General features: G+C 44.3%; 2 protein-coding genes across 4 annotated transcripts; both read left to right on the top strand.

Moving 5' to 3' along the window:
* Window positions 1–3,376: 3,376 nt before the first annotated feature.
* LOC115461218 (programmed cell death protein 4-like) lies at window positions 3,377–55,434 on the top strand. 3 transcript variants are annotated; one of them, XM_030190897.1, is made up of 11 exons: window positions 3,377–3,412; window positions 17,339–17,623; window positions 34,187–34,284; window positions 34,711–34,824; window positions 35,078–35,299; window positions 35,864–35,961; window positions 39,203–39,317; window positions 48,899–49,006; window positions 50,847–50,957; window positions 51,189–51,328; window positions 53,875–55,434. In XM_030190897.1, exons 2-11 carry the CDS (start codon window positions 17,368–17,370, stop codon window positions 53,924–53,926), a joined length of 1,314 nt encoding a protein of 437 aa, XP_030046757.1. In that variant the 5' UTR covers window positions 3,377–3,412; window positions 17,339–17,367; the 3' UTR covers window positions 53,927–55,434. The 3 variants fall into 3 exon arrangements, with proteins under 3 accessions (XP_030046757.1, XP_030046755.1, XP_030046756.1); XM_030190895.1 differs by lacking the exon at window positions 3,377–3,412 and adding an exon at window positions 10,911–11,030; XM_030190896.1 differs by lacking the exon at window positions 3,377–3,412 and adding an exon at window positions 10,911–11,030 and having other exon boundaries at window positions 17,355–17,623.
* Window positions 55,435–75,241: 19,807 nt separating this feature from the next.
* Window positions 75,242–110,023, top strand: INO80B (INO80 complex subunit B). The gene is made up of 5 exons (XM_030190898.1): window positions 75,242–75,455; window positions 76,006–76,201; window positions 83,883–84,001; window positions 104,362–104,528; window positions 107,989–110,023. The coding sequence occupies exons 1-5, from the start codon at window positions 75,353–75,355 to the stop codon at window positions 108,457–108,459; spliced, it is 1,056 nt and encodes a 351-aa protein (XP_030046758.1). The 5' UTR covers window positions 75,242–75,352; the 3' UTR covers window positions 108,460–110,023.
* The last annotated feature ends 20,612 nt before the right edge of the window (window positions 110,024–130,635 follow it).

The raw sequence follows: 130,635 nt of genomic DNA on the forward strand, positions 1-130,635 counted from the left end.
ACAGAACATTCTGGTTCATGTGCAGGTGTGTGTTGGCACTTCTGTTTTGTTACAACACATGCACAAACCAGTTACCTTCCATTCTGTTTCCTCTTCTGTCTTTTCAAGTTGCAGGCACTGATTTAGTTCCATAAAAAAAAAAAGAAAACTGAGGCATTTAAATCTCAGGTTACCAGATTTTTTGTTTCAAATCTGGTACATCTGTGCAGTTTTCCACCATAAAAATTAAAAATCTATTAAAAATAAATATTATTTTCCTTTATATCTTAAAAAATGATTATTTAAGTTACTTAACACAAAGTATTTAGAGTCCAGTACCAAAGTCTTATGCTGGATGATATGCCCCACATAAAAGTTTTATCCTTCCTGCTCTTCTTCCAAGTCCTCTTCTCTCTTATTTAAGTTTCGCCCAGCATTTTATTCCTTTTCACTCTCTCCCTCTTGACACATTATCACTCTCCTTTCCTCTCTGACACCTCCCCCCCCCCCATGGCCCAGCACCTCCACTTCTCTCTCATACTCCTTTCAGTCCAACATTTCCACCTCTCTCCTTCCACCCACCACAGGAGGCCTTGCCCTCTCTGATGCACATTTCCTGTTGCCATGGGGGTGATATCCAGCAAAGACTTGCAATGGAGTTTGAGTGGAGACTCTGAGGCATATCACTGTTCTTTTTTAATGCAGACACTAGAACAAATAGAAAGGAGCCACAAAGGATTGTTTGAGAGGAGGCGTCAAGAGGGGAGATGCTTAAATATGTGGAAGATGGGCAGGAGCAATACTATGGCCATGCCATTCTTCTATACAATATCTTTGTCCCTATTACTAGAATTGGGGACAGAAGGTTGCCAAAGAAGAAGGAATCAGAACACAGGTCTGAAATTGGAGACAATTCCCCCCCAAAATTGGGGATGTCAGGTAACCTTATTTAAATCCCAAACCTTGGATTAAATTCTGTCAACCAACCCTTCTATGCTGCTCCGAACCTGGAAAACATTTTCTCATGTTGTGTACGTGTTAAAATCCCCTGATTACTTCTCCCATTGCAGAGGAATACCTAATGGTCTCATTACCATTCATTTTAACATAGTGTGTGCCCATGTGTACCAAGAGAATTAACTGCCACAGTGAACCCCTTTCTGCATCATGCAGCCAGAAACATGTGTGCAGAATGCTAGGAGAGAAAACACACCAGTCGCTCCTGCTTGTACTGTGTCCTTGTCTTCATGTACAATTCTGCACAGGAGAATTCTAGCAAATTCTGCATTGCACAGTTATGCAGCATTCCCACAGAAGTAATCTGTGAACACAGAACAGAAATATTTGTTAAGCAATTCTGCTTTATCCTCATCAGCCTCTATGTATTTCTCCCCATCACCTCTGAATCTCACCATGCCACTTCTGCACTTCCTCCCGTCACTAACATATCTATAAATAAAATTGTTGGAAGCTTAGAAGAGGGTCTGTGGATGTCTGGAGTGGAATGTTTGTGTTTAGCTAACTGCCATAAGTGCACAGCTACGTGTGCAGTGAGGGTAGAACAATGTCTCTCTCTTTCCCTCCCTTATCTTCCTTCCCCTTTTTGCCTTGTCTTCCCTATGCCCTTATACCCTGCATTCTGTATTTCTTTTTTGCTGCAGGAAATCTCAGCAGCCATTTTGTGAATGGAACCAACAAGGGCAGGAGCAAGTCCTCTGCCCGTGCTGGTTCCAATTGGAAAATTGCTACCGGGACCCCCATGGCAGTCTCGGCAATCATTTGGATTTAAGCAGCATATGAGGCAGGAATGAACGGGGTCCATTCCTGTCTCCAAAGAGGCCACTAGACCACCAGGGTCACTTTGAGGGAGCAGTAGCACAGGGCAGGAACAAGTGGGGTTTGTTACTGCCCATGAAGAGACCACCATGGCTTCACTAAGGTAGGTTGACCACCCTTCCTACAGGTAAAATACATATTGATAGTTCTTTGAGTGTATGTAGTTGTCAGGATCTGTTATTTTGTTTTGATTGCAGCAGCTCTTTGTTGACCCCCAGAAGCTGCTACCCTAGGCAATGCCTAGTTCTGTCTAATGGTTGGGCTAGCCCTGATGCTAGGCATTAAGCCAAGCAGGTACCTTCTTTATGTCATAGGCCAGTGATTCCCAAACTTGGTCCTGGAGGCACCCCAGCAAGTCAGGTTTTCAGTATATCCACAATGAATATTCATGAGAGAGATTTGCATGCAATGGAGGCAGTGCCTGCAAATCTCTCTCATGAATATTAATTGTGGATATCCTGAAAACCTGTCTGGCTGGGATGCCTTCTGGATCAGGTTTGGGAACCACTTGTCTTCGGCCATACCCTACTTTTGATATGAGCCACAAAAGACTTGAGAAAATGTCCTGAAAACAGATCAGTTTTGAATGCTAAACGGATTCAGATTTTCAGCCCCCTCGCCATACTGTCTTATCTACCTTTGTTGTGTACAATACCTCACATTGTCAGTACGTATGTAAACAGGGTTGGCCCACCATTAGGCAAGATTAGTAGATTGCCTAGGGCAGCAGCTTCTGGCCAGCAAACAGCAACTGCAGCCAAACAGTTGATCCTGACAGCCACACAAAATCAAAGAACCATCAATGTGTACTTACCTGTAGCTGTTCAAATAGCTCATCATTAACCTGGATAATGGACTTTTGGAAAGTGCCCTCAATCTTACACACACACACAAAACAAAATTTGATATTCAAATACATGATGTCTGGGGGGGGGGGCGCATTTTAACCTATTAGTGCCCAATGTTCCTATAATAAGCCATATGGGAACAGTCGGCACTAATGGGTTAAGGGCCTGAAAACAAATCAAGGGTACTTAAGGCTAAAGATGAACATAAAATACAATTAATTCACACATACATTAATGAGCCCAGGGCATTTTAAGATATTTTCTTTGTGAGAAACTATTATATATTCCGATTTTGGCTTCTTTCCGCCTTCCAAAAGGTTTCACTTCATTTTCTCCAACTTATTGGAAATAGAATACCGCCGCGCCTGCAGATGAGGTCCCGCAGCAAAACAAACTTGAAAGTAGTGCAACAGACTACAGTTCTACAGTAACCCGGATGCTGCTGCCTCTTTAACATCTGTGTTTACTGACAGCTTCGCAGAAACTTGAAGGCTGGTTGGATCAAACCATTTTCTTCCAAGAGGGTATATGCAGCGTGCACATATTCCCTACTACGTGCGAACCTAACATCATTAAACCGTAACTATACTCCAGCTGTCTCAGATAGTATTACCCCTTCCAATAAGGCCATGTGTGTCATGGATAATTCTTTTATCTTTCTGTATCTATGATGTTTATTTCTACTAATAATTTCTCCCCCTCTCTTCCTCAGAAAATAAACATTCTGTTTGGTGGCTTGCTGCAGGGAGGTAAGGTGAATGGGGTGCTGACGTGCTGTGCAGCTTGAGGGAAGCGGGGTGTCCTTAAATATAAGCATTTGGGACGATTCAAACTCAGTTTTTCATTTCTTTAAAACAGAGAGGATTGAAGAACTATGTTGCAGTATTCTGGACTTAGGGTTAGAACCTTGCTTTGCACCAATGACCACGTGGCCATATTTTAGTAGCCTTTGAACATGGTTTTTTAACAGCCGTAAATTGTGCAAGGTCGAGTTTAAATCATCTTTTAGACATTCCTGTAATGAGATTGCTTATGTCAACAAACAGGAAGTACAGGAAAGGAATGACTTCTGCAGATTAGAATTAAATTTCATGGGGTGCTGAATAGGGGGACAGCACTAAAGTATTAGTGAGTGCTGCAGCTTGGCGATCAGATGCATTGACAGATTACGGTGTGGAACATCGATTACTCTATGGTAGCATGCTTTTTAAATTGAAAATTCAGCGGATTTCTGCAAAACTTCAGTGTATCCGCACCATATGTTAACTTACCGGTTTGCAGAGCTGCCATCTTTCATTATTGTGCATGGAAAAAAATCCAGAAATTATACAGAACTTGATTTTCCACAATTCCATGCAAACTTGTAGCCACAAGTTTAATTGAATTTGAATTTAAAGACTAATATCCTGCCCTTTGTCCAACAGGGCTGTACATCATCTGTAGTACATTTCGAAAGAAATGAACTTATTTTCCTTAGGGCCTCTTTTATCAAGCAGCGCTAGCGGTTCCTGTGCAGGAATGCTGATGAAACCCATTCAAAGTGAATGTTACCGTACTGGTGCCCCATCAAAGGTAAATGCAGGTGCTAGAGGCCACTACCTCTGGACTAGCACCTGCATTTACCAGCGCATCATGATCAGGGGTTCTGGCGTGAGCGCACCAGGGAATACTGCAGAGCAGAATACTGAAGAGCTCATTTAAATATAATTTAAATGAGCTCTTCAGTATTCTGCTCGAATGATCAGAGCATTGCGCTCTGATCGCATGGGCTGGCGTTAGGGTTAAGGTTCTCTTCCTCTCCCCCATCCATGCCAGGGAGCCCGGGCTGTCACTGTCTGCCCGGGCTGCCGCTGTCAGACCTGGTGGTCCAGTGGATCCCCAGACCCCCTCAAAGGGAAGACCCTGATAGCCTGGTGCCCCCTAAGCCCCCACACCCCTATGGACCCCTGATGACCTCCAGCCCCCCCCTAACCCCCCCTTGATAGAAGAGAGGGCTGGATGTCACCAGACCTCCAACCCAAACCTGGTAGTCTAGTGCCCCCCCCCCCCCCCGGTGGTCTAGTGGCCTTGCCCCCCCCCCCCCCCTCGCACCTTCAGATGCTGGAGAAGGGAGTAGCACTCCCTCTTCCCAGCACTGCATCCAAAATAGCGGCACCCTGTCCAGTGCATCCTGGGATGCGCTGGGCAGGGCTTCCATACAAGGTAAATTGTATTAAAATGAGCATTCCATGTGATGCACAATTCTTTCTGAACAATGCACAGAAAAGAGCATCTACCTGTAACGTTCACAATTTTCCAGCAGGTCTGAGCTGGTGTTGCATGAGGGCGACTTCTCAGTGGAGGAGTCTACTAGCATTTTAAAATTAGTATCTGCATACACGTTTGTGGGAAATGTGCCATGAGTGGGAACTATGACATCTGTGTGGATTTATGTGTGTGTGTGTGTTCCACTCGTCGGAAAATAGTATGCTTGCATTTTTTAATAGTATCTGCACGTGTGTGGGAAATATGTCCTGTCTGTGGGGGAATGTACCATGTGCACGTGTTATGTGTGTGAGTTCTGCACATAGCAATGTTGTGGAAAAATAAACAACAAATCAATAGTTGATGCATGCATATGATGTCCGTCTATTGTGCACGCAAAAAGGTTTGCTTTACAGCAGGAGACTGCAAAGGCTGTCATGATCGTTTTCTCTCAATATAAAATTTTGACTCAATAGAAGCCCATTCTTTACAAGTGCTTGCATCTTGCGTTTGTCTGTAACAGACATGGGTGAAAGTTTCCTCCTGCACTTTCTACAGGAGTATGAAGATGGTGAGCCAAGGGGAGAGGATGTCTATGACAGCTTACCTCATGCCAGATTTGCAGTCTTCTAACAAAGGTCTTTCCAAAGGCCAGATTTCTATATCTGCTTGTACCAACGTTATTTATCCTTTGATGGTCTTACACATATCATGCCAAGAGTCCTGAAGAAGGCATTCTGCCAAAATACAGTGCTGTGTTGAGTCTTTTACCAACATTTGAAGTCTTCTCATTTGTCCTTTTGTCTCTCTGTATTCTTCTCATGGGATCTCAGTATTCCTCTGCCTAGGAGGACCATCACTGAACCTATGACACAGTTGTTACCATTCTGATTTTTTTTTCTTAGGCATATGCAGAACATCAATGCTTACTGCGAGACCATTCTGCGCATGTGCTAGGCGCTTTCTCTACTGAGCTGCATGTAGATTTTTAATGTATCTCAATTGCATGTGATTTCCTTTGAGCATCTATCCCTGTTCCACGTTCAGTAAATTCAGCGGTGGCTTTTTACATATGCGGATGTTTGTCCTGTATTAATTTATTATACCACTTCTAAATTGGCACATATTGAAGCAGTTTACAGTACACCAATAAGCAAAAAGAACTCTATTAGTTGATAGGAAAGAGCAAGCACACAGACATCCATACCAGACAAAGACAACCACCATTCAGCACAATCCTCTTCAATAAGGAGAAATGCTGGACATGGATGGAGGGGAGAGAAGACAGAGGAAGGAGATGCACATGGATGGAGGAGAGGGGAGAGGAGAAATGCTGGACATGGATGGAGGGGAGAGAAGACAGAGGAAGGAGATGCACATGGATGGAGGAGAGGAGAAATGCTGGACATGGATGGAGGGGAGAGAAGACAGAGGAAGGAGATGCACATGGATGGAGGAGAAGGGAGAGGAGAAATGCTGGACATGGAGGGAAGACAGAGGAAGGAGATGCACATGGATGGAGGGGAGAGAGGAGAAATGCTGGACAGGGATGGAGGGAATGGAAGACAGAGGAAAGAGATGCACACAGATGGAGGGGAAGGGAGAGAGGAGAAATGATACACATGGATGAAGGGGAGGGAAGACAGAGGAAGTAAATGCACATGGATGGAGGGGAGAGAGGAGAAATGCTGGGCATGGATGGAGGGGAGGGGAGGGAAGAGAGGGGAAGGAGATGCATACTGATGGAGATGAGAGAAAGGAAAGAGAGGAGAAAAACTGCACATGGATGGAGAAAATAGGCAAAAGCTGGATCCACTTTATACCTCCTCCAGTCAAGTCTGCGGAGGACTCAGCTTTTACTTATGGATGTAGGGCAAGAAATGAAGAAAAAAAGGAGGAAAGTAAAGAAATAAATGGAAAGGAAGCCCTGGAAACGGAGTTAACGGAACAGATAGAGAGCATCAGAATCAGAGACTGGGACCAACATGATCAGAGAAACAAAGTCACCAGACAATAAAGGTAGAAAAAAATAATTTTATTTTAAATTTAGTGTTTGAAATATGTCCAATTTGAGAATTTACATCTGCTGTCTTATTTTGCAATGTGTTTCTTTCTGCTTTTCTAGCATTGTGCTGCATGCAGAGTCTAGCTTCTTAGGATTTCAGGTTAATTTTTGAAGAATTTGAAGAGGGGCTATCTCTGTTCTGCATGTGTGACTGCAAGGCCAAGTGTCCAAATAGGGATCTGTTTATTATGTTCTTAGATTCCTGGTCTGTATGCTAAGTTGGTTTGTGTCATTTTTGGTATTCTGGAGCTGTAACAGCTCACAGAAATTATTTATAAAAAAAAAAAACACACAAGTTATTTTTCTTCTCCTCTACTGGTGTAACATTTTCAATGATGCCTGTTTATATGCGCCATGGCTGGTAAAAGGGTGTGGCTAATGTAGGGGCGTAGCCATAGTGATCCCACCCCTAAGGTTACCCATAATGAGTACTGGTACCTTTTTTCCTATTAAAAAAACACTGGGGGCAGGTGTCTGGTAGTGGAGGAGTTTGTGTTGCTCTCACTGAGGGGAGGGGAGAGAGAAAGTGCTAGATGGGGAGCAGTGGCATAGCTAGGTAGGGTGCAAGGGGAGCGGTCACTCCCCCAAATGTATTTTAGGGGAAACGGTGCCTATGTGCACCGTTCTTTCTAAGCTACATGGCCACGAACCTGCCTCTCTTCCCTTCTGCTGCTGCTGCTTCAGTGCAGTGGTAACAGCAGCAAAACAAAGTAGAGCTATTGTCGAGGAGCTGCACTATGTAGACTCACGGCTGCCAGTTCCACTCCCTGCCCCGGAATAGGAAATGATATCGGAGGGGCAGGGACTAGCAGCCGCGAATCTGCACAGTGTAGCCCCGTGATAGCTCTACTTTGTTTTGCCGCTGTTGGTCTTGGCTGGAGTAGTCAAGGAGGGAGTATTAGCAGCGGTGGGGGTGGGGGTGTCGGAGGGAGTGGAAGGGAGAGAGGACAGATGCTGGAAGGAAGGGGGTAGATGGCAAAGAGGACAGGCACTGGATGGGAGGGTCAGAGTGAGAGAGGGAAGGGACATGCGCTGGATGGGAGGGTCAGAGTGAGAGAGGGAACACATCCTGGAAGGAAGGGTCAGAGAAGAGGGAGAAGGGAGAGCTGGAAGGGGCAGTTGCTGGATGGAAGGAGGGAGAGAGGGGATAGATGCTGGAAGGAAGGGTCAGAGAGAAGGGGGCGGAGGGAGACTGGAAGAGACAGTTACTGAATGGAAGGATGGAGAGCGGGAAGGGACAGGTGCTGGATGGAAGGAGGGATAGAGGGGACAAATACTAGAAGGAATGGTCAGAGAGAAGGGACATGCGCTGGAAGGAGGAGTCAGTGAGATGGGCTATATAGAGGACAGATGGTGAAAGGAAGGTGGGAGAGAAGGGATAGACTGGAAAATAGAGAGAAGGAGCAGATGCTGATGGCACTGTGGAGAGAGAGGGTGCAGACACTGGATGGAAGGGGAAAGAGAAAGAGTGCACGCTGGATGGAAAAAGGAGAGGGGGCACACGCTGGATGGAAGGAGAAGAGAGGGGCATCCTATTATTTCATAGGTTTTGTTTGTTTTTGCTAACTCTCCTCTCTTTTCCAGCACCTTCTCTTTCCTCCCTACTGTACAGCACCCTCTTTCTATTTTCACTCCTCTGACCAGTATATTCTCTCTTTTTTTTTCTTTCACCCCGCTCCAGCATCTCTTCCTAACACCCTACTCCCTCCCTGTATCCATCATTCCTCCGTGTCCTTCTCTCTTTTCCATGTCAACATCTCCCCTATATCCCTACTCCTCCCATGTCCAGCATACCCCTTCTCCGTCCTCAATGCTGTGCAATGTCCAGGAAAAAGGAATATTGGAGGATGCTGGACATGGGGTGAGTAGGAAGACAGGGGAGATGCTGGACAAGGGGGAATTTAAAAAACAAAGGGGGTACTGGACATTGCACAGGGATGAGGACTGAGAAGGGGTATGCTGCACATGGGAGGAGTAGGGATATAGGGGAGATGCTGACATAGAAAGGGAATAGAAAAAAAACCTATGAAATAATAGGATGAAAAATGGGAGGGCTGGAGTAAGGGAAGATGAAAACTGTAGGCAGATGTGGTTAAAAATAAAAGGAAGATTGAAGACTGAATAGTATGAATGAATGAAGTCTAAGAGGCAGAAAACTAAATGAAGAAAAGCTGAAAGGAACAGATCATTTCAGAGGTGGATATAGGAGAGGAAGTGAAGAAGGCAGGAAGGTAGAGAAGAAGTGGCAGATGAACTGGAGATCGTGTGAAGAAAGTTAAGAAAAGCCAGGTGAAAGCAGAAACTGGAGACAAACATTATGGGAATAAAACTCAAAACAATTAGACAACAAAGGTAGAAACTAAATTTTTATTTGTAATTCACTGAATGGAAAATGTCAGTTTCACAGTAAGTTTACACTGCTTTCTTTATATTTTTGCAGAGTGGAAGGTGCTGTTTCGTTTTCTCTTTCTCTAGTGTTGCACTGCATGCAGAGTGGCTTCTTGGATTTTAAGTTTAAGTTTTGTCTACATATTCATATTTTAACTTTGTGGTAATTTATTCTGAGTCTGGCAGTGTATGTGACCGAGGCCAGGTACTCTGTTTGCATCTCTAGTTTCTATTTAAGCATCTGTAAGAATTCAACCTATTCCAGTTTTCCAATAGGCATATTGATGTTCTACTGTAGTATTTCCTGTGTTATATTTTTCTAGATAAGGTCTTTGTTGTGTTACTTCTGTAAATCAGTGGTGTTATGGTAAAGTAAATTATATAGATTTTGAGTGACTTTTGTAGGCTTTGTATTACAGGTACAGCTGTTCCTTGGCAGAGTACAGGAGCGTTCCTGTTGCTGGTGTCTCCAGACTCATGGCTGAAGAATGGAGTGTTGGTGCTGCTGAAGCACAGCAAGAAGGGCCAGAGCCAGTGGCACCTGCACTGTTTAGTCATGATCATGACAACACTAGCAGCAGAAGCACTCCTGGTTGACAGAGGATGCTCTAAGTTAGAGTGTGAATGGTAATTGACTGCAAATACTTTGCTTCATAGTTCAGGAAAAATTAAGTGAAAAATGTTTGGGCAATTCATAATAACATTGTGTTACCGAGCCGCATTCTTAGATGACTAACTAACCATAACAAAAATAGCATACATTTTTCTATTGTGCAATGCCTTTTCTCCACTACTGTTTCCTGTGGTGGCCAATTTGACTTCTGCTAGGTCACTTGTGTGATCGCTCCCTATGCTACACCTATGGGGGAGGGGGGAGTGGTTGGGAGGAGAGAGAGGAGATGCTGGATGGCGGGTAGGGGGCGCTAATGGGCTGAAGGGGGGGGCACCAGAAACCCTATCACCAACCCTATGAGCATCTCTCCCTAGATCCTGACAATCACATAAACTGAAATAAAAATATAGTACTTTTACTAGCAGAAAATGGTCAGTCTTAAAGTAGTCCATTTATTCATATTATTTCGGAAGGGTGTCTAATACCCTTGTAGCAGCCCTGGGACCTCTGGGTGGGGGATCTTTGAAGGAAAAAAGTTTTGACTGAATAGCTCATAATCTGATCTGCGATTAATGGAAAAAGCAAACAAACGTCAGTATGGAGTTACACCCTATGTTTCTAAACATGCTAAAGATGTTTGCAAGCAACGGGCAAAATATTAAGATGGCTTTGAAACACAGAGGCCAATATTGCCTTTATGTTAAAAAGGAACCAAGCGGTGATTGTACAATTCTAGGACTCTTTGATGCTGCCTGCTAGTCGGCAATACACGTTCTAAATAATTTTGCTAGTGGCCAAGTTGGCACGGCCGCCCGCCCGCCCGCAACCGAGCTCCGCCTTTTTTTTTTTTCCCTCCAAGGTGGTGGAGCCAAGCAAGGAGGAGTGGACGGAGGTAACACTCCTTGCTTTACAGCAAGGAAAGCTCTCGAGGAGGGAGGCGGGCTCTCCTTCCAGGATATTTCCTGTTAGGTCACATCCTGGGCTGCTGCTGCTCGTGCTACTTGAGGATTTGTAAAGGTAGTGACTGGTGACTGTGCAGCTGAGGGCTGCTCTTCAGGTAGGAGTTACCTGTACCGGGGAGCGCCACCACGTTCCAGTAGGGGTTCATGTACTGCTTTGTAAGTGGCTGCTGGGAGGGGGAGAGAAGGGGTTCATGTCCATGCCTGTCTCCCACTCCGCACCGCAGCTCAGCCTTGACAACAGGCGGTACTCAGTTGCGGGTCTTAGTGCAGCCGCGCGCTCTTCGTGCACCACTTGCTCTGATAGTGGAGGCCTTTAAACCCTAACGTGGTGTGTGCTGGGCTGGCATCTTGTTAATAATATTATTGCCGTCGCCCCACCCCCTCAGCGTAGGGCACTGACAAAACGTGCCCACGCTCTCGTCACCGCGAGAGGCCTGCACTTTAATGAAAATGGAATGCCAAATGTGGACTAATAGTCTGCTAGCTTGTGCTAGTTGTTGGTACACACCCCCTTTTGGCACGTACAGCCAGAGCAATGTAGCTTCTGCTGCATGTCTGGCATTTTTCATTGGCAGCTAATGGCCGATAGGGGGCCGTCTTCTCCACTTCTTAGCTGAAAGTTGGAGTGGGGCCTCGGATCTTCCGAAAAGAGCAACGCGACAGACATGTGGGTGTAATGTCACTGAAACGTCCCCATGGAGAGAGAAGGTGGGGATTTAAAATGAGACTCTAATAACATAACATCGAAAATAACGTTTGCTAAAATCGAGAACTGCCCAGCTAGCTAATGCAGTGTATATGAGGCTACCTAAATGTTGATTTGCCACGGGCAGACATCAAGTCCATTCACTGTAATATTGTGAATTGGTCAGCAAATGGGCTCGAGGAGTACGTAATTTTTTCCATTATTTATTTACACCAGACCACAAACAAGAAGTAACTTACAAAATGAAAAAACAACGGAGAGCAGGACTGTTACGTGTATTTCTACATGCAGTATCTGTTCCATATTAAACAAATTGCACAAATAAAATGTAATACGAGCAGGTATAGATTCCTAAACTTAAAAAAAAAAAATCTTTATTCAAAAGCTGGTAGTGTCGGGTCGATTTATATGACTATTACAATAAAATTCCATTGTTTTGGAAGCCTCCTTGACTTTACCTCACTTTCTTTTGGTCAACGCTCACTTTTTTTTGTGTGTGAGGACATTGTCTCCCTCCTCTCTTTTGTTCCTCAGTTGTTTTTGTGCATCAAGAATTCTATATAAAGTCTGCCAATGCACCTTAATTATAATTTGTAGCTTCCTCTGGTATTCCAGTACATAGAGAGGCATATTTTCAAAGCACTTTGGGAGGCTAAGTTCCATAGGTTTCTATGGAACTTTGGGAGGCTAAGTGCTTTGAAAATGAGCCTCAGAGCCTCCTAGTGATCTTTCAGGGACTGATGCAGAAAACCAGGCTTCAGAGCTCTGCATTAAAATTCATCAGTGTTCCTAATGCATGTGTTAAAAAAATAAATTGCATGCCATTTAGTAACCAAATATGAAAAAAAGCTGTGAGCTAATGGGAGAGCATGCAGAATGCAAGTGCACATGGATCTGTACTAACCTCACCTATATTTTGTGCACACAAAAAATTGTAATGGCACTCAGGGAGAGTTGCATACGTATACATCTGTGCATACAGTTTTTGCAGTGCCATTTATAATGCAGAATAGCACTCCAGTATATGAACAAATGTATGTACCTGCAACTCATAGTTCAATACAATTTTTGCAATATGCCAAAAGTCCAGCACTTCTTGTTCCAGCACACCTTCCCTCAGCATCACTGAAAATAAAAAGTTTCAGTTCTTGTATGCTTACAGTGAAGAGAAAATCAAGGTACAAAATGCTCACTAATTCTACCACAGAAGAATAATCTAACCTCTTACTCCACCTCAGACCTTGTGTTGAAGCTGTGGCTTAGAAAATTCTGCACTCAGCCTTCTGACCTTCTCCACACTTCTGCGTTTGCATTACATAGCTAATAGCTTAATTACTGTGGGATTTGAATGAGCTGTGTGGCAATATCTACATGAGGCCTGTGCACAAAACTAATTTTTACATAATGCACCTGTGAAAGTGCATGAAATCATGTGCAAAAACTCATTTTCAAAGCACTTAGACTTACAAAGTTCCATAGAGGCATATTTTCAAAGCACTTTGGGAGGCTAAGTTCCATAGGTTTCTATGGAACTTTGGGAGGCTAAGTGCTTTGAAAATGAGCTTGATAGTAACCTATGGAACTTTGTAAGTCTAAGTGCTTTGAAAATACGCCTCTTAATGACATAGTCCTGTTTTGAACTCTCAGCTAGTCCACTCTTGAACTCAGACACACACTCTGTTTTGCTGATTGATTTTGCAAAACAGAGATGCTAGTTGTGAAACTGGTCATATGTACGACAGAAGTTTGAGAGTGGTGGGGCCTTTTGGAAACTTTATTCATAGCATCCCCAGCTCCAGCTGACTTGGGGAGCAGATCATGGATGCACAAAGCTTATCTTGATTGTAATGTTTGCTTTAAACTAGTTGTAGCCAGTCTAAAGCAAAGATTATTTAGCATCTAATGCATAAAGTGGTTTTGCATCCCTTTTACCATTCACCATTAGCAGCCACCGATAATCGTATGCAAATGTATTACAACAAGCTCATCAGTATTAAAATGAGCATTTCGTGCAGGTCTGCTACCGTCACAGGCAGCTGCAGGAGCTCCGAAGTTTTACCCTGACAATGAAGTCTTGTAAATGCAGGAGTATCCCCCCCCCCCCCCCCCCCCCCCCGGTGTCCTGTAAACAACTCCTGCGCATGTGCTAGGCGCTTTCAGAGGCCGATGCACAAAGTTCACCGTTAAATTGCTGTGCATCGCGTTTGCATGCCATCCCCTTTGTACATCGGTCGCTGTTCAGAAATCTGTAAGTTCAACCATGCTGCTGTATTTAATGATGACTTTTGTCCATTGGCCCCCAAAGATCAAGATTGTGTGCAGCACTGTTGCTGAGCCACTGGATTGAGTCCTTTTCACATGCCTGATTGGCAAGAGGTAGATGAAAGCATATTAGTACTGATATTGTAAGACACCTGGGAAAATTCCAGGTGTGAGAAATATAAACCGGTGAAATCCAATACAAGTTTGTGATGTGAGAATCTCAGGGCTGTGCCACTGAGCTTCAGTTTGAGATTGTGGAGTGGCCCATTCCACTCATTGTCAGGTACTGCACTGTGACATGGTAACATAGTAACATAGTAGATGACGACAGAAAAAAGACCTGCATGGTCCATCCAGTCTGCCCAACAAGACAACTCATGTGTGCTACTTTTTGTGTATACCCTACTTTGATTTGTACCTGTGCTCTTTAGGGCACAGACCGTATAAGTCTGCCCAGCAGTATCCCCGCCTCCCAACCACCAGCCCCGTCTCCCAAACACCGGCTCTAGCACAGACCATATAAGTCTGCCCAGCACTATCCCCGTCTCCCAAACACCGGCTCTGGCACAGACCGTATAAGTCTGCCCAGCACTATCCCTGCCTCCCACCACCGGCTCTGGCACAGACCGTATAAGTCTGTCCAGCACTATCCCTGCCTCCCTACCTCCAGCCCCGCTTCCCACCAGCGGCTCTGGCACAGACCGTATAAGTCTGCCCAGCACTATCCCTGCCTCCCAACCTCCAGCCCCGCCTCCCACTACTGGCTCTGCTATCCAATCTCGGTTAAGCTCCTGAGGATCCATTCCTTCTGAACAGGATGCCTTTATGTTTATCCCACACATGTTTGAATTCCGTTACCGTTTTCATCTCCACCACCTCCCGCGGGAGGGCATTCCACATCCCAGACATTTGGGTAAAGATGGCTCAGAAGGCTGGTTTTCATGAACTGTAGTACATATTTTTTTTGGATATGGATGTGTGTGGTGGGTAAGGGTATGGTTTTTCTCTCTTAAAGGAGTCCTGATAAATTGGGAATACTCATCTCTTCCAACCACCCTGAATACACATGGGTGTGTCCTATATATTGCTGCATTTAATTGTTACAAAGTATATTAGCATCGTTCCCTGTGTACTCAGACCTCATACTTTTTTAGTTTCCTTTGTTTGAGACTTACATTTTAAAACAACTTTTATTTTGCAAACGTGTGCTTTGATAGACCATGAAAATGAAATGCAGTTGTAGACTGAACATTTTGACTGCCTCTTGTTTTGACTTTTGATAGGCATAGTAGCCACCAAAATGAAAATAGAGAGAGCTGTGATAGTCCATGCTTTCAGAGGGGAAATGGAATATGAGAGAGTTTTGTGGGCTATACGATGGGCAATAGTGGGCCAAACCGAAGCTCCATCAAGCCGGTGTCCTGTCTGTGATAGTGGCTAATTCAGCTGGCAGGATCCCAAGGGGTAGGCCCAGTAATTATTACTCGCACCCAGAAATAAGTAGTGGTTTATGAATTCCCCAATTTGCAAGTAATACTGGAAGGAAGGGTGGTAGAGAATCATAGGTATTTTATGTGCTAATGTTCCTTTGTCTCTTAGAGTAATTATTTGGAAGTCAGTGATTCGTTATGCTATTGTTCCAAAACCTACAAAATGTATTTGATTTTGTTAGTCTCTGTTGCTCTGAAGGTTATTGTGAATCAGTGGAAGAAGAACTGTGCCATGTATGTCAGTTTATGGTGGCATTTGGTCTGCTTATGTAGGAAGTATGAGAAAATACTTGAAGATGAGGGTGGGGCTTTTGGTTCCTGAAAGGTTAAACAAGTGGAAGTTATTGGATCATATATGTAAAGTGATTCTTGAGAGGATTTTTGAAATGTATCTGTGGTCATTTGTATTTGTATTGTCTGCATTTGTTATATTGATTGAAATAGTTTTGTAGGTTATCTTTGGGAAATCCACGTCTTATTTCTCCTGTTTTGAAACATCCTATATAATAATTCGCACCTCCAACGTTCTGACTTGCCTGGGACCGTGGCTCATTTCGAGTTGGTCTGCTAGGCTCCGTAGATCAGGCTGACATCACCATAGCCATTATGATGTCAACTTCAGAACCCGGGGGGGGGGGGGACATGCCTTACAGCTGAACCATGTCCAGGGGAGGGTCACTGGACATGGGTGGCTGGAGGGGGGCAGGGGAGAGAGGAGGGTCGCTGGACATTGGTGGCTGGAGGGGGGCAGGGGAGAGAGGAGGGTCGCTGGACATGGATGGCTGGAGGGGGCAGGGAGAGAGGAGGTTCGCTGTGGGTGGCTGCAGTGGGCGCAGGGGGAGAGGAGGGTTGCTGGACATGGGTGGCTGCAGGGGGAGAGGAGGGTCGTTGGAAATGTGTGGCTGCAGGGGAGCCGAAGAAAACCTTGCTAGCGCCCATTTCATTTGTGTCAGAAACGGGCCTTTTTTTTACTAGTTTTTATTATAATTTCCAAACTACATGGCTAATATTGGTGTATGAGCTTTTTCTTCCAGAAGCTTAGCTAAACCTTTTTTTAAGTTGCCTTGACAACATCTTCACAGAGCCAGTCCTACCACTAAGCATTTGCCTAGGGCAGTAGGTTTTGAGAGGGGGGGGGGCAGCAGCACAGCAGGACATTGCTACCATATCTCTGCCTGGCTGCACTGAAGTAATGGAAAGGGGTATGCACGGCAAGAAGCAGACTTTGAATGTGCACTTTTCAAGTACTTCAGGGCAGCCCAGGCAGAGATAGGGTGGTGATGGTGGGAACAGAGGAGGGGGGAGAGAGCAGGCTTTGTAAAAGAAGATATGGAAGAGATGCAGGACTATGGTAGGAAAGGTTGGGAAAGGGGAGATGGTGGACGATAGTAGTGGAGTGGTTCACTGCTGAAGGTTCGCCTAGGGTGTCTAGACACGTTTGGGTTGGTTCTGCATCTTCTGGCAACAATTGCCGCAGCTTAATTGTATGTTCAGGTAAAAAAAATATTTCCTCTACTTTGTTTTAAATGTGCTATTTACTAGTTTAATCCAGAGTTCCATGTTCTTAGTGCTAGTGTGCTGGAGTTTGTAGAATTTATTAGAGATAGGGTGCATGAATTTGTCTGTATTGTGCAGAAGTCCTGAAATACATTCCCTGATTCAGTTCAGAGTTTCCTCTTCCACCTCATTTATTATTTCTCCAATTGCTCCTTTTCTTTTCTCTTATTTTCTTCATTCTGTCTTTGGTGAGTCATTCATCTGTCCCCATTTCTGTGTATATATTCTTTCCATCTCTCTTTATTTTCCACGCTTATTCTTTCCCTTCTCTCCAAAACTACCTCTTTTATCCTTACTAGTGTCCTGGAAATGAATCAGAAGAGGAAAAAATTCCCACCCCAGCCCCATCATTTCCTTACTTGCTTTCTTGTTTTGCTTGTTCTCGTAGTTCTCTTGTCTCTCGGGTAACGTGCCAGAATGAGCTCTGGAGAGGAGGAGGAAGATCTGATCGATGGAGAAGTGAGCAGGAACTGGACCCCACAAGAGAAGGCCCTGCATGAGGCTCGAATCAAAGCTAAAGCTAAGCGTCGCTTGAGACGGACTTCCTCCCGTGATTCCACCCGGGAGTCCCAGTCTGAAGCAGGGGAACCTGCTGCCGACCCCAGCAGTCCCAAGGGCAAGAACCATGACAAGAAGTCGCGGATGGGGAAGGGTCGAGGGCTTCCCAAAAAAGGTTAGATGGAAAAGTTGTGTGTTAACAGGGGCTGGAATCTTCCAAGGAAGGAGAGCCTTGGAGCTGAAAACTGGGCAAGGAATATGAGAGTCATAGGGTTTGTCTGTCCCAGTGGACTGGGGCACCAGATACAATGCAGCCTTTGAGGGGGGAGTCTTGTCCTGTTTAGAGCCCGGAGTAGAACTCAAGAGTCCTGATTGCACTCCCTAGTCTCAGACATGTGGTTTTTACTATTGATCAGTCTTCCACCCAGAAAATGAGAGCTTCCCATTCAAAATGTGATCAGTCTGTTATTGTGTATGCTGTTGTCCAGTTGTCAGTGCATAAGTATTTGACCGTTCTGCATAAAAAAAATAGGCATGCTGTTAAATCTCTGATGACTGTGCATGTATTAGGGTGAGGAGAAGACAACATGGCTTTTTGTTGCTTATTGGACACAGTGAAAGAGAACTTTACTGCTGCAATTTTGAAAAGTGGGTGCAAGTAACCTCACTTTCTGAATGGTTAAAGAGAGGTTGAGCTCCCCCACCACCACCACAAATGCTGCCATTTAGCTTTTTACAGTATGTGGGTCCTGAGCAGCTGCTTTGCAAAAGCCAATTTTGCAGTTTGGACATGTGACAGTTGTAGGAGGTGAGAAAAGAGTGGAGATGGTTGGGGGAGCACTGGCCTTTCCTTTGTGGGTGTGTACTTGCTGGTTGTGTTTATCCTGTTCTTTACCTTCCCTCCTGCCCCATAGTGAGGCAAATGCAGTGAGCATGAGTTTTCTCCAAGGACATAACTTTTTTGTCTGAGCTCATCAGCACTAGAGGAGAAAGAGAAAGAACATCAAAGATAGGTATCTATATGTAATAAGGCAATGAGCAGTAAAAGAACTTCACAGGGCTGAAGTTCACATATATTTTTATGACAATCGCTAAGGTAATTTTTATTTGGATTTATCTCATGCCTTTGTATTGGTAGCTCAAAGTGAGTTATGTTCAAGTACAGTAGGTATTTCCCTGTCTTCAGGGGGAGGGGCAAAATGGAAGAAGCCAAACCTGAGTAATCAAGTGCAGAGAGATTTGCAGGGCCACAGAAAGTAGCGTGTTCTGTCACTGTCTGGCTTAGTCTCTGAAAGAGCACTACATTCACAAAATGTATCTTCCATTACGTTCTATCCCACTATTCCAGGACAATGTCCATCGACCAGCAGGTGGAGATAGAAAATCCAGTACTGAGCAGTACTACCTAGCCACGTGCTAGCCGCCCAGTTCCTCAGTATCTTCTATCTCCAGCAGGTGGATGGACATACTTTGTTTCTCTCTGTGTTCCAGTTGGTTTCTCCTTGTCCGGTTGGTGACTGGTTCCCAGTTGAGTCACACCTGGGGAAATTTAGGTATACCTGGTGGTGCTGGGTCCCTGTCTTGTTCCTGGAGGCTTTTTTCCCTTTATTTCCCTCCTGAGCCTTTCTTGTGGCAGTGTCTGTGCAGCAACCAACAACAAAAAAAAAAGAGAGCCATGTTTCTTCTAGCCGTATCAGAACGGCTCCAGTCCGGCGGTGTCGGTTCTGGCTGGGGAGCTGAGGAGGTTGGAGAGTTCGGGAGGTGCACACCCTGTTTCAGGATCCAGGTGGTGAGTTGGGGATCTGTTAGCGGGCTGTGGTAATGGTTGCGTGGTTCCTTTTTTTCTATTAAACACTAGCGCCAAAAGTAAAAAAAAAAAGAAGGAGCAATTTAGCGGGCTTGCAGTGCGCTCTTGCGAGTTAGGCCTCTGACCAGGTGTTTTTTGATGCGGCAGCATGTCGGTCCCCGCTGAGGTGGTGAAGCGCTGCTCCTCCTGTGGGGGTAGACGCTCCTTCTCGGGCCGCTGCACGGTGTGCAGACCGATGTCCCCGAGTGGAGGAGGAGATCCTGGTGGCCTTTCTCTGGGGATAACGGGCCTGGATCAGCGCTCTGGGTCCCCGGGGGGATCTTTTGGCGACTCCTCTCTGGCGGGAACTTTGGCCATTTTGTCCTCCGCGGTCAGGGAACGTGCTCTGCCGGTGGCAGAGAAAGGGGCAGTCGCAGTAGGGGGCTTACCTGATCAGGGTATGCCTTTTTCCCCTGAAGTTGTCTTGTTAATGCACCAGGCATTTTTATTGAAGCAGGGGGGCGCTGCTCTGCCTACTCTGGGGGGGGGGGGAGGGTGCGGACTCAGCCCCTCCTCCTCCCAAGAGACTTCGGCCTGTCCTGTTGGACGATCCTTTGGAAGGTTGTTCGCCCGTTTCTCCAGGGTCAGACGCGTCCGCTTCATCAGGGGGTCCTTCGGTCCTTGAGCCTTTAGAGGAGGGGGAGCTTCCCTCGGGAGACGGGGATGACCCTCGGGTGCTCTGACTTTTTCAAAAGATGAATTGGGGTGCGTTGATTTCGGAGTCCTTATCGGCTTTCTCCATATCTGAATCTGGGGGAGATTCTTCAGTTTCCCAGCAGTCTGTTCCCATGCGGGGGCTTAGGGGTCCCTCTAAGGCATTCCCGATGCATCCAGATAGTCAGGAATTAATCTCTGCAGAGTGGAATACCCCCGAGGTGGGTCTGCGAGTGGGGAGAGCCATGGCCCGTCTCTACCCTTTGGTTCCGGAGGAAAGGGAGAAGTTGGGCTTTCCTAAGGTGGATTCTTTGGTGACAGCGGTCACCAAGAAGACGACCTTGCCTGTGGAAGGCGGGATGGCCTTAAAGGACCTTCAGGATAGGAAATTGGAGCAGGCCCTGAAGCAGGCCTTTGAGGTGGCTGCCTTGGGCTTGCAGGCTGCGATTTGCAGTTCCTTTGTGGCCCGTGCCTGTCTGCAGTGGCAACAAAGGTCGGGGGCCAGGAGTGGCTCGCGGGCGGCTAGGATGGAGGCAGGTCTCGCTTATCCAGTGGACGCCGTGTACGACATGCTTAGGGCTTCGGCCAAGGGTATGTCGTTGGCGGTCTCCGCAAGGCGACAGTTGTGGCTCCGGGCAGATGCGGCGTCCAAAGCCCGGTTGGTCAAGCTGCCCTTTCGGGGGAAGTTACTTTTGGCGAGGACTTGAGTAATCTGGTGAAAGAGCTTGGAAAGTCTAGACCCCAGCGGCTGCCTGAGGACCGTCTTAGGTCGTCTGGTCGGCAGTCCGGGTTCTCTCGTCGGTTTCAGGACAGTAAGAAATACAGACCAGGTCACCCAGCCTTTGGGCAACGGCCTAAGTTTCAGCCCCATCAGTCCTTTTGGGGGGGACAGGAAGGGGACCGGCAATTCAAGTCGGACAGGTCCTCCTGCCCGACAGTCACAATGATGGTGCATTGGTCCACGCGTTCTGTCTGATAGGGAGACGTTTTCAGGAGTTCCAGGATGCATGGGCCTCCATCACCTCAGATCAGTGGGTGCTGGACATCCTGCGCGACGGTTACTGGTTAGAATTCTGCCGCCCGGTCGCTCCTCTCTTCTTACAGTCTCCGTGTCGAGGTTCTGTCTGAGAGGCATCAGTCAAGTCCACCATTCAGGCGTTACTGTCTCTTCAGGCCATTGTGCCCGTGCCACTCGACGAGCGTGGACAGGGGAGGTACTCCATCTATTTCACGGTCCCCAAGAAGGGAGGCACGGTCCGGCCTATTCTGGAGCTCAAGAGTGTCAACAGGTGCCTGCAGGTTATGCACTTTCGGATGGAAACCCTCAGGTCCGTCATTGCCTCCGTGTGGGAGGGTGAGTTTCTCACCTTTCTCGATCTCAAAGAAGCGTATCTTCATATTCCAATTTGGGGCCTCCATCAGCAGTTCCTTCGTTTCGCGGTACTGGGTCAGCACTTCCAGTTTCAGGCGCTCCCATTTGGCCTTGCTATGGCCCCACGGACCTTCTCCAAAGTGATGGCAGTGGTGGCAGGGCCGCCGAGAGGGGGGGACAGGGGGGACAAAAGTCCCCGGGCCCGGGCCTCCAGGGGGGCCCGACGCCGCATGCCCATAGCTCCGCCCCTCCCCTCCGAGTTCCAGGGCCCGCCCATCATCCGTCGAGTTCCAGGGCCCACCCGTCGTCCGTCCCTTTCACCCGAGTTCCAGGGCCCACCTTCTGTCCCTCCCTCCATCCGATTCCGAATCATGTCAAAAGCGATCGTCTTGTTCTTATCTGACCTCGTGGTTACGGCGCGAGCAGCACGCGGTGAAAATCGTGCAGGCTCGCGCTTCAGCCTTCCTTTGTCTGTCTATCAGCTGAGGTCCCGCCCTCATTTCCTGTTTCTGCAAGGGCGGGACCTCAGCTGATAGACAGACAAAGAAAGGCTGAAGCGCGAGCCTGTACGATTTTCACTGTGTGCTGCTCGCGCTGTAACCACGAGGTAAGAAGATCGCTTTTGACATTCGGACGGAGGGAGGGAGGGGTGGGGGCTTTGTTCTCGGAAGGAGGGGGGCCTTGGATCTCGGAGGGCGGGCGGGGGGCCTTGGATCTCTAAGGGAGGGCATGGATCTCAGAGGGAGGGAGGGGGGCCTTGGATCTCTGAGGGAGGGAGGGAGGGAGGGGGTCTTGGATCTCCGAGGGAGGGAGGGCTTGGATCTCTGAGGGAGGGAGGGGGGCCTTGGATCTCTAAGGGAGGGCTTGGATCTCAGAGGGAGGGAGGGGGGCCTTGGATCTCTGAGGGAGGGAGGGAGGGAGGGGGTCTTGGATCTCCGAGGGAGGGAGGGCTTGGATCTCTGAGGGAGGGAGGGGGGCCTTGGATCTCTAAGGGAGGGCTTGGATCTCAGAGGGAGGGAGGGGGGGCCTTGGATCTCTGAGGGAGGGAGGGCTTGGATCTCAGAGGGAGGGAGGGGGGTCTTGGATCTCGGAGGGAGGGAGGGCTTGGATCTCAGAGGGAGGGAGGGAGGGGGGGCCTTGGATCTCTGAGGGAGGGAGGGCTTGGATCTCTGAGGGAGGGAGGGAGGGAGGGAGGGGGTCTTGGATCTCCGAGGGAGGGAGGGAGGGCTTGGATCTCTGAGGGAGGGAGGGGGGCCTTGGATCTCTAAGGGAGGGCTTGGATCTCAGAGGGAGGGAGGGGGGGCCTTGGATCTCTGAGGGAGGGAGGGCTTGGATCTCAGAGGGAGGGAGGGGGGTCTTGGATCTCGGAGGGAAGGAGGGCTTGGATCTCAGAGGGAGGGAGGGAGGGGGGCCTTGGATCTCTGAGGGAGGGAGGGCTTGGATCTTAGAGGGAGGGAGGGGGTCTTGGATCTCCGAGGGAGGGAGGGAGGGCTTGGATCTCTGAGGGAGGGAGGGGGGCCTTGGATCTCTAAGGGAGGGCTTGGATCTCAGAGGGAGGGAGGGGGGGCCTTGGATCTCTGAGGGAGGGGGGTCTTGGATCTCTGAGGGAGGGAGGGCTTGGATCTCAGAGGGAGGGAGGGGGGCCTTGGATCTCTGAGGGAGGGAGGGGGGCCTTGGATCTTGGAGGGAGGGAGGGCTTGGATCTCAGAGAGAGGGAGGGGGGCCTTGGATCTCGGAGGGAGGGGAGGGCAGGGGGGAGAAAGAACATATCACTGGACAGGAGGGGAGAGAAGAGATTGCTGGACAAGAGGGGAAGGCAGGGCAGGGGGAGAGAGAAGAGATTGCTGGACAAGAGGGGAGGGCAGGGGGGAGAGAAGAGATCGCTGGATAAGAGGGTAGAGGCATGGGGGAGAGAGAAGAGATTGCTGAATAGGAGGGCAGGGGGAGAGGAGAATTGCTGGACAGGAGGGGATGCCTGGCAGGGGAGAGAGAAGAATTGCTGAACATGGATGGATGATTGGAGGGGCAGGGGAGAGAGGAAATTTACTGGATATGGGTGGATGGAGGAGAGGGAAGTCAGGAAGGAGATGCACATGGATGGAGGTGAGGGAAGAGATGAGAAATGCTGGACATGGATGGAGTGGAGGGCAGGGAAGAGAGAAGAAATGTTGGACAAGGATGAAGGGAAGGAAAGACAAAGGAAGGAGATGCACACAGATGGAGGGAAAAGGAGAGAGGAGAAATGCTGGACATAGATGGAGGGGAGGGAAGACAGGAAGTACATGCACATGGATGGAGGGGAGTGAGGAGAAATGCTCATGGATGTAGGGGAAATTGCTGAATTTAAGGGCTGGATCGGAACACTTTCAGGGCAGATGCTGAAACTGGAGGAATGATAGGGACAGGGCTACAGATGGTAGACAGGACGCATAAGGACACAGGAGGATGGTGGACATGGTGAGAGAAAAAAATATCAAATGGAAAGAAGACACTGCATAAAACAGAAGACACTGGGACCAAAGCGAATAGAAAAACTATGATCAGACAACAAAGGTAGAAAAAAGTATTTTATTCAGAATTTTTTATGTCAGCTTTTGGAAATGTGTATCTGTGATGTTTTTCATGTAAGTTTCAATTTTTCTAGTATTGCTGCATGCTGAGTCTGACTTCTTCAGGTAACTTTCTAGTTCAGTATTTTGCCTTCATATTTTTTTTATTTCTAGTTCTTTGTGTCATATCTGTTGCCATGTGTTTTTCATGTGTGATAAGGTACAGTATTCTGCTAGTGTGTAGTATTTGCAGCCCTTTTGTTTTGTTTTTCATTAGGTTGTGTACTGGTGTTTTAGAGCCCGGTATAATTATAGTGCTGCCTTTCCATGCATAAGGTTGTAGCTCGTCCTGTCCTTGGAATTAGTGCTGTTATGGTTTGGTAAGGTTATGAGTGGGTTTTTGCACAAGTTTGTGTATAGTGTTTTGCAGTGGAGAGATTGTGTTTTGACCTTACTGAGGTAGCACCAAAACATCAGAAAAAGTGTAGAGCCTAAATCATGACACACTACCTCTTGAAGGATATACATATAGTGCAGGGGCCCGGCCCGGTGGCGGGTGGAGCAGCCGTGACCTCGGGGGGGGGGGGGGGCCCAGGGGCGGCCTTGTCCCGGGCCCGGCCCAGTCTCTCGGCGGCCCTGAGTGGTGGCAGCCTTCCTCCGGAAGCAGGGTGGCTAATTCGCGCGTCGTCCTACCAGGACAGCTTGGAAGTGACTTCCACGGTTGTCCGGCTGCTTCAGTCCTTGGGATGGGTGATCAATTTTGAGAAGAGCTGCCTGATCCCCTCTCAGCGCCTGGAATACTTAGGTGTTCTAGTTGATACCCAGTGGGCTCGGGTCTTTCTGACTGGCCCGCAGCGGGTGAAGCTGGCGAGGCAGGCATGTTGCCTTTTGTTGGCCGCCAGGCCACGAGTTTGGGACTACGTCCAGCTTCTAGGGTCCATGACAGCGGCTTTGGAGGTAGTCCCTTGGGCGCAAGCTCACATGTGTTCGCTTCAGAGGTCTCTGCTCTCCCGCTGGTCTCCGGTGTCGAAGGCTTACCAAGTCAGACTGCCTTGGATGTTGGAGGCCAGACGGAGCATGAGATGGTGGCTTTGCCCCCAGTCTCTGGCTCAGGGAATGTCCTTCGCATTCTGCAGTGGGAGGTAATGACAACGGATGCCAGCCTATCGGGCTGGGGGGCCTATTTCAGGGGCCATTTAGCTCAGGGTATGTGGTCACCGCAGGAGTCCCACTGGACCATCAATTTTCTGGAGCTTTGGGCGGTGCGGCTAGCTCTGAAGTTGTTTCTCCCATTCCTGAAGGGGACAGCGGTCCGAGTCTTCTCCGACAATGCGACGACTGTAGCTTATATCAACAGGCAAGGAGGGACCTGCAGCAGCCGTCTGGCCAGGGAATCCGGCCTCTTGATGATCTGAGTGGAGCAGCACCTGTCTTACCTTTCAGCCGCCCACATTGCCGGGGTCCTCAACGTAGAAGCCGACTTTCTCAGTCGTCATGTTTTTGATCCCAGCGAGTGGGAGCTGGCTGCTGCGGTGTTCCAACTAGTGGTGCGGCGTTGGGGCCTTCCTTGCATGGACCTGATGGCCACAAAGGACAGTGCCAAGGTTCCACAGTTCTTCTTTCGTCGCAGGGAGCAGGACTTGTTAGGTCTGGATGCCCTACTTCAACCGTGGCTGGTAGAGGGAGTCCTGTATGTCTTTCCTCCTTGGCCGATGGAGAAGAGTAGCGACTCATTGTGGCAGAGTGATTTTGGTGGCTCTGGACTGGCCCAGGCGTCCTTGGTATGCCGACCTCATCAGTCTTCTGGACGGCCAGCCGCTGCAGCAGCTTCCGCAGGAGAGGGGTCTTCTCCGGCAGGGACTGGTAGCCATGGAAGATCCCTCCCACTTTGGTCTTATGGCCTGGCCCTTGAGAGGTCTCGTTTGAAGAAGAAGGGCTATTCGGATTCGGTTATTACTATCCTGCTTCAGGCTCGCAAGCGGTCTACTTCTTCGGTCTATGCCCACATCTGGTGTATATTTGAAGATTGGTGCGCGGAAAGAGGTTTGGATCCCTTTAGCGCTTCGGTGGGCAGCATCCTTGATTTTCTGCAGCAGGGGGTGCACAAGGGCTTAGCGCTGGGGTCCTTGAAGGTCCAGGTGGCGGCAGCCTTGCCCTGCTTCTGAGGGCGCTTGCACAATTCTTCGCTGGTGGCTCACCCGGATGTGGTCCATTTTCTGAAAGGAGTGGGTCGTCTTCGACCGCCCTTCTGGGCTCCCTGCCCTGACTGGGATCTCAATCTGGTGCTTGGAGCGCATCAGCGTCCTCCCTTTGAGCCTCTTCGTCAGGCTTCTCTGAAGGATATTAATCTGAATGCGGTATTTTTGGTGGCTATCGCTTCGGCCTGTCGCATTTCTGAGCTCCAGGCGCTCTCTTGCAAGGACCCCTTTTTCCATTTTTCAGAGGAGGGGGTGTCTATACAAACAGTGCCGTCTTTTCTGCCCAAGGTGGCCTCGGAATTTCATCTTAATCAGTCGGTAGAGCTGCCTTCCTTTCGTCGGCAGGACGTGGGGAGCCGGTATGCGTCCTTGCGGCTTCTGGATGTTAGAAGAGTTCTTATCCGGTATCTGGAGGCGACTAACGAGTTTCGTCACTCAGATAGATTGTTTGTTTTGTTTGGTAAACAGAAGTTGGGCCTAATGGCCTCCAAAGCATCCATTGCCCACTGGTTGAAGGAGGCAGTGTCGTCCGCCTACCTCCTGGCAGGGAAGGCTTTGCCTTTGGGTTTGAAGGCCTACTCGACTAGGCGTGTGGCGACGTCGTGGGCAGAGACGTCTTTGTCTTCGGTAGACATTTGCAGGGCGGTGACGTGGTCGTCATTGCATTCTTTCAGCAAGCATTATAGGGTGGATGTTGCTGCGCGGTCAGATGCATCCTTTGGGGTGGCGGTCTTAAGAGCAGCAGGGCCGATGTCTCACCCTTGCAGGGATTGCTTTTGAACATTCCACTTGTCCTGGAATAGTGGGATAGAACGTAATGGAAGGAGAAATTAGGTCTTACCTGATAATTTTCTTTCCATTAGTTCTTCACACTATTCCAGGAGTCCTCCCGGTGTTTTTGGCCTATTTTGCTTCTGACTGCCCTGCTCACTGTTCTGGATCCTGTCGTTGGTTTGGGTTTTTTTTTTTTTTTTTTTTGCCTTGTTTGTTGGTTGGTTTCTGTTCATGCATTTAGGTTGGTTTTCTACTGGCTTATGTACAATACTGAGGAACTGGGCAGCTAGCACGTGGCTAGGTAGTAGTGCTCAGTTCTGGATTTTCTATCTCCACCTGCTGGTCGATGGACATAACTACCCGCTTGTTCTGGAATAGTGTGAAGAACTAATATAAAGAAAATTATCAGGTAAGACCTAATTTCTCCTTATGTGGCCGTATAGGGGTTCTTAAATGTAAATGCTCCAGATTTGCTTGGAGTTTTGTTACTTCCTGTAAAAGCCCGTCATGCACATCAAACCAACCTGCATGTAGTAGTGTGATAGAGCTGTGTTCTGCAGTCATTGGCTGTCAGCACTGATGGGGTTAAACTGTTATGAGGCAAGCAGCTCACACTGCTAGCTAAAAGGGCAGGTAGTTACAGTGGTTGAGGATGGTTTGAGAGAGAAGAAATAGACTGAGAGTGTCACTGTTTTATCTGGTTGGGGGGGAGACAGCTGAGGGTCATCAGGAGAATGTTTACAGGGGCAAACTTGACAGTGAAATCTGCATCTGTCCCTCAGTTAAGCTTAGCAGATAGCCCAGATGGAGGTAAACCAGTTGCCATGATTTCACAGATTTCTGCAAAGGAAGGCTGAGGTTTTTGGCTCTGGGAATAAGTTAATATAAAATATTAGCATCTCTGACATCCATTTTTGGTCTGCCTATTGTTCTTTGCATGTTAACAGTCCCGTCCCGTCCCCCCCCCAACATGGCCTTGTAGTGATCCATTCTTAGATTGCTTATTATGTCTGTATCCAAGAATGATTGATAACTCGGGTGTAAGTGAGTCACTGTAATATTTTGCTATTTTAGTGCACAGTCTGTAAATACTTTTCTTTCTGGGAACTCTGGCCTCAGGTTATAGTGAGATCTACGTTCTATGAAACCTGCAACCTTGTTTAGGGCAGGAAGGAGCCCAGCTGGTGGGGGTTGGGGGAGGGGAGAGAGATCATCAAAACAGGAACCTGTGTGCAGGTTCTGAATGAGACTTTTAGGTGGCCAAGGGCCTGGTGGGTGCTAGAGAGTAAGGAAAAAAAGAAAAAATCTTCTTTCCTTTTCATCCTACTAGACTAGTCCAGTCCAGTGGTTCTTTCCTCCTACCAGTAGATGGAGGTAGATAAAACAGATACTTTTTAGTGACAGTACCAGCATAAGAAGTAGTGCAGCCTGGAACATGTCAGTATTTCTCTACCTCCAGTTGATAGTGAGGTTGGGTTGGTGTATCTGGATTCTTCATTTTGAGGCCCAACTCCCAGGGTCACCATCTATGGCCTGCAGCCCTGTTGTTGAATCACTATGCCTGGCTCGTCTCATAGGGATTGGGACCTTTTACCTTGGTTGAGCTCAGAAGAGTTTTTGCCCTTTCCTATCCTGAGCCTTAGCCCACAGGGTTTTGCTCCTTGGGTGGGCTGGTATAGATCCCACAGGGCCCTTTCCAGCAGGGGTCTGAGGGCCCTCCTCCTTGTAGGTGACCCAGTAATACAGACCAGGGCTGCCCAGCTAATGAAGTTTATTTAAAAAGAAAATGACTCTAATCTGCAGTTGGAGCAGGTTTGTGTGTTTGATGGGCATCCTCAGTCCTGGGCTGAGATAGGTGTTGCCAGTGCAGAAAGGATGCTTGCGAAGAGGGGTGGGATATGTGCAGGGCTGGTCAAAAGTACTGGATACCCTAGGTGCCTTTTCACCCTACTCAAAATTCAGGCCCTTAATATCCTTCCCCCACCCCAACATCATGCTTTTAAATATTAAACCTTGTTTATATATATAACTCATTCACTCAGGGCAATTTCCCAAAGTAATTTACTCAGGTAAATGTGCTAGTTGAAAATTGCCTCCCCCTTCTGCTGGTAGAAGTACACATTGATAATTCTTTGAATCTGTGTGGCTTTCAGGATCTAAAATGCTTTTGACTACAGCTGTTCTTTGCTTCCCCTCAGAAGCTGCTGCCTTAAGTGGCTACCTGTTCTTACATAATGTTTGGACCAGGTTTGGGTATGTAGAAGCCAGTGACTGATCAGTGGCACCAGCTTCTACTGCCCAAACAGTGGGTGGACAGGGTCCAGAGTCATTCCCTGTAGCAGTCCCACCAACTTCAGAGCCACAGGTTTTGACAGGAACAGTGACCATCTTGGATTCAGGTCAACCGTCTCCCGTGTATTCAGGGGCCAACATGGCCTTATTCAGGTGAAAGAGACAGTCTGTTGCAGTTGCTGAATTTGGAAGCCGTGGTTGTGGTGGCTACAAAGATGACAATCCTGCTGGAGGGCAGTTCAGCCCTCAAGGACCTTCATGACCATAAGTTGGAGATGCTTCTCAGACATTCAGTTTCAGCTCTGAGTGCAGGTGGCAGTGTGCAGGGGACTGCCCATCTCTCCAGAGTCATCCTGTTGGGAATCGGGAGGGGGGGAGGTGGCTTTCTTGGAGGATGTGCTGTATGATCTGATTTGTATTTGTTCATGGTCCATTGCCTCGGTTATTGTGGCCCATCAATGGCTAGGCAGTGGATTCTGCCTCCAAGACAAACGTGATTAAGCTTCTGTTTAGAGGCTGTCTACTCTTTGTTAAGGACTTAGAGAAACTTGTGAATGACCTGGAGAAGGCCCAGCTTCATTGGCTGCTGGGGGACAAATCACAGGGTTCCTGAGGGAGCAGGAGCTGGTCTGAGGATTAGGGTTGATGTGGATCCTTTTAAAAGACAGCCTTCAGGAAAGGGCAGAACAGTGCCCAAGGGTTAGAAGGGGCAGCCCTTTCAAGAAGCGTAATGAGCCAGGGACAGTAGAGTCTCTACCAGGTGCTCTGCAGGCTCCAAGGCATGCCAGTGAGGGGCGGGTGGGTGGGCCCCTTCTAGACTTTTGCAGGTAAGAGGGAGGCTCAGCCTCTTCTTCTGGGAGTGCGCCCTTGTTTCCCCAGACCAGTAGGTCATGGAGAGTCATCCGGCAAGACTGCACTAGTTTAAGGAACTAGTTTTCAACGAATTACTGTGCCCCCTTGCGGTTCCCTGTTCCAAGCATTGGGCAGTTGAGGAGACTGTACAATATTTGGTACGATTTGGGGTCCTGGAATTTTTGTCACTTCAAGAGCATGGTCAGGGTGCAATTCTATCTACTTTGTGATCACAAAGAAAGGAGGTGCCTTCAAGCCCATCTTCCTTTCATACTCTTTCATGTGGTGTACCACAAGGTTCTGTTCTATCACCATTTCTATTCAGTCTGTTCATCAGCCCCCTTGCATTAGTTATCCAATCATATGGTATAAGTTCATATTCTTATGCAGATCACTTTCTGTTAATTCATTATACAGATCCATATTTAACAGACCTAGCCCCTTTACAAAATGTCCTTAAGGAAGTGGTTAGGTGGCTTCAGGAACATCATTTAGTCCTTAATGCAGATAAAACTACAGCTATGTGGATATCAGGTGCTCTGCCTCCACCAATAATAATTCCAGTCCTACTTGATAGGCCTGTTGTTCCGGTACCATCATTGAGATATTTAGGAATAATCATTGACTCAACTCTTTCCTTCGGACCACAGGTTTCCAATATCATGATGACAGGCTTCTTTTTTCTGTGTAGTCTGAGATCAATCAGAAATCTGATTGACCAAGATTCTCTATCCACACATTTCTATACATATGTTAGTACCAGGTATGATTACTGTAATACAGCCTATGAAGGAATGACCAAGGCGCATCTGGAGAGGATTCAGACACTACAGAACACAGTAGCTCGTGTCATTTGTAGGGCAAGTAGATATGATAGTGTTACTGCACTCCTTCAACACCTTCATTGGTTACCAGTTGAATACAGGATTAAGTTTAAAATTCTTACTTTAACACATACTTTTCCCAGTATGGCATTACTTATATATATGTACTTATGAGCTCTTCATTTGACTATTCCTTCATACTTAGCTTCTCTAACTGTGCCCTATACCCCAGGTCGTACTCTTTGATCTTCAGTTGATAATAGGTTAGTTCTGCCATCTTCATTAAGAGCGATGTGGGAATCTACACACAACTCTGCATTCTATTTTCTGTCTCCTGCATTATGGAATTCACTTCCTCGACACATCCGGTTGGAAAGCTCTTTTAGTCTGTTTCGCAAGGCTTTGAAAACACACTTCTTTCGACTAACTTTTCAGGCAATTTTCAGTAAGGTCTGCAGCATAAAATACTAGAGCCCATCCTCATTTGGATGAACGTTATGTGAGAATGGTTGCTGCATTATATTCCATCCTGTATCCCTTCTTTAGCAGAATATTTGAGTCCTTTTACTCTACAGGGTTATGAATGCTGTGTAAGTAAGTGTATGATTTTGTTTCATGTGTTTCATTTATCTCTTGTTTTAGGTGCTGGTCTTTTGTCCTTTCCATTATTTTAATGGAGTTCTTTTTATGTTGCTTGTTTTCTGTTTTTAATTAATTTTTATATTGTACATTGTAAACCAATTAGATTTGCCATGCAATATTGTCAGTTTAGGAAAATTATTAAATGATAAGTGAATTGCCCACCTCTGCTTTTGGCAGACCTCACTATGCAGCTGACTTGGTGGGATGTGACTTTTCACCTTCTGAGTGGTGTTTTCCTAGACTCCCTCAAGTGGATAGTGGTTATAGTGATGTGAGTCTCAAAGCCATTGCCACAGTAGGTCTGTTCAGGGGACATGGCCAGCAGTCAGCTGGAAGTGAGGGCCATTCTTCTTGCTTTGCAGATTTTCCTTCAGTTTATTCAAGGGAAAGCAGTGCAAATGATGATGTCTGTTCATCTGTGATGGTTAACACGAACAAGTAAAGCAATGGCTTGGGAGGTCCAGTGGCTTTGCAGTTGGGCAGAGCTACACCTTACTGCACTCTCGGCAATACACATTGTGGAAGTGGCCAATGTTCAGGCCTCGGGTTATGAATCTAGTGAAGTTGGGAGCTGAGTGCCTCAGACTTTCAGCTTCTGGTGGACCACTAGGTGTCTCAAGCTTCAATCTGATAGCCACTGTGGAGAATGCTAAGTTCCACTCTTTTGCAGTCACAGATTAGGAGTTGGCTCGTTGGGGATAGATGCTTAGACCCAGGCATGGCCTCCACAAGAGCTCCTGTACATTTCCCTGCCCTGGCCTCCAATCGGCCGGGTTCTCCAGAGGATTGTTTCTCACTTATATTTGGTCATTCCGGTGAACTCTGGACTGGCCTTGCTGTCTCTGCTACATAGACTTGTTTTATTTGCTGGAAGACCCAGAGCCATTTTGGCTTATGGGCTGGTCCTTAGTGGATGTTTGAGGCACAAAAGATACCTGGTTGCAGTTGTAGTAACCTTATTGAAGGCATGGAGAATCTCGAGTCTTAGTATTCTTAGGGAGATATCTCCCCCTGGTGGGCAGATTTGGCTTTCTTCTTGTTGTTTCTCTAAGGAGGGTTTGGCCATCAATTCTCTTAAACATCAAGTGGCAGCCAGATAGATCTCCTTAGAGATTCTGAGGTACACCTTTTAAAGGATCAATTTCTGAAGGCAGTATTTCTGGTGGTAATTTGCTCAGCTTGTTAAGCTGCAGGCCCTCTCTTGTAGAGATCCATGTTCATCATTCTTGAATGACTTGGCTACTGTTCGCAAGAACCAAAAGGTAACTGAACTCAAAACTCCCACTAGGAAAATAGTGGTGCACAAATGAGTGGGGAACGGAGGAAGGCTGGACGAACCACACGGTCAATGAGATTAAAATTTATTGCTATGATATGTATCAAACACGATAACATAAAATCAATAATCAAGACTTGACACTGCACCGTGTTTCAGCATGGAACATGCCTGCCTCAGGAGCCTGATAATATAAAGTTAAATATAAGAAGGTACTGCTAGGTAGAAATGGAGTTGTGGTCTTTAAAAAGACTGTGCATGCATGAATGAAGCACTATGCAAAAAACGCTCCCTTTCATCTGAATCAGATGGTTTTGCTGCCAGTATTTTCAAAGGCCTAGGGCTGGGACTTCTCTAAAATGCTTCATAAGTTGGAAGTGCACAGGGTGTTGATGAGGTATCTAGAGGTCACAAATGCTTTCATAAAATCTGATTTTGTGCTATTTCACAAGCCTTGTAAGGAGGAAGCAGCCTCCAAGTCCTTCCTTTCATGTTGGATTAAATCTGCTATAGAGACAGCTTGTGTAATGGCTGCAGAGGCCTAGGTGGTTCCTCTGGAGGATATCTGCAGAGTAGCGACATGGTCATTGCTCTATTCCTTTGTGAAATATTACAGAATTGATGTTTGGGCCAAGGGCAGTGGTTCCTTTTGACAGGGCAGTTTTGGAGGGAACTTTGCCTTCCTCTTGCCCTGAGGGATAGAGAACTCTGGTACATCCTACTGGTCTAGCAGGATGAAAAGGAAGGTAAAATGTAGTCTTACCTGTTAATTTCCTTTTTATTGATTCCTGCCAGACCAGTCCAGTATTTCTTTTTGGAAGAATTGGATATGTTCCACACCTAGTCTGTAGATCTGCTTGTTTTGATTGTGCCTCTGTTTATCTAGTTGGTATGAGAAGTTTGTATTGAGATTAGTTTTCACTGCGGGGGATCTTTTAGGAGGCTTTTGGTGGCCATTTATGTTTTGCTTTGGTTTGGTCATACTGACAAATTCCAGATTGCTGGTGATTTCACTGGAAAGTGTCTACCTGTATCTGCTGGTAGGGAGGCTAAACCCATTGGTCTGGATTGGTCTAGCAGGAATTGAGGAAAGGAAAATGATCAGGTATGTCTAAATTTCACCTTCCTTTCTATTGTAAAAGCCTCTTTAGTTTCATGTTCAAACTTGCAACAAGGATGTTTTCTCCACAGTCACCTTGTGTGCACTTGCTTTGTCTCACCAGTTCTAGTTTTGTATTTTGTTTTTTTTCCCCCTTTTTCCCAGTGATGACCTTTGGCCTGGTCCACTGATTACAGTTAAGAGTTAATATTGTCACAATGTGTTGTGGAATCAATGCTGAATTGCAGCAATACTATGGTCTGCCACAGTTTACAGGGAGATTTCATCTAGCCTTATAAAAAAAAATACAAAACAAGAAAATTAATGTTCTTCCTCCCCCCCCCTTGACTCCTCTTGTAGGTGGTGCTGGAGGAAAGGGGGTTTGGGGTGCCCCAGGAGTGGTATATGGATACCAGGAGCCTGATGCTCGTGATCCCAATTATGATGAGTCTGCACAGGTATGATGCACCATAGAGAGCTGAGCCACGGTAGGCATGACTGCTCTAAGCTTCAAATACTGGTAGACTAGAGCACTGTGTAAGGGGTGTGTGCACCTACTTGAGACTGAGATAAGATATAGACAAGTAATCATCAGGCCTTCTCGTGTTACTGATAGTCTTCTCAGTACTCCTTTTCATGGGCAGTGACCCCATGAGCTTGGCTTAGCACTGTGAATAAAAAAAAAAATATGGAGCATTTTTGCTGAGCCAGTCTCAGACAAAAAAAACCCAAACAAATGTTTTTCTGTTATTCCATGAATTAGTAAAATAGTGTCACTTCTTCCTGTTGAAAGTAAAAAAGTTATACCACTGCCAGAATGCAGGTTTTGGTGCAGAGAGGACTCTACAAGTGAAATTTCACTTGTAATCTCCATTTGCTCTCAGGGTGACACAGTGTATCAGAAGGTTGTTCCTGAGCTTGACGAAAAGGATCTGGAAAAGAACATCCACCCCATGGTGCTGGAGTACTTTGAGCATGGAGACACCAATGAGGTTATTGTGAGTATCTGTGTTTTCAATTCACCTCACCCAGAAAGAAACATGAGGCTGGCAGAATATGGATAGAACGGATTAGTCTGTTTTGTTTGATTAGGTTTGGTTGGTGAATCTGATGGGACAATTTTTCAGTTTGTTGAAAAGCGTAGTAGGTTCATATTTTATTTCTATGGGAAAAGTGATCTGGCTGGTTCTAGTTCAGATGGGTGGATGCCGTTTGCAGATGCAGTAATACTGGCTTGTTCTTCTCACTTAGGCTTTGTTGAAAGGATTGAACCTTGGAGGGAAGAAATGTGAGTTTCCCTCACTTGCTGTCTCCCTCTCCTTGGAAGGGAAGGCAAGTCAGCGAGAACTCACATCCCGGCTGCTCTCGGACCTTGTGGGCAAGATAATGACCTCGGAGGACATCGCTAAAGCTTTTGACAAAATGTTAAAAGACCTGCCTGACCTTATTCTGGACACACCAGAAGCTCCACAGGTGAGTGTGCATGTTGGGGAAATAGAGCAGAGGTTGGATTGGTAGAGAAGAGATATGGTGCTGAGCTCTGGAGTAGAGTGAATTGTCTTCCAGAGAGTGAACAGTTTCAAATCATTGCACTCCTTGTAGGCATGTGGCAGGAGTAGATTCAGACAGCAGAATGGGGTGAGCCTCTAGGGCTATGCCCCTTGCCCCAGAACAACTTTGTTCTGTGCAGCAACTAGGGAGGTTAGCGGGAAAAGAAGCTAATCTGTACCCCCTCCACCAATCAAAATAGTGTTCCACTACCATCCTGTTATAATTTTTATAGTTGAAAGAAAAGACCATTCTGCCTATTGGAGGTGTGCAGTGAAATGCTTGTAGATAGCTTGGTTCTACTCCCAGTGAAGAATCAAACTGGAGGGAAAGCATAGGGACTGTCCTCTATTAGAAGGGTGAAGTGAAATAGCTCTTACTGGGACATGCTATTTCAGCTTTACTTCCCTAGTTAGTTATGCAGGGAACTGCTAGTGACAAATCTGCTGGTTAGGTCAAACCATGACCATCCTCTTTCTTTGTGTTTAGATGTTGGGGCAGTTCATTGCTAGAGCTTTAGCGGACCATGCTTTGCCTCTGGACTTCTTGGATCGTTATAAAGGCCGGGTGGACTGTGAGTATGCAAGGTGAGAAATGGAATAGAGCAAAATCTTTGACGGTGTGGGGGATGGTGGTGGTGGGGCTGGTGGTAAGAGCCATGGAATGCCATGTGGAAGGCAGGAAACAAGAGCCAGTAGTCAGCTCAGTTAAGCTGTGAGGCTCGAAGCACAGGAGAACCTGAGATCAATTAAAGAGACACGAGCACTTCTGTTTCGGTGGGTGCAATGACTTGATCTTTGCTGGAGCCAGTCGTGAGACTGCTGTGCTACTGTTAACAAAGTGTGCGTGCAAAGCTGAGCAAGGTAAATATTGTTTTTGTAGCAGCTGTCAAGCCTTTATTGACAGTATTGCATGTGTGAAGTAAGTTCTGATGCAGATTTTATGGGATTTATTTCCATACTTTATCAACACTTCTTTCGTAGTGTGGATGATGATGTTCTCTTGTTTCTTAAGAAAGGTTTGGATTTAGATTTTAGGTTTAATTACACTTTATTACAAATCTGAGTTAAAGGCAAGTTACTATCAGGTAAAGTGGATTGTAGTCTTTTAGGGCAGGGAACTGTCTAACAGCCTCATTTGTTAACCTGTATTAATTCTCACATTAATGTGAGTTAACATTTTATTTAACACAAATCTCATTAACCTCAATGGGGCCTCCTTACTAATTGAAAGGGTAATTTTATAACAGGTTGTTTAGATCTTTAGGCAAGTAGATAATTTGTTTTTAGCCTATTTTATAAAGACACAGAGGCACCCTGTTTGTCTTTATAAAATAGTAAAGATAAAGTGGCAGAAATTGTGGCTAGATTAAAGCCATGGACCTTTGTGCCTTTTCTGTAACTGGTGTAAATGTTAGTTTGTAAAGTGTGTGCATATTTTACTCCTGGGGGAATCCTGCACAACTGAACAAGGCAGAATTCTGCAAAGTGCCAGCATAGGGTCTCTTTTTGGTCCCCCCCCCCCCAACAAGAGATTGCACGATAGGAGGAGAGATGGAAGTGAACTGCTGCACATCCAACTTCTCTTCCTCTGCTGGCTTACACCCACCTGTTTAGGTGAACTGTGGGGCTATAGGGAGGCTACACAATTCACCTGAACAGTCGGGTCTAAGCTAGCAGAAGAGGAGGAAGTGATTTGATGTGCAGCAATTCACTTCCTCCTCCTCTTTGTGGGACAGGGGGAGAAGGAGCAACATGCCAGGAGGAATAGGAGAGGCCTAGAGGTAAGGTGAGTTCTAAGGATGGGGTTGGAGTACAGCAAGGTGACAGTGAGCCATGAGGAGGACAGAACAAGGTGAGTGCACCATGGGGAGCTGCGGGGGAACAGAGGAGTGGAGCAAGATGTTTGTGTGTTCCATTGGGGGGGGGGGGGCAGAGCAAGATGAGTGTGTGGCCCATGGGGGCAGAGGAAGGTGGGTGTGTGTGCCACAGGGAGCTGGGGCTAGCAAATTGGGTGCATGTGCCATGGGGAGCGGGAGTCGTGGAGCAAAGTAAGTGCATTCTCCATGGAGATTTTTTCTTTTTTGGGGGAGGGGGGGGGGTGGGGTGGGGGGAGAGAGCAAGAAAATGAAGGGGCTAGAAAATGCTGAGTATTCCACTAGTGTGGGGAAAGGTCAAGCTTGAGAATGTCCCATGGGGGGTGGGGAAGATGTACAATGATAGCTGGAGAGGAAAAAGAATGAAAGGTGGTGTGTGCCTGCGGAGGGAGGAGGAGGATGAAAGGAGGGAGTATTACATGCCGTAGAAGACTTTGGAGGCAGAAGGTAGGGGTCTTGTTGGGAGTTAGAGGGAGAGAAAACTGTAGTTAGCATGAGAGAAGGAATGGGGGAGGCTGGAGCCTGCAGAGGGAAAAGGCAGGAGGGACTTCGCCTTAGGATGAGGAAATGCGGTGCAAAAACACTACAAATAATCAGAATTTTGCAGGCTTTTTAAATAGTGTGCAGAATTTTCAAATGTTTTGTGCAGAATTGGCTCAGAAATAGAATTTTATTGTGAAAGCACATAAATAGCAACTCCACTTGCACGCAACCCAAACTTTACCCCAGAAGATGTTTATATGTGGATTGTGTAAAAGTGCACGCCTTTTCGGCACCATGCATACTTTTTAAATAATTTTATGAAATTCCTTTTAATGCACTTAAAAAGTCATCATGTGTGAAATTATACCCAAATGCATAACTTGCATTAATGCACATTAAATTACTCCTGCTGGAATTCTGCGTGACTGTGGAGCGCAGAATTTGAGCAGAATTTCCCAGCCGCACAGGATTCTCCATTTTCATTCATAATCTGCACTCAAAGGGAATTAGAAAAAATAAATAATGCGGAAACGGGCCATGATAAAGGATGGATGGATGGCTCCCCCCCTCCCCCCCCCCGGAGCCTTGGTGGGTCCTCTCCAGCTCATGGAGAAGGAAGGCTGGCTGGCTACCTGGCCAGCTTGTCCCCCCTCTTCCGCCCCTCCCCCAAGCCTCAGTGGGTGCTCCTCAGGCCTAACTTAACATGACCTGGTGGTCTAGTGGCCTCCTTGGGGTAGGAAAGAACCCCACGCTTTCCTGCCCTCTGCTGCTGATCTCTGGCTGGTGCCACTGCTTCTTCAAAATGGCTGTTGAGACTTCAAGTGGTAATCTCGTCAGGCTGCTGTGGGATTACCACTTGAAGTCTCAGCGGTCATTTTGAAGAAGCGGTGGTATTGGCCATAGAGCAGTGACAGTGGGCAGGAAAGAGTAGGGGTTTTTCCTGCCCTGAATAGGTACTCCCGATGTAGCTCCTCATTGTAGCTCACGGGTGAGTCTAGGTGGATGGTATGTGTGGGTGCAGAGTTGAGGGAGGGGCTGGAAAAAAAAATAATGGATAGTAAGTGTAGGTGCAGGGGGTGAATAAAAAAGTATGCATGGTGTATGAGTGCAGGGGGAGCTGGAAAAAAATATGTGTACAGGGAAGGGGGTTCTGTAATATTGTTTAAATTATGACATACTTCCAGAGTTTACAAATTTTGTACACAGAATTTTGATTTTTCTGTGGCTCTCAATTCTGGCAGGAGTAACATTAGTAAACCAGGCCCTAAATTTGTACCTGAAGCAATGGAAGGTGAAATGATTTTCTCAATGTCACAAGACTGATCAGTCGGAGAAGCAGGATTTGAACCCTAGCTTCCCTGGTTCACAGCCTTCCCTTTTAACTGCTAGTTATGACTGATGTCTTCATTCTTCCGGCAGACTATTTCTGTGACTGTTCCAAGATTTGCCTACTATTTCTTCTTATACAGAGCTGCCTTGGATCGAGCTGCTGTGCTGCTGAGCATCAAACGGGAAATAATTCGATTGGACAATGTCTGGGGAGTGGGTGGTGGCCAGAGGCCTGTGAAACATCTCATTAAAGAGGTGAGGCTCCCTTCTGCCTATTCAGCTAACAGAGGGAAACCACCAATTGATACAGCTGCAAAATTCATTAGGATCTAGGTAAGGGGTGTCTAAACTCTGCCGTCGCCCAGTCAGGTTTTCAGGATTTCCACAATGAATATGCATGAGATTTATTTGCATACAGTGGAGGCAGTGCATGCAAATAGATCTCATACATGTTCATTCAAGAAATACTGAAACCTGGACTGAGGTTGGACACCCCCAATCTAGATGATGGGTGAAATTCCCCTCTAGTCTTTGTGCATTTTACAAAAAACAATGGGCATCTTTAGAATTATGAGCTTCTATAAGGAGCTATCTTGGGACCATACTGAACTGGACTCATGTCGTGCGTGACATGCCCTTGGTGCCCCTGCCCTGCCCACTGTGCTGTGTCCAAGAGGAAGAAACAATGGTTAGAGAGCAATTTTGGTACTCCTGCCTCCCTTGTGCCCTGTGTGGCTCATCACTCGCACAGTCATCAGTACAGCTGTGAGCCATCAAGAACATGTGGAAACATATGACATAAATGACCATTCTCCGGCGACACATGGTCCTGTAAGTACACACCAAGATGTGATGGTGTGTACTTGATGGGCATTCATGTAAGTGGGGTGGACATGTATGCATGTAGATTATAAAATCTTTATTATGTATGTGGGTTGGTGTTTTTGTTGTTGTTGTTGTTGCTGCCATCTAGTTGTGAGCATTTTCACCAGCTGTATGAGTGGTGTCAGTGTCTGCACCTACTTTCCTTTTTATTAATTACACTTCAAATAGGCTCTTTCCTTGTAGAGCTATACTCTCTTAATGATAGTCCTGGGGTCCCACTCTCAAGCTAACCCCCCCACCCTATTGTTAAAGGGGAGATCTAACAATAAAAACCAGTGGTCAGGAACAAATGTATCACACAAATGTAAAAAAACAAACTTATAGGGGTGCATATTTAAAAGGTTTAACTAGCTAATTGCATGGCTCAATTGAACCACAGAATTTAGTTGGTTAGAAATGATCGACAGTGTTAGCTGATTAACACTGAGCAGAATAATAATAATCATTTTTAAAAAGCAGGCTTGAACCTCACCAGGCACGTCTCTTCCAAGTTATGAAGCAGGAATTGAGACAGCAAGGCTGGGACATCACAGTTTACTAAGAGGGGCATAATCGAACGGGGTCGGGGACGCCCAAATCTCCATATTTAGGTCAACCTTAGAGATGGTCGTCCCCGGTTTTCAGCGATAATGGAAACCGAGGACGCCCATCTCAGAAACGACCAAATCCAAGCCATTTGGTTGTGGGAGGAGCCAGCATTCGTAGTGCACTGGTCCCCCTGACATGCCAGGACACCAACCGGGCAGCCTAGGGGGCACTGCAGTGGACTTCAGAAAAAGCTCCCAGGTGCATAGCTCCCTTACCTTGTGTGCTGAGCCCCCCAAAACCCACTCCCCACGACTATACACCACTACCATAGCCATAGGGATGAAGGGGGGCACCTAGATGTGGGTACAGTGGGTTTGTGGTGGGTTTAGGAGGGCTCACATTTACCACCACAAGTATAACAGGTAGGGGGTCCGCCTGCCTGAAGTTCACTGCAGTACCCAAATAAAACTGCTCCAGGGACCTGCATACTGCTGTCATGGAGCTGGGTATGACATTTGAGGCTGGCAAAAAAATATTTTTAAAGTTTTTTTTTTTGTTTTTTTTTAAGGGTGGGAAGGGGGTTAGTGACCACTGGGGGGGGGAGGGGAAGGGGAGATCATCCCTGATTCCTTCCGGTGGTCATCTGGTCAGTTCGGGCACCTTTTTGAGGCTTGGTCGTAAAAAAAAAAAAGAACCAAGTAAAGTCGTCCAAGTGTTCGTCAGGGACACCCTTCTTTTTTCCATTATCGGCCGAGGACGCCCATGTGTTAAGCACGCCCCAGTCCAGCCTTCACTATGCTTCCAACATGCCCCCGGGAACTTTGGTTGTCCCCACGACGGAAGGCAGTTGAGGGCGCCCAAAATCGGCTTTTGATTATGCCGATTTAGGCGACCCTGTGAGGACACCCATCTCGATTTGTGTCGAAAGATGGGCGCCCTTCTCTTTCGAAAATAAACCCACAAATATGTTGCAAAAGGCCCCAATAACGTCTAAATTTAGAACACTAAAACAAAAATATATGCAGGCAAGTCAAACAACATTTTGACCCAAATATTTATATGTCAAGTGTGCATCTGTATGTAATACAAAATGTGTTACCAATACAACTGTGTACTTAATCGTTGCAGAAACTTCTGTGAATAAATATACATCAGTGAAAGAAGTGTAGTCATCAGTGAAATGTGTTTTTTTTTCTTTTCAGTGACACAGCGTCTGTGTAGTTTCTAAATAGTTTCTAAATAGTTTAAATTCAGCTTTCTCAATGAAACAAAGAATCGGATGAAGAATGAAGAGGGATGAGAAACATGTACCCTTTAATAATAATTTTATAATTAATTGATAATATATTTTTATTATAATCATGCAATCCAGCTAGAATGAAATCCAAATCAGGAAAAAGGACAGCCAATATTTTATTAGAATTATGAACATGAACTAAATCAGTTTAACAAGTAAAAACTTGTGAATTAATGTGTGTTAGAACTTTTAACTTATGTTACAAAATACATTTTTATTAACGTTTGAAATTAAGTAAAGTCCAAAAATGACCTGTAAAGTAAATTACTTTTGCTATGGATTACTTCAAATAGACTAGTGATCATAGTGGGTAAATACATTTTCATTATATATTTTAAAGAGGAAAGAATGAAGAGTCTACATTCCAGGGCAAAACTAATTTGACACATGATGTGTTTTAGTAACCTTTCCTTTATGGAAATTATGTCATCTGTTTGATTCAAATCCAAAAGTAGGGTGGACCAGAAAGATGCTTGCAGCCAAATGGGTAGAGTACAAATCTTTATTAGACACCATTCTATACATCAGACCTGACATGGGGCTGCATTTTGACAGGAAACACCCGTCTGCCTCGGGGGTCACATACTCAAGGGGGTAACTTTATACGAGTCGGTGCTAGATGAAAACTGTAGAGTTACAGAACTGCCTGGCACTGCAGTTTGTACAAAGATGCCATCAAAATCACCAGTATTCAAAAGTCATGACTATTTTTTTTGAATATTAGCAGTTTTGACTGGAGTGGAGGAGTGGCCTAGTGGTTAGGGTGGTGGACTTTGGTCCTGGGGAACTGAGTTTGATTCCCACTTCAGGCACAGGCAGCTCCTTGTGACTCTCGGCAAGTCACTTAACCCTCCATTGCCCCATGTAAGCCGCATTGAGCCTGCCATGAGTGGGAAAGCGTGGGGTACAAATGTAACAAACAAACAAAAAATCTTCCTCCCCCCTTTTCTCCCGAGTTTGCATTACTTTTGCACCAGGCATACTGTCTTAAGAACAGTGATGATAGTCCAGTGCCTGGCATAGGTGGCCCTTTGGGGCAGGACTGCTGGGTGCTAAATGAAGCCAAGCTTCACTCTCTCAGGAAGCTGTAGAAGACCCCTCGAAGGAGCTCGTTGAGGAGAATAAGTAGGCTTGAGGAGTCCTGGAGGATGACACAGAGCTACTTATGGGGAAAGATCCTTCTGTAGTCCATCTTTTTTAGTGGCAGGAGCTCCCCTGGTTGACTGCCCAGGTCCTGCACCGTCTGCGGTTGCAGGATGATCAGCCTGTGGTTCCCCGCAAAGGGGATCCAGTTCTCAAGAGCACCCATCAACCTCCCAAGGTTTTTCTGTATTACAAGGACCTCGAAGAACTTGTGGAGGCACAGTGGCAGCAGCTGGATACTCTGCTGCACACGGTGCAGGCTGTGGCCTGGTTGTATTGTTTACCTGCACAGGTTCAGGGGCAGTTCTGGGTTCCTAAGGTGGATGCGTTGGTCACAGCAGTGGCCAAGAAGACTGCAGTTTCTGAGGAAGGCGGAGAAGCTCTCAAGGATCCACAGGATCAGTGCTTGGAGGCACTTTTTAAGTACTCCTTTGAGGTGCCGGCCTTGGTCTTGCAAGCCACCATTTTTGGTGGTTACGTGGCGAGAACCTAGAACCTCTCGGATGCTCCGGGTGAAGAGTTGGACAACCTGGCCAATTTGGAGGTGCGCACAGCATTTTTGTCTGACCTTCTTTATGATCTAGTTAGAGCCTCAGCCAAGAACCTGGCTGTTTCTGTGGTGGAGCATCGTTTTTTTGTGGCTCTGTCAATGGGCGGCAGATTTGGCATCCAAGGTCCACCTCTCCCACTTGCCTTTTCAGGGTGCCTCTCTATTTGGGAAGGATCTTGAGAAGCTGGTCAAGGACTTAGGTGAGTCCAAGGTCCCACATTTGCTGGAGGTTCGGGCTCACTTGGCTCCCCACAGTGCATCCCCGGGGCGGTCCTGGGATGTTTGGCAATCTTGGTTTTCGCATTTTGCGAGTGCCTCCAGAGGCTGGGGTTGGACTCTGTCTCAGGCCTTTTGGGGAGGCCGGGACGAAGCCCTCGTTCATGAGCTCCTCGTGCTGCCCAATGAAGGTTTGCAGGCCCATTTTGTGGTGGCCTCCACAGGGGGCCGCTTGCAGTATGTGTCTACATCACGTCCGACCGGTGGGTCCTGGAACTTCTGGAGTTTCGCTGTCCTCTGCGGGAGCAGTTTCTGCTGTTTCCATGTGGGCCCATCAGGAAAGGCAGCAGCTGTTGGCCAGATGTTGAGCCATCTCTTGAAGCTGCGGACCATCAAGCCATACGAGATCAGTTCTGGCAGGTATTCAATCTGTTTTGTAGTTCCCAAGAAGGAGGGCTCATATTGGCCCATTTTGGGTCAAAAGGGCCCTCCCCCCCGGGTTTTCTCATTCCACATTAAGACTCTGTGGTCCTTGATTGTGGCTGTGTGCAAGGGCGAGTTTCTCACAGCACTGGACTTCTCCGAGGCTTACTTCTATATTCCAATCCATCCAGACCATACTACTACTACTACTACTACTACTTGACATTTCTAAAGCGCTACTAGGGTTACGCAGCGCTGTACAATTTAACATAGAAGGACAGTCCCTGCTCAAAGGAGCTTACAATCTAAAGGACAAATGTACAGTCAGTCAATCAAATATACCATCACAAACTCTTACGCTTTGTGATCCTGGCCCGGCATTACCAGTTCTAGGCACTTCTGTTTGGTTTGGCCACAGCATCCAGGACATTCACCAAGGTGATGGTGGTGGCCCATCTCTGAAAGGAGGGGGTGTTGGTGCCACCCCTGCCTGGACGATTGGTTGATCAGAGCCACGTCTCATGAGGAGAGTTTGCGGGTCACAGATTGGGTGGCGACTCTGTTGCAGCATCTCAGTTTGGTGGTTAGCATGGCAAAAAGTTGACTTCAGCCCACCCAATCCCTGGAGTATCTGGGTGTACGCTTCTATATGGCGATGGGCAAGGTATTTCTGCTTCATGCCCAAGTAAGGGCCTTGCTAGGTCGTCACTCTCTGCATGGAGTATTCTTCAGGTCCTCTACTCCATGGTGGTGACGATCAAGGTAGTGCCATGGGAGAAGGCTCACATATGTCCTCTGCAGTGGTCCTTGCTGTCTCCCTGGTGTTCAATGTCGGGTGACCTTTGGGCTGTTCTTCCTTTGTGCGGGGTAGTCTGCGCTGGTGGCTGGATCCAGCTCATCTGGCTGCTGCTCAGGGCCTCGGCCTGGGTACTGGTAGTGATAGATGCTATTCTCCTGGGCTGGGGAACACTCTGAGGCATATTTTCAAAGCACTTAGCCTTCCAAAGTTCCATAGAAACCTATGGAACTTTGGAAAGCTAAGTGCTTTGAACTGAGGTCCTTTTTTCTCCACATCTTTTTTCATATAAACGGATCCTAGAACACCTTTCAACACATAATATGGTTCTACTCCAAGTTCTAATTTAGTTCATCATCATACTTTTGTGCAGATGGGGCAGATTTCAGACAAAAAAAATCCTCAAGACCAACTGGCTTTGTCTGCCTAGCCATATAACTTATCTGGCATAATAAATATGATAGACTGGCAATGTATTTTTGTGCTACAGGACGTTCAGGTAGTTCCTGCTTTGTTGCTGTTCCGGTTTTCTATGGGGCAATTTAAGAGGATCTGTTTTTCTGTTGTACCTTTTTTTTTTCTTTTGGTTGCTTTGTCACTAGAAATACTGAAGGATACAGAGCTCCACAGCACCAAGTGTATCCACTTTGCAGTTTTTCTTAGTCTCCCCCATCTGCTGCTCCCCCATGTACTTGTGGGGCATGGTGTGGAGTGACTAAAGAAAAGTACATTAGAAGGCAAGACTTAATTTCTCCTTTTGCAAGCAATCTAAAAACCAAAAGTCATGAAACACAAGGAAAAATGATGGCTCTACTCAGTGTAGTGAATGTTAAAAGGACGAAATGCAGTGCATGAAGGGGGTTCAAAGGCCATTTTAATCCAGCTGGCTTTTAGCTCCCCCCCCCCCCCCCCCCAGATCAGGAGTTCTCAACCCAGTCCTTGGGACATACCAAGCCAGTGAGGTGTTGAGGATACCGCAATGAATATGCATGAGAGAGATTTGCATACAGTGGAAACGGTGCATGCAAATTTATCTCGTGTATATTAGATTCTGCCACTAGTAAATATGACTGACTGAGCCTAAAATTTATCCTTGAATATTCAATAACCTGAAACAGATTTGAAAACTCACATGTAGATCCTAATCAAAATTCACTATTCAACATTTCAGTAAGTTCCCAGATACAAATAACTATGGTGTTTGTTTACTCAAACATCATAAAGCATGGCAGTTGGGGGGGAGGGGGAAAGAGAAAAGCCCTACACATCTAGTTATCACTGGTCTTGCTAAATTTGTTTTTGTGGAAAAAGATTTCCCCCGGATTCTGTATAGTGAGGAGTGGAGGAGTGGCCTAGTGGTTAGGGTGGTGGACTTTGGTCCTGAGGAACTGAGTTCAATTTCCGGCACAGGCAGCTCCTTGTGACTCTGGGCAAGTCACTTAACCTTCCATTGCCTGCCGCATTGAGCCTGCCATGAGTGGGAAAGCGCGTGGTACAAATGTAATAAAAATAAAAAAATAATAAAAATAAAAAAATATTGCACAAGGAAATCCGGTCGTATTCTGGATTTGCATACAATGTAATTAAGCCAGTCAGCGCTGATAATTGCCACTTCACAAGCAATTATTGATACTAATTGGCATTAATTAGAATTTATGTGCACAACTTGCTAGGCTTATTCTGTAAAGTGGGGCGAATAAATTCTACTGCCAGAAAGGGGGCGGCGTAGCCATGGTTGTGGAATGGGCAGACCGTGAGTGTTCCGAAAATCTGTGCGCACGGTTATAGAATATACCTGCTCCGTGCCTAACTTAGGCACGGGTATTTACACCAGGTGCAGGCATGGCTGCTAGGCATATTCCTAAAGCTAAGTGACGACTACACTACCAGTCTATCATATTTATTATGCCAGATAAGTTATATGGCTAGGCAGACAAAGCCAGTTGGTCTTGAGGATTTTTTTTGTCTGAAATCTGCCCCATCTGCACAAAAGTGTGATGATGAACTAAATTAGAACTTGGAGTAGAACCATATTATGTTAGAGGAACTGAAAGATACTCAATACTGCGATCTCTATTGCATCTCATGTGCCCTCTAGCTATGTGTTTATATCATTTTCTATCACCTTTTAACTAGTGGAATATTTACAGGATTTTATTGATTCTCCATCTTTTGTTAGTACCTGTGCCATTGTCGGTGTCATTTTATGTGAATTCAGATTTAGCATTTTCCACTGATTTGTTTGACACCCTTGGAATTTGTGATCATTGAAAAACCCTCGATGCAGGCGGTGTCACCGAAACAAGGATCCGTGTCGCGTCTGATCAATAAAATTCTGAGTTGACGCCCCCTTTCTTGAAGGCTTCTTGTGCTGCTTTTGGTTTGTTGCGCCTTCGAGTGTGCTTTGGATTCCCTCTTACAACCTCTGCTAGCCTATGCTGGCAGAATTACTCCGGCCCTCTTGTATTTTCTAGGCTTGCTTTTCCGAAGTAGGCTGTGAAAACTGTAAGGCTGTTTATAGCTATTCTGCATGCTGTTTGAGATTCTTTAATTTTAATTTGTATTTTGTATTTATGTTTTTGTTACTTTTTATTCACTAATTTTTTTTTTTAGGGCTGCATTTCTATTAAAATTTGTAATTGTGATATGTTTGGGGGGGGTCCCCACTGCAGCTCCTTGTGACTCTGGGCAATGGAGGGTTAAGTGACTTGCCCAGAGTCGCAAGGAGCTGCAGTGGGGGGGAAAAATAATATGCCTTTTAATCGCAGTTACAATTTTAATTGACGTGCAGGCCTAGTTTTTCATATGACGTGTGAATAAGCTACAGAGAAACACATGCACACACAAGAATTGGATACAATATACCTTTATCATAATGCAGGAAATGTAATAAGCAGAGGAATAGCTCACTCTGCAATCTTTGGTCAGTCACAGGAAAGGTTACAGCTTCCCAACAGTCTCTCCCACTGAGTCCATGCAAAGGCTGCAGATTCCAAGCAAGGCAAATAAGCATGGAGGGGGACACACTGTCTGAGAACTGTGGCATGTCTCTATCCTCAACAACCAAAAACTAGTACAAGTATACCTTCCTCTGCTTGAGGGGTGCTGGCCAGAGCATCCATTCAGAACTTGTGCAAGTACTAAAAGACAAAAACTTATTTTATATAGGTGCATGCTAAGGGTGCTAAAGATGGATATGTTTTTTTTTCTCTGTGTTTTTGAGATGTCTCTCTATGCCAGACACCACAGATAAGAGTGATACGTTCTTATATCACGTTTTTATGTGCCATCCTGAGAAAGCTCTTCAGTACAAACCTATGTGGAGAGGAGTAAAACAAAACAAACAAAATATATGTATATATATCATGTTAGTGTAAGAAGTAATGCTAACTTTTAGTATAGGCCTTACAAGCCCTGTGAACCTTGCAGGTCTTATGAACCTAACTTCCACTGAAATAAGCAGGACAGTTTACCTGCATCAGTAACCTAAATAGTGCCAGCAGGATCATGAGTAGCACCAAATATATGGATTAAGTTAAATGCCAGTGTTGGTGACCATATTGGTTGAATATTGACCTGAAAACCTCTTCCTGCCATTATATAATAAATTTACTTTTATGTTCAAGGTTATTCTTTCTACATGACACACAGCTCAGCTTCAGCTCACAGATGGATGGCTTGACATTCTCCTCTATAATTTTCTGATGGATTAAGGTACAGCCTATTAACCATCCTCCAGTCAGATTTTGGTCAAGCACTTATTACCTTTCTTGCATATATTTTAAAACTCATCTGTGAGCAATAAGTTTGTAGATCTGTCAGCATGCCCCTGCAAGGAAACCATGGGACCTAATCATTTTTAATAGGACACATAAGTAAATGTTGACTAATGTTGGAGATACATACAGGCAGTGTCTGAACTGGTACAATTCTAATGCATATTACACACAAAAAAAGTATATTGTATAGCTTTTTCTCTTGTTCCTGTACTTTTGCAGATGAATCTTCTCCTGAAGGAGTATTTGCTCTCTGGACAGGTGTTGGAAGCGCAGCACTGTCTCCGGGAACTGGAGGTTCCACATTTTCATCATGAGCTAGTCTATGAGGTATTGGGACTCAAGTCTATCATAGTCTCTTTTTTTTTTTCAACTTTTATTTTGATATATTTCAAATTATACAATCATTACATGAATACAACTAAAGAAAGACATTTCTCATAAAAATAAAAATCTACAAGAAACTTATAATCCCATACATCCACAATTGCAGGTAATAGGAGCCAAAATAGAGAAATAATTACAAAAAGGAAATTAACAATAATGAGAAGATGCCAAAGTCAAAGGAAATGCCACAGCTGGCTATAACAATGCTCCCAATTCAGCTACAGGAAAGTTAAGTCTGTACTTTCAACTCTTCCTTAGAAACCATGAATTCTAATAGTTGCTTGGGATCACTAAAGACGTAAGAATTATTCTGAAAGGAAATAACATCAAGTATATGGAAAGCGAAGCAGAAAAATCAACCCCAGAGCCTGTGCCCGAGGGTGCAGGGCCAAGAATTCTTTCAAGTGCCTCTGGATTATTGCTTAGTAGATCAGGAAAAAAATCTTAATCTTGGAACCCAGGAACTCTTGATGTGTATAACAGAAATATCATTTTAGGATTGTATCTCTGTCTGGCTCTAAATCAAACATCACTAGAAGTAGAGTCCTTTGAGTTATAAGATCTAATGAAGATAATTCCAATTTCACCCTTACTAACTGGTAAAACCAGGTATTGAACTCTCACTAAAGGTAGTAATGATTCTGATGGTAAATTAAGCACTTCTTTGAAGTATTTTCTTACCATCTTAACAGGTGCAATCAAAGGTGACCTTAAAGTTCAAGAATCTTAAGGTGTTTTTCCTCAATTGATTCTCCATTAACTCCAATTCTCTTGTGGTAAAGTTCTTGTCCTTTTACAAGGGCTCCACAGATTCTCTTCAACTCAGAGACCTTAGATTCCAAAGTTGCCACTCTAGCAGACTGTTGATCCAAAGCCTGGACCTGGACAGTCAATGTTCCAGAAACTAAATTCAAATCTGCAAAAAATGTATTAACCACATTACTTAGGGAAGCATTCAAAGTGTTCATGGCTTCCCACAGCATGTGCAAAGTGACTACTGTCGGCCTAACCAGTGTGCCCACCAGGTCCGGAGGAACTCCTTCCCCTTTTGCATCAAACACAGTATTCACTGTTAGATGGCTCTGTATGTTATTGCAGTACTGTTCATAGATTTCCCTGGGGGAGGAAATAGAAATCAGGAGACCTTTCAATAACAGAACTGGAGTGATTACCAAACTGGTCTTCTGCCCGGTGACTAGGGTGCTTCCAGGTTGTGGTGGAACCAACCCCTGCAGCAGGGCTCAAGGAAACCCTACTCGCATTGCTGTCAGGCAAAGACACCTCCAGTAAAGCTGAAGCGGTCTCTTTAGTTGACTGTGCAGGAGCTCTGAAAGTCTCCAAAGTAGACTGCCAGAGCCTCCCAACACAGGAAGAAGCTGCTAGGTCTTTCCTCTTCTCCATTTCTGGAGAATAGCAGCATCTCTATTTAGGCAGGTCAGTCGTGAAACGTACAGGAGCTCCTGCACGAGTGTCCGCTCAAGACACCATCTTGGCCTATGTCCTCTATCGTGGTCTTTTTAACCATAATACACTAGATCCAGTTACTGACAATTTGGGTGCATTCTGTTATCTTTTGAGAAAGCCATATATTTAGATTGCTATCCATCCTAAGATTGAGCACAGGCCTTTTAGTTGCTGTCCAGGCCTTCAGTCAATAAGGATTCATTTGAGACCATGTAGATACAGTCCATTAGCAATATTGACTAAGGTCTGAGACCTGGATTGATGGCTACTGCTAGTTTTAAGGTCCACTCATTTCTGTGCTTTGTCTGTCTGTCTGCAGGCCATAGTGATGGTACTAGAGGCTAAAGGTGAGAATCCTGTTATGATGACCGTGAAGCTACTAAAAGGACTGTGGGAGACTGGGCTCGTAACCCTGGATCAGATGAACCGGGTAAGAAGCCACAGAAGACAAGTGAGAGGTAGCTGAGAAAAGAGGGATTTTTCTGCTTCTGTGAAGTTGTAATTTTTGAGGCATGGGGCTTGATACACTGATTTCACTCACTTAGGCACCTAATGTTGGATGCACAGGGTAAATTTTCAGTTTGTTCAGACCCTCAGTTTTGCTGATGATGAGTGTAAAAGTTATTAGCCCTTCTCCCATTCATTATTTTCTCCTCTGCAGGGCTTCCAGCGTGTATATGATGAATTACCTGATATCAGTCTGGATGTGCCTCTTGCGCATAACATCATGGAGAAACTTGTTGACCTTTGCTTTGAGGAGGGAGTGATAACGAGGCAACTTAGAGATGCTTGCCCATCCAGGTGAGACTGGGACAGCCTTTACTACATCTGCTCTCAAATTTTGCTGCTGCTTTTGAGTAGTGCTTTTCAGCTCTTCCCTTGAGGCACACCTAACCGGTTGGGTTTTCATAATTATCACAATGAATACGAATGAGAGAGCTCTGCATACAGTCTCTTGCACGTTTATTGTGATAATCCTGAAAATCTGGCTGGCTAGGTGTGCCTCCAAGAGGGCCAAGAAGCACTGCTTTAGAGGAGTAAGCTCCCTTTTGAGTGCATATTGTCTTTTTTCAGTTTAAATAGGAATCTGTGTCTTCTAAGAAGACATACTTGTATGAACACCAAAGTTAACATAGTTATGTTGGTCACATCTTGGTTCAGGGTACAGGTTACTAAGATACTGATGCATGCAACAATGCTTTTTAAAATTTTGGTTGTCGCTTTCTGTTGTAAAGTTGAACAGCAGTTCATGCTTTCATTTCAGAAAATGTACGCGCTGCCAAAGTTGTGCATAAAGGAGCCCATTTACTGAGCCACAATAAGGTTTTGCAGCTTAGTAATTTTTTGGGGGGCTAGTACAGGGCAAATATCTCTACCCCGTGTCAATGGCAAGGAATGTAGTTAACACTTTTGGAGATATGGTCAACCTTACCATGTTAACGAATTAGTGGTTAGTGCACAGTAAAGACCTGCATGTTATGTGCAAGCTGTAGCCCTTGCCCATTACATACCCCTCAATATGAGTTTCTACATTAGGTATTTTAGTGCAGCAACTAGCATATATTCTTAGTCTTAACCTGTGTTAAACACCTAACGTTGCTTAGTGATTACTAAATAGAAGATTCTTGCAACTTTATTCCACATTAACGAGGAGCTCCTTACTAGGTTGGTAAACATAAATCATGTTTTAAGCAAGAATTGCCATGTAATGCAGTGTCCTTGCTAGTAAGATAAGTTGCAACTGATTACAGAAGACTCCGCTTAAAGCAATTTGTTATTGGTATAATATAACACTCAATTGAGGAAATATAGTAACAGTTAAGCAAAATAAATGTCTTCAATCTGACTTTAATAAAATGTATACATTGGGGATGAAATTTTGCTTGGCTGATTACAGAAGAGGTATGTGACACTGTTCCTCGAAAATCACTAGTTTATTTACCACAGTGTGGACACTGGAGGTAGGAACATAATGCATAATTTTATTTTTCCTTTGACATGACATAGTTGGCAATGTTAGGACACAGTGGGGTCCATTTATCGAATTACTGTGCACAGCAACATTCATTACTTAACTTGATTGCCATTAGTGGTGATGGGGTCAAGTTGAGAATAATTCATGTTAACACATCAGAGTGATAAATTGAGTGCTTAGATAAGCCCTGCCCCTTTCATGTATGTTGTTGTAATACACTTGTTGATATGGCAAAAGGTATTAGATGTGGGTCGGGGAGGGGAGTAGGAAAAAGGATATGACATATGGCGTTGTCTTGCTACAAAATTTAGATTTAGATGTAGGTTTGTTAAATATTTGATATACCACCTTTTCTACATAGCAATCAAGGTGGTTCACAGCGTAAAAATAACAAATAATTTGCAATATAAAAACAACATAAAATTTACAAAACACAAACGTAGAAGATAGAGCATGAGAGATCGCCTTCGGGACCACAAAGGCATCTGGTTTTCAGAACAACCAAAATATCCACCCTGGACTTGCTGATGTGTAACCAACAAAAAGAAGGTCCAAGTCTCCCCAAAAAAACACATGAAACAACAAAGAGAGCGGAAGACAACCAAAATAACCAGATAAAAACCACAAAGAGTAAGAGCACCAAAAAAGTTTTATTGGGACCCTACACGGTCTGTGTTTCGGCCAAACGGCCTTCTTCAGGGGTCTTTAAATTGACGTATTCAGATGTGCTTCCAGAATTCTCATGGAGTGAAAGGCATAAACACTGGTGCGGTCTGAAATCGAGCGTAGGCGTAAATACCTGTAAAAGCCGACTTTTACAGGTATTTACGCCTACGCTCGATTTCGGACAGCACCAGCTTTTATGCCTTTCACTCCATGAGAATTCTGGAAGCACATCTGAATACGTCAATTTAAAGACCCCTGAAGAAGGCCGTTTGGCCAAAACACAGACCGTGTAGGGTCCCAATAAAACTTTTTTTGGTGCTCTTACTCTTTGTGGTTTTTATCTGGTTATTTTGGTTGTCTTCCGCTCTCTTTGTTGTTTCTTGATGGTGTGAGGTCATACCTGAGGCATATCCGTTATGGATATCCTAGAAAACACACCTGTTTGCCACACCTAAGTGAATGGCACTGACCAACTGTGTGGTATTTGAGCAGATAAGGAGCATAGACTGAGTTGGTTTTTGCAGTGTTCCCTTTGAAGGGTGTCAGGGTTTTAGGTGTGACCTTGCTGGTTCTTACACAGTATGTGAATTTTAAAGAACTGAAGAAAACTGATTGGGGTGGGGGGAACTAACAAGAACGTGACCTTTTATAGGTATTAAGCTTATTGTTTTTAACTTCTCTTCACCACCCTTCTCTCATTTTTAAGGGGCCGGAAGCGCTTCGTGAGTGAGGGGGACGGTGGCTTGATTAAGCAATAACAGGATTCTTCAGAACATTTCCCGGTATTGGCAGATCTCAAGCAAGAATTACCAACCAGTCAGAGGGGAAAGAAGAAGGACAGAAAAGAATTTCCACTGAAGATGTCTGTTTTAAGTGGGGGAGGGGGGATGGAAAAATAGAAAACACTTAAAAAAATAGGAAGGAAAAGAAAATATTCTGAAGAACAGAGTCCAATAGCACTTACTGCCCAACCTGGACAAGGTGGGGTGTGTTGGATTGATTTGAATGGCAAGGATGGCTCTGTTGGTGGGAATCCCACCTTCCCCCAACTCACCTGCTGGAAATGTGCAAGGGGAGAGGACCTTGCCTCTCTTACAGGATAGTTGATTGGGTGGGTAAGAGATGAAGGCCGAGGGTAACTGTAATGAGTTCTGTCATGGCAAGAGGTTGCTTTTGAATTTGAGGTACCTGTGTCCATCAGGGGCTCTAGAAATTGAGAATGGATGTAATGCTGTGAAGAACAATATTACAGAAGTTGGAAGTTTTTTTGCTTTAATTTTTTTTCGTGGGGGTGAGGGATGGGGAGAAGAGGTTTGAAACCTAAACAAATACTTTTTTTTGTTTGTTTTTAAAATTGAAATGGTTAATGTCTAAATACTCTCTAGTATTGCCCTTCCACAAAAAGTGCTGATGATTTTCCTCTGCTGTTCCCACCACATGGAGAGAGTCTTCTGTGGAGCTGGCTCTTGTCCCAGCTCATATTGTTTTCTATTGAACAACTGAGGAGAGAGCTTGGGCACAACCTCCATTCAGAGTGAAAACTGAGGTATTAGCAGGCCTTTGCAGATGCTCTCAAAGCTATGCCCCCTTCCCATGTTAAAGACTAACAGGCCTGAGGGAAGCAAGGGAGAGAGAGAATGAAGGAAGGAGACAGACATACCACTTGATCAGTTAAATATAAAAAAGTAAATCCCCAGTCTTTTTGGTTTTTTTCTTTTTTTGGGGGGGGGGATGGGGCATCTCATGGACCTAAGTTTTTTTTTTTGTTTGTTTTTAAGGTAACTTCCTTCACCTATCTCTGTCTGCAGCCTAGCTCTGAAGGACAGCTCAAACCATGGGGAATTGAAGCTGCAGACAATCCTTTGCATCTCATAGGTTTGTCTAGAATTCAGCAGCACCATGCCCGAGCCTGCAGCTAAAATAACTATACATTCTCAATACATTTATGCTGCTTTATTTGTTACTGTAACACATTACCAAAGAGAAGGCAGCTGTATGCTAATAACTGACTGTAATTTTTTTAAAGGGGGGATGCTTTAAATTTCAAGATTCTGATGTAAGTTTGAGCCATGAGGGTGAGGCAAACTAGTTGCATTCTTCACTCCAGCACAGTATCCACCAGATGAGATCAAGATAGCTCACTCCTGGGGTAAGATCTCAAATTTGCAGCCTGGAGAAGTTGGGGGGGGTGGGGGGAGAGAATGGTAAGAATCACAAACAAAAGCTCTTAAAATTCATTCTCATGTCTTCTCTAGGAGCAGGACAACATAAGCTAGCATTATGTAACTGGGCTTATAAGCCCAGGAAAAAGAAAAACATTTTAACTTACTTTTTTTGTGTTATAGCAGCAATAATGCTCCTGGAAAGAAGGCACATCTGGTGTTGGTGATAAAAGAATTCACCTTGGTCTCTGGCTTGCTATGTGTGTCTTCCACCTCATATAAAACAATTTTATTGTACTAGAATATAGGTTTCCGTGCAGGAGTGAATTGCATTGGAAGCCTGGGAATGCATATGGGCCCACATAGGAAATCATAGGGTCACTTGCATTCCAATCATCTCTACTGTCTCAGGTGATATTGTCCTTTTGGGGGAGGACCCCTGGACTCTACACTCAGCTCTCTGTTTTCTTGTGACTGTAGGAAAGCCCAACATTGTTTTTCTTTGGTGTACTTCATCCAGCCAGAATGTAAAATTTGTCATAGTTTTTTCTCCCTGCTGGCTGCTGTCCTGCAGCTCATAAATGATTTGTAAAGGGCTTAACAATCAGTGACAAGTGTTAAAAATTTGGAGTAGGCTGTAGTGGGAACATATTAGGGAAAGACTGGCAGAGACTGTTCAGCTGGTTTTGGGTTTTTTTTTTGGATGAATGTGGGCACCCTCATCCCTGCAGGAATCTAGTGCTGCGTGTCAATGTGAGAGCGCTGCTTAAGGAACATTTCAGCATAGCCAATTGGACACTGGCTGCAGTGCTTAGCTACAGCCAGCATATAGCGCTGTATATGCTTTGAAAGTAAAAATAACTTGAAATAAAAACAGTATTTGTGGCTTTTGTTTTTCTTCTTCTGAATGAGTTACAGATCTTAGGTTGGTTGAAAGGGCGCTGAACATAGTATGAATGGGAGTAATTAGCATGATAGCCCTAGAACCAGAAGAATGGGCCAGATCTATTGTGTGTTCTTGGTATAGCCACACAATGAAAAAGATACTTTGGTTTGTCAGCCCCCCAGTGTTTTGCTGAAATGCCTTTTATGTTAAGTTTATCAATTCCTACTTCTGGTTTGTGAATGACACTGTATTGACTACATTCTCTAGCGCAGAATGAGCAGAGAGGCCTGTGGCCTATGTCTCCTGACTTCATGAAATTGACTTGTGGGATAGAAGGGGGTCATGCCTTTGGTTGTGCATGTTGCACATGTTCCCTACCAGGGACAACAGTTTGGGGGTTTTTTTTTGTTTGTTTTTTTAATATAATCATGTTCTGCATTCAGGACCAACTTGTTTCCTGTTTGTTTGTTTTGTTCTGTGCATGGACAGGAGGACACCTCACATACCACCGGGGAAATTGTGTGGTGCTGACTACCAGCTATTGCACAGCAATGTCACATGCTGCCAGTCAAGACTTAACACAATGGCTGCCAAGAATACCCACAGATCTTATCTCATTTAACAGCTATTGGAGAGACTTTTTGTAGTCATGAACTGATAGGGCTTGTTTTCTATACCAACAAAAGTTAGATTTACAAATAGCAATTCAAAATTTGAATTTGTCCAAGTGTTCTCTGATGGGGGTGGGCTTAATTGGCAAGTTTTTCAGGCCCCAAGTTCTCTTTCCTTCCCCTATACTTTTCCTTGATTTCTGCTGCTGTTTTTACTACTTAGCATGGTGTATCTATTGTGAAAGGCACCGCTCAGAACTCATTGTGAGCCTCTTTCCACTTTGTACTTGTTAATTTTAAATTAAATGGGAGTGTTGTTAGGGTGATAAGAGGAGCAGATACTGGAGAAAAAACCCCAGAGGACTTGTTAAAGGAACAACATGTTTGTTTTGTTATTCTCTTGGAGCAAGAGGATGCCAGGGTTATGAAAAGATGTGCCTATAGAGTAGTATACTACACAGCATGTAGGCCAGATCTCAAGGATTGAAACAATATTGATCCTTTGCAGGTTCTGTGATTACCTTTTGCTGAATCAACAACCCATAGATGGCGACTAGCTTGGATAGAGCTAGAGAGTGAGCTGGGGAGAGGAGTGGAGAAACAAGGATAGAGAATTGGGGTGGGGCGGGGGATGAGCATAGAGAAAGAGAAAACATAGGGCAGGTAGACTTTAGACTTTATTTTAGTTACAGAAGTTACTCAGAATGCACCTGAGCAGCAGGGTAGCCATGTCGGTCAAGACAGCTGAGTCATTGGAAAAGGACTGGTTAATGCTAATACTAGTGTAACCCTGGTCGTAAGAATATAAGCAGTGTGATACTGGGACAGACAGAAGGTCCATCAAGCCCAGTATCTTGTTTCCAAAGTGGCCAATCCAGGTCACAAGTACATGGCAAGATCCCAAAATAGTAAAATAGATTTTATGCTGCTTATCCTAGAAATATGCAGTGGATTTTCCCAAGTCCATCTTACTTTAAAACAATTTTTATTGACATTTTTCTAATAACAAGGCATCAGAAACAAGGATTATGTATAACAGGTAAGAAATACAAATAACCCTTCTTCCCTGCACTCCATTCCCAACCCCCCCCCCCCTCCTACATATGAATAAGTAAATCAAATACTTTGTCTACAGAGAGCCTGAGCTCTTGTGGCCCCTCAGGTTTATAAAAATCCCCCCTCCCCTGCGAGAAACAGGAGACCGGCATTATGAAACAACTTTTTGAAAGTGATATTACCTTTAGGTTTTAAGTGTTCAAAATAAGGCTTCTACCAAGGGATTGTATGGGTTCCAAAGCTTCAAAAAGCAATTCTAATGTTTGACAGAGCCACAAGCCTCCCAACTAAGCTGCTGATGTAATTGATTTTTCCACTTCCAAAATGCAGAAGGTATCTCTGAATCCATGACTGTAGAACACATTTTCTCACCGAAAGGCAAATTTTACAAAATAATAAGGTTCCCTCTTTGTCCTTTCCCCTGAAAGACCCAGGTTTATCCAACCATTATTTTTAAGATAACCCCTCAATCCTACATTCCAGAATAGGGGCCATATAACAAGTTACCATTCTCCAGAACCGCATACCTTCAAATTTATGTAAGGCTTTGTACACCCCTGAAATGGAAATAGTGTATTCTGATATCTCATTAAAGAAAGTACTGATCCACTTACCTATGTAGAGACTAAGCAAGGTTCTGTTCAAGGAGTTTACATAATGTTTTAGTTGATGGTAAGCAAGTCAGTCAACCCATCAAAACAACCTGTCTCTGTCTTACTGTGTCAAAGGGTAGAAGAGATCCGTCATCTAAAACACGTTCTAAAAGACTAAGGTTAAACAGGTAGGATTTTCCAAGCCCGGTATAAAAGCTCAATTACCCTGCAAAGACAGTTGATCCTTAACGTTTGGATCAGCCTCCAATCCATGGACAAGCACACTCCACATGTCCTGCAGTGGACTTCAAATAACATTCTGCCACAGGTGCAAAGGATGCAACACTCCCTCAGCCTATAGCAATGAAGTGAAACGATAGGGTGCATAATTTGCCCCCTCTAAATGTAACAGTTGTCAGGTTCTCAGGTTCAGAGCCTGCGGGGCCGGACTCTGGAGCAAACGTGAGCCCTTGGGCTGCTGCCGAGGAGCGACAGCAGCAGGCAAAACCCACCAACCAACACTGGGCAAGCACACCGGCAGGGACTGCAGGCACTGCCCAGCGAACCGGAACACATGGACTGGAATCCCCGGACTGGAGGACACAGGACTGGAACACACACACCGGACCGAAACACACTGGACTGGAGCACACTGGACTGGTCCGTACAGCATCACCTGCACTTAGCTACTAAGCCCCCCAGGAATTGAGCTCCTAGGTTCGAGTAGCCGACAGGACTTACTGGATACCGGATGACATAGGGACCAGGAATGGAAACAGAAGTGCTCCTAAACCTAAACTGATCTACGTGCTCCCAATCCCTAAACCAGCAGGAGTGTTCCTAACAGTAAACTGACAAAAGGACTTCCTAAGCCCTAAACTAACAGAGCAGGGAACTAAACACAAAGCTAACACAGGTGCTACTAAGCACCAAGCTACAAGCAGAGCTTTACACTAATAAGCTAAACACAGAACTAACCAGCTACCTAAGCACTGCTCTAGCAAGCTAGAAACAACTAACAAGGTGCTTCCTAAGCACTACTCTGGCAAGCAACCAGAAGAGCTCCTAGCACTAAAAGGGAAGACAGGGGAGCCACAAGGAAAAAAGCAGTGAAGCTAACACATAAGCCAAAAGTGCTTCTAAAGCACCAAACACCGAGATCCAAGATGGCGTCATAGAGAGCGGTCGCAAACCCAGAGAGCTCTTGCACTCCAACTAGGTTTTTGGCTGTTCGACGCGTTCCCAGGAAATGGGAAAGAGAAAGGGGAAAATCGGTACCCCAGCTCCCTCGGGACCGGTTGGAAACCCCATCGCACGCCAACCTACCTTGGAGGCATTTGGAATCTGGGTAATGGAGAATCTAGAGGCTACTTCGGCGATAATCGCACCTCTATCTGCGAACAGTAGCATTGAGGGAGTTACTCTCAGCCCTCCCTCACAGGGCCAGACCCCGCCGCAACCCGGAAGCAGTGTTGTGGATAGTGCACTCGTGGGGACGTCCGAGCTCGGCTTAGTCAACCACGCTGGCGGAGGGGGCTCCTTCACTGAACTTTCTTCGGCTATAACATCTCCTGGGGGCTCGAGGGCGACCTCGTCGCCTATCCAGATTCAAGAAAGTACTTCTGGAAATCTTTGCGTCTCGGTAAGACCCATTACAGTCACGATGGACACTCTCTGGGAGGCAATACAGGGAGTGAACTCGTCCTTAAAGAAAATTTCAGATTCTCTCCAAGGAGAGACGGTTGAACTTAAAAATAATTTTTTGCAATTGTCCACTAAAGTTGACGGTCAAAAGAACGATCTAGAAAAAATTGAGAAAGAGATGACCTCTTCTAAAGAGGTCATAACTGCTTTGATTAAAGAGAAAAATGTTTCTGTAAGGAAAATGGAAGTACTGGAAAATCAACTTAAAAGAAATAATTTAAGGTTTCTGAACTTTCCGATATCAGCATTTATCTCTTCTACGGAACTACTTAAGAAATATCTTTCAGAAGTTCTTGGTTTCACAAATGATAATTATCCATCAATTATAAAAAGTTATTATATAAAAAGAAAATCGAGTGTATCTGGGAAACCACCTAAAGAATCCTTTAATCTTACTGAATTTCTAGAAACATCTGTGGAACCAGAACGTGCAACACTGATAGTTTCCTTCACTTTTGAAATGGACAAAATGAATATATTACGTTTATATTTCCATCATATGAATGAAGTTTTTATGGGGGAGAAGATATCTATTTTTCCTGATTTATCTAGAGAGACACAATTAAGAAGAAAGGAACTTTTGGCGTTTAAACCGAGAGTTCTAGCCCTTGGGGCGACTTTCTTCATTAAGTTTCCCTGTAAATGCATGATATCCTATAAATCTAATCATTTTCTGTTTACAGACCCCCAAAAGCTTCAAGAATTTGTTATTGCTAAAGAAAGAATGAGTGACCCCTCTGTATTAGCTAACCAGACTCATGCAACTGTCTGATTGTAGCCCTAGTTATCACCTCCGCTCTAGAATATAGTATTATTCTTTTTCTTTTAGTTTAAGAATATTTATTTCCTAATTCTTGGATCAATATTGTGGAATAAGTATTATACAAGTAATCCTATTATGATATGATATTTCTGTAATGTATAATTTTCAAAGATTTCCAATTTTGTGTTTCATTTTGAATGGCATAATAATAATTATAATAAAGAGATTAAACATAAGCACCAAACACCAACAGCAAAGACTGCAATGCTCCCAATAGCACAAACACCAGAAGTACTTCTAACAGCAAACTCTGCAGTGTTCCTAACAACACCAAACCCTGAAGTACTTCTATCAGAAACAGAGCTTCCAAAGCCCTACACACAGCAATGCTTCCAAAACCAAGAGGGAAAAGCAAGAAAGCTAAACACACAGTCACCAGTGCACACTGCACTAACACTAACCTGGCCCTTAGCAAAAGCAAGCAGGGAAACTAGACACAAAGTCAGAAGTGCACACTGCACCACCCTACCTAAAGCAAAGGCCCTGAAGGAAACAACACCACTTCCTTATCAAGGCCCTCCCTGATGATGTCACACTCCCTAGACCTAGGCAAAAGCACACTGACCCAGAGAGGCCCAACCCACACCAATGCAAAACCGTGAAACACTTGAAGCCAGTACACCCAAAGAGAGTTAGAGCAACTCAGACTACCCACACAGGTGCAGTATAGTGAAACAATTAGAGCCCTGCTGCTGGAAGCTGCCAGCACAGAGAGACAGAGCCAGCTCAGAAAGGACAGAGAAAGAAACAGAAGCCAGCTAAGAAGCTGACTCCCAGGAAAGAGGTAAGTTTGAGAGGGGTTCAGACTCCAATCATAACAACAGTGTAAAGTAGTGCTAGGAATAGATCCCATCCTTGATGTCATAGCAAACAGGCCATATTGTATCCTAAGTCCGTGTTAATAATGGCTTATAAACTTTTAGGAAATTATCCAAACCTTTTTTGCTTTGAAATTAAAGAAGTCTTTATTAAATAATGAGAGATAATACAAACAGTCAATCACAACAGCATACGCAAACAATAGTAAACAGCAGTAAAGTATCATATACCCCCATGTAATATTACATAGAACACAATATAACAACTGTGTTTTATAGGAATTTTTTAAAATATAACCCCCAAACACAATTACAGTTAGAAGGAAGGTGTAAAAGAAGAAGGGGGGGGGGGGGGGGGGGGGGGGGAAGGGAAGAGGAAAAAAAACCTGCCTCCATAAAATACTAAGCTTAAAAGGAACAATGTGAAATAAAAGGCTCCCAAATCACCTCCCATTTAGATATAGTTTTACAACGAATAGCCCTCAATCTTTCCATTTCACAAATATACCACAACTTATTCAACCACTTAACCAAAGAAGGGACTTGTGGGGTCTTCCAGTAGGTAGCTACTGTGACTCTAGCCGCTGACATAGCATGGCAAACAAGCAGTGACTGAGATGTAGCTAGACCTGGAGGTTTACCCAGAAATAGAAAATATTCAGGTGACCACCTAACAGGTCTGGAAAGCCAACACTGGAGTCTAGACTGAATCGCTTTCCAGAAAGCTTGCACCTTTACACAAGACCACCAGATATGCCCCATAGTACCCCTCTGTCCACACCCCCTCCAACATAACCTTTTTTAAACCTTGCTAAACTAACTGCTTTTTCCAGATTTACTGGCACTGAGTTCCAGAGTTGAACTACAAGTTGAATGAAGAAATATTTTTCCCGGTTTGTTTTAAATTTACTGCTACTTAGCTTTATTGTGTGCGTTTTTATTAAGAGTAAACAAATGATTCACGTCTACCTGTTCCACTCCACTCAGTACTGTATAGACCTCTATCATAACTCCCCTTAGTTGTCTCTTCTCCAAACTGAAGAGCCCTGCGACTGGGTGTTTTGTCCACTCTGCCATGGTTATTTGAGAAAACAGTGGTCCTGGTGGATTGGGGTGCAACATACCCCCAAAGCTCTTACTGTCTGACCTTACCAACAAGACTTTTCCTTGTTTAACCCCCACAAAAATCATCTTTGGTGAATTTCCCTTATAAGCAAGACTGGCATGCAACAACAAAACTATAAATTAATGGTTCAAAACATAAAGCAAATCCAAAATGCTAGTTTTCTTTAGCATACTCTCGAGCAGGAGCAATCATCTTTTCTTCTTTGAGGCAGACTACCTCCTGTGCACAGACCAGAGTTCTCTTCCCACTCCTTATGATACTCTTTTAAGACAAGTCACTCTCTTTTCGTGCTAGGCAGCACCTAGCTTCTCTTTCTTCCATAAAAGCCACATAACAAAATAGAAAAACAAAAAACACTACACAAGTTGCAGAATCTCACCCAGGATTTGGGTAAAGTGCATTGGTATGTCTATTACAGGGATCTTTCTTAAAGATCACAAAAATACTATCCTCTTTAGATTTCTGTATCTTGGAGCAAAGGCATCAGGAAAAAAATATCCAAAATTCTCAGTCTTTTATCCTAGCTGCAGAGGAGGCACCAAGGTTTGGTCCTATATAGACTAGCCTGCAGCTTGGAAGGATGAGGATGCACTTTTCAAGTCTTCCAATTTTCTCAGTGATACAAGAAAACAACCTCAGCTTGAAATCTTCAGAATTCTTGTTGAAACTAGTTGTTGTAACCAGGTGGGTGTTCAAACTTCTCCAGCTGCTATAGCTTCTGTACTCTTACATTCTTGTTTTTGATCTGGCCAATATGGGAGACATCCTGGAGCTGCTCCTGGAGAGAAGGGAAATTCCTTTCTATTCCTTGGCAGCACTCATCCACCCCCCTCTTCTTGGAATCTAACAACCACTCGGTTGGCTTCAAGTTTGCAGAGCCTTCTCTCCAAGAAGAAAGATGGAAATATCTACTCACTGGGAGTGTGTGGCGGGAAGGCAACAATTTCCTAATTTTTAAAGGTAGAGGAACATTTTGGTGCTCTGATACACTTGTCACCTATACAATTTTTATCATATCCAGTATAAATTTGTGCTAAGTTGCTTACATCTATAGCCTGTATTTGAGCTTTAAAGTGAGAGGACAGCATAGCAGCATGTTGCAAAATTGACACTTCGTAATTTAGAGCAATCACTGAAGGACTAACCTATGGAAGCTTGGTGGTTAAGATCAGATTCTCAAATGGGACAGGGAAAGAGAGGAGAAAAAAAAATACCAGGAGCATGAGTCACAAAAACATTCTGGGGGGGGACCTATTAACGGTGGGAGAGAGGACAGTGGAACAATCTTGCTTTCTCTAATAGCATATTTATAGCTACTGTCATTGTAGCATCTCCTGGCTGAAGATCTGTCCATTCCATTGATGTCACTTCTGAAGGGCTTGCAAATATCTGGAGGGATTTTTGTATCTGTGGTTGGGCATACCAAAGGGGAATATGCCCCTTTGAGAGCTTCTTCAAGAGCAACTAGACATCCAGGAAGAACCAACTCCAACCATGGAAGGATTATTGCTGGTACTTCTGGGGTGATTCGATAATGTGATTGTGGGGAAGTGTTCTATTTTGTGTTTGGGGTTTTTTTAATGGTTTGGTATGGAGAACTACATTGTTGAAAGGGCCAAGTATGTGCTTTCATGGGAGTAAATGGAGGAAAATAATATTTAGATTGTCATAGGTCAGAAGACTTATGGAGGTTTAGATAGGAACAGGGGAGAGGAATGGGGTTTTGAGTATGATTAAAAAAAAACCCAAAAAGGAAGAGATGCGATTGGAGAGGTAGGGTGGTCGTTATGTGGTCCATTGGGAAGAAGGGTTTGGTGATTACAATCTTATTACTCAGTATTCTTTGGAGTTTTTAGCAGTTATCATGGTACAAGGGAGCAGATTTGTTTAAGTTTGTTTTACTAGATATAAAGTAATTTTAGAAGCCTTTATGGAATAAAGGGGTGTCAGAGGTGGTTCAGATTTTGAAATAGGAATTTTGTTTTGTGGCAGTTCAGTGGGTTTTGAGAGATGGGCTGAAGGGGGGATTGATGGTTATGTTTGTGTCTCTGAGCAATGATGTGGGAAAGTGGCAGGAAATTCTAGATTTGATAGCTAATATTAATTTACTGTATCAGTTTTTATGGGTACTAGGTGCTTTCATTTTGCATCTAGATGATTTAGGATGCTAAAGTCTTTCCAGTCATCAGGGGTTGGATCAGTGTGTACTTGTAGATTTTCCTACCCATAGTAAGTGGCATATTTTAGACATTGATTAAACCAGAGGAAATGCAATTTGGGGGTGTTTTCTTTATATGGTTTGAGTAGATTACCTTGGCTTGTTTGATTCCTTTTTATCGATGTAGTGGGGAGGTTAGGAAGAGTCAGGAGGGTAAGAAGAATAGAAGTACTAGTGGCTTTATTGATAGGGTGAAGTTTCAAGAATAATGTGGATTCAGTAGTAGATAATTGGGAACAAGTATTACAGAGATGTTTGGATGAGGTGGCACCTTGAAATAAAGATGAGAGAAGGAAGGAAGGATTTATATTATTGAAAGCAGAATTAGACATTAATGGGCCAGTGTTCAGAACCAAACGCGAACACTAGAGGTGACTAGTGCCAGACTAGCATCCGCACTAGTGAGTGCAGAATGCTTAGAGGCTCTAGTGTGGGAGCAGTGACGATCCTAGGTCGGCTGCCACCTGGGGCGGATCACCGATGCGCACCCCCCCCCCCCCCCAGGTGCAGCACGACACCCCCCACGGCGCATTAAAAAAAACCCGGGTGCATTCTTAGCTGCTGGGAGCAGCCGCGCGGTTCTCGGCTCCCTGCTCCCTCTGCCCCGGAACAGGAAGTAACCTGTTCCAGGGCAGAAGGAGCAGGGAACCAGCGGAGCCGACAGGTGCGCGGCTGCTCTCTGCACCCCTCCAGCAGTGTGCACCCGGGGCGGACAAGCCCCACCATCCCGCCCTTGGTACGCTGCTACGTGGGAGATATGTGCACCAAAGATTAGCGCAGATAGCATGCTAATGTAGTGAAACGGATGTTGGTCATCTCCTATTCCATCCCAATGCTAACGGAACAGCACACAAAACAAAGCTGCCTTACCGCTGAAAACACCAGCATTGAATAGGTGTTAGGGTGTTTGAAGAGAGTATTTCTCATGATTATTTCCTTAAAACATTCTGTTTTTTTTTTTTTTTATAATTTGGAAACAGAAGCAAGCCCGTATGAACCCCTATGCTCTGGTAGTGAGAGACAAATGTGTGTGAGTCAGAGGAAACACAAAAGTAAAAACACATATTGGCACCTGTTTACTGCGTTTAAATATATGCCTTCAAGATTTAAAAGTGCAGAAAACAGATGCCAATGTGTGCTTCACTTTCGGGTTTGCCAGGTACAGGAGCTGAGCTAACTGCGAAACTCTTCAGTGCATGTGCCAAGCGCTTTCCCCCCCCCCCCCCCTTGCTTTCACTTTTACAGCAGACATATAATTTGAATACCATTTCCTTTGAGCATTGGCAGGCTAGGTTTCTGCACTGTTGGCTTACCACAGGAGTTCTGAGCATCAGCCCATAAGAGAATTAAAAGAAGAGTAAAGGGAACGTGGAGGAAATACTTTCCACTTAGTTTAAAAACTTTGTACCACAGCATTAACAGATAGAATCTAGCAGGCACTGCATAAGTACATAAGTAATGCCACACTGGGAAAGACCAAGGGTCCATCGAGCCCAGCATCCTGTCCACGACAGCAGCCAATCCAGGCCAAGGGCACCTGGCAAGCTTCCAAAACGTACAAACATTCTATACATGTTATTCCTGGGATTGTGGATTTTTCCCAAGTCCATTTAGTATTAAGAGGGAATAAAAGAGAGAGAGAGAGAGGGAAAAGCAAGCAGGATCTAATTTAGTATTAAGGGGGGAATAAAAAGAGAGAGAAAAGCAAGCATCACTAACTAGTTGCCGTGGAGGGGCATAATTGAACTGGGCGCCCAAGTTTTCCTGAGTGTGTCCTCGCAGGGGCGGGGAAGCCCATATTATCGAAACGATGGGCGTCCATCTTTCATTTTGATAATACGGTCGGGGACGCCCAAATCTCAACATTTAGGTCAACCTTACAGATGGTCAACATAAATGTTGAGATGGTCGACCTTAGAGATGGTCGTCCCCGGTTTTCAGCCATAATGGAAACCGAGGACGCCCATCTCAAAAACAACCAAATCCAACTCATTTGGTCGTGGGAGGAGCCAGCATTCTTAGTGCACTAGTCCCCCTGACATGCTAGGACACAAACCGGGCACCCTAGGGGGCACTGCAGTGGACTAACTGATGCACTAACTGAATGGAAAAAGCCCTCCCCTTACCGATCCCTTAGCGATTTGGAAAGGAACGGGCATGCATGAAGGAAATCGCATGTAAATGAGCTGCTCACTGTTATCTCATTTGCACATGATTTCCTTCCTAAGGAGGGAAAGCCAGTGCAAAGCAGCCAAGCATTATGCTTGACTGCTCTGCACATGCCAAAGATGGCTTCATACATGCAGACAAGCTGCGTGTATAATAGCCATCTACAACCTTAAATAAATTGCCATCTACAACCTTAGAAAAATACAAGTCCAGGTGAAAACGTCCAAGTGCTCGTCAGGGACGTCTTTTTTTTTTTTTTTAGAGTATGGTTGAAGGACGTCCTTCACTATGCCTCCGTCCCTGTAACGGCAGTTGAGGATGTCCTTCGTTATGCCTCCGTCCCTGCGATGGCAGTTGACGACCAAAATGTGGATGTTTCTGTGAGAAGGACATCCATGCCTGTTATGCCTCTGACACCCCTTTTATTTATTTTGATTTTGGATCACAAGTAGCAGCAGTGGAATTTGAACTGGCCACCTCTGTATTGCAAGACCAGTGCTCTAACCAATAGGCCACTCCTCCACTCAACTCCCTTGAAATTTGGCTGTCCCTGTGGGGAGGGGGGGGCAATTCAGGACATCCAAAATGTTTGAAAGAAGGACATCCACGCCTTCTCTATGCCTTCGCTGACACACACATACCTCCCCTCCCAGGGACCTGCATACTGCTGCGATGGACCTGAATATGACATTTTAGGCTGGCAAAAAACATTTTTAAGTTGTTTTTTTTTCAGGGTGGGAGGGGGTTAGTGACCACTGGGGAAGTCAGGGGAGGTCATCCCCAATTCCCTCCGGTGGTTATCTTGTCAGTTCGCACACTTTTTTGAGGTTTGGTTGTAAGAAAAAAATGGACCAAGTAAAGTCGCCCAAGTGCTCGTCAGGGACGCCCTTCTTTTTTCCATTATCGCTTGAGGATGCCCATCTGTTAGGCATGCCCCAGTCCCGCCTTCGCTACGCTTCCGACACGCCCCCAGGAACTTTGGTCATCCCCGCAACAGAAAGCAGTTGACGCCCAAATCGGCTTTCAGTTATGCCAATTTGGGCAACACTGAGAGAAGGACGCCCATCTCCCGATTTGTGTCAAAAGATGGGCGCCCTTTTCTTTCGAAAATAAGCCTGATAGTGTACAAACCCTTTCCCCATAGTTTTAAACTGAAACCTTTTCTAGAGGTAGAAACTAAACAGCCAAAAACTCTTGTTCTAAAAGGCAGTTATTTTCTGTTCCTTGGCTGCTGGTGAGGTAGCTCATCCAGCGACCTCAATTTAGTGTTAATTAAGGTGTGGGGAAGTAGAATAGTTGCATTGGTTGCTGAGTCAGCTTCAAACAGCCTGTTTTAAAAAAGACCCCTTAGATTCAAAACTATATAAAGAGGAAAGGTGCCACTGAACTTTCTTTCTGAGAAGTTCCTAGAGAAGAGGACATTTCTCTGGTAAGTGAACGCTATTTTGCTTTGTGCTTTGGGAACTTAAAGATTGGGGTTTAAAGGAGGAATTGTAGGTTAGTGTTAGGCAAAATAAAAATATAAAAAGCAAATTTTATCAACTAGTCTCCATAGTCTTCTCCACTTAGTTTTAAAAACTTTGTACCACAGCATTAACAGATAGAATCTAGCAGGCACTGCTCTAACCACTAGGCCACTCCTCCATGCCACTGAGTTTGATTCCCACATCAGGCACAGCTCCTTGTGACTCTGGGCAAGTCACTTAACCCTCCATTGCCCCAGGTACAAATAAGTACCTGTATATGTAAGCCGCGTTGAGCCTGCCATGAGTGGGAAAGCGCGGGGTACAAATGTAACTAAAATAAATAAATAAATAGCACCACAAAATTGATGATAGGTATTCACAATACCCCAGGTCTGTAAAACACCTGTTATTTGTGACAGGAGTTTGTACCCCTACAATGGCCCATCCTAAAGAATAAATTTCACCACTATAATGAGTGAGACTGAAGACCAATTACTGAGGTTTTACAGTAGAGCATGGATGTAAGTTTGGAAAGATCTGCATGATTTTCTTTGTTGCTGAGGCTCTAGAGCAATAGTTTGGGGGCCCCTTGTATAAAGGGTGTCTTGCATTTCCCATTCTCCTCTCCCCTGTGATGCAGCATATCTTTCTCTATCCTCCTTCCCTTAAATCCCTCCCTCCCATTTCCCACCCTGTTCTACCTTCAAAACTAGTATTTAGCCTATAAGTCACTGGCGGCGGCAGCAGCATACACTGCCTGCAAATAGCCTTGGAGCCTTCTGTCTGCTGCATCCTGCCCTGCCTGATCAGGAAGTTGCATCAGAGGTGATGGAATGCAGCAGAGGGAAGGCTCTGGGACTGGCTGAAGGCAGCATGTGTGAAGTGCTGCTGACTCTGCCAGTGAATTCTAGTTCTAAATACAACCTTTGAAGGTAGGATAGGGGCATTGAGAAAAATGGAGGGATGTTAGACTACAAGGACCAGGAAGGGAGGCGAAAAGAGAGGAGATGCAGGACTGTTGCCCTCTATGTCAGGGTCCACAATCTATTGCCCTAGAAGAGTGGTGGGCTACCCCAGCCCATGAGGGCCACAACCTAGTCAGGTGTTCAATTTCGACAATAAATGTGCCTGAGATTGATTTGCATATGCAGATCTCATGCATATGCATTGTGTAAATCTTGAACACGCATCTGGGTTGTGGAACTCAACAACCATGGTTGCTCACCCCTGGCCTAAAGCCTCAGCAGCATTTAGAAAGCAAAACATGCAGATATTTTAAATTTATACCCTGGATGCACTACTAGAAAACCTCAATCAGTGGTCTTCAATCTCACTCTTTGCAATGGACCATTTTCAGTATCTCTGAGTCAGTCACTTAATTCTGCCCCTCCCCACATGCACATACACAATAAAATGAGCTACCAGCCTCTGGGAACCCATCACACTTTTTCCCTGCACTGGAACCTGAAACACCGAATCACTGTACTACATCATGGGGCTGGAAATATTTACTTTACAGCCCACCTCCCAACGTCTCTATGGTGCATGAAACTGTGTCACCTGCACCCAGCCTGCCCGTTTTACAGCTGTCTCACCTATGGGAGGGATGGGAAAATGGGGGGGGGGGGGGGGGGGGGGGTGACCTGAGAGTGGCAAGCTCTTTTTTCCAGGCCTGCTATTTTTATTGGTGGCAGACTCTTCCTCTTGGAACAATTTTCCTCATCCCAGGTGGGAAATAACTTCACCTGAATAAACTTTTATCTGCTGTTTACACTTAGGATAGCTAATAATTAACTCTTATTATGGGATAGAAAATTATGGATTTTTTTCTTACACAGTGTTTTTCTACATTGCGCTACCGTTCAAAAGTTCCAATTTACTCTTGTGTGAAATGATACACTCTGATTTTCAACAAAGCAAAGCCATTCTTTTGTTTACATAATTTGCCCTTGGGAAATTTCATGTTGTTGTTAGCCCCAGGTGAGAATGGGGACAGTCCTGATCCTCATTTGAAAACCATGCATGCAAGATTCAGCTGTGTAGTCAATATCACATACAGAGAGCTATTGCACCCCTGTCTCCCTATCCTGTACCCTGAATCTGCCCCTCCCTCGTCTGTGGCCTGGTGATCCTCCCTCTCTCTGAACCTCCCTCCTTCCCTGCTCTACTTCAGAACTATTGCTGGCAGCGACCTCGCAGGCTTCCCTCTGCCATGTCCCATCAAAAGAGGAAACAAGATGTCATCAAGGGTAAAATGAGGCAAAGGGAAGCCTGCGGGGTTAGGGCTGGCACAGGAAGTGGATATAAGCTGATGCTGGCGGCAACAGTTCTGAGGTCGAGTGGAATGGGGAGAGGGGTTCAGAGAGAAAGGGATTTGCTGGGGCAGGACAGAAGGAGAGGGTTGCAGGACAAAAAGGAGGGGGGAGTTTTGGAAGGGTCCATCCTGTTTACTCTGGGCCCACCCAAAATGGCAGTTTTGGCTATGCCACTGGCTGTAGATCCTATAACACATCAGAATGGGATTGCCAGAAATCCAGGACTGGTTTATTTCTCCCTCCTGGAAATAAGTAATTTGGCACTGCTGCACATGTTTGCTACAAGTAATGTCCTTGTAATCTGAAATGCCAAGGGTATGCCAATCCTAAAGCTGCAGACTTACCACTGCTACGCTGGAGGTTTTCATGCAGGCCCTAGCCATGTCTAAAACCAGTTCTGGCTGATGTATATTCCCAAAACTTCCTAATCAGTAAATAGAAAATAGAATTCCTTTTTCTATCTTTGTTGTCTGTTCATTTTATTTTTCTAATTATGTTAGTCACAGTCTCTGGTTTCTGCCTTCCTCTGTCTTCTTTTAAATGTCTTGCCAGGGTCTCCTTATCAATGTGGCATTTTTTTCCTCTCCCTGCCCACCATCCATCTTCTCGCTGCATTCCTATCTGCCCTGCCTAGCATCATCCCTGTGTTCCTGCCCCTTTACTCTCACCATATTGAGCATTTCTCCTCTCTCTGATACTATTCTTGCCCTGTTCTACAATTGTTCAATTGGAATTTGTAATAGTGTATCTCCCTTGCATTCAACAGATACCACTGCGTGCTGTTACCGTTGTGCCGCATCCTCGACATCCTACATGACACAAGTCACATAATCAATGTAAGCTGAGCCACCCGGAAAGAGCCTGTATAATCAAGATCATGGCAGCATCCCATGCCATGGGTGTGCGCCCAAGGAGCAGGTCATGCTCCTTAGGATGAGCCCCTTGGAACCTTTACTTAGAAATGTGGACTTTGTTATTTCTAGCAACTTTTTCTTTTTCCTGGATTAATCTCCCACCTGTTCTTCTCCCTGATGACTACCGAGGTATCCATGCTCATCGGAATTCTTGGCCCTTGAGCACTGAACTTATCACCACCCATAATGCAATTAATCAACTGTACCCAAACCACCCCAACTTCCCAGTGAGTCAATTTGTCTCTGGCTTGCTCAATTGCTGATTTGTTTGCTCTACATCAGCCTTACTCAGTGACCTCCTACTTCTATTCATCTTCAGGTTCTCTGTCTGATGAAGAACTGGCTTAAACTGAGTGACAAAACTTACCTATACCAATGCCTTCTCCTGGCGTTCCCAACTTTTCATTCCTCATGATCCTCCAGATATGGATGTGGCCTGACCATCTTTCTCCTGTCCATTTCATTGCACAGGAAATTACCTTCTCTACTTTTACCTACCCTGAAGTACTTTGAGTGCATACTGCATATCCTCTCTTGCTCCATCTCTTGATCTTCTGCTGCTCCCTGTCAGCAGATACTGCTGTGTGGCACACTCTACCAGACACTTAGTGATGCATCCCAATGCTTCTCCAACTTATCTTGGGTGACTTAAACATTTATATCAATGTCCCATCTGACCCTAAAACACTACATTTTCTGTCATCCACTACACATATTGGCCATATCCAGCATGTTCACTTCTCCACTCACAGACCCGCCAAGTCTCCTGCTTCCAACAGGAGACTCAAGCTTTTGCTGGTAATTTCTCTCCCGAGGAGCCTCCCGGTCCAGCAGAAGGAAGAACCTTCATAAAGCACCATCTCCTGCTGCCGCTGATCCCACAACCCACGGAAGCAGATAACATTTCCTGCTGCTGCTGGACAGGGAGACCATTCCTGTTGCCGCTGGCCGTGAAGCAGCTGTGCTGGAGTGGAGCAACAGGTCAGGATGGGTGGCATTGTGTGGAGCAATGGGCAGGACAGGGCAGAGCTGGGGTGGACCCTAAATCTCCCGCTGAGTGGATCGGTCGCATTGGCAGTTCTGCACTCCACTCATAAGGCCAGCCATACTCTGAATCTAATTTCTTAGGAAGCTGCTTCTCAGAAACAACATGAGGGGGGAAAGGAAAGGCAGCTTGAGCTGACTTTAGTAAAAAGACCTGATGTAGTGAAAAAACAAATTCAGGCAAAAACAGCAGGGTAAAGACTTCTACCCCCACAAAACCAACATCCCGGGATATGGTAGCGGGCAAGGAACACACTAACAAAACGGCCACCGAAGCCTCACGAAATGCAGAAACCGTTGTTGCTGAGCCCACCAAAACTGCCATCGGAGCCGGACTGAACTCCTGGAAATAGAGTACTGATGGCCAAAGTAGGCAAAAGTGGCATGTAAGTGTGCAGGAACCAATAGCCAAGAGCTTACCTGTGCAGTGTGCACAATAGGCTCAGATACAGAATAATAAATAAACTAATAGAAAACAGCTAGTCTTGTGATCTCCAAGGCACTGAAGCCCCACAATCTTCCCACAGCACAAGCACTCTCAAGAAGAACCACAGTGACTGCTTTTTTTTTTTTTTCAGGGGGTGGGTTTAGATAGAGGCAGGAGAAAAATAGAAGGTAAGACTGAGATAATGAGGTAGAAAGTGGCAAAGGCTGAGCAGGGAGGGACCTAGCCCATTAGATTTGTACCTAAGGCACAGAATAATCTCAACCCCAAACTCAACTGAACCTGCAAGCAGGACAGGAGGCCACAAAGAAGTCACCATAGTGCACAGGAGCTGCTATCCCACCTGCTGGAGATAGAGAATACTGGCTTGGTTGCTAAGCGCAGAAGCTTATGAGGCACAATAGCCATACTGGGACAGACCAATGGTCCATCTAGCCCAGTATCCTGTTTTCCAAACAGTGGCCAAGCCAGGTCACAAGTTTCTGGCAGAACCCCAATTAGCAGCAACATTCCATGCTACCAATCCTGGGGCAAGTAGTGCCTTCCCCATGTCTGTCTCAATAGCAGACTATGGACTTTTCCTCCAGGAATTTGTCCAAACCGTTTTTAAACTCAGATACGCTAACTGCTGTTACTACATCCTCTGGCAAAGAGTTACAGAACTTAACTATTCATTGAGTGAAAAAATAGTTCCTCCTATTCTTGTACTAAGTTCTGAAGCTAACATTAAAGCCCCTTAAAATTTACACTCCAGCCCATCCCTATCTATTCAGTCACGATCAGGGCGTAGACCGTAGAAGTCTGCCCAGCTCCCCTTTTGTTTCCAATTACCGGCGTCTCCACCCAATCTCCGCTAAGATTCCACGGAACCATTCCTTCTAAACAGGATTCCTTTGTTTATCCCACGCATGTTTGAATTCCATTACCGTTTTCATCTCCATCACCTCCCACGGGAGGGCATTCCACATATCCACCACCCTCTCTGTGAAAAAATACTTTCTGACATTAGTCCTGAGTGTGCACCCCTTCACCCTCAATTCATGACCTCTAGTTCTACCGCCTTCCCATCTCTGGAAAAGGTTCATTTGCGGATTAATACCTTTCAAATATTTGAACGTCTGTATCATTTCGCCCGTTTCTCCTTTCCTCCAAGGTGTGGACTAGAGCGGGAATCTGCACGCATGTGTACTGTGATAGCTGTTTAAGCTTAATGCTTTGGTATTGGTCTGGGTCAGTGACGTCGCAGGAGAGTCACTTCATTTGTGTGGCTGCAAGATACTCTGTCCAGGGAGAACAGATGAAGATGTGATTCCATGTACCCCAATGAAAGAAGAGTTTAATGTTACTTTCATTTAATTTCAATATATTCCAGCATCTTTATAACACCAGGCTTCCCAATGCAGATTACAGGAATAATTAAGATGAACCCCCACCAGGAAACAGGATATCCTCATTGAAATTTGTCCATCTGTTTTATATAGAACAGCTTTTGACTTTTTACAGATTGACCACGCATAGGCAGTCTCTTATTTCTAATAATCTTTTGCTATTGTTTTCAATAGCGTTTGGTTTGGTTTTGTGTGTACTAAAACCGCTTCAAGCTCCGTTTACTGGCTTCACCTCTTATAGAGGGGGGGGGGGTCTTTTACTAATGCTTCGCTCGAGTTATCTGCAGCAGGCCCCATAGGACTAGATAGGCTCAGTTCACCTCCTGTTTTTTTTTTTTTTTTCCAACCTCCCCTTTAATCTAACCACCCGAGGAGGCCTCGGTTAAGTTGGCTGGACTGACTCCTACCTTGCCGGAAGCAGGAAGTTGCGTCTGAAGGGGAGGTTCATGGCGAGGGAAGACGTTGCATTAGAGAGGGAGGGGCGTTCGACCCCGCAGAAAGAAAATTGCTTCATAATAACCATGGGCGACCTGAAGGATAAGCTTGAAGGTAGGATGTGGCGTGGGGGCTTCACAGTGAGGGCATAGATGCCAAGTTGCGGACGGGGAGGAGAGGGGTAGACATGCAGGATCAGAGAGAGCGGAACAGAGGAGGAGGAGGAGGAGAGATGGTAGACTGTGCAGCTGGGGTTCCCGGTTGTGAGTGTGTGCTTGGTGTGTGAATGTGAGGGTAGTGGTAGTCAAATGCGTTTGTTACTCGCCAGCAGATTCAGTCAAGCAATCGGATTCACTTTGTATGGTGTTAGTTTTAGATTGGATCTGCAGAGGGATGAACAAACTCAATGCGGCAAATAGCAGAATGTATAGCTAGTGGAGGACCCCATGCCTGTTAGAATCTTTTAGCGTTTCATCGTTTTGAGGAAACCCAAAATCTTGAAAGCGAAAACTGAAAATCCAAGACTGGCAGTCCCTCTGATCTGCTTCATAGTTCTCATGTTGAGAGACCTGTTCCTAATAGCTACAATATGTGTATTGCCTTACAGTTATCTTTGTACAGATGGTGGCAAAAATTGGTGGCTTTTCCTATGTATTTCTCACAGGAGCTGACTTTGAGCTGAGCACACATGGGTCTCATAAGAAAAAACACAAGAAGCACAAGAAACACAAGAAGAAGCATCACCAGGAGGAGCCTAGCCCTGGCTTCCTTCCAGAGACCTTGGAATCTGATTCTGGGCTTCCAAAACCTCAGCTTAAGCTTAAAATTAAATTGGGTGGTCAGATTCTGGGCACTAAAAGGTAAGGGTAAAGGTCTACTTTTTTTCTGCAGAGCTTACTGTTTTGCAAGGTAGACTGTTGATTAGTAAAGAGCCTATAATATCTTGTTTAAACAGCAGTGATGATTCCAGCCCTCCTCTGTGCTATGAGCCTTAGGAGATTAATAGAAGAGATCTGAAGAACTTAAAGCATTTTCTATAGAAAGTCTTCAATATGTGATGGCAGGATTAGTGCCCTAATGCTTTAGAGACCAGCTTTGAACATACAGAATCGTCTGTCTCGTATCACTGGGATTATGCCTTTTCAAATCGTTTTCTTTTATCCCCTCCCCTTTCTCCCCATCCCAATCTGTAATCTTCTGCCTTGTCTCTGCTGTCACCAACTTTTGCTTTCTCTCTTCTTCAGCCTAATTCTGTATGAATGGAATTTTGCTCTTTCCTATAAAAATGTTGTGTCGAGCGCTATAGAAATGATAGTAGTAGTTCTTTTTCTCTATTTTTGTTTGTATTTTTTAGATTGTGAACTGCCTTGATCTGCAAGTTAGCAAAAGTTTGTAACAAAAACCAAATAAATAAATAAAAAGTGTGAATAAGCTATTATATTAATTGACATTGTTCTAGAAATGCTCACAATGATGTACAACATAACATTGGATATACTAATGTGCCAAAAATAAATAAAAATTTTCCTTGAATCTAGGAGCCAGCACAAAAACGTTAGAGCCATTGACTCATGTCTCCTGCCCCAGAAATGAAGAGTGGAGGGGGGGAGGAGGAGGAGGAGGAAGACCCTCTGAGCCCTGATACAGCTCCCTTACAACCTGTTAAGGCTGTTGTAAAATTCTATGACTAAGAGAACACAAATGCCCCCCACCCCGCCACCCCACCTCCCCCACCTCCTTCATTTCTCCACCATATACACAGTATCTCTGTCCCCAGTGTGTTCCTGTCTCAAACCCCTCATCTCCCCCAGTTACTTCCCTATTATCTGAGGACCTTTCAGCCCCCAGTACCCTACCAGGCTGCATGCCTCCCCCCACCTCCACCTTGCAGTCTGCTAAAAGCTGCTTCTGTTGAAACAGGAACTAATATCCTTTTAGCACCATTACATTTGGTGAGCTTGAGCCATGAGGGGAGCAGGTGGTACTAGTTCTATTACATGTAATGTCTGCTTTTAATTTGGATCACACCGTTCTTCTAGGGTGTTGGCTCTCCAATTTATTGGATAGGAATATTTGGGCCTATGTAAGTGGAGAGCAGTCACTGGCATTTAGTTGCCTCTGATGTTTTGGTTATATTGACTCTGTTTTTTTTGTATCTTGTAGATTCTAGAAAATTTGACTTGTTTGGTTTGAAGGCCTGTTAATAAATGGATAATGCTCACATCACAATACTTTTGGGTAACATTGTAGTTGTCACTCAGGTGGGAGTTTGATTACACGATGAAGTGAAGGCCTTGAGTGTTGAAATAGCTGGTGTGTCCCAAGCGTGCCATTATCCTTTCCTGTTGATACTCTGGTAGTATCACCAGTACTACAGATGAAAGAGCTAGTTGTCAAGTTAGATACTTTAAGTTGGAAAAAAAAAGTTATGAAGATTTTGTAAAATGTGTGTGTGTTTTTTTGTTTGTTTGTCTGTTTTTTATGCCAGACAGTGAGCAGATTGTGGCTGTTTTTTTTAAATCTGAATGCTTTTGAGGATGGTGTATCAAGCTCTTATCTCACAAATGGTTTATTGCGATGGCCTATGTGCTGACTTTTCTGTATTCAGACAAGTCGTATAAATATATAGCGCATTTAGTTCTCTTGTCTGCGGTAGCACTCATGATATCAACTATTAATGTAGATATTCCCCACATTTGTTTTTATCTTTAACTTCATGTGTTGGTATAGATATATCTATAAAGATATACACACTGTGCAGTGATTCTAGATATTTAGATTCCAGCACTTAATGTTTTTTCATTTGGTGAAATTCACACTCATTCTGTTGCACTGTTTTATAATTTATAGTATATACGCTACTGCACATTTTATGCTGTATATTCAGCATTTTGGATGATGTTTATAATTTTTTTTTGCTGTTCATATATATCAACAGTAATGCTCATTATTAATGTTAAGGTATTTTCCTTTCATTTTCTTTAGTACCATGACATTCACGCATTACTTTTTCCTGCTATGTATTCAGACATAACAGTTTATTTTGGTCTCCTCAGTTCAATAAAGATTGATAAAAATATAGTGTATCTTTATCCATTAAATAACAGTGACAAACAGTCAAGTTCATCGCTGTACATCTATTGTCAAAGTACAGGTACTTTATCTTTAGTGCCTTTTACATGGGCTCTTTATCTCCTATAATTTTTCAGCACACATTTCTTATTCTCACTGAGTTACTTTCCAAGTTACTTTCCATGTTTTCTTCAAATGTAGTTATTTTAAGAAACACCACTCATTATTGATTTAATAATGTGTTATATTCTGTCACTACTATTTTTTCACACTTTTTCACATTATTCTGCGGGCTCTGTTTACCAAGCTGTGTTATAGGCGTGTTAGCATTTTTAATGCACGTTAACCATGTACACGCTTTACCAGTGTGCATGTCTACAGTATCCCTATAAGCGCCTACACGTAGGAGCATTAAAAATGTTAATGCACCATTCGGAGGCTGAGGAATGGAAACACTTCAACCAAATATTGGGGAAAGACCTGAAGGGGGGGAGGGGAGGGTGTGCTGGGAATGACTGGGACCAAGGCAGTGGGGTTAAAGGGGGAGGGGGGTGGGGGGGGTGAATATGGGGAGGGAGAAAATGGAGGGGACATAGGTGGTGACATTCTTTAATGATTATATGTCTGTATCCTGAGGTTCAGATGTGGGAGCGATGGATGTTAATAGAGTTTAGGATGAGACACTGTAATGTAATTTTTATATGGTTTGTTCAATAAACTTTACAAATTAAAAAAAAAAATGCTAACGCACCTTAGTAAACAGGACCCTAGATTTGTTGCACTTACTTTTTTTTAAGTGTAATGATAAATATTCAATTATGGATAGAATGTTTATATATCACTATTTATATTCATCATTTTTACTTATTTTCTTGCATTTGTACTTATATTTTCATTAATGTTTCATGAGGACCTCTGACAAAGTCTAGGTGTGCCAAAACACAGTCCATGTCTGGTTTTGCTTGTATTTATTATTGGTGAATAAACATTTTGGAACATTTTCAGCCAAATGCCTTTGGAACTTGTGGTTTTGGTGACTTCCACCCTTTTGGCTTCTGTTTTCTGTAGGTAACACAAAATAGCACAGCTATGACGTTTAAATGCCCTAGATTCTGTTCTGTAACTCAAGTGTTGTGCCAGCAAATATAGTTTAAAATTTTGAGAAGTCTTAGAGAATTTTCAATAAAAATTCTTGCAGTTCTCAAAAATACCTAGTAAAGAAGGAACCTCCCAGGTAGCCAAACCTTTTACCCGTTTTATGGTATTTGAGTAGACTACATATTATTTTCTGCCAACAAGCAGGATTGAGTCAGGCACTAGAGAATGGCACGGGGACAGGGACCCGCAGTAACCGTGGGGATGGGGACAGAGCCTGTGAGGACAGGGACAGACTTTCTCCCCGTGTCACTTTCTACTTTTGAAGCCTGTTAATGAACTGGACTGTTGTTTATATTTGATGCAGATGACAATATTTTTTATTTTATTTTTTTAAATAAGCAAACATGCTGGCCATAGTTAGCAAAATTTGCATGGGGGGATTCTGTACATCCTGTTACCAGCACATCTTCTAAGAAGACATCTTCTATTGCTGGAAGGACTGTGGAAGACAGGAGAGCTAGACTGAATCCTGAGATTATTGATGACTTCTTATTCATCCATAGATTAAAAAATCATAACAATGCTTCATAGGGCATATTTCTCCCTTTAGGGCTTACAGAATGGGTTGTATTTTGTACCCCTGGACAATTTAACAGGGTGGATTAGGATTTCTTGGGGAAATAGAAGTCAGCTATTGTTGGGGTTGGACGGGTAGAGGGTTGTGGTGGGAGGGTTATTATAGCTGCTAGTTGTTATTTTCTATTTGTAATTTATACACAACAGTTGCACAGCATATTCCTTTTTATACTTTAATAAAAAGTTTTAAATATAAAATTATATGTGTTTGAGGCTTCTGCAGATGAGAACAGAGCCCATGGGGATGGGACGGGGACAGAACCTGCGGGGACGGGACGGAAACAGAACCCACAGAGACGGGGACAAACTTTGTCCCCGTGTCATTCTCTATCAGGCACGCAAGTGGGTGATGTCATCTGATACCAGGACAGAACTGCTTTCCCAGAGCTCAGAACTTGGTGTAAAGTTCTGAGCATGTGCAGCCTTACCTCATGCAGCGGTCTCCGGAGCTCCTCAGTTTCTTTTCCCCACTTTGCTAAAGGTCCATCAAGTCCAGCATCCTATTTCCAACAGTGGCCAAATCCAGGTCACAAGGACCTGCCAGTCCCAAAAGAGTAAAATGTGGAAATCCACTGCAATGCTTATCAAAGTCCACCTTTTAATAATGTTTTCTGGATTTTTCTTTTATGAAGTTGTCCAAACCTTTTTTTTTTAACCCTGTCAAGCTAACTGCTCTTACCACATTCTCTGGCAATAGAATAACTTTACTGCGTGCTTCCTAGTCCCTTTACTTTCAGAAAAAGTAAACATGCTATTCACTTCTTCCCATTCCACTCTACTCAGTATTTTAGACCTCTGTCATCTCAGCTCTTTTTTTTTTCTCCAAGCTGAAGATCCCAAACCTCTTCAGCTTTTCCTCATAGAGAAGTTGTCTCACCTTTCTCTGTATCTTTTCCAATTCCACTATATCTTTTTTTGAGATGTGATGAACAAAATTGCACACAATGTTCAAGGTGCGGTCACAGCTTGGAATGATACAAAGGCATTATAATATTCTCAGTTTGGTTTCCATTTCTTTCCTAATAGTTCCTTGTATTCTGTTTGGTTTCTTGGCTGTCACTGCATACTGGGCAGAGGATTTGAACGTATTATGAACGATGACACCTAGATCCTTTTCTTTTGTGATGATTCCTAACATGGGACATGCAGCTATAGTTTGGGATGTTCCTTTCCATTTGCATCACTTTGCCTTTGCTCACTTTCAGGCTCATTTTCGAAAGAGATGGACGTCCATCTTCCGACATAAATCGATACTTGAACGTCCATCTCTGAGACGTCCAAATCGGTATAATCGAAACCCGATTTCAGACGTCTCTAGTGAAAGTCCGTCACAAGGACGTCCATATCTCAAGGGGGCATATCGGAGGCGTGGTGAAGGTGAGACTTGTGCGTGCCTAAGACTTGGACGTCTTTGAGCCATAATGGAAAAAAGCAAAGACGTCCAGAACTACAACTTGGAACGTTTTTATCCAGACCTGTTTTTATTATGAATAAGGCACAAAAAGGTGCCCGAAATGACCAGATGACCTCCCGTTACTCCTCCAGTGGTCACTAACCCCTTCCCACCCTCAAAAAACATAATTAAAAATATTACGTGCCAGCCTCAGATGTCATACTCAGGTCCATGACATTGCATGCAGGTCCCTGGAGCAGTTTTAGTGGGTACAGTCAGCCCTCCAAAACCCATCACAAACCCTCTGTACCCACATATAGGTGCCCCCCTTCACCCTTAAGGGCTATGGTAGTGGTGTACAGTTGGGAGTTTTGTGTGTGTGTGTGTGTGGGGGGGGGGGGGGGTTGGCACACAAGGTAAGGGAGCTATATACCTTGGAGCATTTTATGAAGTCCACTGCAGTGCCCCTTAGGGTGCCCGATTGCTGTCCTGGCATGTCAGGGGGACCAGTGCACTACAAATGCTGGCTCCTCCCATGTCCAAATGGCTTGCATTTTGACATTTTAGACATGGATGTCTTTGGTTTCGAAAATCACTGAAAGTCAAAGACATTCAAATCTAGGGATTTCCAATTCCAAGGACGTCCTTGGTATTTTCAAAATGAAAGATGGACGTCCATCTTTTTTCGAAAATGAGTTTTTCTCCGCCTCCAGATTTGGACGTTTTACAAAGACGTCCAAATTCAAACTTAGACGTTTCTTTCGAAAATGTGAGTGTCATGTGCCGTTTGGATGTCTAGTCTTGTAAGGTTCTCTTGCAGTTTCTCATAATCCTCTTGTGTTTAACAAATTTGAATACCTTTGTCTCATCAGTAAATTTGATCATCTCTATCGTTATTCCTGTTTCCAGATCATTTATAAATGTTAACAAAGCAGTGGTCCCAGCATAGATCCCTTGAAAATATTGACCGTTTTACCCTTTTCTCTGTTTTTAAACTTTTTTAACCAGTTCTTAATCCACAATAGGACACACTTTTTAAGTCGTTCATTAGGTGTTTTGTCAAAATCGCTTTCTGAAAATCCAGTTACACGTTTATTAACCCTTTAAAAGATAAAGCAGATTGGTGAGGCAAGATTTCCCTTGGCTAAATGCACATCAGAAAATATAATCCAAATCATAGTTATCTGATATTAGGCTTCATCTTAGGAGTTGGCACCCAATAAAAAAGATCTAGGTGTCATCGTAAGGCAATATGCTGAAATCTTCTGCCCAGTGTGCAGTGGCTGCCAAAAAAGCAGACAATGCGAGGAATTATTAGAAAAGGGATAGAAAATAAGGCTAAGAATACTGTAATGCTTCTGTATTGCACTATGGTGCAACCTCACCTGAGTATTGTGTGCAATTCTTGTCATCGTATTTCAAAAAAGATATAGCGGAATTAGAAAAGGTTCAAAGATGGGTGACCAAAAGGATTAAGGAGATGCAATTCCTCTCATATGAGAAAAGACTTAAGACGTTAGAGCTCTTCAGCTTGGAAAAGAAACAGCTGAGGGAGTGTAGAATGGATAAATGTGAATGGGTAGTTTATTCCTTTGAAGAATAATAAGACTAGGGGACACTTAAGTTATATGATGATACATTTAAAATGAATAGGAGGTTGTATTTTTTCATTTAATGAATAAAGTTCTGGAACTCGTTACTAGAGTATGTGGTAATAGCACATTGCTTGGCTGTTTGAAATACTGAACATTCCAGGCTGCACGATACCCTTAAGGGGCAAATCACTTAGAATTATTTTCTCTCTTTCCTTCTGCTGGTGGATGGACACAACCCATTAGTCTGGACTGGTCTGATAGGATTAAAGGAAAGAAATTGTATCAAGTAAGAAATACTTTTTCCTTGAGCACCCAGACACACATATATATATACATGATGAATTATTTTGTCATAATGTGTAGTTCGGTTGTATGAGAAAGCAATAAGTAACAAATGCATAAATATCGGTTCCTTTTTGCTCCGTTTGTCACAATGCACTAACCAGATTCAGTGAGGTAGACACTTTGTAATATCTTTCCAATCCCATTGTCCTTCCAGTAACACTAGGTGTGCCTTTTCTTTTAAGTGTAGCAGCATGGAAAGACTAGAGAGAAGGAGGTGGGGGTCATGAGGTAGTTCTGCCAGGCTGGGAGAAGTATGTGAAAGCACAGGTGAATGTTGGGTACAGAAAGGGACTGAGGCATTCTTCATATTATTACAAATGGTGATGATATATGTGCACTGTTGCTGAGCGCTGGCTCCTGCTGTTTAGTTAATTTTTTTTGTCTTGCTCCTCCTTCCTGTAGTGTTCCAACCTTCACTGTGATTCCTGATGTTCCACAGTCTCCGTCACCTTTGATGGTTCTGGATGATGACGATGAGCCAATGGAGGGAGTACCAATTGAGCAGTATCGAGCCTGGCTAGGTAATTGACATTTGTACCACGCATTGTGGCATAACTGTCATGATGATATTTTACAGAATCTAACAAATCCACAGTGTCTATATTGTTTGTCATGCAATATATCAATAATAATTCTTAAATGAAATATGTTCTTATATATAGAGGAACCAACATGGATCACAATAGATTTTCTCTGATCCCCTTGGGGAAACCCTCTACGAAGCTATAATTGGTGCACATATAAATTTCCATGTTTTAAAGAAGATTTTAAGTCATTTTTTTCAAAAATGTTTCTTTCAAAATAAATTTAATTCATATAATTGTACTTATCTGAAAAGCCAAAAACTTGCCCAGGTTCCAACATGGGTCATAAGTACATAAGTATTGCCACACTGGAACAGATCAAAGGTCCATCAAGCCCAGCATCCTATTTCAAACAGTGGCCAATCCAGGTCACAAATACCTGGCAAGATTCCCCTCCCCCCCCCCCCCCCCCCCCCCCAAAAAAAAAAAAGTTCAATACATTTTATGCAGCTTATCTGAGAAATAAGCAGTGGATTTCCCCAAGTCATTTTAATAATGGTCTATGGCCTTTTCCTTTAGGAAGCCATCTAAACCTTTTTTTTAAACCTCTGCTAAGCTAACCGCTTTTACCACATTCTCTGGTAACGAATTCCAGAGTTTAATTACACGTTGAGTGAAGAAAAATGTTCTCCGATGTGTTTTAAATGATTCACGTCTACCCGTTCTACTCCACTCATTGTTCGCCGAAGGCTTCTTCAGGAAACTGAAAACCAAAATAAGGCAAGTACACACATTTTCTGAAAGACAGAAACTCATAATTATAGACATACAATAAATACCACACTTATCAAGTAGCATGCTGAAAAACTAAAAAAAAAAATGCTAGCGACATCAAAATGGAGGATACCTCACTGTATATGCCATACAAAATCTTCAACATGTCAGTCTTCAAAAGCGATTTCAAAATGGTGCAATGCCAGTGCTTGAAAGCTAATTGAAGATTATAAGCCAAATTTCAATTTCAGCTGTCAATCACTACACTAAGCAATTGGTGCTGGCTATTCAAGCTGCACAACATCTAATTGGTGCTTTTCAAAATACAGCTGATCAATTGTCATACACAATGTCCAGCCCTAATGGTGCACGGAAAGGAACATGCATCCCATATTTATAGAGTAAATATACACAACTTATACATTTTGATATTCATATTTATAACATTTTTCTCGCCACATAGTTTATTAAAAAAAAAAAAAGCCCACGGCTCTACTGTATGCCATCATTGAATCCACTGCTGCTCTTTCTTTCACAGTAAAGTTGGCAAATGACCCCCCTCTAACCAACTTGGGGGCTTCCACCACTACAAACCGTAAGTCCATTAAATCATGCTTCTCTGTGACCTAGTGCTGAACTAATGGGGTTTCCATGTGTCAATTAAGTATGTGACTTAAATGTTCAATAATACGAGTATGTATTGATCTATTGGAACATGAACATTTAATCATGTAGATCATGCCACTGGTGTCAGTCTGAAAAATGTCTTAATGTACAAGTGGCATTGTCGGTGATGTATAACATCTGTGTGTAATGACAGTTGACATACAGAAAAATGGCCACGTTTTATATGGCCCACTATAGATGGCATTGGTTGAGCCTCCTGAAAATATGATCACATAAGATAGTGTCGAAGGTTGCATCCTCATAAAAATAACAAATCTAGGAACTTGCTGAAAAACTTGATACTGTAAAACATGCCAATACTGTTTGATGATTTTCTTAATATGAAAAGCATGTTGAGTATAGTAAAGTACACACTAAGAAGAATCTGAAGCACGTGCAGAAGGTTATAACAACGATCTATGAGCATACAAAGCTTGCTTATAAGCATGCTTAATAATCTTCCAAAGATATCCTCGCTCCAAAAATCTCGGAAACATGTCCTCTACATTTACTACTACTACCAATCATTTCTATAGCGCTACTAGATGTACACAGCATTGTACACATTATATGTGGATACTTTTTCCCTGTCCCTAGAGGGCTCACAATCTAATTTTTTGCACCTTGGGCAATGGAAGATTGTGACTTGCCCAAGGTCACAAGGAGCTGCAGTGGGAATCAAACCCAGATCATCAGGATCAAAGGCAGCTGCAATAACCATTAGGCTACTCCTCTAATCACTTACTTTATATTCTGCAATTTCAATGCAAATATGTCATAATCTCAAAAACTGGCTTACCAGTATGTTGTCACGTAAATGCTTAGGATAGAAACTGTCATATTGCAAAAGGTTGTTCCAGTCTGTACTTTTATGAAAACTAGTAGTTGTAAAAACAGAACCTTCAATCATGATGTTCAAATCCAAAAAAAGAAATCGATGGTTGATGTAAATTGCAGGATAGGATCATAGGTATTTAACCATTGTAAAAATTTCCCGAAAATATCCTCTATCAGTTCATACCATGAACACATAAGAATAGCAGTACTGAGTCAGACCAATGGTTCATCTTGCCCAGTATCCTATTTCCAGCAGTGGCCAAGTACCTGGCAGAACCCCAAATAGTAGCAGCATTCCATGCTTCAATCCCAGGGCAAGCAGTGGCTTCCCCATGTCTATCTCAATAGCAAACTATGGACCCTTCCTCCAGGAACGTCTCGATAAAAATGAATTCACTTCTACTCATTCTACACCACAGGATTTTGTAGACCTCAATTGTATCTCCCCTCAGTCATCATCGATGTATCTCTTCCAAGTATAGACCAAGGTGTACAAGAAAGTATCTTCAAATTGGGCCACATAAAGACAAGCAACTATGGAGCCATTGTGGGCCCCCACGGCTGTACCTTTGCATAAAAAAACATTTATTAAACAAAACGTAATTTAAAGCCAGTCAAAATGTAGTCACTAGGGATGAAATATATCACAGGAGTAATTGAATGTTTTTGTAATAAAAAATCAAACTCCTGCATAATGGTTCTAGATTCCAAATGCTTCTAGAAGGACATGTAACATAGTCTAAAAGAGTTGATATTTGATCTTGTGAAACCTCAAGCTAATGTTTTGTTAGCAAGTTGATGCATAGCTTCTTGTATATTGTGTGTCTAAATCCCACCCCCCTTGTCCGCTGGATGGATAATGATAGAGGTCAGTAGAGAGTGATCTTACAGCCCACCTTTTGTGCGTAGGTAAGATTGTGTTGGACTTTGACAGGAGTAGATTCCATGAATGGCTGACTGTACTAGATGTTCAAAAGTATGAATATATGAGGGCCCACAGGTCTGGGAGGACACAGCTGGATTTTCTTTGAAGACTATTTTCAAACTGTGCCTGAGATGGCTGACCTTTTAAAAAAACAAAAAACAATTCGCATTTCTATATGAATTTGAACAATCCTACTTGAGTCTCTAAAGAAACATATTTCTGTGCTGGCACATTCATTCAAAATACACTGTGAAAAGTTGGCTGTTCTACGGGGGGGAGGGGGGGGGGGACTGATGTCGATTCTTTTTCTCTCATGCCACTGTGTAGAAACCTCTCCATGAGGCTGGTTGTACTAAATTTCATGGCCCTGTGCAATGTTGACCTGGATCCTCAATACTCGCACTCAGCTTAGATTGATTGGATAAATCTTTCTCATCATCTGGTGAATCACTGGAACAGTGTGTATGCGCTGCCTTCTTCACTGTCTTTATATATCTATTTTTATTCATCCATGCATAAACATATCCTTTCACGTAATCGTTTTTATCTCACCAGAATTTATTAATTTTGGTTTACCTAACTCTACTGAAAAATCCTCCATTTCTTTCATGAAAGTCTGTGTTGAATAAACATCCACTGCCAACACTTCTTGAAAGGATGTCAACTTCACTTGATATTCTACTACTACTTAACATTTCTAAAGCGCTACTAGGGTTATGCAGCGCTGTACAATTTAATATAGAAGGACAGTCCCTGCTCAAAGAGCTTACAATCTAAAGGACACGTGAACAGTCTGATAGGGGCAGTCAAATTGGGGCAGTCTGGATTTCCTGAAAGAGTTAGGTGCCGAATGCAGTATTGAAGAGGTGGGCTTTAAGCAAAGACTTGAAGATGGGCAGGGAGGGAGCTTGGCGTAAGGGCTCGGGAAGGTTGTTCCAAGCATAGGGTGAGGTGAGGCAGAATGAGCGGAGCCTGGAGTTGGCGGTGGTGGAGAAGGGTAATGAGAGGAGGGATTTGTCCTGTGAATGGAGGTTTCGGGCGGGAACGTAAGGGGAGATGAGGGTAGAGAGGTAGTGAGGGGCAGCAGACTGAGTGCATTTGTAGGTAAGAAGGAAAAGCTTGAACTGAATGCGGTATTTGATTGGAAGCCAGTGAAGTGACCTGAGGAGAGGGGTGATATGAGTATATCGGTTCTGGCGGAATATAAGACGTGCAGCAGAGTTCTGAACAGATTGAAGTGTTGAATAAACATCCACTGCCAACACTTCTTGAAAGGATGTCAACTTCACTTGATATTCCACCTGATACTGTTCCAACTCAGTTTTTGTGGGTCCGTAATCAACAACATGAAATCCAGTGAGCATTTATTTAACACTGTATTCATTTATCGATGAAACTAGGATTATCCAGAAAAGGCCGTGGACCTTTTGTCATTCTCGGATCCCATGGGATGCACTTGGCTCTACATTATTCAGCCAAAGTCCGCTGCATGTAATTCTGCTCGCTTTTGCAAAAAAGCCAGATTCTCCCAATTTCCTGAGGGTCCAGATGTATTGCCAGATTACAACAAATGTGGGTTAGATAGTAATTCACCAGCTTGCTGATCATTATACTTGAGAACTGCATCCCAACCAAAAGATGCCATCTTAACCCTCAAAAATTACAGGAATCGCCAAAAAGGAATCAAAAGGGTATATCCTCTTTAAATATACACTGGAGGAAAATTCACATAATCCCATAACCTAACAAACCCAAAGTGTGTATATTGTTTGTAGATGACATTTAATGCAGGTGATTAAATTTGCAGATGACATAAAACTATTCAAAGTAGTAATGCGGATTGTGAAAATCTGCAAGAAGACCTTAGGAAACTGGAAGACAGGGCATTCAAATGGCAGATGAAATTTATTGTGGACAAATGCAAAGTGATGCACATTGGGAAGAATAATCAAATCATAGTTACCTGATGCTAGAGTCCACTTCAGGAGTCAGCACTCAAGAAAAAAATTGTAGACAATATCTTCCATTGCCTGGTGGCAGCTAAAAAGCAAGCAGAATGCTAGGAATTATTAGGAAAGGGATGCAAAATAAGACCAAGATAAGCCTCTGTATCGTTCCATGGTGCGACCTATCCTTGAGTATTGTGTTCAATTCTGGTCACCATATAAATAGTGGAATTAGAAAAGGTTCAAAGAAGAGCGACCAAAATGATAAAGGGGATGGAACTCCTCCTGTGTCAGGAAAGGCTAAAGAGGTTAGGGTCTTCAACTTGGAAAAGAGATGGCTGAGGGGGGATATGATTGAGGTCTATAAAATCCTGAGTGGTGTAGAACAGGTAGAAGTGAATCGAATTTTCACAGTTTCAAAAAGTACAAAGACCAGGGGACACTCGAAATCACATGGAAATACTTTTAAAACAGGAGGAAATATTTTTTTCACTCAAAGAATAGTTAAGCTCTGGAACTCTGCCAGATGATGTGGTAATGGTGGTTAGCGTATCTGGGTAAAAAAAAAAAAGTTTGGATAAGTTCTGGAGGAAAAGTCCATAGTCTGTTATTGAGATAGACAAGGGGGAAGCCACTGCTTGCCCTGGGATTGGTAGCATGGAATGTTGCTACTAATTGGGTTTCTGCCAGGAACTTCTGACCTGCATTGGCCACTGTTGGAAGCAGGATACTGGGCTAAATGTACCATTGGTCTGACCCAGTATGGCTACTCTTATGTTCTATAGATAAAGGGTTAGTTAGGAGTGGAGGAGTTTCCTAATGGTTAGTTCAGCAGGTTTTGATCCAGGCTACCTGGGTTCAATTCCCACTGCAGCTCCTTGTGACCTTGGGCAAGTCACTTAACTCTCCGTTGCCCCAGGTACCAAAAGAAACACTTAGATTGTGAGCCCTCTAGAGACAGAGAAAGTACCTGCTTATAATGTGTACATTGCTGTGTATGTTAGTAGCGCTATAGAAATGATTAGTAGTTACCATATCTGCTACATATTTGTAGGAATTCTTGTCTGTTCTAATGTAGATACCTCTTCTCACTACTACCACATCTTACCGTTAACAGGTTGTTCTGTATTTGATTCTTCACTTGCATTTCACAGGCAAACTAGGACTGGAGTTTTGTGACTTCCAGAGAGGTTGAGAGCAGTGTTGCTTTTTCATACGAATCAACCCAGTGATCTTGGGACTGCATCAGGGATAGCCACATAGCACACCTATTAAGGACTTGAGGGTGAGAGGACATGTAAGGGTCCCTATGTACTTAATCAAAATACTTACTAAGCTGTGTTTGATAGATTTAATGGTATCACCTGTAACCCTGGCCATCCCCAGGTAGTTGTCCCTAGTCCCTGTTTTTTTTTTTTTTTTTTTGCTTTTCTGTATAATAGCATAAATATAAGGCATCATATATAACAAGTCAGTTAACCCGTCAACCCTCCTCCTTTCCATTTACAGCAGTCAACTTCCAACCTATAATTATTAACATTTCAAGAAGATGCCATTACTAATCCGTCAATAGACTTGCAATGAAAGAAACTTTCAAGAACATCCCTCAGTACATCTCTCCCCTCCTTCCCCCACCACTTACACAAACAACCACAACCCCTTCAAGTATTGGTTCTATCCAAAATCACTTTCTGCCCCTTCCATAAAATCTGAAATCCCTGTGAACCTTGTTGGGCCATTTGGCTACCTGTTAGTGAAAATTGATTGCCTTTTGCAATCTGACCATTGGTTTCTATTATGTCACTAGAAATTTGATCATAAATTACAGTACATGCTAAAAGTATCCTTAGTATGAAAATTTGAATATAAGCATCTAAAATCATAAAAAATATTACTAGAAGACTGTACTGTAAGGAGAACTAACTGCTCTTCCCTCGTGCTGTGCTTTTCCTCACTAAGGGCAGCCCCAAGACACAGCATTGCTGAGACCATTCAGGAATATCTAAAGCTTTATAACACAGGAACATCTGATATGTCACAAAAGAAGACTTATTACATCATCATGATGTCATCTTTGTCAAAATAACAAATAACCTATTGCCTTATGAGAGTGCAGTTGACTTGGAATTGTCATCTCTTCCCTTAGGCCTGAGTTACCTTCATTTTTTTTTTTTTTTTTTAGTTGTGGACTTCTGAATGTGTTCTAAGAAGCTTCTGACACTGGAGCTAAAATTAAATTTAGTCAAGTTTACTGTTTTCTTCCCCCCCCCTCCCCCTCAAAGGCTCACTTTCTCTGTCTTCAGTCACTGATCCATGCTGTATTTTGGGACTGCAGTACCCAGTTTTGTAGTGTAGCAGTTCAGGATCTTCTGCAACAGGCAGAACAGGTCTTTTCAACAAAGGACATTCATCCTTGAGGCCCTGCCCAGGACGCACCCAGCTGACTGCAGCGAATGGCCTCCAAGCTGGGTGAGCAGCTGATGAAGTGCTTTGCTTCTAGGGGGTGCTACTGTATCCTTATTACACTTTTCTGCAGAAGCTGCTTGGAATTGAGGCTGGAACAGGGCACTTTTTTTCATGGAACTTTGTAGTAAATTTTGGTTATTAGAAGGCCCAAAGCTAAAAAAAAGGTGCATAGCATAGTGGAACAGGTAGCAACCAATTGCTGTGGTTGAATCAGAATTATCTTTGGGTGCTCCAAATTCAAGAGTTCGACAAGGAACAAAAAGTAATACAGGATTTGTCAAATGTGGACTGGACTGGAGCTACCTACTACAGGATTACCTAGGTGTAGGGAAGTCCTGGATAGCGATCAATGCCTATTTTTTATTAATTCACCTTTAAAACATTAGCATTAAATGTAGCCCACTAAGGTTATATTATGTGGGGGGGTTTTACCCTCCTCCATACAAATGAGAGCAGATAACTTTTAATCTTATTTATATGATATGGCACAATATTAAAATGAGGTTGTTCTGCAGAAAGGGTCTTTTGAATTATCCCACATATGTCAAGCTCTTCTGACAATATAATCCTTGGTGGACAGTAATAAATATCATAAGTACATAAGTATTGTCATACTGGGACAGACCAAAGGACCATCAATCAAGCCCAGCATCCTGTTTCCAACAGTGGCCAATCCACTGCTTATCCCAGAAATAAGCAGTGGAGTTTCCCCAAGTTCATTTTAATAATGGTCTATGGACTTTTCATTTAGGAAGCCGTCCAAACTTTTTTAAACCCCGTTAAGCTAACCGCCTTTACCACATTCTCTGGCAATGAATTCGAGTTTAATTACATGTGGAGTGAAGAAAACCTTTCTCTGATTCATTTTAAATTTACTGCTTTGTAGCTTCATTGAATGCCCATTAGTCCTAGTATTTTTGGAAAGAGTAAACAGATGCTTCACGTCTACCCTTTCCACTCCACTCATTATTTTATAGACCTCTATCATATCTCGCCCTAGCCGCTTTATCCTTTCATCATAGGGAAGTCGTCCCATCCCCTTTATCATTTTTGTTGTCCTTCTCTGCACCTTTTCTAATTCCACTATATCTTTTTTGAGATGCGGCGACAATATTCGAGGTGTGGTCACATCATGGAGCGATACAAAGGCATTATAACGTCATTTTTGTTTTCCATTCCTTTTCTAATAATACCTAACATTCTATTTGCTTTCTTAGCCGCAGCAGCACACTGAGGAGACTGTTTCAACATACTATCAACGACGACACCTAGATCCCTTTCTTGGTCCGTGACTCTTAACGTGGAACCTTGCATTACTTAGCTATAATTCGGGTTCCTCTTTCCCACATGCATAATCCTCTTGTGTCATCAGCAAATTTAATTACCTCACTAGTTCCTCCCATATCTAGATCATTTACAAATATGTTAAAAAGCAGTGGTACCAGCACAGACCCCTGCAGAACTCCACTAGCTACCCTTCTCCATTGAGAATATTGACCATTTAATCCTACTGTCTGTTTTCTATCTTTAACCAGTTTTTAATCCACAATGGGACACTACCTCCTATGCCATGACTCTCCAATTTCGTCTGGAGTCTTTCATGAGGTACTTTGTCAAACGCCTTTTGAAAATCCAGATACACAATATCAACCGGCTCACCTTTATCCACATGTTTGGTCACCCCTTCAAAGAAATGTAATAGATTGGTGAGGCAAGATTTCCATTCACTAAATGCATGTTGGCTTTGTCTCATTAATCTATGCTTTTGAATATGTTCTGTAATTTTGTTCTTTATTATAGTCTCTACCATTTTGGCCAGCACCGATGTCAGGCTCACCAGTCTATAATTTCCCAGATCTCCTCTGGAACCTTTTTTTAAAAATCGGCGTTACATTGGACACCCTCCAATCTTCCGGTACCACGCTCGATTTTTAAGATAAGTTACATATTACTAACAATAGTTCCCAAGTTCATTTTTCAATTCTATCAGTACTCTGGGATGGATACCATCTGGTCCAGGAGATTTGCTACTCTTCAGTTTGTCTAATTGACCCATTACATCCTCAAGGTTTACCGAGATTTCATTCAATTTTTCCAATTCGTCAGCTTTAAATGCTATTTCTGGCACTAGTATCTGTCCTAAATCTTCCTCGATGAAGACCGAAGCAAAGAATTCATTTAATCTCTCCGCTATGGCTTTGTCTTCCCTGATCGCCCCTTTTACCCCTTGGGTATCTAGTGGTCCAACCAATTCTTTTGCTGGCTTCCTGCTTTTAATATACCTAAAAAAACATTTTTACTATGTGTTTTTGCCTCCAACGCAATCTTTTTTTCAAAGTCCCTCTTTGTCTTCCTTATCAGCAGCGCTTTTGCATTTGACTTGACATTCCTTATGCTGTTTCTTATTATTTTCAGTCTGTTCCTTCTTCCATTTTCTGAAGGATTTTCTTTTAGCTCGAATAGCTTCCTTCACCTCACTTTTTAACCATGCCGGCTGTCATTTGGTCTTCCTTCCTCCCTCCTTTTTTTAATACGCGGAATATATTTGGCCTGGGCTTCCAGGATGGTATTTTTGAACAGCATCCACATCAGATCCTTGGCTCAAAAAACAGCTGTAGAACTGAGACGCCTTGTCACTCTCTTAAGGACTGACTATCTGATGATTTTCAGAGATTTTACTTTTGGGAATGTCTGATCTTGTGGTAAGCAGCAGCAGTGAGAGAGAGAGGTTTTGAGCACAGATAGTTTATCTGAAATGTTTAAAAAAAAACAACCCCCATTCTGCATTGAATGGGGTACTAGTTATCTGAAAAGGCTCTTTTTACTAAACTATGGTAGTGATCCTTGTGCGGCAAATGCAACGAAGCCCATTGGAATTGAATGAGCTTTGTTGCATTTGACAAGCTGGGAATCACTACTGTGTCTTCGTAAAAGGAGCCCAAAGGCTTTTTTTGTCCATTCTGTCTCTTTGGGAAGCTCGGTGAATTGTTTTTTAATCAACTGTTTTTGTAATTTTTAACCTGGCATTTCTCTTACTACTTTGAGCTTTTGACCCAATGATTTTTATTGGCATTGACAAGTTTTTCTTTAGGAAAAGAGGTTAATAACTCAGGCCCTTAACATGCACAATACCAGCAGAAGGCAGGATCCCCTTTCTCCGTCCCACCGCTCCTAACAAGCATGCTGTCAGTTAATCTTTATTTGCATTTGTATCCCACATTTTAGACACTGGTTCCACTGAAAGGAGCGGTCATGTTCTAGCAGACACTGGCACTCATGAGGGTTGGACAGATGTCCTTACACCTTATATCTGTTCAGCTGCTCTGCTGTCTGCAAAGGTGGATGCTGCAGGTTTAAATTGGGCCTGAGTAAGATGCTATCCACAGCATAACCCAGAGGGTTCTTAGCTGGATTGGATGGCACAGAGGTGTCCTCTCCACATAGTTCTGTAGCACGTATTGCTGCCACAATAGAAGTGGCAGTCGTAACAAACTACTGTGGCTATCCCTCCAACATGCTGGGAAAGAAGGAATGGGATTTAAATATATATGGCTTCAGTTTTTCATAGAATGGGGAGAAAGAAAAGAAAGATTCATGGAAGCAGGAGGGGCAAGGCTGGCATCAGATGCTAGCTCAGGTCTCTGTTTTCCAGTGGAAACTATTAGAAAGGTTGTTAGAATGATGGCAGAATTCTGTTTCCCTCCTCCAGGTTGAGGGATGACAGTTGGCAGCAGTCTGAAGATAAACCCTGTCTACTACTTGTGCCTCTCTCTTTCTCCCTTGGGGCACAAAATCCTGGGTTCGAAGGTTAAATTTTCAGGCACCATGGAGACCAGGTGCTCAGGACTTGTTGAGCCCTACTTCATTCATACTATGATGTATTGTTAAGACATATTATGATGTATTTTTATTGTGCACTTGATTGTGTATAACTTTGTAAATTGCTGTAATTCACTTTCAGTTGTCCTTTAGACTAAAATGATATTGTAGAAACTCAAAATAGAAATCTGTGTTTTGGCCAATAGTTTTCCCTTTATTTCTTCCATCTTAATCAGAACCAGTGCTGCCTTCCAGGTACCAACTGTGTAACAATTTTTCTCTTATTTTAAGACAACTCCCACTTTTCCTCTTCTAATCATATGATTATAAAAACATGAGCTATGGCATGGTGCATCAGTACAAGGGTTCATCAAGCACACTTAAGGTTATACTTAATAACCTTAAGTATATATAAATCCTAAAACAAAAAAATATATTCTTTTTTGCTTGCTTCTAGGGATAAGTGGTAGCTTTTTCCAAATCTACCTGGCTAATAATTGTATATGGACTTTTCTTTTATATCCAACTATCCATGCCCTGACTATGCCCTCTAACAGCAAACCCCCCAGTTTAATTATGCAGCGTGTAGTGAAAAAATACTTTCTCCAACTGGTTGCAGATCTGTTGCTTGCCAGTTTCTTAGAATGTCCTCAATATTATTTTGAACAGTAAATAGGAAACAGTTATTTACCATGTTCCACTTTTCATTTTATAAACCTCTATCTTGTCCATTCTGTCCGTTGTTCAAGCTGAAGAGACCTAACCTGCTTAGCTTGCTTCGGAAGAGAAGTGTTCATCCCCTGTATTATTTGCCCTTTTCTGTTCCATTTGCTTGTATCTTTTTGAGGTTGGATGACCAGAATAGTACATTCTGCTCCAGGGTGCAGGTGCACCAGAGGCATTATAACCTGTTTTATTTCCCATTCCTGAGAGTCTTAACATTGTTTGCTTTTATGACCACTTCTGCATCATCTATCTATTTTTACTTCATTTATATCTCACCTAGCAAATTGAAGGTACTTTAAAAAAAACAAACACTAAATACATATTAACAGCACAATAGCAAACAAACAACCCCCCCCCCCCCAAACCTAAACCAAAAACCCAACCCATGAAGAATCAGTTTATAATAAACTCCTCAAAACACACCTCGTTGCCCCACATTAAGACCCAAACACCATCCTAAACAGGTAGCTTTTCAAGGTTTTCTGGAATTATAACTTATATAGGTTAAGTATAAACATAGTTACCTGCCCACACCTTGATTTACGTTAGTAGACTAAAATACTACAATCATATGAAGGAGTGCAAGTGGCAAATTTTAGGCCAGTCCCGCATGTCTGGCAACACCATTCTGATGCGTTATGGCACATACAGCAATGATTTCAATGGATACAATCGGGTACTACAAATACCACACTGTTTTGAAAGGTAAGTTCAAAACTAGGACTAGCCAAAAAGTCTTCCACCTGGAACTGGGTAACTTGGCAGCTGCCTGTGATGTTGAATAGATGCTGATCCTTGTCACTGTTATCATGTGAGGGCCAAGACTGCCTCCCACCTAGAGATAAAATTCTCTGCAGTATCCCCAGCCTCTACATGGAGCAAAACACTGCTTAGCCCTGAGGCCAGTCCTTTGTTTGATTTGCATTTGTACAAATAATTTGAATAACAGTCTTGAAGACAAATGGAATGTGCAAGGGTTATGCCATTAAAGCTTCTGAAGGCATATTTTTGTAGTGAAGAGAGTGACTTTTTTTTTAAATGCCAGTGCCCCCTTTCACATGAGAGTAAGCTGCAACTTTTGGGCAATGTGCAATGTGAAGAAGTAGTGCTGTATAAGAAAGATTCATCTTTCTTTTTTTTCTGTTTAAAAGCTTAAGAGTTTAAATATCATCTTTCCTATTACAGATTGCAAATAGCAAACCAATAACGTTTGTTCTGCTAGAGTGATTTCCCACTTAGGCTAAGGGAAAAGGTCTGAACAGGATGAGTCTGACATCAATAAAGCTGTCAGGTGTTCAGGGCAGTGAGGCAGTTAGACCCAGCTGATCTTAAATCATGGCCTAGTAGTCAAGATTAGTTTTCTCTGTGGATCACTTTCTATTTCTTCTGCCACTTAGATGCCCAGGGTTCCAGTGGGGCAAGTCTTCTGCAGTTCTTACAATCTGCTTATGGTTTATCTAGTTTGAATACTTAAGTCATCTATAGATTTGATCACTTTGCTCAGTGCTTCCCGTTCCAGGTTGTTAATGAATGTGTTACTGGTCCTGATTACAGATCACTGAGGCTGATCATTTAGTTCTTCACTTTCACTTGAAGTTTACACCAGTAAAGGTACACATAGGTGCTTATATAAGTGTTTCAGTTCCTTAATCCCATGTAGTTTGTGGCCACCTCCAAAATGAAACCAAGTAAAATTGTGCCTCGCAGCTTAATTGGCAGAACTTAAATGTGTAGGCTTGTAAAATACAGCAGCTACATGTATAATTGGTGTAACTTATTCGTATAAGTTGCAAAATCACCACATCCACGACACCTGCACATGGAAGCAGACATGCTCATGCCTTCCATTTCTTTCAACATGTAGATTTGTAAAATAGCTACAGTGATGCATGTGCTGGCAAATGCACATACACTCCTGCAGGTATTTTAGAAGTCTGTGTGCCAGAATTGAGCGCATCCTGACCTGGATGTCTTGATTCTAAGCTTCTGAACTTTTGAGCAGTTACCAATCCACAGGAAAATAACATAAAATGCTAACAAAAGAAAACAGTTGGCAACTGCTTGTCCTGGTGAATATACTAACTTGATGTTATTTAGACCAATGTCTGTGTATATATTTATTGAAATTTATAGCCTGCAGATTGCATTATTTATGTATGTATATGGATTTTGCTCACACCTTTTTCAGTAGTAGGTCAAGGTGGTCACATTCAGGTACATTAGTTATTTCTCTGTCTCCAGAGGGCTCACATTTTAATTTTTGTACCTGAGGCAATGGTGGGTTAAGTGACTTCCCCAAGATCACAAGGAGCAGTAGTGGGATTTGAACTGGTTCTCGTGGCTAATCTGTACTGTGCTCTAACCACTAGGCTGCTACTCCACATAGAATATTAATATAACATACATACCCCACAAATTAAAAAAAATTACGTACACATAATAAAACATAAACATTTGTTATGTGTGTGTGTGTGCTGAAAAGAATAGCTGTACATAATATATTCATGTTAACTTGTCTAGCTGTGCTGCATAAATGTGTGAAGTTGATACTTGGGGAACAAGTGGCAGTAGAAAAGGGGGAGACAGGAAATGGAGAAGTAAGAGAAAATAGTGTGGAGAGGGAGCAGAAGAAACATGTAAGACAGTAAATTTGAGACAAAAAAAACAGTGACAAATGGGTGATGGATAGCAGAAGATATTTTACTGAGCATACAAATGACTTGACACAGACTGTGTTTTGGCCCAAAGGCCTGCTTCAGGAGTCAAATGATATCTAAAACATAATTTAAAAAATCATATCTTAAATGTGCGGTGACAGATCAATAGTACAAATTAAAATATCTATTAATTATAAAACATAAATATATGAATGGTAAAATAAAAGGAAACCAAAGCTAATCCAACAAATCAGGCCTTTATTGCTTCAAAAGTGATGAAAGCCAAGGCTCAACACTGCCATGTTCCGGCAGATGTGCCTTCATCAGGAGGCTTATTGACCATATAAATAAAAGTGTAAAAATAAAGGCTGGTACAAATTTAATGGACGTAGGACAAAGCTACTTAAAGCAGTTACACCAAGGTAAAAGCTTGCAGTGTTTCACGTTAAGGTAAGACTCCTGACAAAGGCAGTCTGCCAAAACATGACCGTGTCGAGCCTTTCGACAATTGGCTTACATCACTTTTGAAGCACTAAAGGCCTGATTTGTTGGATTAGCTTTGGTTTTCTCTTTTTGTGTCTTCATCCTTACAGTCAAGGTTTTACACGCAATCGTGAGGTTTGGAGTTTCTCCTTTGTTCCTTGTGATAAAGTAAAAACGCAAATTACCAATTAGAATAAAATGAATCAGTAAATAAGAGTTCAGAAGCAGCACTTTGGCTATTCTCAATGACAGAGACTTCATGTATTGGAATTTTAAGTATTTTATCTACAGCCACTAAGTATGTTCTAATTCAGTAGATAAGCCAAACATGCTGTTCCTGGGTTTGACCCTGAGAGTTAGCTATCTAAATTATTTCATATTATTTAGCTGTAACTTTTAATTTTTGTTGGATCTTAACATCCTGCTCATCAATTACCACCTGCCACAGACTTCCCAATCTCTTTATTATTTTTTTAGGTGTATTAAAAGCAAGAAGCCGGCAAAAGAATTGGTTGGACCGCTAGATGACCAAGGGATAAAAAGGGCAATCAGGGAAGACAAAGCCATAGCGGAGAGATTAAATGAATTATTTGCTTCGGTCTTCACCGAGGAAGATCTGGGAGAAATGGTATTCAAAGCTGACAAGTCAGAGAAACGGAATGAAATCTCTATAAACTTGGAGGATGTAATGTACAATTTGACAAATTAAAGAGTAGAAAATCTCCTGGACCAGATGGTATTCATCCCCGAGTACTGATAGAATGGAAAAATGAACTTCTGGAACTATTGTTAGTAATATGCAATTTATTTTAAAAATCAAGCGTGGTTCTGGAAGACTGGAGGGTGGCCAGTTTAATGCTGATGTAAAAAAAAAAAAAAAAAATTCCAGAGGTGGTCCGAGAAATTATAGACCGACGAACCTGACGGTGCCGAGCAAAATGGTAGAGACTATTATAAAGAACAAAATTACAGAGCATATTCAAAAGCATGGATTAATGAGACAAAGTCAAAATGGATTTAGTGAAGGGAAATCTTGCCTCATCAATCTATCACATTTCTTTGAAGGAGTGAACAAACGTGGATAAAGGTGAGCCGGTCGACATTGTGTACCTGGATTTGATAAAGTACTTCATGAAAGACTCCAGAGGAAATTGGAAGTCATGGGCTAGGAGGTAGTGTCCTATTGTGGATTAAAAACTGCTTAAAAGATAGAAAACAGACAGTAGGATTAAATGGTCAGTATTCCCAATGAAGAAAGGTAGCTAGTGGGGATCCCCAGGGGTCTGTGCTGGGACCGCTTCTTTTTAACATATTTGTAAATGATCTAGAGATGGGAGTAACTAGTGAGGTAATTAAATTTGCTGATGAAACAAAGTTATTCAAAGTTGTTAAATCGCAAGAGGATTGTGAAAAATTACAAGAGGTCCTTACAAGACTCGGAGACTGTGCATCTAATTGGCAGATGAAATTTAATGTGAGCAAGTGCAAAGTGATGTATGTGAGAAAGAGGAACCCAAATTATAGTTATGTAATTCAAGGTTGCACATTAGGAGTCACCGACCGGGAAAGCAATCTATCATTGTTGATGATACGTTGAAACACTCTGCTCGGTGTGCGGAAGTGGCGGCTAAGAAAGCTAATAGAATGTTGGGTATTATTAGGAAAGGAATGGAAAACAAAAATGAGGACACTATAATGCCTTTGTCTTGCTCCATGGTGTGACCTACCTCGAATATTGTGTTCAATTCTGGTCACCACATCTCAAAAAAGATATAGTGGAATTAGAAAAGGTACAGAGAAGGGTGACAAAAATGATAAAGGGGATGGGACAACTTCCCTATCAGGAAAGGCTAAAATGTCTAGGGCTCTTCAGCTTGGAGAAAAGATGGCTGAGGGGAGATATGATAGAGGTCTATAAAACAATGAATGGAATGGAATTGGGTAGATGTGAATCGCTTGTTTACTCTTTCCAAAAATACTAGGACTAGGGGGCACACAATGAAGCTACAAAGTAGTAAATGTAAAAAGAATCTGAGAAAATATTTCTTCACTCAATGTGTAATTAAACTCTAGAATTTGTTGCCAGAGAATGTAGTAAAAACGGTTAGCTTAGTGCTGTTTAAAAAAGGTTTGGACGGCTTCCTAAAGGAAAAGTCCACAGACCATTATTAAAATGGACTTGAGGAAAATCCACTGCTTATTTCTAGAATAAGCAGCATAAAATGTATTGTGCTGTTTTGGGATCTTGCCAAGTACTTGTGACCTGGATGGCCTCTGTTGCAAACAGGATGCTGGGCTTGATGGACCTTTGGTTTGTCCCAGTATGGCAATACTTACGTACTTATGTACTTAATATCCAGGGTTGTCCAGTGCAGCTTAAAACATGACACGCACAATTTATGTTGAACAAAAGCAAGATGGATATTAATAGAACAAAATTTTAAAATATAATCACACAAGTAAATGTTCAGGCATAATGAATTGTCTTCCATTATTGTGACATAACCTGTTCTGGGTGATTTCCATATCTGCACTAATAACCTGTCACTATCATTTCAACATTTACAGAGGATCTTAGTCTTTTATATAAGATTTGGGCACCCCCACACACCTGGCGAGATTTACCTTAGATTTGATTTCCTCCTACAACTCATTTAGGCTCCAGTCAAACTCCACTTCACCTTGCTCATCTCCTGGTCTGATCATTAGCCGATCAGTCTCTCCTCGCTTTTTCTAAGGTGGCCCTGACATCCAACACAAGCTGTCTAGAGAGACTCATACGATTGACCTAGCAAAACTCGCAACTGAATTCCAGGCCTTTCTTAAGAACGTCTCCTTATCCCTAGAATTTCAAACAGCCACCTGTGGTCTATAAGTGTAGCTCATTCAACATCAGACTGCATGCCTTAAGTGACACATTTGGATATATAGCTCCCATATAAGTATGAATTTTTTTTCTGTCCACAGTAAGGCAAGCTTCTCAGGCCTCCCATAGCATGAGGTTATAAAAGGCACATCTTCAAGCCCAATTAGTTGGGGGGGGGGGGTCCAACATTGCATGATGTATTTCTTCCAAATTACACATGCTTTATGAAGACGCAGACAACACCCCCACTTCTCCACTCTATATCTACTACCCATTTTCCCAAATAAAATCCCTTGAGGTGGAGTATAATGGGCTTTTTCAGCACTCAAAGCATGTAAGCCCCCTTTTTTTTAAACTCCACTTTTACCATTATCTCTCGTTGCTGACCAGACTCTGCTCCTCTTTGTTTCTAAGTTTGCAGAAAAAGTGCTACTATATCAACTGCATGACTTTCTCAGTAAAAGCACTGTACTGTGCCCAGAACAAGGAAACACCAGGCAAACGAGATGCAAACTCCAGTGTGGAAAAGAACACAGCAGATCTATGATAAGTCCAAAACGTTTTTTTTTTTATTGAAGACTCTTACTCAAATTGAAAATGCAACATGTAATGTAAATGAATTGAAACATAATATAAATAAAAAATACTTCTATATATGTGAATGGGGAATGTTTTATTTCATTTACATTACATGTTGTATTTATCTATATATTATGTTTACATCATGGTGTTCATATTCTACATCAAATAACATATTTGAATTTATAGTTTACACAATGTTTTTAATTTTATATCGAGTTTATTTACATGTGTTACTTTAATTATGGACTATTATTTTGTAGCCCCTAACGCAGCCCTTTTGAGCGAAACACGGCCTGCGTCAGGCATTTTTAATTTGAGTGAGATTCTTCAATAAAAAAAACTTTTTGGACTTATCATAGATCTGCTGTGTTCTTTTCCACAATGCCCAGAACAATCCAGCTTTTTACCTAGTTACAGAACTGAAACAGCATTAGCTATATATCGGGGAAAATCTAGTTCTAGGTAGGAATAAGGTATTGCAGAAAAAGGTTTTATAACTCAGCTGCTTGGCCAGTGTAGACTTTATCCTTCTCATACCCACATCTCGACTTCCTGTGTACCTCTATGCCCTTCGTCCTATTGTATCCACTCAACTTCCACCCCCCCCCCCCAATATAAAATCCACAGTAAACCACTTTAGTGTTTACGAAACAAAAGATGGTATATCAAATTAGTTGTATGCTGCTTCCTTAACTTCTCTCCTTTTGTGTTGAATTTAAACTAGAGTATCTCATTTTTAAAAAGCTGCCAGGCTTGTCTGATGCCTCATTGGCAGCACTGCCATGTGTTAGCTGGGGCTGGGAATACTGGCAATGGCTACAAAGCAGTTAGGCCTTGGGCTGTTACCATGCAGTGCTGTGACCCCCCCCCCCCCCCCCCCAGTCATGTCATGTTGGCTTGTCACTCAGCCTTATTGCCAGAGAACGTGGTTAAAGCAGTTAGCAGGGTTTAAAAAAGGTTTGGATAATTTCCTAAAAGAAAAATCCATAAGCAGTTATTAAGATGGACTTGGGAAAATCCATTGTTTATTTCTAGGATAAGCAGCGTAAAAAATGTTCTACTCTTTTGGGATCCTGCCAGGTACTTGTGACCTGGATTGACCACTGTTGGAAACAGGATACTGGGCTTGATGGACCTTCAGTCTGTCCCAGTATGGTAACGCTTATGTTCTTAAATATCAATACTTCAAGCTAGGTGAGTGTGTGACAGTGGAACTCTTTACCTAGCATGTGACATCTTAAAAGAAAAAAAAACCTCCAAGATTTCTTTTAATTTGAGCTATTCAATACTTTTCTTGTTTGCTTGACAATTTTTATAGGTGTTCCTGCTAAAATTTGAATCTAGGGTGATTACAGGGATCAGACTAAAACTTGCCATGAACTAAAGGGGAAATTACTTTATGCTCAAAGCTCATTGAGATTTTGTTTCTCCGTGGTTTGTTTTTCTTTTTCTTCATCTGCTTTGAGTATAGTTTGCTTGTAGCAGAATCAGGATACCAGTGGGATTTTAAGGAACTTTTGTGAAAGAGTAATGAACCATTCAGTTTCTGTGGTGGCCTTTAGGATATTACTTTGAAACAACCTGTTTTAATTTTTTTTTTTTTTTTTTAGATGAAGATAGTAACCCATCTCCACTCCCAGACATGGACTCTGAGAGTTTTCTGGGTCCAGAGGAAGATGAAGAGGAACGCTGGCTAGATGCATTGGAGAAGGGTGAGCTGGATGATAATGGAGAGCTGAAGAAAACAATTGATGAAACGCTGCTCACAGCTAGGCAGGTGAGAATGGGGAGACTTGCCCACAGCTGGGGGGCAAAAGTCAAGGCCTCTGGGCAATATGGCACAAGCTGTGCTTACCTCATAGTGTATTCAGATTGCACTAAGAAACCTGAGCACTAGAGGGAGACTTCCTCTTAAATACTCTGACCAGCAGGGATCACTGTCAGACAGTGGCATAGCCAGAAGGCAATTTTTGGGTGAGCCAACAGGTTGGATGGATGGGCAGTGGAGAAACACCTGCCACCTGATGCACCCATGTCCTGCTCACACCACTACTCCTACCGCCCACCTAATAACTTCAATGGGAGTAGCAGTGCTGGCCTCAGTGGCTGCAGGCCACATTCAGAGCTAGGGGAAATATAAAAGGGGGCACTCTTCATCCTCCACTGAGCCACGGTTCCTCCAACACACATATGCTTCCCCCAAATATGCCCTAAATATTACAGAGGGGCCCTAAAATATCAATACATCTATCAAGAAAACTGAACGAGCCAAAGTACTATAGAATACTACATAGAAAATTGATGCTAACAGAATACTTTGGTCACACACACAGAACTCAAATGCCAAATACAGAATAAGTGACCACAAACAAACAAATTAAATCAAAATCTCAAGAGGCCAGACCTTGCATGTAGCACAGCACAGAGAAATACAAAGAGATACATTTTCTCCTATACTGTGCAAAATATGATAGCACATGTAAGAGACAGTGTTAGGGGAGGTACAACTAGGGCAACTGTGTTTGGCCCCCTAGCCAGAGAGAACCCCAGGCCAGCTGGAAGCTGAAGAAGGTGCAGCCTGTTAGTAAGCTTTTGTGTCCCCTCCTAAATTTCTGCCTTGGGCCCCAGCCATATCTAGAAGGATGTACATTTCAAATCTGACACATTCTAGTCACAAAACAGAAAAATAAAATTCTTTTTTTCTACCTTTTGTTGTCTGCGCATTTTATTTTTCAAGTCATGTTGGACCCAGGCTCTGGTTTCTACATCCTTCTGTCATCTCTTAACTCCCTCACCAAGGTCTCATGTCCATTTGATATTTCTACTCTCTCTCTCCAATCTTCCTCCATGTTTAGTATCTCCCTTTCTCTGTGTCCCTATATTTCTCTGTCCAGTTTCTCCCCTTTCTTCGTCCCCAATGCCAATATTTCTCTACCCTCTCTGACCCTAATCCATCCAGCTTCTCTCCCTCACTCCCTCCCCTTTCCAGCATCTGGTTTGGTTGCTTGATTCCCTGCCTTCCTGCCCCCACCCGCCTTCCTTCCTCCCTCACGCTGTAGGTTTAGTATTTGATCCCCTTTTCCTTCAGCTCCTTGGACTAGTATCTGTTTCCCTTCCCTCCCTCCCTCCTTGTGCTGTTCCAGCAGTTCTCTCCCTTCCCTCCAGTTCTCCTCCCCCTCTTCCTCCCACGTCCAGCAGCATTCTCTCCAGCCCCCCTCCTCCTCCCACATCCATCAGCTCTCTCCCATCCAGATCCCCTCCTCCTCTTCCAGGTCCATCAGCTCTCTCCCATCCAGATCCCCTCCTCCTCTTCCAGGTCTAACAGCTCTCTCCCTTCCATCCAGATCCCCTCCTCCTCCCAGGTCCAGTAGCTCTCCCTCTCCCAGATCCCTTCCTCCATCAGCTTTCTCTCTTCCATCCAGTCCCCCCCCCCTCTTCCTCCCATGTCCAGCAGCTCTCTCCCCTTCCTCCCACAAGTCCGGCAACACTATCCCTTCCCTTCAGCCCCCGTACTCCCCTCCCCCCCCCGCAAGTCCAGAACTTCTGCCTTCCTGCAATCCATCCTGCCCCAATCCAACATCCCTGTGGCTCCAGCTGTCTGGGAGCGTTGCCTGCCTCAAATTCTGCTCCTCCCCCGCCGCTGCCTCGGTCCCTGCATCCCTGCAGCTTTCTTTTTTTCAGCCGGCAGCGCTGCGATTCACACAGGCTGCTCCGCTTCCCTTTGCCATGTCCATCTGGCCCTCTCTGATGCACTTCCCGTTTACGCAGGGCCGGATGGATGCGGCAGGGGGGAGCGGAGCTGCCTGTGTGAATCGCAGCGCTGCCGGCGACAGCCCAAAAAAGAAAGCTGCAGGGACCGAGGCGGGGGGAAAAGCAGAACTTGAGGCAGGCAACACTCCCGGACGGCTGGACCCGGAGCCACGGGAGAAAAGGCAGCAAGGGATGTTGGGTTGGGGCTAGTTAGGGTGGGCCTCAAGCAAAAGTGGGTACACCCCTGCTGTCAGAGCAGCAGCTATCTTCCTTTTCTCGTTTGGATTGACTGTACTGTCACTGTCTGGGGGCAAAATAATTCTCTGAGAATTTTAACAGAATGGGATGAAATTTGGCATGAGGGATAAACTGGTAGAAAAACAAAGGTTAGTGCCAAATTGAATTGGGAATCCCAGAGATCAGCGCTTTTAAATCACAAAAGAAATTGTGGATTCCAATCAATACACAACCCATAAAAAAATTCACTACTGTATATTTGCACAAGAGAGAGTGCTCAAACGCCCCAACGGTAAAGTTGTAATGTTTAAAACTGTAAAGTATAATAAGCGAGAGAGGGAGGAAAAGCCTTTGAACTTGATCTGGGACCTAAATTGTGGCCCAGTGTATTACTTTGAGACAATGAGTTCAGCTCTTGTATCGTAGAAAATTAACAGTAAAGTGTAGCAGTTAAAGAACATGGCAAGGCAATTTAAAAAGGTGAAATTCCCTACTCTTCCAAACTGTCCTCACATTTTGTCCGAAAGCTACTCTACCTATAATTGATACAACGCTCCAACTACCTCCACATATTGCTGGCTGTGCCAGATTAAGGCATTGCCAAGCTTTGCACATATATTTAGGGAGACATGTGAGATGTGCTCAGGACAAGAGGTCAGGATTGCCAACTGTCTGTTTTCAGAAGTCAGCAGAATTTTACATTAATGTCCAGAAGGTAGAAGGATGGGTGATGTTGGTGTTTTTCTGAGTTTAAAAATCATATCTATGTATTTGATACTTCTCCTTCTCTCCTCCCCACCCATCTGTGTGAGTATCCATTGTACCTAGCAACAGAGACTGTAGGTAGGATCCAACCAGTGGGAAGGCAACACTAATCACAAGAAGGGAGCAGGTGATTGGAAGAAGTTTCTGTTTCTCATGGGAGGTGGAAGATGAATGAAGCCCCTCCAAAAAAAAAAAAAATGCCCCAATACATTTCTATGGGAGAAGCAGTTCCAACAGCTGATTCACTGTACCATAGCATTTTAAGGAATTGCATCTTTCAAATTGCTTTCTCCTCTTCTGTCCTGATCAGACACACAAAGCACCCACACCCATGCATTTATATTGAGGGTTTGGAAATAATTCCATTAGCCATGCTGTGCATGTTTTCCTCACTTTTTAAATTTCTCCTTTAAATCCTGTTAACATGTTGAAAAGAAATTAAACAGCAAATTGAAGAGTGATCTGTGTTTGTTGTCTTTTCTCAGAGAGCTCTCCTGCACAAGCAGCAGAGCCAGCAGCCTCCTGCCCTGCTAGAGCTGCCAATGGGCTACAAGGAGAAGGAGATGACCGAGGAGATGATGATAAAACGTGAGGAGCGCGCACGGAAGCGGCGCCTGCAGGCTGCCAAAAAAGCAGAAGAAAACAAAAACCAGACTATTGAGCGGCTGACCAAAACCAACAAAACCAAGGTGAAGACTCTGCGAGAGAGGAAAGCAAAACAGGCCCAGTGCCCAATGATCCGCTACTCGAACAGCATGGAGAGAATCACTGTTTCCTTCCCCGTGGGTGTCCCTGCTCCCATACCATCTGAGCCCAGAGTTGTGGCAACAACAGCTGTGACCTGTGGAGTTGGAAATTGTTTAAATGTGAAGAAGTACTCCTGCTCTAAAACAGGAGTGCCCCTGTGCAGCCTGGAATGTTATAGAAAGAACTTACTACAGCAGGCTGCAGCCTAACCATAGCTGTCTCAATATTAATAGTTAACTGTGAAGACTGCAAGACTGGTGTTTTGTATATTATTGAATGCCACTCCCAGAAGGGGGAATTATTTCTTTTTTTATAGAGAGAAGCATTTTAAGATGAATCTGCTAGTGAGGGATAGGCTTTGTAGTTGGTTCTGAGTGCATGGTCCACTGTGATTTTTAACATGTACTGAGCTACAGGATACTCAGGTGGCATTACTTCAACAAATGGCAGTTCTAGTGCCTGGTATAGGCTTCTGAAATAAATTTTCAGGAATAACCCTTGAGCTTCTCTGTCTGAAATGCAGCCACTTTTGGCTTGGGTAGCTTTTGCACTAGTAGTATGTCTTTACATTTAAACATTCAATGGGTAGAATTAACCGGGGGGTGACTGTTTTTCTACTCCTTTGGGCTTCCAGTTCAGTTGGAACTGGTCTCATTTATTTGTTTCTTCCCAGGATTTTCCCTTTGTTTTTATGTCTCAACTTCAATCCCCTCCAACTCAGCTCAGACATCTTGCTATTGAGTGAGAGCTGAGTCTTGATCTGCTCCTGAGGATCTGTGAGAACTACATCCACAGTCACTACTCTGGTCCCAGGGAGCAGAAACCTGGTTTAGGTAGCTATTGCAGGTCTCCTGCAAGGTTGCATGCTGCATTTCTGCTGAGCTTTTTAACTGAAGTAAGATTCTGACCTGTGCAGATTTGTTATAAATCAAATTGATTTAAATCATTGGAGAAAGTAAGTATCTATGCTGTCACTGCATTTTCTTGTGCAGTGAATGTATGAAAAGATACAGGGAATATCCCTAGCCATTACTGTAGGGTAAGTGCAAATCTTTACTGCACCTTAGTAAAAGGGCCCCAGAGTTCTGCTGCTCCCTTTATTGTTTTACTTGGCATTCTTCTACCTACTGCTTTGCATTTGTATTTATATCCAGATTCCGCCTTGCTCAAATCTACTCCGTTCCCTTAAATCCTCTATTCATTGAACTTTATCTTGCAATTTTAAAGACAGTGACTGTGTTTGTTTCTCCAAAGACCAGCAGGCACAGTGTCATCTGCTGCCTAGCTCTCATAGTTTTAAGAAAGCTCTGGTAGTGTCCCATTGTGCATCAGCAAGTGCTTTCCTGCCCCACACATGAGTTAAGGGTACCTCGCTCTCTTCCGCGGAGCTGGGAGAAATCATTTTTTTGTGGTCTCCCTTCAGCTTCTATTCTTTCGCTTTCCCATGCAGATTTAGCGCATATTTTCAGTTGTTTTCCTCAGTATTTTCCTTGTTTTTCAGATTTTTTTTTTTTTTGGCCCTTCAAGTTGGCTTTATTTTTTTGTGTGACTTTTTAGGGCTATTTAGGCCTGAGCAGCGGCTTCAATTTTGTCTTGTGCCCTTTTTTCTGATCTTCAGAATGGAGGAATTGGCCACTATTCTTTTCTCAATGTTTAAGACCCCCAAAAGGCTTCAAAAGGTGCTCTCAATGTAATTGGGTGATTTCTGCCATGGACCTGCACAATTTGTACATAGGTGCCTTGGGCCTGGTTGCTTGGATTTGGGGAATCAGAGTAAGTGTTGAATCTAACTGTATTCCAAGGTTCCTGACTTGTGATTTGAGGACATGTTTATCCACTCCTACCCTAGCTCAGATAATAATATTTAACCATATCTCTGACATGTTCAACTTTCTTTAAATCATTCACCTTACTTTCTAACTCTTTTACTTATCTATATGTTCCATATTTGCTTTACTCTTCACTATCAATTAAAATGTTCTATTACGTATTGTGTTGACATTGTATTGTAAGTAGCATACTATACTTTGTATTGTTATTTGAATATTTTTACTGCTGTAATGTTCTATTGCTCATGTTTGGTCTGTTCTTACTGTACACCGCCTTGAGTGAATTCCTTCAAAAAGGGGTAAATAAATCCAAATAATTAACAAATATAGTTGAGGCATAGAGGGCATGTCTGGTCCACCAGGAGAAATGTTCTGGCTCCTCAAAGGCCGGTCCATTGACATCGGCACCAGAAGCATCAAACTCAAAGGCTGCCCAGACTACCTCTATAACTGGGAGTGCACTGGCATTGAGGAGGTCACCTCCTCCCTCGACATTGAATGTAGATAGCAGACCCTGGTACTGGTCAGCTTAAGACCTGACACCAAGGATGCGTATGGGTTTGATGTTGTCTTTTTCAGCACTGAGGGAAGCTTAAGAAGCATTGGCATCAGTCCTCATCAAAGCATGGTGCTGGGAGCACTGGGCATCGGAGGAGTGCCAGTCCCTGAGAAGTGTTGGCACTGGGAGGATCACTCCCCCTCTTTAGTGGGGATGCCAGTGCACCAGTCTATGGGCAGTCAGGTTTCACCTTCTGGTACAACACCAGATCCTCTCCAGGCTATCTGTAACCCAGCTCCCCAGCCTTTGCCAATATTTCCTCTCAATGAACAGTACCGGGGTCGTGCTCAAGGAGGAATTGGTGCAGATGTTCCAGCTGCACTCCACATATTCAGGGTTCTTCTACCAGCTGCAGCCAGCCTCAGTTCCTACCTGAGGCTCAGGCTTTGACTGTGGAGTGGTCTTTGACACCGGTACCTTGATGGGTGTCTGTCGACTCATTCAGCACTGCCCTTGACAGCGAGAGAGGAAGCTTCCTCAAAGTCAGAGGGTAGAACTGTACCTCGGCACCCTCCAGGGTGTGGACATGGTACCACTGACAAGCCCAGACTCACTCGAACCATTCTGCGTACCTAAAGGAGTCTGGTTTGGATTGTTCATGAGAGTTTGAAAAGGATCCATGTTAGTTCTTGGAAGAGTCTTATGGTATCCCTTTTGCCCCCCTCCCTACCATAGGAGAGGTATAAATCTCCACCTGAGAGTGTCATGTTCACTGGTTTAAGTTGGAAACAGGAGGAACCCAGGGCTGAGATGTTAATCAGTCTTGGACTATGAATCTCCTCCCAGAGAGGGAGTCAGGTTCTGAAGGATACACTGATAAAGAACTGGGAATGGCCCCTCTCAGTGCAGCGTGTACTGAAGAAGGTGGATATTCAATATCCTATTCAAGAGGGCAAAACTGCCTTACCATTCTCTGGTGGTCAAATCTGCTGTCAAACTGGCCAGAAGCTCCAGAACTTTTATCTTAGTGCCCCCACCTACTAAGGCTTGAGCTCGGACTCTGGACTCAGTTGGGCGAAGACTTTATCAGGCCTTGATGCTTATTGCCCATGTCCAGACCTACCAGCTCTACACGAGCATCTATGTAAAGTCCCTGGCTCACAGTGTGTTTAGTCTGGTGGACTGTCTTCCTCAGGAGCAGGCCACAGAGCATTGTCGGCCAGAAAGCAGCTGGATTTTAGGATGTATCTGGCCAGAAGCACCTATGATACTTCTGACATTGCTTACAGACTCTCTGCCATGGGTGTGGAAATGTGTAGACTCATGGATACATTGACCTAGAGCCAGCAGTTGGAGAGAGGTTAGCGGATGTTCCATGCCGAGGAGACAGTCTTTTGGGGACAAGGTGGACGACACCTTATTAAGAAGCATACCGATGTCATTCGGTCCCTTTCTTGGCAGCCTCTAGATGCAACCTCATGTACTAGGAGGTTCCTGAGCAGGTCAAAATGCAGATTTTACTACTCTCAAAGACGTAGGTATCTGCTGCCGTCCTCATCCTAGCAGTCCTAGCCCCAATGGTCAGCCTAGGACCCAGAAGTCTCAGCTGGCTCCCCCCTTCAAAGCAGGGGAAGAGCTTATGACTGGCTCCAGGAGAGCATAGTTGCAGTCCAAGTAACCCTCCCGGATGACCTTCCAGTGGGAGGGCAGCTGAATTTTTTCCATCAAAGGTGGCCCATTGTAATCTGGTGGGTTCTTCAAATAGTCTCTCAGTTACACTCTGCATTGGCAACAGAGACCACCAAGTTGCCCACCGAGAGCATCATTCATCAGCTCAGCACAAGCGGGTACTTGCAGAGGAAATCTCTGCCCTTATAGGTCAATGCGATTGAACCTGTGCCACCAGGCCCAGAAAGGAAGGGATTCTATTCCAGGTACTTCCTTGTGCCCAGAAAGCTGGGGGATATCGTCCTATCCTAGACCTAAGGGACCTAAACAAATTCCTGGTCAAAGAAACGTTCAGGGTGACTTCCCCTGGGTACCCTGCTCCCCATGATTCAGGACCAAGATTAGTTATGCTTTCTAGACTTAAAGGTTGTCTATATCCATATTTTGATGCTTCCCAGTCACAGGAAGTATCTTAGATTTTGAGTAGGGAAACACCACTACCCATACTGTGTTCCGCCTTTTGGCTTCGTGTCAGCTCCGAGTCTTTACCAAGTACTTTGCAGTAGTTGCAGTGTCATTTTGCAGACTGAGTCTGTGTTTCCCTACCTGGACGATTAGCTAGTCAAGAGCACATCATAGGGTGCAAGCATCTGTGCAAAGAACTATTCAGGTGCCAAAGCTACTTCTGTTTTGTTGTAAACTATCTTAAGTTCCACCTGCAACCTGTACAGAAATTAGAATTCATAGGAGCCCTGCTTGATACAGTACAAGCTTAGGTTTTCCTATCACAAGTGAGAGCGGTTGCCTTTCATGTTTGCAGTAGCAAACGGGTCACAGCTCGGCAGATGTTGAGATTGCTAGGCCACATGGCTTCTACAGTGCACATCACTCCATTGCTCATTTGAGAGGGGCCAATGGACTCTTAGCTTTCCAGCGATCTCATCAGAGTCCCTCCAGATCTTGTTGACTTGCCACACTGGTGGATAATTTGGACAAATTTTGACCTCAGGACTCCCATTCCAAACTCTTATCAAAAGATGTTGACAACGGGTGCATCCAACTTCAAATGGGAAGCTCATGTAGATGGCTTCACACGCAAGGGGCATGGTCTGCTCAGTAGACACTTTTTCACATGAACCTTCTGGAACTAAAGGCCATTTGGAACACTCTCTCTAAAGGTTTTCAGAGATTGGCTGCTGAACCAAAGTGTTCTCATTCAAACTGACAACTGGGTTGCGTTGTACTATATGAATAGGAGCTGTGAGATCCTACCCTTGTGTCAGGAAATAGTGTGGATATGGCACTGGGCCATCCTTCACAGGATGGTTCTGCAGGCCACCTACCTGGCTGGCAAGGAGGACAGCCTGGCTGGCAGACAGACAGACAGGTAATGCAACCTCACAAATGGTCTCTCAATATGGGCACATAGCTCACAAGATCATCTGAAAGTGGGGTACCCCCTTGGTAGATCTTTTTGCCACTCATCATAACACTGTCTGTTTTGTTCCAAGCTAAGGTCAGGCTAGAATCAGATGCTTTTCTCCTCTGTTTGGGGAAGGGGCTTCCGTATGCTTATCCTCCCATACCTCTTGTTCATCTGGAGTTGTCCTCTGAAGAACCTTGAAGTTTGGAGTGTTTTCCAACCCTCATCACATAGAACAAGGGTCCTTTCTGTACTCCATCCTCCAGTCCCTGGCCCGGATACTGAGAGCATAGAATTTCACTTCTTAAATCTGCCAGAGGGTGTCTCCAACATCTTGGTAGCTTCCAGGAAAGATTCCACTAACAGCTGTTAATCTTTCAAATGGAAGAGGTTTGCCCTCTGGTGTGAGCCCTAGATCCTCTTACTTGCCCTACACAAAAACTGCCTGAATACCTCCTGCACCTCTATGAGTCTAGTTTGAACACAAACTCTGTAAGGGTACACCTCAGTGCTTACCATCCTATGTATGGGGGTAAACCCATTTCTACAGTTTTTAGTTGTTCAATTCATGAGAGGGTTGTTGTTTTCAAAATCCCCAGTCAAACCTCCTACCATGTTGTGGGATCGCAACGGTGTTACCCAACTGCTGAAAGCTGCTTTTGAGCCACTGGATTCCTGTCAGCTGAAGGTTGTATTTTTGGTGGCAGTCACTTCAGCTCACAGAATCATTGAGCTTCAGGCCCTAGTAGCTGATCCACCTTACATTAAGTTTTATTACAACAGAGTAGTACTTTGCACCCACCCTAAGTTCCTTCCTAAGGTGGCGTCGGATTTCCATCTTCACCAGTCCAGTGTTCTGCCAACATTTTTCACAAAACCTCAAGTCCATCTTCGCGAAAGCGCATTGCATACCTTGGACAGCAAGTGAGCTTTAGCCTTTTATATGGAATGGACTAAAGCCCCTACAGTCCACCCAGCTTTTTGCTTTTGACCCAAACAGGATGGAGTAGCCATTGGCAATCACACTCTTTCCAACTGGCTAGCAGATTGTATCTCCTTCACTTATGTCCAAGCTGGGCTGACTCTTGAGGGTCTTGTTACAGCTTATAATGTTAGAGCTATGGCTGTGTTGGTAGTCCACTTGAGATCAGCTTCCATTGAGGAGATTTGCAAAGCAGTTATGTGGTCTTCAGTCCACACATTCAAGCAGAACACCCAATGTGACAGCTGATTCGATCATCCTGCAGAATTTGTTTGGGGCCTAGAATCCAATTCCACCGTATTAGGCCCGGGTTGCTCTGTTCCAAGGTTGCACCTTCACAAGCGTTTTTGAGCCCCTATTGTCATACTGTTTTCAGAGAGCTTAGTAGATAGGGATTCCCTACATGTGAGAATACATTGGCCCTGCTTGTCTTGGAGCAGGTAAAGTTATACAATTGTAGCAGGTGTTCTCCAAGGGCAGCAACAAAAAGAAAAGAAGAAAGGGGGCAGACCAGTGTAGTTCCAAAGCAGGTGGTTTATGGGAGAACGTCAATAAAATGATTTGCATTCCTGCATTTTAATTAATTCAGCCACAGATGATAAAATGCAAATGTAGGGCAAACATCTCCAACAATACAGCATCCAAAGTGCTGACAAGCAAAGTGACAAAGCAAAAGAGCCGGCCAAATATTCTCACACACCCACCCTCCCTCCCTCTTCTTGGCCTCGTCTTTAGTTATTCCATCAGACTGAGGCACCTGTGCATGTGTGGTGGGACGCTACCCAAACTAAAAGCTATGCATGCTAGGCAGCATCCACACCAGGCTCTGTCGGATGACGCCCACATGTGAGAATACTGGGCCTACTGTCCTCAGTGAGTAACTTTGGTATTTTACCTGCAAGGGCTGATCAGCTGTGTTATCTTTCATACCCTCTAAATAGATTATATGAGCATGTTTGTTATAATTACTATTCAGAATGATGGCTTTGGGCTAGTGTGTGTGTTTTTTTTTTTTTTATATAGAATTTTAAAGAAACATTTTAAATCTGATTTTAACTTTTTTTTTTGGCAAGAAAAATGCAAAGGAACTTACATAAAGAATCTCACCTATCACACACTTTTGTCTTCTCACATAGTTACATCTTATTTTTTTTTTTTCTTATAGTCCCGATTCAAAGAGCTCCTAGCTCCTAGAGAATAGGTCCATTCTCTTGAGGCTAGAATAGCAGATTCGGAGGACCTGAGGGAGACCGAGAGGTACATAGAGGAGGCCTTCAGGGAGGTTGTAGAGAAGTCCCACCTCCAGGCTGGCAGACCCTGTGCTGCCTTGGAGGAGGGAGGTCTCCTAGAAGGAGAGCATCACCCTGGTGAAGTAGGAAGTACTTCTGTAGCCAGGACCTGCCCACCAGGGGATGCACTATCCTCTCGCACCAAGGATATGTAGAACTTCTGCCCTGGTGGTAAGGATTAGGACAGCTGTTGTAGTTGGTGATTTAATCATTAGGCATGTAGATAGCTGGGTGGTTGATATCTCACCTTGCATCCAAACCAGAGTTTCAGCGTGCTTGTCTGACATTGCTGTCTGGATGTCTCAACGCCACCTGAAATTAAACATGACCAAAACCGAGCTTCTCCTTTTTCCCCCCCAAAGCCACCTCCCCACTCCCCACGTTTTCTATTTCTGTTGATGGCTCTCTCATTCTCCCTGTCTCCTCAGCTCGAAACCTTGGGGTCATCTTTGACTCTTCTCTCTCCTTCTCTACTCATATCCAGCAGATCGCCAAGACCTGTCGTTTCTTTCTTTACAACATCCATAAAATCCGCCCCTTTCTTTCCAAGCACTCTACCAAAACCCTCATCCACACCCTTGTCACCTCTCGTTTAGACTACTGCAATCTGCTTCTTGCTGGCCTCCCACTTAGTCACCTCTCCAATTGGTTGAAAACTCTGCTGCCCGTCTCATCTTCCGCCAGGGTTGCTTTACTCATACTACCCCTCTCCTCAAGTTGCTTCACTGGCTCCCTATCCGTTTTCGCATCCTGTTCAAACTTCTTCTACTAACCTATAAATGTACTCACTCTGCTGCTCCCCAGTATCTCTCCACACTCGTCCTTCCCTACACCCCTTCCGGTGCACTCTGCTCCATGGATAAATTCTTATCTGTTCCCTTCTCCACTACTGCCAACTCCAGACTTCGCGCCTTCTGTCTCGCTGCACCCTACACCTTGAATAAACTTCCTGAGCCCCTACGTCTTGCCCCTCCTTGGCCACCTTTAAATCTAGACTGAAAGCCCACCTCTTTAACATTGCTTTTACTCGTAACCACTCACCTTCACCTACCCTCCTCTCCTCCTTCCTGTACATATTAATTGATTTGATTTGCTTACTTTATTTTTTGTCTGTTAGATTGTAAGCTCTTTGAGCAGGGACTGTCTTTCTTCTATGTTTGTGCAGCGCTGCGTATGCCTTGTAGTGCTATAGAAATGCTAAATAGTAGTAGTAGTAATGTGAGGATCTGGTCACTTGCCTGCCTGGTGGGAAGGTGGCAGACCTAGCGTGTCACCTAGACAAAATCTTACATAGCGCTGGGGAGGAGCCATCTGTCTTGGTACATGTGGGTACCAATGACATAGGAAAATGTGGGAGGAAGGTTATGGAAGCCAAATTTAGGCTCTTAGGTAGAAAGCTGAAGTCCAGATCCTTCAGGGTAGCATTTTCAGAAATGCTCTCTCTTCCACGCACAGGACCCAAAAGGCAGGCAGAGCTCCGAAGTCTCAATGCGTGGTTGAGACAGTGTAGGGAAGAGGGATTTAGATTGGTTAGGAACTGGGCAACATTCTGGGAAAGGGGGAGACGGTTCTGAAAGGATAGGCTCCATCTTAACTGGGATGGAACCAGGCTGCTTGTGTTAACTAGAATGGGGGTGGGAAACCGACAGTCACTCAGGAGCACATAGAGGCAGATGCAGCAACCAAACGTAAAAAAATCTAAATCGTTAAAGTCCCTAACGATTTTAAAATAACGAAAAATGCACCAAAAAAAAAAGTCACACATGCTGAGATCGGTATTGAAACGTACAATGTACCAAAGAATCACAATACACATCGTTAATCGGCCCCCAAATCATGCGCAGAGCAGCCAAGCGTTATGTTAGCTGCTCTGCGCATGCCACAAACAGACAAAACACAGTCAAATCACAAGCACATGGCTCCCAAATCAAATCAAAACAAAAATAAAAAAAAGGGTCGGGAGGGGGCAAGGGCGCTCATCAGGAGCGTCCTGTACGGACGGCCTTGCCCCCCCCCCCCCCGCTGCTCGCCACTTTCCGCCGCTCCCCCTACCCCGAAAAAGCAAAATGCTAGCTGCCCCGGTCCCCCTCCCTTCCTCACTACTCTGTCACCTCAGCTCTGCCTCCCGACATCCTCTGTCCTGTGCCCCGCCCCCTTTTGGGGTCGTCGCCGCCATTCCCCTCTTCCATCGGGCCCCCCTCCCTCTTACCGGGCCCGTGCAGCGCCTCTCTCCTCTGTCCGAAGGCGCTGCACGGGCAAGAAGAAAGCCTGATGCCTGCCTTTGCCCAGCTTCGATGGCGCGTCTTTCTCCTGCTGGGCCCGCCCCTTTCTGACGTCGGTAACCTACGTAGGTTACTGACGTCAGACAGGGGCGGGCGCAGCAGGAGAAAGACGCGCCATCGCGAAGGCAGGCATCAGCTGATTCAGCTTTCTTCTTGCCCGTGCAGCGCCTTCGGACAGAGGAGAGAGGCGCTGCACGGGCCCGGTAAGAGGAAGGGGGGCCCGATGGAGGAGGGGAATGGCGGTGACGACCCCAAAAGGGGGCGGGGCATGGACGGAGGATGTCGGGAGGCGGAGCTGAGGTGAGAGAGTAGTGAGGAAGGGAGGGGGGCAGGGGCTTCTAGAAGTTTGCTTTTTCGGGGTGGGGGGAGCGGCGGAAAGTGGGGAGCAGCGGGGGGGGGGCAAGGCCGTCCGTACAGGACGCTCCTGATGAGCGCCCTTGCCCCCTCCCGATCCTTTTTTTATTTTTTTATGTGTTTTCTGAGGTCCTTTGGACCAATCACAGCGCTTTTAGCTCTGCTAATGCGCTGGGATTGGCTCAAAGTTTGTTTATTTTTTCACTTAACACTTTTTCCTGGCACAGAGCTGTCCTAACGAGAGGTCCAGACCTCTCGTTAGTTTTCCTGCCTTTTTCCTGCGTAAAGGCAATCGGAAAAGGTTAGTGCATGTCGTTTCAATGGGGTTTTCACACTAATTGCTCATCTCCATTCCGTTTTCGTTAGCTGCTACTGTCGTCGGAAAATAGGCTTAAGTGCATGGAAAGGATAGGAAATTCTTCCCTGAGGGCTCATTTAACGATGAAAAACGTTTAGTGCATCTACCTCATAGTTTGGTGTGGAGTATCCTTGAAGGATACTATTGAAACAGGACATTTAGGGAATCCCAATAGAGAGGTTTCAACAATGCTGAAAGTAAGCCAGGTGTGTTTAATGTGAGAGCAGGATAAAGGATGCACATTATCCCCTTCAACTTCTAAGTGGCTGGTAGTTGTGAGGAAAAAACACAATCTGAAGTGCCTAAAACTACTCTAAAATGTTATTGGGTAACTGGCGGGGAGAGGGAATGGAATTCCCTGATTTATACAAATATAGGGGCTCATTTTCAAAGCACTTACTTACAAAGTTCCATAGGTTACTATGGGGCTCGTTTTTGAAAAAGAAAAATGTTTAAAAAGTGGCATAAATTGACATTTGGACATTTTGCTTGCCAAAACATTCAAATCACTATTTTTGAAACACATTTTAAAAACACTTTCTATGCTGTTCCTCTGCAGTACATTCAAATGTTTTTCTGCCATAGAACAAAACAAAAACATCCAGGTCTAAAACTAAGATGTATTGAGCTAGACCTGTTTTTAATGACTAAGCCACAAAAAGTGCCCTAAATGACCAGATAATCACTGGAGGAATTAAGGTATGACCCCCCCCCCCAAACTTCTCCAGTAGTCACTGGCCCCCTCCCACCATCCAAAGATGTGAAAGAAACATATACCAGCCTCAGATATTATAGCCAGTCCTATTAGAGCAGCAAGCAGGTCCCTGGAGTAGCCTAGTGGTTGATGCAGTGCACTGTAGAAAACGGGACTCAGGCCCATAATCCACGAGGTGGAAAGCGTGAGCCCCACAAAAACTTGTATCCACATATAGATGACACCTGCAGCCATAAGGGCTATTGTAGCGGTGTGTAGTTGAGTACTGTAGGTTTTGTGAGGGCTCACTATACAATATAAGGTAGCAACGGTGAGATGTGTATGTTAGCTCCTACATTCCAAATGACTCAAACTTTTTTTTTTCAAAAATGGACCAAAAAGATAAATGCACTGAATACAGCAAAGATCTAGAAAAAGACCATTTTTGAAATAAAAAGATAAATGTTTTTCATTTTCAAAAAGTTATATTCACCACTCTAATTTTAGACATTATGAGCAAAAGATTTAAATGTCATATTGAAAATGCTCCTCCACATAACTTTGTAAGTCTAAGTGCTTTGAAAATACGCCTCATAATCAGACATGTTTGTCATCCTCTGGGTGACTGGCTTTTGGGAAGAGATTATACTCCAGTCCAGGTCAAGACAGATTTTTTTTTAACCTTGGCATTTTCATTTCCTTTTGCAAGTGCCTCTGAAGCTCCTTGCATTTTATCTACAACAGAGTTTCCTGTTATGACCCTTGTGAGCATTGTGCCAGGATTTGACCAGATGTTGGGGCATAGATTTCTCTACACCAGATCTTTTACCCCTACAGGCAATGCAGCATTCCTTCCAGAGGTTGAAAATGGGACTTTTAGAAACTGGGAATATAAAGATTTCTTGCATTTGGAGGATGTACTGTAAGCAGATGGTACATTAATGCCATTACAGAGTTTAGGACAAGGCATTTTGTTGGCCTCTGTTTTTGCTCATCAATTATGACACTATTTCTCTACCCTGGACAAAACCGCTTTATCTGCCAAATGTAGTCCCAGATTTACCTTATTTTTAAAAATGATTGGCAGGGATAGCCTTTCAGTATCAGAATTTCATAAAGCTCTACTAGAAATCTAATCTCCAAAACATTTGTTAGAATTAACAGCAAAGTGGTGTGCAGATCTAAACAGAGTGACTGCTTCTTTGGATCTTTTTAAATCAATATGTACAATACCAGATTTGATAGTCAATGCTAAATTGCAGGAATGTCAGTTCAGGGTGATCCAGCCTATATTATTTTTTAAATTGGTGGAACCGATTCACCTCTTTGCCAGAAGGGCACTCAATCTCCTAACTCTTTCTTTCACGCTTTTTGGGAACGTCCACATTTGTTTGTTCTGGAGCACATGGTGGGTTCCTCAATACCACCTCAGCATCAGGCTTCTTACTGAATATGCATGAGGTTTTTGTATTGCAGAGCATGGGAGGCAGTTTACTAATATGCAAGGCAGTAGGTATTCTTAAGGTCTGGACTGTAACACACTCATTCTGGGACTGGCATAATGTTATGCCACAATATGTTAATGGAGAAAAAAAAAGTTTGTACTATAAATGAAAAAAAGCAATTTCTGTTAGTTTGGGATCCCTTATATTAAGTCTCTTTCTTCTAAGGCCCAATGTTTAGTGATTAACACACCACAACTGAATGGAAGTCAAACAGTAGAAGCATCCCGACTGAAAGCTCCCCCATTGTTTGTCTATTTTTGCTGCTTCTTTTTATCATCAACGACGACACTTAGATCCCTTTCTTGGTCCGTGACTCCTAATGTGGAACCTTGCACGACGTAGCTACAGTATAATTCGTGTTCCTCTTTCCCACGTGCATCACTTTGCACTTGCTCACATTAAACGTCATCTGCCATTTAGACGTCCAGTATCCCAGTAACGTAAGGTCCTCTTGTAATTTTTCACAATCCTCCTGCGATTTAACGACTTTGAATAACTTTGTGTCATCAGCAAATTTAATTACCTCACTAGTTACTCCCATCTCTAGGTTATTTATAAATATGTTAAAAAGTGACGGTCCCAGCACAGACCCCCGGGGAACCCCACTAACTACTCTTCTCCATTGAGAATACTGACCATTTAACCCTACTGTTTTCTTTCTTTTAACCAGTTTTTAATCCACAATAGAACACTACCTCCTATCCCATGACTCTCCAATTTCTTCTGGAGTCTTTCATGAGGTACTTTGTCAAACGCCTTCTGAAAATCCAGATACACAATATCAACCAGCTCACCTTTATCCACAGGTTTGTTCACCCCCTCAAAGAAATATAATAGATTGGTGATGCAAAATTTCCCTTCACTAAATCCATGTTGGCTTTTTCCTGGACAGTTATGTTTTGTTCCATTATGACTGAAAAATGTCTAAGTCTTAGGAACGCCCAGGTCCCGCCCTGAACACGCCCTCTTGAGATTTGAATGCGCTTCTGACGGACTTCATAGAAAAACATCTAAAAATAGGTTTCAAAAATACTGATTTTGATGTTTTTGTGAGAAAAATGTCCAAATGCTGCTTTATGCCACTTTTTAGCCGTTTTTCTGTTTTGAAAATGATCCCAATAGGGTATCTAGATTTTCAGAAAGCCAAATTAAGGGCTGCTGCCTCTTGCAGTTCCTCCAGTTTTGCTGTGTGGGATTGCAGCCGTTCCATCTCCTCCCCGTGTGACTCCAGGAGTTCCTCGTGCTCTTCCACCCCGACGCCTTATTGCACTGACATCCTTAGATTCTTGTAGCTCAGATCGCACAGTCGTGAGATCTGACTTGAGCTCTTGGAACCAATTGCGTATTTCCAAACGAAAGGCCACTAACTCCGCGTCTGCAGGTGTCCCAGGACTCACCTCTACCACTCCGCCTGCGGCCATCTTGTTCCGCACCCGCGACCTTGGAAGAGATTTATTAAACTTGAAGCTCCCGGTCCAATGCCGAAGGCAGGGCATCCGATCGTCAGTGTGTTAGCTCACCGACCACGCTCTGCCCATCATCACTGCAGGTAAGAAGCCGAAATTCTAACTCTCGCCATCCGAGGGTCCCGGAGCTCAAGGCTTAAGCAGCCATCTGCTATGATGACATCACTTCCTCTTGGAGAAAATATTTCTTCATTCACAAGCAGATGATCAAAAGTCCCGTGCTGTTCCAAACAGCGCTCTAAAAATAGCACGGGGCGTTATTGGACCCATGATCAGAGATAATGACATGCAAATTTAAGCACGCAATTCTCTCTGATCATGGGTTAGAAGTGTGGGAGGATTCTGCCTGAACATGCACTCAGGCACAATCCTTCCACACTTGTTGACAGGTCTGGGCTGTCAAAAGCCCAGACCTGTCAAACACGGGCTGGAGGTCCATGGGACCACCAGACCCCAACTACCCCTGCCCTGAGAAAGGCAAAACAGAGACTGGAGGACCTCCAGTCCCCCTGACCCCCCCCCCCCAAGACACAGGTTCAGGGAGTGCTGGAGTTCCTATGGGTCTCCAGCCCCCCACCCCCCTCAGCATTTGCAAGAAGTCCCTGGTAGTCCAGTGGGCCACTGTCAATCCCCCCCCCCACCTTGAGTTGGAGGAGGGAGGTGGCCTCCTTCAATGATGCCTGCAAAATGGCGGCGCCACAGGATGGGTGTGGATAGGTGAGGGTGTGGATAACCCATCCTGTTAGAATATCAATGATATGCTTTGATGTCCCCATGCATACCTCCTACCCACCACCATCCTCCCACCCTGTAAGACTGTCATAGTAATGCTTGAATGTTTTCACTTATATACACTGTTAGCTAGCACATTTGCTTATTTCCGATCTGACGAAGAAGGGCAACCTTCGAAAGCTAATCAAGAAATGTATTAAGTTATGTCCAATAAAAAGGTATCATCTTATTTTCTTTTCCATGTTTTATTTTGTTTGATTTCTATTGATAACCTTAAGAGTGGACTAACACGGCTACCACACTCCTCTACCTGTTTGGAAGCTTTAAGGTCATCAGACACAATCACCCCCCAGTCTCGCTCTTCTGTCGTACACTGAAGCACTTCACCCCCTATACTGTACTGCTCCATCTGAGTTTTGCGACCCAAGTGCATGACCCTGCATTTTTTGGGGATTATTATTTATTATTATTATTAGCATTTGTATAGTGCTACCACACACACGCAGTGCTGAACACCTGACAGAGAAACAGTCCCTGCTCAACAGAGCTTACAATCTAAAAATATAGACAGACAAGACAAAGGCGAGGGAAGTACTGGGTGAGAAAAGAACAAGGGGAGGGCAACTGAGTAGTGGCTAGGAGCCAAAAGCAGTGGTGAAAAGGTGGGTTTTCAGCACAGACTTGAAAACAGGTAGAGATGGAGCTAGACGTACAGGCTCAGGAAGTCTATTCTAGGCATAAGGTGCCGCGAGGGAAAAGGAACGAAGTCTGGAGTTAGCAGTGGAGGAGAAGAGGGATGACAAGAGAGATTTGTCCAGTGAGCGGAGTTCACGGGGAGGAATGTAGGGAGAGATGAGAGTGGAGAGGTAATGGGGGGGCTGCAGAATGGATGCATTTAAAGGTCAGTAAGAGAAGTTTGAACTGTATGTGGAAGCGGACAGGGAGCCAGTGAAGTGACTTGAGGAGTGGGCTAGTTTGGGTATAACGATTTTGGTGGAAAATAAGTCGTGCTGCAGAATTTTGGACAGACTGGAGAGGAGAGAGATGGCTGAGTGGAAGACCAGTGAGAAGCAAATTGCAATAATCTAAGCGAGAGGTGACAAGGGTTTTGATAAGGCTTCTGGTAGCGTATTCAGAAAGGAAGGGGTGAATTTTGCTAATGTTGTAGATAAAGAAACGACAGGTTTTGGTGATCTGTTGAATATGCGCAGAGAAGGAGAGAGAGGAATCAAAGATGACTCCAAGGTTACAAGCCGAGGAGACAGGGAGGATGTGAGAGACATTAACAGAGATAGAGAATGGGGGAAGAGGGGAGGTGGGTTTAGGGGGGAAAATGAGTTCAGTTTTAGTCATGTTTAGCTTCAGATGGTGTTGAGACATCCAAGCAGCGATGTCAGACAAGCAGGATGAAATTTTGTCCTGAATTACGGTTGAGATTTCAGGGGTGGAGATGTAGATCTGAGAGTCATCTGCATAAAGATGGTATTGAAAGCCATGGGATGAAATCAGGGTACCAAGAGAAGAAGTATAGATGGAGAAATGGAGGGGTCCAAGGACAGAACCCTGGGGGACACCAACTGAAAGCGGGATGGAAGTTGAAGAAGAACCGCCAGAGTGAACACAAAGTGCGAAGTAAGAGGTAGGAGGAGAACCAGGAAAGAACAGGGCCCTGGATTAAACCTTAGTTGCCAAATAGCGGTCCTTCCTCATGTCATTCACACCCTCCACACCATAATAACTGAAATGTCATCTACATAGCTATAAATTGAGAAACCAGCCTAGGAAAGACAGTTCCCAGACTATGAAGATATAGATTTAAAAGAACTGGAGACAGGGAGGGCCCCTGTGGAATACCACAGGGGTCACTCCAACTGTTTGAAAATTCAATATCCTGTCCTACTTTATATGACCTTTGGCTCTGTTTACTAAGCCATGCTGTATGCACACTAAAAATTATCATGTGTTAACACTACAGACACCCATAGGAATATATGGATGTCTCTAGCATTAGTGCACGTTAAAAGGTTAGCATGCCCACAGCACGGTTGTCGCGTGCACGAGGACCTTGGCACACTGTCAGGCTTCTTCCCCGGGAGCACTGGTTTCGTGAGTCCTTGGGCCACTACCGTGGAGCGGCAGTGGCAGGCAAGATCACCTACAAGGTAGAGATGAGACAAGACTGGACCGGAACTCCGGACTGGAGTTCTACACCGGAACACTCGGAACTGGAACGCACCGGACGGGTGCGCACTGGAGTGGGGCCCGCTGGACTGGACACCCTGGAGTGGCCCCACTGGACAGGAACATACAGGAGTGAAACCCGCTGGACCTGGAACACCCTGGACCTAGGCTTCACCTACACTTGACTGCCTTCCCCCTCGGGTTGAGCCCTCAGGTTCTGGCAGCCAGTAGGACTTACAGGAACCGCAGGAATGAAGGTCCAGGAGTGCCCCCTGGCCCCTAGGCGATGGCAAGGCAGACAGGCAGGGAATGTCCGGGTTCTGGCAGTAGGCAGGTTCAAAGCAATGGTCACAGAAGGGCTGGAGACCCACAGAGCAATAACACAGAAGGGCTGGAAACCCACAAAGCAATAAACACAGAAGGGCAGAAAACCCACAGAGCAGTAAACACAGAAGGGCAGAAAACCCACAGAGCAAATAACACAGAAGGGTAGGAAGCCCACAGAGCAATAAACACAGAAGGGCTGGAAACCCACAAAGCAATAAACCCAGATGGGCAGAAAACCCACAGAGCAATAAACACAGAAGGGCTGGAAACCCACAAAGCAAATAACACAGAAGGGTAGGAAGCCCACAGAACAATAAACACAGAAGGGCTGAAAACCCACAGAGCACAAGACAAGGAAAGCAAACAGTGCTAACAGCACACTAACCTCGGGACCTAAGGCACTGCGGAGGAAATGGCAATGCAAAGGCCAGGACTGTAGTCTCCAAGTCACTAATAAAGCTCATCAACACCAGAGCCACAGCTGCAGCAATCACCTTGCAACCAAACAGAGGCTTGACACACAAAGCAGTCATCCCATAGGAAGGAACAGCGGGAGCCATCTTGGATACTGGCAAGGAGGAGGAAGCGGCAGCCATCTTGGAAGAGGCAAAGCCCACACAGGTGAGATTCAGTAGGGCAATCAGCACACAGAGCCAGAGAGAAACTAAGACAGACACAGAGACAAGCAGAAGCCAGCACAGCCACTGACTCCCAGAAACAGGGTAAGTATGAGGGTGGTCACGGCCACAGACGTGACAGTACCCCCTCCTCAAGACCCCCCTCTCGGTCTCCCTGAGGAGGTCAGGTGTCCAGGGGTAACTGTGGTGAAACCTTCTGATCGGTGTCAACCCCCAGACATGGATCACTGGACTGGAAGTCACAAAGAAGTTCAAAACTGGCAGACAGGAGCGGAACTTGTCAACAGGAGGCTTCTTCCAATCACCGCTGGGCCAACTCAGGAACTTGGATGCATCAAGAGGAACCATGTTCAAAAGGAACCCTTCTCTGAGGGAACCCAGACTGAACTCAGGAAGCAAACCGGGACTGGGACCCGGACTAGAGTCAAGAAGCAAACCGGGACGGGAACCCAGGCGTGCGTCAGGAGCTTGACTGGAACTGGAACTCAGAGCAGGCTCAGCATCTTGGCTGGAAGTGGAACTATGAACGGACTCCGCATCTTGGCTGGAACTGGAGCTCGGAGCAGGGTCAGCATCTTGGCTGGAACTGGAACTTGGAACAGACTCAGCATCTTGGCTGGAACTGGAGCTAGGAGCAGGGTCAGCATCTTGGCTGGAACTGGAACTTGGAACAGAAGTTGAACCGGGACTGGGACCCGGACTGGAATCAGAGTCTTGACTGGAACAGGAATTCTGAACAGGAGTTGAACCGGGACTGGAACCCGGACTGGAATCAGAAGCTTGACTGGCAGGGCCCCTCAAACTGGACTCAGGAGCTTGGCTGGGGGCACCCCGCGAACTGGACTTTAACTGAGGCTCGGTCTGAAGCACCACTCGAACTGGCCTTAGGAGCTTGATAGGAGGTGCCCTCTGGACTGGAAGCGGAGGTGCCACCTGAACCACCCTGTGGACTGGCATCGGAGGCTTGGTTAGAAGCCCCCCTCGAACTGGACTCAGTGGCTTGACTGGACGGGTCACTTGAACAAGAACCAGAGACTTGACCCGAAGCGCCACTTGCACAGGAATCTGAGGCTCCATCGAAGGCTTCCCTCGGACTGGACTCGGAGACTTCAAAGGGCGTGCCACTTGAACGAGGACTGGCGGCTCGACCTGGAGCGCCACTTGCATAGGAATCTGAGGCTCCGTCAGAAGCACCCCACGGACTGGACTCAGAGGTTTCAGAGGGCGTGCCAGTTGAACAAGGACTGGAGGCTCGACCTGGAGCACCACTCGAACAGGAATCCGAGGCTCCATCGAAAGCCTCCCTCGGACTGAACTCGGAGCCTTAAGTGGCATCGTTACTTGGACTTGAATTGGAGGTTCAGTATGAAGCATCCCCTGGACTGGACTCAGGCTCTTAAGCGGCCACGCTACTTGAACTGGGGTCAGGGGCTTGGTAGGAAGTACCCCTCGGACCGGCTTAGGAGCTTGGCTGGACTTGACATCCCGAACAGGAGCTGAACTGCGAGGGGCACCCCGATTGTTCTGTACCACCCGCTGGGAAGCCCCGAGCGTGGGCCTTCCACAGCGTATTCGTTCAGCCTCCGCTTCTGGAGTATCCCGCAGGGCTGGCTCCTCGAGAAGTCTGTAGCGGTATTCATAAAGCTGAGTCAATGGATCAATATCCGAAACTGGGCTATGGCGGACCCTACACCTCTGGAGACGCTTTCGCTCAGCTGCCGCTTCCAAAGTATCTCTCAGGGTTGGATCAGACAAAAGTTTCTTCCGGTAGTCGCGGAGGGTCAAAAAACGATTCACAGAAAAAATTGGGTTGATATAGGGATCGGACCACAAATTTAGGACTACCTCCGGATGGTTCGTGAGGAACTCGGACATGGACGGTAGTCCCCGCTGGGCGGATGATCTTGCCGGACTCATGGCCTTTGCATTCTGTCGCGTGCACGAGGACCTTGGCACACTGTCAGGCTTCTTCCCCGGGAGCACTGGTTTCGTGAGTCCTTGGGCCACTACCGTGGAGCGGCAGTGGCAGGCAAGATCACCTACAAGGTAGAGATGAGACAAGACTGGACCGGAACTCCGGACTGGAGTTCTACACCGGAACACTCGGAACTGGAACGCACCGGACGGGTGCGCACTGGAGTGGGGCCCGCTGGACTGGACACCCTGGAGTGGCCCCACTGGACAGGAACATACAGGAGTGAAACCCGCTGGACCTGGAACACCCTGGACCTAGGCTTCACCTACACTTGACTGCCTTCCCCCTCGGGTTGAGCCCTCAGGTTCTGGCAGCCAGTAGGACTTACAGGAACCGCAGGAATGAAGGTCCAGGAGTGCCCCCTGGCCCCTAGGCGATGGCAAGGCAGACAGGCAGGGAATGTCCGGGTTCTGGCAGTAGGCAGGTTCAAAGCAATGGTCACAGAAGGGCTGGAGACCCACAGAGCAATACACAGAAGGGCTGGAAACCCACAAAGCAATAAACACAGAAGGGCAGAAAACCCACAGAGCAGTAAACACAGAAGGGCAGAAAACCCACAGAGCAAATAACACAGAAGGGTAGGAAGCCCACAGAGCAATAAACACAGAAGGGCTGGAAACCCACAAAGCAATAAACCCAGATGGGCAGAAAACCCACAGAGCAATAAACACAGAAGGGCTGGAAACCCACAAAGCAAATAACACAGAAGGGTAGGAAGCCCACAGAACAATAAACACAGAAGGGCTGAAAACCCACAGAGCACAAGACAAGGAAAGCAAACAGTGCTAACAGCACACTAACCTCGGGACCTAAGGCACTGCGGAGGAAATGGCAATGCAAAGGCCAGGACTGTAGTCTCCAAGTCACTAATAAAGCTCATCAACACCAGAGCCACAGCTGCAGCAATCACCTTGCAACCAAACAGAGGCTTGACACACAAAGCAGTCATCCCATAGGAAGGAACAGCGGGAGCCATCTTGGATACTGGCAAGGAGGAGGAAGCGGCAGCCATCTTGGAAGAGGCAAAGCCCACACAGGTGAGATTCAGTAGGGCAATCAGCACACAGAGCCAGAGAGAAACTAAGACAGACACAGAGACAAGCAGAAGCCAGCACAGCCACTGACTCCCAGAAACAGGGTAAGTATGAGGGTGGTCACGGCCACAGACGTGACAACGGTTTAGTAAACAAGATCCCTTGTTTTTAAGGATCCCTCAAACCAAGTCAGAACATTACCAGCAATTCCAATTCTACTAAGTTCAACAAGTAGTTGATCATGATCCACTAAGTTGAACGCCGATGATAAATCAAATTGGAACAGAAACACTTTATTGTTCTTACACAGAAGAGATCCAATCCCTTCCACACATCACTTACTATTGTTACTCTATGTAATTATGTCATTTCTACGACACTGTTCCATACTCTCTATACTTTGTATCATCCATGCGATACTTTGTACCATACTTTGTAAGTCGCACTGTACCTACTTTATGTAATTATGTCATCTTGATACATTGTTCCCAAACCTGTATTACCTCCGTGATACGTTGTACCACATTTCCCTCCTGCTGGCACATGAACTTACACATACATATACATCCATACAGTTTTATAAAAGCCATTTCCACATATGGCGCTTACCTCACACACACAAAGTGCTTTCAGAAATTATATTCAAAGTGGTTAAAAAGAGAAAAAAAAAAAATCTTTCAAAATTGCAAAAGTAAAATAATGCTTCAGGACATAGAAAAGTCTTGCATTTACAAATTCCATAGCAGTAAGCGTGAGAACACACAGTGCAGGTGGAAGTCCATATGTGTGTACACTTGAGTACAATGAAGGCGACTGGAGACCCTTCCCGCAGAGATGCCAAGTTACCCAGTTCCAGGCTGGAGACTTTTTTTTTTTTTGGGCCAGTCCTGGTCCTACACTTACATCCCAAAGAAGCAGTTTGGGATTCGTAATACCTGATCCAGCCCATTGCCATCAGTGCTACTGCTGCGAGCTTCATCATAACGCAACACGATGGGATGGTCACAAATCCAGAAAGAACCGTCCCTAAATCTCGAGCCTGAAACTGGACACCCCGAGCACCAGGAAGAGCCTGCGAACAGGTGTCGTCACTGGACACGCGCCGCGCTCAAACCGGGCTCTGGATTTGACGGGAGGGGAGCTCGCTCG

Source organism: Microcaecilia unicolor, chromosome 2 (genome assembly GCF_901765095.1).
Source record: "Microcaecilia unicolor chromosome 2, aMicUni1.1, whole genome shotgun sequence".
Classification (NCBI taxonomy): Eukaryota; Metazoa; Chordata; class Amphibia; order Gymnophiona; family Siphonopidae; genus Microcaecilia; species Microcaecilia unicolor.

Bases quoted from the DNA above. Each gene is read 5' to 3' on its own strand.
- LOC115461218 (XM_030190897.1), top strand. From the start codon at position 17,368: ATGAGCTCTGGAGAGGAGGAGGAAGATCTGATCGATGGAGAAGTGAGC. The intron at 39,318-48,898 runs GTGAGGCTCCCT...GTACTTTTGCAG, and splicing joins TGAAACATCTCATTAAAGAG to ATGAATCTTCTCCTGAAGGA. The intron at 50,958-51,188 runs GTAAGAAGCCAC...TCTCCTCTGCAG, and splicing joins CCCTGGATCAGATGAACCGG to GGCTTCCAGCGTGTATATGA.
- INO80B (XM_030190898.1), top strand. From the start codon at position 75,353: ATGGCGAGGGAAGACGTTGCATTAGAGAGGGAGGGGCGTTCGACCCCG. The intron at 84,002-104,361 runs GTAATTGACATT...TTTTTTTTTTAG, and splicing joins GCAGTATCGAGCCTGGCTAG to ATGAAGATAGTAACCCATCT. The intron at 104,529-107,988 runs GTGAGAATGGGG...GTCTTTTCTCAG, and splicing joins CGCTGCTCACAGCTAGGCAG to AGAGCTCTCCTGCACAAGCA.